The sequence below is a fragment of the Mytilus edulis genome, chromosome 8, assembly GCF_963676685.1.
Source record: "Mytilus edulis chromosome 8, xbMytEdul2.2, whole genome shotgun sequence".
NCBI lineage: Eukaryota > Metazoa > Mollusca > Bivalvia > Mytilida > Mytilidae > Mytilus > Mytilus edulis.
Genome location: NC_092351.1, coordinates 33,196,290 through 33,299,120, shown reverse-complemented (window position 1 = coordinate 33,299,120; position 102,831 = coordinate 33,196,290). Strand labels below are relative to the sequence as shown.

The window sequence follows — 102,831 nt, the reverse complement described above, 5'->3', positions numbered from 1 at the left end:
GATTAATCGTTGAATATTTATTCAGCCATTTTATATATATATATATATACTTATCCATCAATTGACGATGTTGATCTCGTCAAATACATTTTATATGTTACTGCATAACATTGTTAATATGAGTATTATATATCTTCATTTGACCTGACCTAAACTCCATTTTTAAATTAAATGTATTCTATCTTTATTGCATCAATATTTTAGTTTTATTTTTCTGCTAAATGATTAACTTCCCTGTCTTCTTTTGATTGTTATTTTATGACATTATCTTTAGACTAGACAATTTGTTTTAACGAAACATGGTGTTTTTGGCAAAACAAATATATATGAATTATGTTAATATAATCAACTCATTTAAGAATAAAGTATGACAAGGCAATCATTTATAAATGGTATATATAACGATACATTTTGAATTGATATATGAATTTAACAGAAATATATGACGAAGTAATGTTAATCTGTTTTCTAAATATATAGTATTAAGTGTAGGTTGGAAATCTAAACGAAAATTGCGATTATGTTAAGTGTATTAAACATTAAAGTACTTATATCAATATTAATATTTGAATGCATATATGTACATGTATTTAACTGTAAAGTATTCAAAAATCAATACATATACATAAGAATAGTCAAACACCGACGAATCAGAAGAAAAAGGTCAGTGTTGAAAACTAATCATTTTAATTCAGTTCGAAGTTAGAAATCTCTTTTTATCATCTGATATTATGCATAAATGGTCATGTTCGTGCTTAGAATAATTATTCAAAAATCCTTTTATGAAAATATGGCTTTGTATATCAACGTTCCGCACTGTTTTACGAAAACAATTATATTGTTATTTATTAAAAATAATTAATGGAATAGAAATCAAACTCACAACGCCTTGGAAAAACGCGAATTAACTTCTGTAATAATTAAGCATATAAAACAATGGTATTATCTCTTGTTAGTTGTAGGAATATTTCATTAATCGCTTCGCGTCGTTTTACTGATTGTGTGTTCTCTTCGAAGTTTAATTCCTTATTAAAGCTTTGAACAATAGACAACACAAACAATGAGTTCCAGGATATGGTACATGTATCCCTTGTTTTAAAGGATTCGTATTATCCAGGTATTTCTGGATTTTCAGCGATTGTTTTTTATACCGACCTACGAGAAATGCATGGGTAGTCATAGGTTGATAAACAACCCCTAGTGTGAGTACTTTTTAGTACAATATTCTGTGGGTTATGATTTTACTCCGCTGTCTATGTTTTTCTTTTCTTGTCTGTGTATATTTCTCGACTGTGTAATTATCTTACCTTTAATCTTATTCTGTAACTAATAAATGAATGACAGCAACGATTTAAAGACATAATTCTTTCTTTTTTAGCCCTTCCAAAGCGCTTTTCTGATATTTACTTTCATCAGAAGTGTGCAAACCGACAAGAAAATATAAATACTCTAGTACATTGTTGAAATATTTAGTCATTTTATTGAATCGGATGTAAACACAAAGAAAAAAAACAATCAATCAATTTGTTATTCAATTTTTCTTTATCAAGTAGTGTTGGTTGTCAGCCTGTTAACCTGGTTTAATACATCTTTCCGTCACTTGAAGGTTCCATGTTGGATATGAATCGAAAATTTAACTCATCCATTTATATGAAAATTTCAAAAAACCTCGATCTTTTGTTTGCTAAATATCTGTTTAAACATTTACTTTCGTATACAAATAAGTAAACACTCATTAAAATTTTATGGAAGTTGAATAAGCTCTGATTTTCTAATATATATTACATCTATTTCTTTGCGTAATTATTAAACCAATTCTTTCGTCGGAACTGTGAATTGTAACTGCTGTTAAAAAAATGTTTTTACGAGATAAAAGATATAAAATTTGAGCTCTGTATTTCCTTATTTAATTATCGGATCAAATCCTGTCGAAAACCAATATTAATGACATAACACTTTTGATTGTGCCAACGTTCAAAATTGTCTATATGTAAAGTATGAACTGTATATCTAGTACAAGTTATCTGTCCATAATTAGAGGCTAAACCCATTTTGTATACTTAGGGTTCATGCTGTGCTGTTTTTGCATTATGTGTCGTTGTTGTGTTTGTGCTTTTTTAAATGACCGTGTTACTTCTACCAATATTTCTATGGCATGATAAATTCATTACCGACTAAAGTTCAAATGCATTATGGGTAATATATCCAAGAACGTACATCAAATCTTTTTGGTCGGTTTAAAATTTTCAAAACAATCATAGAAATTCAACCAATGGCATAACGTTATTTAAATTTTGGTGTACGAATAATGAGGTTATAAATAGACTTAGATTCTGAAAAGGTGAATTAGATTTCAACATAAGCATGACGAAAGAGTCGAATTCTGACTATTTAAAGTTTTCGATTGGGTTTTTTTTTATGAGGTACTTTTTGCTCTGTATTTTGTTTCTTAATGTCTTACATTTTTTTGTTAGTTGCTCATCATGGTATTGTTTGTCTTTCTCTACGACTGCTGGTATAATTTTCTAAGATTGTATTGTCTGTATTTATACCACCGATGGCTTTTATCTTCTGGTTACGGTTATATCTTCTGGTTACGGTTTTTTTTGGTATTTTACAATTGATGGTTTTATCTTCTGGTCACGATACTGTCTGTATTCCAAAGACAGGAGGTTCAATCTTCTAGCAACGGTTTTCCTGTATGTATACGACCGATATTTTTAACCTATGGTCACGGTTTTGTCTGTATTAATACGACTGATTGTTTAATCTGCTGGTCACGGTTGTCTTCATTATACGACAGATGATTTTATCTTCTGTCACTGTATTGTCTGTATTTCTACGACTGATGGTATTATCTTCTTGTCAATGTATTGTCTGTAGAAAGTATTTCTACGACTGATGTTTTTATCTTCTGTCACTGTATTGTCGGTATTTCTACGACTGATGGTATTATCTTCTTGTCAATGTATTTGTCTGTATTTCTACGACTGATGTTTGTATCTTCTGGTTTATGTATTGTCTGTATTTCTACGACTGATGGTTTTATCTTCTGGTCAATGGATAGTCTGTATTAGTTTTGGTCTTTTTTCTTATGCTATATGCAATACATAGGTCAACTATATTTGGTGTATGGAAATATTTTATGATGTACATGTCAGTCTCGCAGGTTTTATATGACCATGACCTCATTTTCAGGGTTCATTGCTCAGTTTTCAGATTTTGTGTTTTGGACGGTTTTTCTTAACCTACTGGTATAAGCAATAGGTCAACTATATTTGTTGAAAGGAAGGAATGTAAGCTGAACATTTCTGACTGACATGGTTCATCTGACCTCATTTTCATGGTTCATTGGTCAATGTTTAGTTTTCGTGATTAGGTTTGTTTCTTAGAAACTATAAATAAAGGCAACAGTAGTATACCGCTGTTCAAACTCATAAATCCATGGACAAAAAACAAAATTGGGGTAACAAACTAAAACTGAGGGAAACGCATTAAATATAAGAGGAGAACAACGACACAACACTACAATGTAACACACACAGAAACGGACCAAGCATCAGAAAAAATCCCACGAGAATAGCAAATATAACATCAAAACCAAATAAGCTATTGGTCAACTTTATGTAGTGAACTAAATGATTGTAAGGTGTTTATCTATTTCCTGTTTGATTTTTACGCCCTTGACCATTTTATCATTTTAAGTTTATGAGATAGTTGTAGTAAAGCTTTATATTTAGGACTAACAACATAATAGCAAACGTTAATAAAAAAACAAAAAAAGGCGAGACATTTCAGCGTGTGCACTCTTGCTGATAGGCATTTGGTGTCGTTTTAACTAAATAACTTTTCCAAATGCCAATACGGCAGGTATTTTGTAAGTAACTAAAGGTTTTGGAAGCTCTGTAATCAGTGCTTAAAATATCAATAATTAATTGTTTTAGGTCAAGAGTATATGCTGCATTAGTTAAATGTTTGATTTATCCTCTCGATACATATTTATTCCGTTGACTTAATTTAGCTTCTGAATGTAAATAGTAATTTTGATACTTTTGTACTTCCAGCTTTTTGCATTTCATGAACGTCTGTTGTGATCGACTAACGAAAAAAGAAGTTTTGAAAACGTGGGAATTATCACATAAAATTCATTAAGATATTATAATCAAAAGTATGGCAAGGTAATCATTTGTAAATGATTTACACGTATAAACAATACATTATATGAATTGGACCGAGATTTAAGATACTGTAATGTTAATCCGTTATCTAAATATTTGGTTTTAGTTGTAGGTGGGAAGTACGATAAGAAATATCAATATTCATATATTGGGTTTAACACATGCACATATATTAAGACTGTAAGGTTAATCAAAAATTAAATATCCAATGCATTCATAAGAACTGTCCTACACATAAGAATCAGAACAAAAAAGGTCAGTGTTGAAAACATTTATTTGATTCTATTCGAGTTTATGAATCAACTACTATAGTGCATAAATTTTCACTTTTTTTGTGCTTTGGAATGTTATGCGAGATTCCTTGTAAATATGTTTTTTTTACTGTGTTTACTTTAACAAATTTAATTACAGTGAATAGATTTATCGTATGTACCATGATTAAAATTGTGTACGTCAGACGTGCGTCTCCTGTACAAATAAACTCATCATAGATACCAAGATTGCAATTTTGTATATGCGCCAGATGCGCGTTTTGTCTGCAAAAGACTCATCGTCGACGCTCGAATCAAAATAAATTAAAATGGTCAAATAAAGTACGACGTTGAAGAGCATTGAGGACCAAATATTCCTAAACATGTTGCCAAATATAGCTACGGTAACCTTTTCCTGAGGTAAAAATTTATTAGTTTTCCACAAATTCAAAGTTTTGTAAACAGTTAGTTTAAAATTATGACTATATCAATGATAGCTCATGTTAACACACAATTGAGGACTACTTGACTGGTGATACTCTCGGGCAATACAAACTCCACCAATACCCAGTGTATGTAAATAAACTCATCATAGATACAAGGATTGCAATTTTGTATTTGCTTCAGACGCGCGTAAGACACATCAGTGCAGCTCGAATAAAAAAAAAGACATCTGATTGTAGGACTATTTCACTAAGTTTTTTTAACTGATTGTGTGTTCCGTTCCGAAATTACCTTCCTATTTTTAGCTTTGAACACTGGGCAAAACAGTAAATTCACATATAATTTGATAATTTATTTTTGAATAATGAATTAATTGAATGTTGCTCAGAATACAACTCCTTATGTATATTATTCAAGTTATCAGGAATTTTAACTAATGCTGTAAATCTCCTTTGTAAAAAGGATTTAAAGGTATTTTTACATTATAGTTCGTTTCTGTGTGTGTTATATTTCGGTGTTGTGTCTCTGTTGTGTCGTAGTTCTCTTATATTTGATACGTTTCCCTCAGTTTTAGTTTGTAACCCGGATTTGTTTTTTCTCTATCGATTTATGAATTTTGAACAGCGGTATACTACTGTTATTTGTATTAAAAAAAGCTTTATTATGATAAGATCCAATATGAAGCTTTTCAGTTCTTGTGTCAGTCCCATATCACTTTATGGTAGTGAGATATGGTCACACCAAATATTGTGGAGAACCACAAATCCCGCGAATCTCAATATGTTTCAAAGTAATCGATAAAACTCCAAATCAAATTTCCAAAATCTACTTTATGTAATTTCAAAGGTAGGAAATACAGTTGTATTATCTGAATCGTGGATGTACCCTTACGTCTTCTGTAGGATTTTGTTTTAATATTTTAAACTGAAATGAAAAAGAGTTTTTGTATATAATGTTTATAAAGTTGACAAGTAATTAAACAAAGGGTTTGCTTCAAAAATTAAAATGTTACATTAATTATCTTAATTCAATTTCACTCATGTTTGTGAAAATCTATGTACCTTTTCTAAAAACGATTACTTTCACCTCTTATTTGAATCTCCATGAAACTCCATTACATTTAGGAAAATTGTCTTTTTAATGATAATAATTCGATTAATTAGAAAAAAAACTTGAACCTGAAAATGTGAAGTACTAGTAAATAATAAACTTGAAATGTACCTGTAAATGAATTAGTTAAAAGTGTTACAAAAATATACAAAAATAGGAAGAATTAATAGTTATATAGCTATTAAACGTTGTCGATACACTAAATCAGCCTTAGAAAATAGGATACGCTCCTTATGCCATAAAGATTTGGAGGATGTATTTCATTTTATCATGACATTTATAGGGTTGCAATTCTGTAAATATAGAAAAATGCAATTTTCCATATGAACTCCCTTTGTGACTTAACACTATGCCACTTTTACTATCAGTATGAAGTTTTATAAAATATTATATCCTAGAACGAAAAGTTAATATGCACTACTATTTTATTCAAAGGTCATGATATAGGGCAGTGCGGCATAATTTTAACATGTATATGTATCAACTTCTAGGAAAGTTCTGTAGTACCCTTTTACTTATCTTTAGATCTTCCTCAGAATTAAATTTCCGCCAATACACTGTGTTTCCATACTGGTAACAATCCCTAGTTATGTCTCTGTGAGATGAAATACAGATATCATAAATCATAAAAAGGAATATAAACCTGAGACTTATACAAAGTTGAATATCTCAAAACAATATATTAGACAGTTTTGTAAATTCAAAATTTCTAACCACAATTAGAACATCGAAAAAGGCAGATACGTCTTTGGATAAAAAAATATGAAAACATTGTTTTGATAACAAAATTGAAGATGAGTTTCATTTTATATGTGAATGCAACCTCTATAAATACGAAATGAAGAAGTTTAATGATGACATGATTAATATTATACCATGTTTTTTTTAATTTTGATAATTTTGATAAATTTAGATATTAAATGTTCACAAAAGATTTCTTTTATATGTAGACAAATGTATTTTGATTAGAAATTCATCAGGGGAATAATTGCATAATATTGATGTGGGTATTTTGTCTATTGTTTGTTATTAGTGAGTGAGTGAGTGAGTTAGTTAGTTAGTTAGTTAGTTAGTTAGTTAGTTAGTTAGTTAGTTAGTTAGTTAGTTAGTTAGTTAGTTAGTTAGTTAGTTAGTTAGTTAGTTAGTTAGTTACTATTTAGTAGTTAGTTAGTTAGTTAGTTAGTTAGTTAGTTAGTTAGTTAGTTAGTTAGTTACTATTTAGTAGTTAGTTAGTTAGTTAGTTAGTTACTATTTAGTAGTTAGTTAGTTAGTTAGTTAGTTAGTTAGTTACTATTTAGTAGTTAGTTAGTTAGTTAGTTAGTTAGTTAGTTAGTTAGTTAGTTAGTTAGTTAGCTAGTTAGTTAGTTAGTTAGTTATTTAGTTAATTAGTTAGTTAGTTAGTTAGTTAGTTAGTTAGTTAATTAGTTAGATAGTTAGTTAGTTAGTAATATGGGAACCAGTACGTAAAAAAACAAAATGTCCTTTTGTTTGTTATAAAATACATATAAATAACAAAACTATTGACAGATATTAATACAAACATGTAGCGTTAAAAAAGTTAATAATTATTACAATACTATTTGAAATATAGTACTTAAAAACCTTAGGATCAAAACGTTTTATGAAATTTCTCAAATTGTCCTCTGTCTAATTGAATCAGGAATGAAAACATATTTGATTTCATATTTTGTTCAGAAGTATGTGATATATTGAATGATACTGTTAACAGTATAAGTGAAATATATGTATATATATACATATGATAACTGAAATGATGACTGTATACAGCAAGTATGTTGTCAAATAGTATTGTAATAATTATTTACTTTTTTGTGTTACATAGATATACGAAGATGTGGTTTGTGTGCCAATGAGACAGATCTCCATACATGTTTGTCTTAATTACTGTCTATAGTTTTGTTATTTATATGTTGTTGTTGTTTTAATAATCCTATTGTTTGTATTTTTAACTGATAACACAATTATTCTTATTTGTACAAAACGGAATATGGTTCATATGTTTTCTATATATTTCAACGGTTCGTTATTATGCATAATTAAGGGGTTTTTGTAATTATACTGTTCTTTTTGTTTTGATTTAACTCGCCTGTGTATTTTTCGTTACTTGCCTTTGTATTGTCCATATTTTACTCGACTTTATATATATCTCTAACTTTTTTTGATATTCTTTAACTAAATAACTAATCAAAGCAACGGTTGACAGAACAAAACGTTCACCAGAAACGGGCAAACCAAGAAACTTTATCCGAAAGATGTACAGATTTTAACATCAGCATTGCATTATTTAGTCTTTGTATTTGTAAAGGTATTAAAACAAAGAAAATAAGCAAATCTCAAACTTTTCAATCATTAATATATTGTCAAGTAGTGATGTTTGAATGTCATTTAACCTGTTTAAATCGTTCCTTCACTTTAAAGTTGAATCGATAATTTAATCTTTCCATTCATATGAATTTGTCAAACAGTTCGATCATTTGTTTGCTGAATATCTATATAAATATTTACTTTCGTACGTAAATAGATAAATACTTTTGTTAAATTTTAGGGAAAATTGAATGCCAGATATTTTATAAAATCATCTATTACATCTATTTCTGTGCGGAATAATATAATCAAGTTCCGTCGTCGGAGCCGTGAATTATAATAATTGCTGTCATTTGGTTTTCGTTTTGGCTTTACGAGATGTTGATGTATATTAATCAGATAAAGAATGATCGAAGCCCATATTAATTACATAATTCATTTGATTGTGTATACGTTCACACTTTGTTATTTGTATTGTATGCACTGTGATAAGAGGCTAAACCCGTTTTGTATACTTTGGGTTCATGCTGCTGTTGCATTTTTTTTATGTTGTTTGTGTACTTTTCATTCCATAATTACCGTGTTGCTTCTACCAATATTTCTATGGCATGATACATTAATTGTAGATTATAATTAAATTTCAACATAAGCATAACTATAAGCTTCACTTGTGAACAATTTGAGATGTGCCTGGGTTTTAATGATTATTTTTCATATCTTTTGATCACTGTTTTGTCTGTATTTCTACGACCGATGGTTTTATTTTATGGTCACGGTGTTGTCTGTATTTCTATGACTGATAGTTTTTCCTTCTGGTCACGATAATGTCTGTATTTCTACAGCTGTTGTTTTTTTTTTCTATTCTGGTCACGGCATTGTCTGTATTTCTACGACTGGTAGTTTTATATCTAGTCATGACATTACCTGCATTTCTTCGACTGATGGTTTTGTCTTCTGATTACGGTATTGTCAATATTTCTTCGACTGATGTGTTTTTTTATTGCCATTTAGTTCTTTTGTCACTGAACAACTTCTCGTTAGTCAATACCACTTTTGATGTTTTGTAAGTCACCAAAAGTATTGGACGCTCTTTCATCAGTGCTTTTGCTCTAATAAGGTGTTTCTCTATAATCAATAACTGATTTTTTTAGTCTGGATTAGTTTAATTTTTACTTAACCTCTCGATACGTATTTATTCCTAAATTTGATTTGGCTTTCAAATGTTAACAGTAATTGGATTCATTGCTTTACAACTTTTGATACTTTCTACTTCAAACTTTTGCATTTCGTTAACGGCTGTCGTGATTGACTGACGAGAAAGAAGTTTTGACAAAACGTTGTTTATTATATAAAATCTTGTTAATTGGTATTATAATTTCCCCTGTCAACTGATAGAGTAAAATACATGAAAACACATTAAAACGGAAGATATGCCAGCTCAGATCAAATCAAATAATTATGGAACGAGATTTTATGAATAAGATTTGTTGAAAGTCAAGTGTTTAACCTGTGTAGTAATATAAGTTATGATTAGGAAAACACTTTAAAACTACAAACCAACAACGCTCAACATTATTTATACAATAGTTTATAGTATTCCTATCTTTACAAGTCATTATTACACATAACATAACTATCTCAAATACTTTCATACCAAAAGTACCGTTCACGACTGTCTGAACTAATTTGGCATATATTCTTTGCGGCATATAACATTACACCTACTTTCAACTGCATTTTCCTACATTGGTAAAATGTAAATTATTAAAAACATATATCAAAATAAATTGATTTCTTCCCTATTAGTATATAGAAGATTTTGTTTAGATAAAGTATTATACAGTATCCGAGAGATTCCTATTTAGTTGGAAAATGTTGAATATTCAGTAAAATATGTAGGGGTGCGTGGTGTCAGCAGATTTGGATAAGCTACATATCTCTTGTATTAAAGTTCTATGTCAAACATTTCATTCGATAAAGTTAAGTACCATGATATACAATAAATGTAAATAATGAATTTATATATAATATAGATAAAGATAATTAGTTCATTCTCCTTTCCAGATTTTGATTTCATCTCATCTCATCGCGTATACAGATTAGAAAATGGACCAGCCGCCATCATATGACTCCTTATTTGGTAAAATAGCTCAGGCAAAGGTAACTTCTGATGGGAATGTTGATTTCGCACGAAAATCAATAGGAATTGTGTGTAACTCAGGTCAGTATAATATTTATTGATTAACTATAATTCAGTCATACTAACTTCTAATTCAGGTTTAATCCCCAATTTTCTACATAAGAATAGCCTGTACAAAGTCAGGAATCCATTCGTTTGATACGTTTGAGCTTTTGATTTTACCATTTGAATAGGAACTTTCCGTTTTGAATTTTCCTCGGAGTTTGGTATTTGTGTTATTTTACTTTTCACAAATAATTTATCTGAAAAATACTACATTTATGATGCTATTGTATTAAAGAGTTTGATAACGCAATAAATGTACGTACTGGTAGTATCTTTTTTTTCTCCATTATATGCGCAGATGCGCAAAATATGGATTATCTGGTTGGATAATCCGTTGATGTGATTATTGTGAATAGATGGTTAAAAGGGTTGAATTGTCCAAGTCATTGTTTAGTTATACTTATTAAATAATAGAAACTTTATATTCATGTTACTCTTATGCATCTCTTTTAAAACAAACCCAAAGGCATTCTTACATTATATATATAGATTCAATGTTGGTTGCCAAGTAAACGCGACATATTCTTGACCATTGTATTTGTATTCTTAACGTTTTTTATTAATGCATTTTAAAATACAATAAACTTTTCATTGATCAATGTTTTATCCAACTTATTTATCCTATTTCCTTATTAAGAAACTGACAGCTTAGAAACAATGTTATGAATTTCATTAACACTAGTCGTAGACTGTTTGTCACTGACGATCAAGAATCCAGAAGGGTTCGTCAATAAACTAGTATATTCTAACATAATGATTATTCCCTTTGATTTATTTTTTAAACTACTGTTTCTTCTCCCTCAAGCAAAGTTTGTCATATGTCGAATAATATGCATCAGACGCAGTGAAGACGTTTAATTAATCTTTGGTTTAACATTGTTAGGAAGCAACCCTTTTGTTTCCAATAAGGATACTGCTTTAATGATATAAGAGGGTGGTAATGGGGGTTCCTTCGTGACGAATAACGGTAAAAGTTCTTGCCAAATAACGTTAACGGTAATTTTTGGTGCATGACGATAAAATGTACACTTTCTTTTAGACGATAAAAAACATCGATGGATTTTGACGAATCACGTTAAATTGTTACCCGTAATGACGGTACGATAATTATTTGAGACCTCTGACGAATCACGATAAAGATATTTTGACGACTCACGGTAAAATTTTAACCAACTTGATGCTAACGGTAGCTGAAAATGACCGTTTGACGCCTGGCGGTATTACCACCCTCATATAAATAAACTCGTCATAGATACCAGGACTAAATTTTGTGTATACGCGTTTCGTCTACAAAAGACTCATCAGTGACGCTCGAATCCAAAAAGGTTAAAAAGGCAAAATAAAGTACGAAGTTGAAGAGCTTGATGGACCAAAATTCCTAAAAGTTTTGCCAAATACAGCTAAGGTAATCTATGCCTGAGGTATAACCTCTTGTACAAAATTGCAAGGTAGATTGTGTAAGAATGATACCATATTTAGATTTTTACTGAAATAGTGTAAACATTTTCTTCTCTCCTTCGTCCTTTTTGCTTGTGTCTGATATGTATTTTATTTGTAAGATTTACTAATCCGTGGCTTTTTCTATAAATTAATTAAAATTCTCACTTCATTGGTTTATCTTTTGTTTCAGTGATTGCTACAGTATTATTAGTTGTGTCATTAGCAGTGCCAGTAGCAGCCATAGTAATAGGTAATTTGTCGTATGATGTCTGAAAAAAAGTGTCAATAATTGTAGTAAAAAAGAATTATAACTCTCATGCAAAGAGCAGAAACACTAGATTTTGAACATGCTTAATTTTGAATATATCTACTTTGGTTAAATTTTTTGTCTATTCTAAACTACCGGATATCGATATTGAGACTTTCAAAGTCTAATGTGTCTTTCAAGGTCAATAGTATCTTTCATGTATATATTCATTACATACCATTCACTTTTAATAGTTTATCTCGTGATGGACGACCAAAACATATCTTAATTGATGTTTAAGGCAATTTTAGCTTAGCAGGCATCATTATATTTAAGCGTAGCTGTTATCATCATAGGGTTGCAATGACATTCGAATCTTATTATCATCGATTTCAATTAAATTGTATACGTTCAGCAGATATCCATATGTTTTTTTTTTTTTAATTTATCAACGATTATTATAACTCACACAGTGTAAATCACAACAACAAAAAACAACACTAGAACACTTGAGTTATAAATCAATACAAAATATCCAGCCAACAGGCAATTCTCTATTTTCACATATTACATTCTTGGAGTTCTCGTTTTTACATAAGCTTTGGAAACAGAGTTTAATATTAACTAAAAAGATCCAAAATCTTGATTCCTTTTTTTCTATTTAGGAGGACTTTACCTAAATGACTGTCCGAAACAGAAATATATTCCTATATACCTCATCGTATTTGGAGCTTTTTCCATTGTGAAAGCTGTGTCGAGTTTGGTAGACAATTTCAGAGCCAGGAAAGATGAAGGAGAGCAGGAAGAAAGCAAACCTAAAAGTGCATGTGATGGTATCATTGGTTGTTTTCTGTTTGCATGGTTTATAGCAGGTATGTTTGAAGAATAATATATATCTATATACGTATACCATACAGTGTATAAAAACTTGAAATACAAATTATCATTTGACAATATTAATTAATATACTAAGAAGGGCCTTTTGAAACTAAATTTAAAAAAAAACTTATTTGTCAACTGTTAAACGGAAAAAGGAAAGATATATTTGGAACAATAGAATGGGACAAATGCATTTTTAATTACGGCAAAATGATCCCCAACTAATGATCATTCAAGTAATGGGATTACCCGTATTGATTACAACTTATAATAAGTTTTCGCCCTACTATATACATATATAATAACAAAGATAATGTTCTTTTACTTTTATCAATCAGAGCTTATGACCAAACTCAGTAACAATTCCGTCCGTCTAATCTCGTTTATTGATTAATTCAACAATATTTACCCTTACTTTGTTGAAACTCTTTTCGTTAGATGACCAAGACTTTTCTGAGTATATTGCCGAAATTTACCCAAAGGAACTTTCTTTAAATAAATCAAATATAAACGGTACTAACTGTCCTTTCAACCCTAACAGTCAAGTCACTGTAATATTGATTTTTTTTATCAGTCAACTAGAGCAAACTAAATATAATTGTTATACACATATGTTTTTATATATTTGCAATACAATATTGGAGATAATCTGCTTCTTCCGGTTAATAACTGTTATTGTTGGTGCCTTATATATGACAGTGTACATTACACCGAAAAGAAAATAATATGGTTTCTATACACTTTTGTTCAAAATAAAGTAGTTTTCAATATCAATTTGTGTATTCATTTGTGTTAGACTAAAATGTTTTGTGATTTCGGGAATGACACTCTATGCGGTAATGGTAAGCATCTTCTACATGAATATTGATTGATTATAATTGTTTTCAGGGCAAATCTGGGTGTATACAACATCCTTATTTCAATTTCGCATTAGAATATGAATAATGTTTAATTGGTTATTTACTTTGTTTTGCAAACAATGTATGGAATTTTACGTTAAATAGCAACTTCTGTTCAAATAATTATATATTTGGTTATTTATATTTTCTTTTGCAGGAAATGTATGGGTTTATTCGACGTATAAAAAGTTCTCTACAGATGAATCGAGTGAAGATTACTGTCAACCAACATTATTTTATTTCTCCTTTTGGTTAATTACTGGTACATACATAATTATGGGACTCTTTTTTCTCCTCTGTTGTGGATGTTGTATTTCAATGTTATGCTGTAGTGCTAAAATGTCATCATATGGATCACCTACTAGTAAATATGGTGTATAAGGAACGTTATGTGATAATATTTGGACATTCCTATAGTTTAGTGACACTACATTTATCATGGTTATGACTTTAGAATAACACGAGAGATATTTATCACAAAGAAGTAAAATCAGTATTTCTGCACCATTAAAAGAGGATTGAATTCCATCTTACAGTAGACATGTAGATAAGGAGAAGATGATACTACTAGATATAGAAAAGTTATATACTAGTATTCCAAACCAGTTCCTATTGTCAATTTCTGGACGTTATTTAATATGCAGCATACTCAACCGTTTCTATAGTATTTGTGATAGCATGATCAATGTGATAAAAGTGGAACTAGTAGGAAAGAGAAAATGCCTTTCTTACAGCTTCAGTATGGAGTTCCCCAACACGTTAAAAATATCTTTTCATTAACACAAAAAGATCAAATATCACGGTGACCATTCATATATTGTTTTAAACAATCGGAATATTTTTCTTACAAAAATGACTTTATCCTTAACTGAATCGTTTTTATGTACATGTTTGGAAAACAATGTAATAATTATTTTATCTATTTTTAACCTTTTCATTATGAGATTCGAAGTTATTATATATTACCTGTAGCAAATTAACCCGTGATTTTGACGATGTTCTATTTCAGTGTTCTTCTAAACTTTAGATTTCTTTTATTTGTCAGTTGAACGTAATATAGAATAAAATGAATACATAATATGTGAGACAACAATTGTTAAACCCTCAATTCAGTAAACAAAATAAAACATTAGCACTTACACGTCTGGCGTATTAAATTTTAAACCTGGTACCTTTTGTTAGCTATTTTTCGTGTTTTCTCTGTTTTATATGTTCTCCCATTTATTTGTATTGTAGTCCTATCATATAATGTTGTCATTTTAATGTTATATTTAACATTGCCATGCTGGAGGTTTGGCATGCCACAAAACCAGGTTCAACACACCATTTTTTTCTTCAAATGTCCTGTACCAAGTCAGGAAAATGGCCATTTATACTATGGTTCGTTTTTGTGTGTGTTACATTTTCAAGTTGTGTGATGTGTAGTTGTTCTCCTTTTATATTTGATACGTTTCCCTCAGTTTTAGTTTGTAACCCGGATTTGTTTTTTTCTCAATCGCTTTATGAGTTTCGAAAAGCGGTATACTACTGTTGCGTGTAGTTGTTAGTGCATCGGACTACTGACACAAAGGTTCCTTCCTGGTTAGATTCCCGTTTGGGAAGAAAATTTCAGGAACTCAATTTTCGGCTCTCCCTTGACACCATCTGCGAGTATGGTCTTGAGGATACGATGATAGTCCGTCGGAAGGGGACGATAAATGACTGACCCGTGTTAAGAGAGAGCCATATCTCTTGCACGTTAAAGACACCATTGTAGATTTCGAAAAAGAGTAGGCTAATGCCGCTACAAGGCAGCACTCGCACACGCAAAGTGAAAAGGGATAAACATAAGTTGCAAAACTTGTTTCCCAATCCACTATAAATAAATATGTTTAAACTAAACTACTGTTGCGTTTATGTACACTCATATCAATTTGCTGACACCATTAATATTATATGGATGGTTGATATGATCTCAATCCAAATTTTTCCGATTTGCATGGGTTCATTTATATATCTTCCAGAACTAGAAATTGAAGAAACAACAGACACGGTTTTATCTGCCTCGTTAGCTCACCTGGCCCGAAGGTCCAAGTGAGCTTTTCTCATCACTTTGCGTCCGTCGTCCGTCGTCGTCGTCGTCGTCTGTTATCTTGCAAAAATATTCTCCTCTGAAACTACTAGTCCAAATTTTACCAAACTTAGCCACAATTATCATTGGAGTATCTAGTTTAAAAAATGTGTCCGGTGACCGGCCAACCAACCAAGATGGTTGCCATGGCTAAAAATAGAACATAGGGGTAAAATGTAGATGTTGGCTTATAACTCTGAAACCAAAGCATTTAGAGCAAATCTGAAAGGGGTTATATTGTTTATCTAGTCAATATTTATCTGCTCTGAAATTTTCAGATGAATTGGACAATGGGTTGTTGGGTTGCTGTCCAACAATTGGTAATTTTTAAACAAATTTTGCTGTTTTTGGTTATTATCTTGAATATTAGTATAGATAGAGATAAACTGTCTATAACAATAATGTTCAGCAAAGTAAGATCTACAAATAAGTCAACATGACCTAAATGGTCAGTTGACCCCTCAAAGAGTTATTGCCCTTTATAGTCAATATTTAACTATTTTCATTAATTTTATAACTGTTTTTAAATTTTTACAAAATATTTTCCTCTGTGTAATTTAAAGGGCCAAGTTTATTACAGATAGAGAAAATTGTAAGTAACAAGAATGTTCAGTAAAGTAAGATCTTCAAACACATCACCATCATCAAAACACAAACAAACAAGACAATTTTAATTTTGAAATTATCAATTCCCCTTATCTGAGAAACAATATATCAACTTCATCTGAATATGGAATATACATTTCCCAATTCATATTCGGTATTCAAGATATTACAGATGCTACTCAGACTTTGGAAAACGTCACCAGTGTTTGAACAGAAAGTTGATGAACAATGTTATTTCAAAGAAAGTCTAGCACTTTTCTAAACAAAATAATCGGAAGACACCAAGACCTTGTTGATAAATATTCCGTATCATCAGCACAAATGTAGATTTTAAGTTTTGACGTCGTTTATCATCTGAATAACGTTTTATAGTATTCTTTTATTTTTCTTTGTGAATGGTTATTTTACTGTTAAAAAAGGTGGGAAAGATACCAGAGGCACATTCAAACTCATAAATCGAAAATAAACTGACAACGCCATGGCTAAAAAAGAAAAAAGACAAACAAACAAATAATAGTACACAAAACACAACATAGAAAACTAAAGACTAAGCAAAACGAACCCACAAAAAACCGGGGATGATCTCAGGTGCTCCGGAAGGGAAAGCAGATCCTACTCCAAATGTGGTTCCCGTCGTGTTACCCGTGTTAGCACTAACCCGGTAATAACTCTAATTTGGAGGTCACATTCGTGAAAAAGGAACGGGATTGTAATTACGACATGAGAAACATATCCGCTATCATCAGTGAAACGGAAATTCCATAACGATCAACCAAGTCGTAATGGCGTCCGTAAATTTTAAAAAGGTGTGATTTTAACTTCACCATTAAGAACGTTTGGGTTTAATAGCTTCCTAATCAGCTGCAACCTTCTATAACAAAATCATGATAGGAAATACAAGCACGAGAATATTGTATCAATAAGATGATATATAATCCGTTTGCAGACGCTGTTGAAAATTTGCTGCATAGAAATGGAAAGTCGTAAAAAAAAATTTCAACCGACTCTCATTGCCAATTTCTATATGTAAGTAAAGAAGATAAGAGTCAGACAACTGTATCTGTTAAGTCTATTTTTGGTTACATCCATTTGAAGTGCTGTGGTATTTATTCATCCGGACATTGTGTTATTGTGCTATTGCAAAATATTTTGTATTGTTGTCTTTCATTTTTGCTTATGTGCTTTGTCTATATATGCCTTATTGTGTTTCTGTGTTGACATATGTATTTGTAAAATTGAGAAAGGAAATGGTGAATATGTCAAAGCGACAACCACCCGACCATAGAGCAAACAACAGCCGAAGGCAACCAATGGGTCTTCAATGTAGCGAGAATTCCCGCACCCGTAGGTGTCCTTCAGCTGGCCCCTAAAATATGCATAATAGTACAGTGATAATGGACGTCATACTAAACTCCGAATTATACACAAGAAACTAAAATTTAAAATCATACAAGACTAACAAAGGCCAGAGGCTCCTGACTTGGGACAGGCGCAAAATTGCGGCGGGGTTAAACATGTTTATGAGATCTCAACCCTCCCCCTATACCTCTAGCCAATGTAGAAAAGTAAAACAATAACAATACGCACATTAAAATTCAGTTCAAGAGAAGTCCGAGTCTGATGTCAAAAGATGTAACAAAAGAAAATAAATAAAATGACAATAATACATAAATAACAACAGACTACTAGCAGTTAACTGACATGCCAGCTCCAGACCTCAATTAAACTGATTGAAAGATTATGTCTTCATCATATGAATATCAGGTACAATCCCTCCTGTTAGGGGTTTAGTATCATACTATCATAAAATATATGAGAAGAACATAACCCGTGTCATGCCAACAACTGTTTTTTTAAGAAATAAATGTGTTTAGTTCCGATGCAAAGACCCTATCAGTGAATCAATGTTAAAGCCAAAATATGCAATCTTTAATGACCTGACAACAGTATCGTAACTATATCCCCTTTTAATAAGTCTATTTAAAGGTTTTGTTAGTTTCTGAGGAGAATACTGACATTTTTGTGCTTTATAAAGAATATTTCCATAAAATTTTGGATGTGAAATACCTGAACGTATAAGATGTCTGCATGTTGAGTTATATTTACGAATTATTTACTTATACCGGTGATAAAATTTAGTAAATGTTTTGACCAGTTTGTGATATCGAAAACCCTGGTGTAATAATTTTTCAGTAATACATAAATTTCTCTCGCTAAAATCTAATACATTGTTACATACACGAGCGAATCGTACAAGTTGAGATATATAAACACCATAAGATGGTGACAAGGGAACGTCACCATCTAAAAATGGATAATTAACAATAGGAAATGAAAAATCATCTCTTTTATCATAAATTTTTGTATTAAGCTTCCCGTTTATGATATAGATATCAAGATCGAGGAAAGGGCAGTGGTCATTGTTATCATTAGCTTTATTTAAAGTAAGTTCTACAGGATAAATTTCTTTAGTATACATACTGAAGTCGTCATTATTTAGAGCCAATATATCATCCAAATATCTAAAAGTATTGTTAAATTTTTGTATCAAATGTTGTTTTGATGGGTCTTTGCTAATTTTAGTCATAAATTGTAACTCATAACAATACAAAAACAGGTCCGCAATAAGTGGTGCACAGTTAGTCCCCATTGGAATTCCAATAACTTGACGATATACGGAATCTCCAAAGCGAACAAAAATGTTATCAAGTAAAAATTCAAGTGCATAAATAGTATCAAAGCATGTCCAATTGACATAGTTCTTTTGTTTATTGCTACTAAAAAATGATCTAAAAGAGTTTGAACATATGTACTCGCATTCCGACTTTTTAAATGCCCAGTTAATTAGGGATGTGAATTTTTTCTTAATAAGAATATGAGGCAAAGTGGTATATAGGGTAGAAAAATCAAAACTTTGAACAGATTCAAAATCACCAATATATGCATGCAATTTATCAAGTACTTCCAACGAGTTGTGTCTATTTTACAGTGATTAATATCATAACACAATGTTGACTGCTGTACCCCTATTTTTGACATTTTGTACCTTTTATGTCTGTTTGTTTTGCTCACACATCGTTCTCAGTATAAGTGAGAGGTGTAATCCTACATTTTTTGCATAATAAAATGCCTGTTTCAGGTCAATAATATGACAGTTGGACAATGGGTTATCCATTTGTTCGATGTGTTTGAGTTTTGGATTTTGCCATTTGATAAGGAACTTTCCTGGGAGTATTTTTGCTATTTTACTTTTTACCGATGTTCAATCTCGTAATGCCATTTTGATTATTCATCATATTTTTTGTCTAATGTAGGAATTAAAAGTTCCCCGTGTCTTAGGTTTTTTTTTAAAGATTTTTAACAATGTTGCGTATTCAATAAATCAGGTCTGTTAAATTTTGTAAGCTGCCAGGAAACCTGCATAAATTAAGGCAACAGTAATTTATTTATGTTTATCTTTCAAAAATCGAGGAGGAAGGCAAAAATATTGGTTATATACAAAAACTAAGTGAATCGCTAAAAGGAGTCATGAATGGTGTGTCGACAGGTTAAATTAAGCATGTTAAGGTAACAGTTATTATATAATAGAATTTTATGCGACTGTCAAGCAAGCGGTGAAATGTTTAATCCTTGATTTTGTACATTAGAAAATGACTGTACCAAGTCAGAAATTATACAATTGTTACCCATTTGTTTGATGTGTTTGAGCTTTTGATTTTGCCATTTGGTAGGGGATTTTAGGTAAAATATCACAATCAAGAATAGGGTACAATCAGATTAGACGTCTTTTCTGGATTCTTAAAAACCTGTGGATTGATACTAAGACATATCGAGCCTGTTCGTGGATTTTTTTTTATTATGTGATTACTAAGTCTTGGTTGTTTTCATAGTGAGTATTTGATTACAAAACCAACTATTTTTCATGATTGTTTAATTATTTTATAATCTGGGACTATTTCTTATTATCTGATTATATTGTTTAAAAACATATCGATGATTGTGATTATATTGGCAAAAACATTTGTGATTATGTGCACGATTACTTGGACCATCCTATGAAGGGGCGCCATATCGTATTGGTCAACCACGTTATGATAGTGATTGTAAAGCAGGTGTAGTGTCGCTCTATTCGTTCTGTATTGATACAAAGTGTACATGACCTTTTACAAATTTTTAATTCCATTTTCAGGCAATGTTTGGATTTACCGGACCTATGGAAATTTCACAACACCAAACCCTACAGCAGCGGATAAAGTGCCACCATACGATATTCTATTTTTCATTCTGGTTTTATATCATAGTATGTGTTATGTGTTTGTGTGGTTGTTTTTGTTGTGCCTACATCTGTTGTATGATAAAAGGAGCTGACTGACCTATGTATATATTTGAAACCTCAATTATTATGACGTAAATATCATTGTTATTTCCATTGTTCCTTTTCTAACGTCATGAAAAAGACAAACAAGCACGATCACATCATGCAAATGGAAGACATTCTGTCGAAAAGCCAGAAAAAAAGAATGGAAATCCAATATACTAATTTGACATACCATTCAACATCCATTACAGGGACGTCATTTAACACCACAGTACTTACGGGGCGCCGAATGGAACTCTTGTGTTTTGTACAAAATTCAATTCTGTCATAACAAAATCATTTTTTTTCTTACAAAACTATGTGATACATGTACATTTTTGTTTTATGAGAGATTTAATTTTGTGATGACAAAATTCATTTTTGTAGACAAAATTTATTTTTGTAGACAAAATTTATTTTTGTAGACAAAATTCATTTTTGTCATGACAAAATTCATATTTGTAAACAAAATTCATATTTGCAGACAAAATTCATTTTTGTAGACAAAATTCATTTTTGTAGACAAAATTCATTTTTGTCATGAAATGAATTTTGTCAAAAAGGTATGCTAATATAAACTTATTTGCCTACAAAATTGACTATGGAAATTAAAACACAAAAGTCAATTTTGTGAGACCAGATTCAATTTTGTCAATTTTGTCTCACAAAAGTCAATTTTGTCTCACAAAAGTCGATGTTGTATGCAAATTAGTTCTCAGAATCCAAACTAAACTAATTTGCATACAAAATTGACTTTTGTCGCCCAATTTTCAAATTAGGTAACAAAAGTCAAGTCTGTGATACAAAAATGAACTTTGTCATGACAAAAGTAACTTTTATCCACTAAAAGATAATTTTGTATAACAAATTTTTAAATTTGTAGTATGCTACAAATTTTGTTAAACTAAACTCATATTTGTTGAACAAAACTCACTTTTGTCCGTACAAAATTGAATTTCGAGTACAAAACCACAAAAAAATCCCATTCGGCGCCCCGTAGTACTTCACTAACGACATGTTTCTGTTCTTGGTTTTGCAATTTTCAAGATTTAATCTATATTTATGGCGAATATAGAAATATCGCGACAGTTGTAGAAGAGGGGCGAAAGATACCAGAGGGACAGTCAAACTCGTACAGAGGTCGAAAATAAACTGAAAACGTCATGGCAAAGAAAGACAAAAAAGTTTCTAAACCAGCTGGAACCATTACCTAGGAAGTCGGAACTCTCTACCGAGGAAGTCGGAATGTCGGCAATTTTTATCCGTTTAAAGTAAATGAAATTAACTGCGGAGGAGTGACAATTCGTCCCACTCATTATAGAAATATTTCCCACTATTGATACTTCTTTTACTCAGGTCCCATTCTTTATAAGGGACAATATCTGAAAAAGTCTAATTTTCGGCAATAAGAAAATAAACCCAAAAAAAAACTTTAGATCCGGTATTTTAATAACACAAATCGAAGAACACACATTGAGGATCTAGGAACTGTTGTCTGTAATTTAAATAATTGTTAAATGTGGTAAAAATGACAATTTTAAAAATGGTATAAAAAGATCCAGTTCTTTCCTGTTACCAAAGTGAACCAATTTTAAAAAGTTTGTAATGGGAATAAGGAATAAGTTAAAGACACTATTTGTGGGTTACTGGTATATCCTGCAATAGTTTATCAAATGCCAATTATTGATTTTAGCATTTGCAATACAAAAGGTTTAGAAATATCCTAAAATATAGTCAGATATGCCGGTAAGTTAAACATGAAAGTATCTTGAGTAATAGGACAACGGTAACAGGACTGAGTTGGTAACAGAAAGGATTTTTTTCTAAAAAAAAAATGCTTTATTTTATAGTTTAAGAAAAATACATCATTTCAGATTGGTCACAATTGTAAAGAACAGCAAGCAATGTCATTTATTCTTTGAAACTGTATTTGTAAGATGAAAAATCTGCCTAGGTAATGAAAAATTCTAAAATAAATTCCTTTCTGTTACTATCTACTATACTAAAATTGCACAATGTTCTCTGCTGTTATCAAAAGCAAAATACCTATTTTTTCATTCAATACACTGTATATTATTTTGAAATTTATTTAATATGGTGATGATAACTTGTATTAAATGAAATAATTGGCATATAGGAGAATAACTTTTTGATTTATCAGTGAAATTGTCTTGAACATCCTTCCTGTTACTGATTATGGTAATGCTGTTACTTTCAATCAGGTAACATGACAGGACGTAACAGAAAGGAATTACGCAGTACCGTTTTTGTTCATTTACTCGAATTGTGTATAAGTTTACTTTCATCTACATATCAATTTGATAAGATACTATAAAAACACATGAACTGGTATAGTTCTGACAATGAAATATTCTCAGAAGGTACACAAAAAGGCTGTAACAGGAGAGAACAACAAAATTATTTTTCTCCAAATTCTGATCTTTGGGTAGTTCAGACTTTTTAAACTGGTTGCTATTCGCCTAAATATATGGAGTCATACATTCAGGAAATGATGCTCTTCACATTGCATTACAAGAAATAAATTTTTGGTCTTTCAAACATGTTCACAGGTGGAAAAAACCAAGCGGTAACAGGAGGAAAATTACCCCTGGGAACAACTTTTTAAACGCCCTTGAAAATGCAAAATTTTCTTACATGCTTTAGTTATAACAGAACCAGACCAGTAATGGAGGAGGTGTTTTTTTTATATAATCTATCAGATTTGTGAAAATCGGAAGGCTGTTTATTTAATTTAGATATTTTATGCATGATTTAATTTTCAGAAAATAACAGGGGACAACATGATATTATTTTTTTGGGGGGGGGGGGGGGGGGTGACCATTTAAATTATAATATTCTGTTAGAAGAAATATTGAAAAGAATGTTTAATTGGTTGCAGTTAGTGCATTATATACTCTAGTTAATACTGTAACTTAGAATTTTCAAAAAAGATGACTGAATAAAAAAAAAAAAAAAAAAAATGCTGGTAAAGTGTTGGACATGGAATAGACTTTTTGAGATATTGTCTCATTACCCCATCCATCCCATATCCTAATAGCGTTACTACGCAAGAATGCCATTTCTGTTTGTTTTTTGTATATATCGTTTATGTTTTGTTAAATAAGTTTAGGTTAGTAATAAAATTGCTTCTCATAGTTAACGTTTATATCAATCATAGAATATAGAAATCATACCAAACTCGTCAGGGTCTTTTCAAATATTTATCGTCAGAAGCTGTATTTGGTCATAATATGATAGATGTAGTCTTGGGATCAAAAACCGGAAAATATACAGTTATTATCCGATATGACTTGACATTTTTAAGGAAAAGATAACTCAGGCGATTTCAAGAAATGAAAATATGCAGACAAAAAAATTATTTCGCTTAACAGCTCTTAATAATTTATTGAAATGCTGCAGGTAGGTTTTGTTTGTGTTTATAGTGCATTAAACGTTACAGAAAACCATCTCAAAACAAATGACAACTCTGCGAAACCAAAAAAATAATAGTAGTTTATATCTAACAAATACAATTAACGTCCTTCAACTTCAACAGTTCAACTTCAGTTTAACGGTACGCAAAAGATATTTGTTCTATAAATAGCTGCCTATAAATAGCTGCCAAGTCACAAAACTTAAGATACCTACAAAAATCATTATAAGGATTTAATGAAATGATACAGGAATTAATAACTGACTATAATCATGATAATGGGTTTAATGATGACCTAAATTTGAGAAGTTTGAAACCCTGTAATGCCAGAATGCCATTATGATAGACTTTATTGCCCCTTGCCCTTTTCCTATTTGCTTGCTAAAGTAAAAGATGTGATCTTTAAAAACAAACTTTGTTTCATGAATAGCTAAATTTTCATTTTAAATGAATCATTATCAAGCATGTTAAGTGTGTCTTGTTTTTTATGTGAAAATTTTAAATTGTCACCACATGTTTTATTTGATTTTGTGTTAGTAATTAAATTAAATCAAGCTTTTGAATTTCAGATCCTATGGACAAGCCTCTTCTGGCAACAAACAAAAATGGAGTTATGCCCATGGCCCAAGTGATACACCTTTACTAGGATCTACCATAGGCCAAGCTTTACAGGACTGGACAGAACTGAAACCAGACAAAGAGGCTGCAATATTTTGTAAAGGCAATATTAGAAAAACTTTCCAACAAATCCTAGAAGAGGTATTTAAATACTTTTATTATTAAACATTTTTACTTTTTTGATAGAAAAACAAAGGATATTGAGTATCCAACCGTGACACAAAATTAGTAAATACACAGCATATAACACACAAAAAGCAAAGGCACAGTGTTTTATAGCTGTTCTTCTTCTATAAGTAAAAGTATGACCTTCAACAAGGAGCAAAAAAACAAAAAAAATACTAAAACTTTCAGCCCCTGCAAGTTTAAGATGGTCCTTAGAATGTAGAATGTTAGCACTGCTTTGGATGGCATTCTTTACAAAATGATTTGGATAGACTTAGTTGACAACTCTGGTTTTTGAGATGGTGCAGAATACTTCAGTTGAAGACATATCATGAAATGTGTTTTTATGACTTGCCGAAACTTTCTACACCATTTTCATGATTTTAATCATCTGTAAACTTTTTGACATGTTATTTGCTTTTTGGCATGTTTATTTTTTTTTAAAACTGCAAAATTAAATTTGGTTTGAAAGAGAGAAAAAAAAACACATTTAGTTTTATAAAGATAGTGCATTGTCATAGTATAGATAGATAGATAGATAATTTTATTAACCAATCATGGTGCCCAAAATTTGAGCTATACAATCAAATGAATTACAAAATAAAGCACAGAAAATGATTAGAATGATTAAAGTACATTTAAACAAAAAACCACATGAATACACATTTACACTAATTAACCTGATATAAACCAAGTTATTGACAAAACATAGTTGTTATGGGTGCCACTGTGACCTGGAGAATATATGTAACCATCTAAATCACTTACCCCAAGTTTAATAGCAACTTGTATTGTTCTAATATAAAAAAAAAATAAAGATTTAAACCCACAAAGTGAAAGAGTAAACTGACAGTCAAATAAGACACAGTAAGAGAGGTTTAGAAGATTGGTTTTGTTTTTGTTTTATTTTTAGTCAGACCAATTTGCAGCTGGACTATTAGAGCTTGGCATTAAACGAGGAGACCGAGTAGGAATATGGGGACCAAACTCTATAGAATGGATACTTACACAGTATGCCACAGCTAGAGCTGGAATTATACTGGTATTTTATGTTAAATATGTATACAAATTTTATTGGTCACCCAAATCAAAAACAAGAAAAATGACAATATACAATTATGTCCCATTGAAAAGGTGAACATCTAAAATTACTAACAACAGAGGGCACAGCTTGAAGTGAAATAGTTTTTTAGGGTTGACAATTTTGGATATTCATGCAGCACTTTTAAGTTACCACACTTAATTTATTATACTGAACTAACAGAGGAACAGCCTTTTTAAAAACTATTGAAAAATCACATACCTTACTGTATATAGTAACAAACACAAGTTAATGTTCGAAAATAAATTTGTCGTTGAAATTACTCATATTTACAACGAAGGTAAAACCTTTCTGTAAAATATTGATGGTCCTGAAAGGGACTTTTTATAAAAGATATCATCAGCACTAGATGTTTGTCCAAATCTTTGTTTTCTGTTCTCTTGGTGGGCTTCCTGTAATGTGTATCATGTTGTTTATTTACATCAGTGACATTTTCATGGGAGATAACTCATGTTCAAATCAAGAAACTCAAAAGGTTAAACGCTGGTGAATAGTAGGGTTATTCACCGCTTGTGTCAATTTTAGGGGTTATTTGTCCTTCCTTGCAATTGAATGAAAGTTAACTGAATTATTTCTTGTGTTATGATAACGCTTTATCAAACATCAAATTATTGATCTTGATGAACAACTGAAAGAATATCATCATTCTAAAAGTTTGAATTGGAATTGAAATATTTCTTTTTTCAGGTCAATATAAATCCAATGTACATAGCCAATGAAATGGAATATGTGTTACAACAGGTAGGAAATGTCTGAATATTGAATTAGTATTATAATTTAATGAGTCTGGTTTAGATTTTTTAATGCATTGTAGAGAAAATTGCTCCGGAAATTATGAATGCATAATTTTTCAATATTGCTAGACTGATTTTGTGGCATTTTTAATATTTATAAAGATATCTCAATACTTTCTGAATACCTTAAATAAAAACTATTTTTTCTAAGATATCTTTTAATAAATAAGATAATAACAATGTGATGTCTTATGCTATATCTATTTCATATAATCATTTTTGGGGTTAATTAAAGACAAATATTGTGATGACAGATATGCTCAAATTTTAAGATTCTATTCAGGTCAAGCACATTAAAATTCCATTTAAAAAATCAAATGGGCATTTAATTTTATACAAATATTTAAAGGCCAGTATCATAATTACCAATTTGCAAAGTTTCTTGATTATTTTATCTTGTTGCAATTTAATTGCTTTATACATGATAAACAGTTGCGTTTTTATCTATAAAAGAAATTTTGCTTTTAATTAGACTGGTTGTAAAGCAATAATAGCTGCAGAAGAGTTTAAAGGTCATGACTATTATGAAATCCTGTTCCATTTGATCCCAGAACTAGCCAGGTGTGAAGATGGCTTTGTCAAAAGTCACAGGTATATTTCTTTATATAAGGTTGTGTTTACATTTTGATATAGTAAAACAGACTTTATTGAACAGAAAAGATATTGGACTCTAAGTTACAATTTTCATTGATTTTAATCATACACATTATGATTGACAAAATAATAATTTTTATATTGGTGGAAGTCCAAAACCAGCTTAAAGTATGGTAAACTCTAATGTCTAGCCTGCAGAAAAGTGGTTACCTAATTTGTGTAAGCAACTGTTCCTATATTTATTAAACCTGATCCCTGAAACTTCACACGTCAGGAAGATTGCACAGATGTTTAAGTTGTGCACCTGTCATTAGGGAAATGTTTTTTTTAATAAGATTTGTTTCTTACTTTTCCAGACTTGGCAAATTTAATCTTTTTTCCTCAAAATTTATGAAGTTTATATTATCAACTTCTCCCTCATTCTCTAAATCTTCACAGAAGCATTGCACATATGTTGAAGTTGAGGACCTGCTATTACGGCATAAAGGGAATTTCTGGCACGGTTTCATGTTAGCAACCAAACTTGACCAAGAAAACAAGTTTATTGAAAATGATTTTAAAATATGCAAATGCAATATCTGTTCCCCCATCAATAATGAGCAAAGAAAGATAACTTCTATTCAAAACAATTTTGAGAATGTATGATGAAAAAAGTTGATAAAAACATAGTGTATCTGACTTTAGTGGTTAAACAAATGTTGCAAGAAATGAATTATAAATTGCTGAATTATAAATATGTACCCTGTATATAATATTTATAGGTCACACTTGTAAGTTATAAAGCACATTATATACTCTGAAATATATTATTATTATTGAAATTAAATAACTCGAGTTGATATCAATCGATATCTAATTCTCACTCGTTATGAAACCTATAATTATCTTTAAAAGATTTTTATTAGGCTTCATATCACAAAATATATGTAACAATAGATAAAAGAGATTGTAGACAGCTAAGTTCTATTATAGCCTTTGCTTCAATCTTCCCAACTTGAGGTCACAAGATTCCCAAGTTTGTCTCATCAGTCAGTGACTGATGATTTTATATTGTTTAATTTCTGACGCCCAAATGTTGTCCATTTTTCATATCAAACAAGAAGTTGTGAAAAATGCTAAGTCTAGATGTATTGCTGTTTTGAATTAAAAAACTGATTGTTATGCTCAGTTTGTCTACCCTCCTTTTTTGTCAGCTGTGTTTATATTATTCGATATTTTGGGCTGTCTATAAAAATACAAAATCATTTAGGTCATGTAAGATGGACATTATTTTGGTTACAATGGAGAGTGTAATGCAAACTATTTTTTTGTGTAGCAGAAATGTTTGGGAGGGAGTGACATATTTGAGTGTTTTAATCATATTATGTTTTTCATAGAACCTAGTATCTTGCATCTACTTTTAGTACCGGAAATACAAATGTATATATCAAATAATGTATTTAGTATTAATCTTACATTTGCACACCATACCATCAATCTCCTTATTATATTAAACAAACGTAAGATTTGTTTTTTCACATTCATATATAGTTAAACCTGAATACCAAGGTTATCCAGAGTGGTGTCCTTTGAATCAATGCATAAATAGTAGGAAACATAGAGGTTAAAAAACAGGTTTTCTCATAATAAAGGTGACATATACATGATATATATCAGATGTAATTGTACAAGCAGTGCTGTTAAAATACCAAATTACCTACATTGTCAAAATGTACTGAAAAATATGGGAACTAAAACGATGTAGTAGTTGACATGAAAAAAAAAACCATTTATATCAGGCCATTCAAAATGATTTTGAATGATCCAATCTACAACAGATCACATTTTGTTTTGCTTTATTCTTTAAAATCAGTTGTCAATTAATAATGTCAACCTGACAACTAGACAGTTTAAATAAGAAAAAACAACTTCCTAATATAGATGCCATCCTTGTCTCAGTTTCCTAGAAAATGTCTGAAAACGTCTTTAACAAATACAAAACCATAAGTTAATATATTTTCATAGGTAAGTTATGCAGCAGTACTGGTAATCATTTTTAATAACATTAAACTATGATTTGTCTTGTTGATCACCAATCACCTTCTAAAGAACAATGATCAATATTTTATATGGCAATGAAATCTGTTGTTGAATTAGTCAGACTTATAATTGTTATAGATGTTGATAGATGTAAGTTTGTATTTCAGGTTACCGGATTTAGAAACTGTTATAATGATAGGAGAGAAGAAACACCAGTAAGTAGTTTTCTTATTTTTTACCTAATCATATATTTGCCATTACAGAATCTAAAGGACTGTTGGTATTTACATTGTGCATACCTCTAAAAGGAAAATAATCTCAAGGTATTGGTTGAATTTCATTTAAATTTGTTATGGGAGTTTATTTACTAATCAGTTTGACAAAATATGCACTAGATTATAAAACAGTAATTGTTAGTTCTATAAAAAGAACATATACCACACTTAAATTATAATCGGAACTTAATGGATGTGCAAAATTATTTGTTTTTCATTGTGCAGTCACATAATTCATGAAATAAACAATCAAGGTAAAACAGTTTTCAAATCATATGGTACTTAATGCAGATCATCTGCTTTACAGTGAGCTTTTGGTTTCATATTCAAGAACTAAGTACTTCAAAAAAAGCATTATTGTAACATTTAATTATTGGATGTAGAAATATATTTTAAGTAAACACTCTATGTCTTTATATATGAATACTTTGGATTCATTTATATTTGTGAGATACCATTTTTTTGCGTATTTTTTTGTAAAGGTGAACCATCAATATATAATTCCAATGCAGTACACATTTTCACAAACTTAAGCAAAACCATCAAATATCCACAAAAATATAACTTTTTCTCAATTCATGAAAATAGGAATCCAATAAAATAAATAAATCTAAAGTATGTGCCAAACAATAAAAGAGTAAACCATTTCAATTTTTAATTATGTTTTATTTTTTAGCATTCAGAGCAAATCTAACATGGGGGTAATATTGTTTATCAGATCAAGATCTATCTGCCCTGAAATTTTCAGATGAATCGGACAACCCGTTGTTAGGTTGCTGCCCCTGAATTGGTAATTTTAAGGAATTTTTGCTGTTTTTGGTTATTCTCTTGAATATTATTATAGATAGAGATAAACTGTAAACAGCAATAATGTTCAGCAAAGTAAGATTTACAAATAAGTCAAGATGACCAAAATGGTCAGTTGACCCCTTAAGGAGTTATTGCCCTTTATAGTCAATTTTTAACCATTTTTCGTAAATCTTAGTAATCTTTTACAAAAATCTTCTCCTCGGAAACTACTGGGCCAATTTAAACCAAACTTGGCCACAATCATCATTAGGGTATCTAGTTTAAAAAATGTGTCCAGTGACCCGGCCAGCCAACCAAGATGGCCGCAATGGCTAAAAATAGAACATAGGGGTAAAATGCAGTTTTTGGCTTTTACCTCAAAAACCAAAGTATTAAGAGCATATCTGACATGGGGGTAATATTGTTTATCAGGTCAAGATCTATCTGCCCTGAAATTTTCAGATGAATCGGACAACCTGTTGTAAGGTTGCTGCCCCTGAATTGGTAATTTTAAGGAATTTTTGCTGTTTTTGGTTATTCTCTTGAATATTATTATAGATAGAGATAAACTGTAAACAGCAATAATGTTCAGCAAAGTAAGATTAACAAATAAGTCACATGACCAAAATGGTCAGTTGACCCCTTAAGGAGTTATTGCCCTTTATAGTAAATTTTGAACCATTTTTCGTAAATCTTAGTAATCTTTTACAAAAATCTTCTCCTCTGAAACTGCTGGGCCAAATTAAACCAAACTTAGCCATAATCATCATTAAGGTATCTAGTTAAAAAAATGTGTCCGGTGACCCGGCCAACCAACCAAGATGGCTGCCATGGCTAAAAATAGAACATAGGGATAAAATGCAGTTTTTGGCGTATATCTCAAAAACCAAAGCATTTAGAGCAAATCTGACATTGGAAAATTGTTTATCAGGGCAAGATCTGTCTGCCCTGAAATTTTTAGAAGAATTGGACAACCTGTTGGTAGGTTGGTGCCCCTAAATTGGTAATTTTAAGGAAATTTTGCTGTTTTTGGTTGAATATTATTATAGATAGAGATAAACAGTAAACAGCAAAAATGTACAGCAAAGTACCTAAAAATAAGTCAACATGACCAAAATGGTCAATTGAACTCCTAAGGAGTTATTGCCCTTTATAGTCAATTTTTAACAATTTTCATAAAATTTGTAAATTTTTACTAACATTTTCCAATGTAACTACTGGGCCAAGTTCATTATAGATAGAGATAATTGTAAGCAGCAAGAATGTTCAGTAAAGTAAGATCTACAAACACATCACCATCACCAAAGCACAATTTTGTCATGAATCCATCTGTGTCCTTTGTTTGATAATCATATAGACCAAGGTGAGCGACACAGGCTCTTTTATAGAGCCTCTAGTACTAATTAGATATATAAAGTGGCACAATCCAATGAACCAACTACTTCTGAATGCTTTTGTTAGAATAGTTTATTTTGAATTTTTATTTTCAGTATTTTGTACATTTAGAACTTTTTGTATTTTTTTTTCCCCAGGGGTACCTTGAAATTCTCATCTGTGTTGGAAGCTGGTACCAGTAAACGTAAAGCAGAAATAATGGACCTTCAGAAAAGATTACAGTTTGATGACCCAATCAATATACAATTTACATCTGTAAGTTATCTTCGGTTTGTCAGAAAAAGAAAACCTGCATGTAGCCCACCTTTAGGACTTTTTTGGGACTCCTGTAATGGACCTTTATTTTTGTGGGAATTCAGTATGAATTAGGCCATTGTTTTGTTTGTCATGCGTTTTACTGGCTCGAAGGGTTTTCCATCTTAATTTTATTGACCGTTATACCTTTTTATGATGAAAATCAATTTAAAAGTGTAGATTGTCTGATATAGGAATGTAGGTATTTTCAATGAAGTAATTCACATTTTGTTTAGGGGCTTGCTGATAAGACTGCCTCTGAGTGCCTGGCAGTAGCACCACAGAAGAAGCAGTTCTGTTAAAATATGAACCTTTTCATTATCTTTCATTTTAATGGTTTTGAACAAGGAATGTTTGAATTGATTGTAATGTCAGGGTAGTTATACATGTATAAATGGAGATCTGAAACTTAGAAATATTATGATGATTTCTTAGTTGTTACCTGATAAGTGTGTATGCCTGCAACCAGGTCTATTTATAGAAACATTAATGTTTTAGATTTTATTTTTACCCTAGGGAACCACAGGATCACCTAAAGGAGCAACTCTTTCTCATCATAATATTTTAAACAACAGTTATTTCATTGGTCGAAGATTAGGATATCATGAGAAGGTTGGTATCTTTAATTTAAGAATCATCTTTTGAGAGAATATTTATACACAATAAGAAATAGCTTCTATATTGCTTGTGTAGAATTAGAGGGAGTACTGTGTTTGTATTTACTTTATGGCACATGTTTGTGTTGTTTAATTTTTAGATGAGGATTATTTTTTGAATGATAATAAATCTACATGTACTAAAATTATTTTTTGTTTTTGAAGGTTAAAAGTTCACAATTTATAATAATTTAAACTGATTATGTACATTTTATACATTGAAAAAAAAATCACATGAGTATTTCAAACCAATGAAATGAGAATTTAATAATTTGACTATTTGACATAAATACATACTGTACATGATGATTTTTGTAGGAAACTCGAATCTGCATTCCAGTACCTTTATACCATTGTTTTGGTATGGTAATAGGAAGTCTTACAATGGCATCACATGGTGCTACCTGTGTATTCCCATCACCTGCATTTGATGCTAAAGATACATTGGAAGCCATCAGTAAAGAAAGGTAGATTAAACGTTTTACATATACAGAGTTTAAAAGATTCTAATGTTTAGATTTTTTGCTTTTCAGTTCTAATGTCAGATTAGCAGTGGAATGTTTTTTTTTACTGAATGTTTAATTCTTATCAAATATATATTAATGTTATATACTAAACTCTTTAGTTTATATCAGTTCCTCTAAGCAACATTGTTAGAAAATATTGAATTTTCACAAATTAAATGCTATTAACATTCTATGATAATTTTAAGTTGTTTACTAATTGTATAAGAACAATATGAATAATTACAAACCATGGAGTGAATTGTGTCAGGATTCAAAAGATATATTTTAGAACTATATGCAGTGGGGGCATCATCTGTATCCCATGGATAATTTCTCAATTTATTTTACTTGAGTTGAAAAGTATGCTAGGAAAGTATAGCCCTAAAATAATGATACCACAATCAAAGGAATCGCAGAATAAGCCTATAGTCAGTTATTTTCATGGGGCACATATTTTCGCCTCTTATCGCGAATAGAACAAAATTGTGAATATAAAAACCGCCAATTTAAAATGGCACATGCGAAGGTGTTGATTAAAGTTTTGAATCTGCCAAAATAATAACGGCCAAAATATTATGTAAACCTTATTCAATGAAAAAATAACCTCTTATAAGGTATATTAACTTGGTACAAAACAAGGTGTCCAGTGTAGTTTAAAATTCCCATTTTATTTAAGGAATATGAGATTATTATACATGTATGTATTAATTTTAGATGTACATCTGTGTATGGAGTACCCACCATGTTTATAGATATAGTGAACCATCCAGATTTAAACAAGTATAATTTATCATCATTGTATACTGGTATCATGGCAGGTGCCCCCTGTCCTATTGAGACCATGAAGGAGGTGATCGGAAATATGGAAATGCCAGGTGTTACTGTAAGTAAATGATTGCACTGTAGTTTACTGTATTTCTGTCATTTCAATACATAATATTTTCATGAGGTTAAAATTAAATACATACATAGAATGAAGCAATTCTTTGATTACCTTTTAAGTTTAAATCTTGGATATAGTCAGAGTCCACAGTTATCGTCCTTTGATTTTCGTTGTCCATGAATATAGTCCTACGTGTGGACAGTGTGTTACTTGCCAATTATTTTTTTTACTCCTTCCAAATTTATTTCTCCATGTTTAATGCCTCGTATAGCAAGTAGGGGGGTGAAATGACAATGTAAAAAAATTTGGGTCATAAATTTTAGAGTAAGTAGTCCAGCTGAAAAAGGTTAGAAATTAGCACTTCAGAAGCCGTCAAAAGATTTCAAGACCCCCTTAATATAAAATGGTCCATATTTTGAGTTGGAGAATTTTTCTATAATTTTGATATGATTTGTCCCAAAAGTAGTACAACACACTGTAAAAATATGATTGAGAAATGCACTTCCAAATAACTGTGTTCTCAGACCTAGGATGACCAAATCTAACATTAATGTCTAATGCAAGCAAAAAATTAGCAGTGGTAAACAGTGTTTAATTTGATATTGCATATTAAACAGGTTTGCTATGGAACAACTGAGAACAGCCCTGTCACATTCCAGAACTTTAGAGATGACAATATAGAGAAAAAAGTAGGAACCATAGGTAAACCACACCCACATGTGGAGGTAATAATATTTGACAATATTGATGCCATGAGTATACAAGTATGGAATAATAAGTAACAAAACAGCCTTTCAGTTGATCTTATCTTGAAATTTGAATGAAAATAAATGTAACAGAACAAAAATTTAAACAAGGAGTCACATGTTCTGATTACAAAGCAGTTAAAGAGGATTTTCAGTATTGAAATGCATATTATATTTTGCTTACCGGTAATCATTCTCATTTGTCAGGAATTTTCATGATGATATCAAATTTGGTAAACAAAATCTGATAGTCTGAAACTGACATCATATAATGTTAGCTATTTATTTATATAAATCATATGCCAATGTACATTATTTACCTTGGCTATCTAGATATTTGTACGGAAATGACAAAATTATAAATTGTCTCAATATTTAATATAATAATAGGGAGATTTGGTATAAATGTGAATGATACAAATATCCAACAGAGGATGTAAGCAACTATAGGTTCTATACTGTTTTCAAAAATGAGCAATAGAAATGACCCATCATGGCTGAATGTGAAACAGAGAAAAAACAAAGGCCTGTTTATTCTTTCAGCAATTAGTCAAAATCAAATATGTTGGAGAGCAAATTGATTGTTTTAGTTGTTTTTGTAGCTTCATAGTTATTCTGGTTATATTTTATGTTTTAGGCCAAAGTTATAGATGAGTATGGTAATGTTGTACCATGTGATACTCCTGGGGAGTTATGTACACGTGGATACACAACAATGTTAGGATACTGGAATAATCCGGCTAGAACAGCTGATGTTATCAAGCTGGACAGATGGTACCATACAGGGTATATATGAAATATTTATATAACATTTTTTGATGCTTAAAAGTTAGCAAGACATTTTTAGTTTTTATACTGATTCCAATGTTCCATTTCAGGAATTGATATCATGCTCATATTTGATCCTTTGTCTTTGAATAGTAATTTTTTATGTTTACCAAACCAAAAAATACTGGTATAAAAAGGAATAAATTCATTGCAAGGTCACTTTTCAAATCATCTATACACTTCAACTTTATTTCCTAATGATAACCTTGCTACCTTTCATACATTTTTGTGCAGCATTTTAAGACAGAGTTGTTTAATATTGCACCAGAAACAATATGGCTTTATTTCATGGATTTTTTAATCAAAGATGGAATGATCAAAAATTAAACTTTCATGGACATTTGATTACATATTTTGGCACATTCAAAAAACAAGTCTTTATTAAGATTGAATTCGTCGAAACACTGAAATCTTTCTGGTTACGCCTGCATTTACATAATACACAAAAATAAGTATCCAATGAAATATAATGAATCCACAGTATATCAATTATTTACCATCCTCAATATCTTAGGTCTCAATTATGGCACGATACTTGTCAGTATTATTTGAGTAGCAATGACCTACATTTCAAACTTTAAATTTAATTAGGCTATGAAATTAGGGTCAATTTGTAGACATCTTTGGTAATAATATTAAGTTTCATCCCTACTATTCAGAAATTTAGGAGAAATATATTTTTTTTAAAAAGGCTTATATTTTGTCCTCAGAGAATTTTTAGTATGCTGTTAACATTGAATTTCTAATGGTTCATTTACAAATGTGTTTTATATTACAGAGATATTGCAACCATGGATGAGGATGGCTACTGTTCTGTCGTAGGGAGGATAACAGATATGATCATTAGAGGTGGTGAAAATGTGTATGCCTTTGAAATAGAACAGGTTATATATCATCACCCTTGTGTTAAAGATGTCCAGGTAATTCATTAAACAACTCTGTTAATAATATAACTAGTTACATCCATCTTTTATAAATAGATCATTTGATTAGCTTAAATCCTAGGTCTAATTGTAAATGCAAATTGATTGCATATTCTAATCAGTGGCGGATCCAGAACTTTTCATAAGGGGGACCCACTGACTGACCTAAGGGAAAAGGGGGGGCCCAGCCCCCCCCCCCCCCCCTGGATCCGCCTTTGCTAATATCACTTTGCCTCTATGGCTCACCGGTTCAAATGACTAAAAAAGTTGTTGTTTTACATTTTGTATCCTTTTATTTTCTTACATAATTTCCCCTGCACCAAAGTAGGGGTATCCTGATTTACCTCTCTGTCTGTGCAACCCTTGCTGTCGCAAATTATATCAAATTTCTTTCAGGAACTAAAACTTCAGCTTTCCTTAGCTGCAGCTTCATGATGAGTTAGAAAAAAAACTTGATTTCAAGACTTATTCATGTTGCTTTTTGACAAAATGGAAGAAAAAAAACCAGAAAAATACAAAATTTTAGTTAACACTAATGAGATGGAATAACATCAATTAACAGTAAGATAAGCTTGACATTACCACATGACCTTCAACAATAACAATGAGGAGGACCCTGGTTGGCCATTTATACAGTTTATACCTGTATAACATTTGTTCTATGTTAATAAACAGCTGCTACATAACTCCTAACCTTTAAATCGATATAAATGTTTAATAATATGTTGTCTGTTTTAGGTTGTGGGTGTTCCTGTAGAGAGATTAGGAGAAGAAATATATGCTTTCATAGAGTTTAAAGAAGGATATACATGTACTGAGGAAAACATTAAAGATTATTGCAAAACCAGGGTAAATATATTCTACTTTCAGTAAATTATGTCTGTTTCAGAAAAGATTATGAAATTTATTGAATCTCCATTTACTTTTGGAGCTAGAACCCCAATGTTTATAGCTAGATTAGCAGGGGTTTCATTATCTTTCATGTTGACTGGTACTTTCCAGGTTTCTAGGTGGTACTTTTCAATTTATTCCATGAATTAATCTTATATAAAATTTCCTATATTTAAGTGGTACTTGTCTATAGCATAGGAGGGTAAAAGTACCGTGTACCGCCTCCTAATGAATGGCCTGATTAGATGTTCTGTAAACACATCTTTTAATTGATAAGAGTCATAAAAGACACAGGCCTGATGTATTCAACAGTCCATGTCATTACTATAAAAAGTGAAATGAAAACTTCAATTTTTGTGCGATAAAAAAGACATTCAGAAGCTTAAATTTGAAACATTGTTTATGTTGTAAACATTGAAACCAATTTTCTTGACATTTATATCTTAATGGCCAACCAAAGTCCTGTTCATTGTTGAATTTTTTCTTGCCAAATGATGATGATCTTTGAAATTACATTTACTACTAAGTGAATACAATTAAGAACATTAGACAGGAGGAACAAATTTACAATTGTTAACATTACAAATTGTGTAAAGTTGAATATGATAGTAATGTTTATTACATATATTTCAGATGGCTAGATTTAAAGTACCTAGGTATGTGAAATTTGTTGAAGAATTTCCTCTCACAGCTACAGGGAAAGTCCAGAAGTTTAAACTGAAAGAAGAAGCAATGAGAGATCTCAATTTAATTGACTAAGCAAAATATTATTATTCAGAGGTTATATATTGATTAGAGGTGATATTTAATTGACTACGCAATTAATGGTGATATTTGATCGATTAAGCAATTAATGGTGATATTTAATTTCTACTTATTATACATGTTGGTTCTAACTATTTTCACAACAATAATTGTATCTATATATTTATGTTAGCTATTGACTTTATGTCCAAAATCGAAATCCCTAACATTTTATGTTTTATATGATGCCAAAGTAGCGTTTTTTTATAAAGTTTTTTGGTCATTTTTTTGGGTCCTAAACACTATTTAAAGGGGCACTAGATGTCAAATCCATGGTCACCAATTTGACTCAAATTCTCATATTTGATTGATAACAATGTAAAACATTTATCTAAACTACCAAAAGTCTAAAATAAACAGTTTACAGAGCATAGGGTAGATAATATGTAGGTTCGTTTCGTGTGTATTTTAGTCCAGATGCCATCTAATTAGCAATTGATTTGACCTCAGATGACCATATAAGCGATGTAAACATAAAAAAGATATGAATAGATTAACCTAACACATGCAATTGGATTTTTATAGGTCTGTTTGATTTTATTTTATAGATTAAAAATATATGCTTCTCTTTGTTTTTAGGCCGTATAAGAATGATTTCATATGGATCGAATCAGTAATCAAATGATTTACCGTAGTTTCACTTTCATTGTTGACATTATTTTTCTTTAAATAACCAGTACACGTACAATGCATGCGTTGTCAATCTCTAGCTAGGGGTTAAATTGAAGTTCACATGAATACAGATTTAATGAGGTCGAGTTATTCACTTGCAAGTGAATAAGTAATTATCAATGTTTCTTCGCTTACTTTGACAAAATTGAACCATTTTGGCTGCTAAAAGCGAATTATTATTTCACTATTTCACTTTCATTATTGATTGAACAAAAAAAATCTTACTTTAGATTTTTATATATCTCGTAGCTAGTGCCCCTTTAAGGGGGCTCGTGGGTCTAAATTGAATTTTTTTCTTTATATAGGATTTTGCTATATTTTTCTATAAATGGACTTTATCTTATACTAAACAGAAATATAAAATTAAAAAATGGGATGACCATTCATTTACGCTCACAATCTGCCTTCGAAAGAAGCATACATTTTTGTAAAGGTACTTTTTTTTCTGTTGAACTAATAGGAGAAATGGAGGTAATGAAATAAGAAAAAGAACTAAATTACAGAAATTGCTCAAATTTTACAATAGTTTAGTTTAAGTACATCTTTTTGAAAATAATGATAAAAATATAGGTCACTGATGAGTAAAAAAAGATATTTCAATTTTTATGCCAAAAAATGGCATTTTTGCACCTAAGGGAGATAATTTGGAGCTTTTTCAATGATATATACATTTTAAAAGTCATCTGGGGCCAAAACGAATCAATTTGTTTGAGTGATTTTTGTACCATATGATAAAGTAACAGATAATAAAGTAATAATTTAAAATAAAATTTGTAATGAAAGAAAAAATGTTTAATTTTTTTTCAGAAACTTTTATACCCGCGAGCCTCCTTTAATTTAAAATTGAAATGAAAAATTAGATTCAACAAAGACAGTTCTTCCAGTGCTCTCTATAGAAAATTTACAATAACATTTTGACGTGTCAGAACAGAGATCATTATCTTTATTTGTGCAATATGAAATCAGATGTATCAATCTTACATCATTTGTTAATGTTTTACTATTAAGAATAGACCTTATAGCTATTTCGAAATCTGAAAAATTTTGAACTATTTACATCATTTTTGTTTGCATTAATTGTTTTGTCTTCCAAATTTTGATGGAAGCATCTGTGAATGTCAGTAATTATAGACAGATAGGGATAACGGTGTATTTTAAATTTAAATTGGCATGTTTAAATCCTTGGTAAGAAATTATTGAAATATTCATGTAAAACAGATAAATTATTTTTTCTAGTTCTTGAAAAGCATGTTTGTAAGAAAATCCTGTTAAATCAGTACTGCTGTTTTTATAACTTATACAAGATAACTATCATACACTTGTTAAATATAAAGTTGCAAATATGACATATTTTTTTACAAAGAGGCTTTGTGTTTAATATAAAAAGGCAATGTCAGACATAAATTGTGTATGCATAATTATGAAGTTTATTTATTTGTATGAAGATTATTTCACGAACTTAATTATTATAAGACTTGAGTTTAAAAAAAATAAATATTGTTTGTGATAAACCAATACCAAAAAATTAAAGTAAAAACCATTGCATGACTAAAAGTTTATATTTCATTTTAACCTCATTTAACATGGAATAAATATATTACTTTTAATGATATTTTAATGGCTTTTTGGTGCAAATGTATAATAATATATTTTTTTAGTTATGTTTTTGATTTGTTTTGTTGAATTATCTACTATGTTCCAAGAGAACTGAAACTAGTTTGTGCCATATGTAAAATGTAAGCTTTTTTGTATATTTTTAAACAACTAAAAAGTTGTAATTTTACTTGCATTTTAAAAATGTGTAATTATGCCATAATATTATATCAGATTTTTAAAGGATTGATAATCTTTTTATTTGTTTATTCATATATTTTTACTGTTATGTAAAGTTTCAAATTGAATAAAATTTAATGTTGTTTTTTTCCAGCAATAATCATAATTCAGATAAAATTTTATTTCTAAACTTTTGTAACTTTTATTTTGCATTTTAAACTTTTTAATAAATATTACATGTATTTTAAAAGTATTTTATATTAACCAACGATAGTAATCCTTTATTTTTGATGCACTGGGATATTTAACATAGTATTCTGTGTATTGCTAGATCAGTTCTATAACTTTCAAAACTTATTTAAATGGAGACAATTTGTATGGCCTTAATGGAGGAAACTATGATTGAACTCATACATGAGTTTACTTTCAAAATATTTATAGGGGATGCCAGGAATAAACTGTATCAAGTGAAACAAGATTGTATTTATATGTAAAAATGAGAATGGAAATGGGGAATTTGTCAAAGAGACAACAATCCAACCATAGAACAAACTACAGCAGAATGTCACCAATAGGTCTTCAATGTATCGAGAAATTCCCACACCCGGAGGAGTCCTTCAGCTGGCCCCTAAACAAATTTATATACTAGTTCAGTGATAATGAACGCCATACTATACTCCAAATTATACACAACAAACTAAAATTAAAAATAATACAAGACTAACAAAGGCCAGAGGCTCCTGACTTGAGACAGGCCCAAAAATGCGGCAGGGTTAAACATGTTGATGAGATGTGTTTTCATATAATACATTTCTTTTACACAGACTTGTGCTGATTTCAAATGTAAAAATATATTTATACAGTCTTGATTAGAAATAAATTATTTTTAATGGATCTCAATCTTATTTATATGTCATTTATTAACATTTTGCAGTCTTACACTAAGGTTCATTCACTTAAAATTTATTTGGGGGTGTAGAAAGGAACTTGGTGGGCTTCGGCTGTTGTCTGCTCTATGATCGGGTTGTTGTCTCTTTGACACATTCCCCATTTCCATTCTCAATTTTATTTCAAGATAACCCTACAACCAAGAACCATATTTTAGATAATTTAGCATAATGTGAATAGATTACATACTGAGAAAAAAAAACAATGACCCACATTAAATAGTTGAACTCCCTTTCATACCCTCCCACATACATTTTAATGGAATAGCCCTAATTGGCAATGTTTCAAACCCTGGATTTATGATTGACTGATTGTTGCCTACTTACTGGTCAAGTTTTTGAAGTAGCCTGTACATTGTGATAGGTGATAGTCACTGTCGATTTGCCTATTCATCGTATGTTTAGCTCACCTGATCCTAACAGTCAAGTGGGATACTCTCATGCTTGGTGTCTGTTGTCCATTGTCTTCTACAAAAATCGTATCCTCTGAATCAACTGGACAAATTGGAACCAAACTTGGCCACATTAACATCATTGGGTTATCTGGTTAAAAACATGTGTCAAATGATCTGAACATAGAGGTAAAGTGCAAATTTTGTCTATATTTTTGAAACCCACTAAAGATGGAAATAAATCTGACAGGCATAAAATATTCTCATTGATAAGATCTATCTTCTGACCTATTTACATTAAAACTATCTGACAATTTCTATATGAATAATTGTTCTTAAATGAGGTCTATAACTAAATTAAGATGACTGAAGTTGTCAGTTAAACCCTTACAGGAGTTATTGCCCCTTAAAATGCTTTTTACCATGGTTGGTGAAAATTTTTGGGAAAAAAATACAGCAATAATGGTCAACACATATCTCACATATTCAGTTGACTCCTTTTAGCTGATATGAGTTTTCCCCTGAAATGACAATTTTTACATTTTTTTCTGTTTCAGACTTTCTGTCCGTCTGTCTTGGAACCAAACTCCATTCATTCCTTGTGTATCTATTTTTAGAAATGTTTCAAATGACCTTGACCTGACCTGACAAGCAACATATGGTCCCCAAAGCTTGAAATGGAACATGGTGTGAAACTAAATATTCAAAGTACAGTATAATTGATAAATATGTGCTATTATTACCCTTTGTGGCAATTTTTACCAATCTTAGAAATTTTCAAACTTTATCTTCAAAAGTTTAATAGATATTGTAAAACTATAAATGGTAGGACTAAATCAAGAAATAAGTCATCATATCATTGATCCAAATTTTCAGTCGATTCTATGTAGGAGTTATTTCCCTTGAAAGATTAATTTACTAATTTTCATGTTTTTGTTGGAGTTATAGAAGATAGAGACAAATTTGAAACATATAAATTGATCAGTTGGACAAGATCTACAAATAAAAAACACAGTAAAAATTGTAAGTCCACTTCTGATAGGAGTTTTTGTCCTTGAAAAGATTTTTATATGTTTTGGAGTTAAGAATTTCGTCCGGCAATGTAGGTCATCTGCTTCTGTACTGTGAATGATTAATTTAAGTTATCATCGAGTTTATCTATATTTTTAAATATTAAGGAACCTGTACAAAAGGAAACAAATTGGTTGATTTAATTTGGTGGCATGACACCTTATTTTTTCGAATCCCGTATTTGGTAAATGTCCGTAACCGTAAATGACTTAGAATTTTTTTCTTGTACTTCCGGTAAAGTTATGGAAATGGAAAGAATATTGTCAAGCTGTTTTCACTCGTAAGAGATAATAACGAACTCTTTCATTCACATATTTGTTCTAAAAAAAACATAATTTTAATGTCATATTTAACATACTAAAGTTAGAAAATGAAGTCCACCACAGAAGTCAAACATTCTGTCAAAATGACAATATGCGAAGTTGTTTTTGGTTTTCGACTTCATCCGTTTGTGTGGGTTCGTGGTCTAGTTGTTAAGAACGATGGCTACATTGCTGAAGGTTTCGAGTTCGATTCTAACTCGGGGTGTTAAATATATCAGTTCATCACAAGAGTGATTTTCACCCTCCCACACACATCTCTGTAGTCTTCTTCCTCTTTAATGTCAACAAGGCTTTAATACTGAATGTGCATATTGTTATGCGTTTACTTTTATACATTGGCTAGAGGTATAGGGAGAGGGTTGAGATCTCATAAACATGTTTAACCCCGCCGCATTTTTGCGCCTGTCTCAAGTCAGGAGCCTCTGGCCTTTGTAGTCTTGTATTATTTTTAATTTTAGTTTCTTGTGTACTATTTGGAGTTTAGTATGGCGTTCATTATCACTGAACTAGCATATATATTAGTTTAGGAGCCTGTTGAAGGATGCCTCCAGGTGAGGGAATTTCTCGCTGCATTGAAGACCTGTTGGTGACCTTCTGCTGTTGTCTGTTCTATGGTCGGGATGTTGTCTCTTTGACACATTCCCCATTTCCATTTTCAATTTTGTTGCTCATGTGTGATTGACAAAATTTATACGAATTTATAAAAAATATTTTATAACACTAAGTATGAGATTACTCTGTCTTCCAACGGCTGTTTTGCCAGACAAGCTGGGGATGTCAGAGCTTGTCCCATATTAAAAAGTCTAAATATGAGAAAATAAAGGGTGGTAGGTAGGTGAAACTTACATAAATGAAGAGATAAATGAAAATTGAACAAATTGGTGTCTGATTTATATAATTCCAAAGCGGTCAGTTGGCTCCAGAAGCAACGAAACAGCACATCTATTTAAGATGGGCAAATATCCACTTTTTCATGTGGAACGAGCTCTGAGGTACTACGGCCCAAGCTTGTCTGGCGAAACAGTCGTTGGACATCAGAGTAATCTCATACTAATCTCTGGTACCCAGACTTGAGTTGAAGAAACTAGAATGGGTACTTTGGAGGCCTTGGTTGGTCAAAGTTGTCCCTGACCTGGAGATCAATCTGCAGATATATCTCTTTGGTTTTTCTGTTCCGCTGAACTGCCAGGTGGTTCTCTCAAAGTACATTGGCTTCCTTCACCATAATTTAAGGCATAATACATGTAACAGACTCTGCACAACAACAACAATACTTTATTTTAATAGGGTTACACAGTTAGCTATATAACTAATCTTCCCTTAGGCCCTCATCATGAAAAATCAAACAAAATGCAAACATATACATTCCATACATTAGTATAAAAAGTCAAGTATGATAATAATGTTCAATACAACTTGATAAAATGTGATGAAAAAATAAACGTGATGACATAATCAGTTTTTAATATTATTTTTACAGCTAGGTTGATTTCAATAAATGATCTGTTATTTTGTATTTGAAAGAATTAACATTTGTAATATATTTCTTAACGGTATTGGCAAATTATTCCACAAGAATGGTCCAGAATACATAAAAGATTTTTTGAACAATTCTGTTTTTGGTTTGGGGAGTATGAGGTTTCCTTGAACAGCATTTCTCGAGGGGTATGGATTTCTGTCTGAAACATAATGAAACTTGTTAGTAAGATATGATGGGGCATCATTTTTAATGCACTTAAATGTCATCACAAACTTGTGGTATTATATTCTCTGTTCAACTGTCATCCAGTTTAAGTGTTTGAATAAGGGCGCAGAAGGAGCGAAAGGGTCTATTTCTAGTATTAATCTAGCAGCTCTCTTTTTTAATTTTAATATCCTTTTTAAACCCTCACTGCTACAACTACTCCACACTATACAACAATAATCAATTAGTGGCAAGATATAACCATTATTATAGAATAATTTTCTGCAGTCTAGTTTTAGAAATTTTTTAATCTTTAATAGTAGATATAGTCTAGATGAAATTTTTGAGCAGATCACATCAATTTTGTTTGTCCATGTGAGGGAAGGGTCAATTTTAATGCCTAAAAGACTTTCGCAAGTGGAAGATTGTACATACATGTATCACTTGATTGTTAATAGTTAAACAACTCTCATTGTAATGTTGCATTGCTCTTTGCTTTGTTCCAATAATCATATATTTTGTTTTATTTTTATAAAAGTGTCATACATGTAGCACTCCCTCAAGTTGGCATACATGTATAAGACACAAATTGTGCAATAGAATTGAGTTACTTTGTTTTGTGACACATCTCCAATTATCATGATAGGGAGTGTACATGGATTCCACTGTACATTTACAGCTCTCGTTTATTTTTATTTTCACCTTTCATTTATAGAAGGATTAGAACGGTAAGTCCATTACTACTGCTGATAAAAGGAATTGTGAAATTTATCTCAGTGATCATAGTTGAATGAGATAAAAATAGAAGTCTCCTGTAAAAGAAACAATCTGGAAAATAATATAATTATATACTGGGTGATATATATATAAATAATATGAGGCAGGTATAACCTGTGAATGGGGACGAAGTCTGTATGAATTATTTTTTTAATTCAAACATGTTATTAAAAGAAACAGAAATATCGTAACGTTTTCGATTTAGGTTCTGTTGTTAAAGATTTAGTTGTGACATAATTAAAGTAATAAAATTGAGAAAGGAAATGGTGAATATGTCAAAGCGACAACCACCCGACCATAGAGCAAACAACAGCCGAAGGCAACCAATGGGTCTTCAATGTAGCGAGAATTCCCGCACCCGTAGGTGTCCTTCAGCTGGCCCCTAAAATATGCATAATAGTACAGTGATAATGGACGTCATACTAAACTCCGAATTATACACAAGAAACTAAAATTTTAAAATCATACAAGACTAACAATGCGCATATATGACGTCATATTCAATGTAAACAAAGAAATGCTAACGTTTTTTTCATATCAAACAATTATTAAAAATGAATTGGTATTGAGTGCCAATCCTATATTTTACTAGACTGATAAATATATATTTTATTCAAACTCTCATCCAAACAAGACTGGAAAAGGAAGTAAATTTCTGCGCAAATGCGGGGATTTAAAAAAATCTGGAAAAAAAGTTAACAATTTTGAGTTCATCATGTTTATTAGTATATTGAAAAATTCCTGATTTTTTTATTTTTATAAAATTATTTTTCTACCGTAAAAGGGGACTTCGTCCCCATATAATTCATTGCAGTGTGGTATTAGAAAGTGCTAACCAACCAATAAACATTTTTTAAATGATAGTTTGTTCCTTCAAATGAGTCATAAATGGGAGAGGGGGCAATTTTGTTTACCTGATACAGATACATGTAAGTCTGACCCATAAAAGCATACCTGTCAAGTGACCCAAAATTTGCACCCCTCTGAGGAAACACCTGGGATACCCTCCGGGTCGTTAAATAAGCTTGCATTTCCAAAAAGTACCTGTTTTTTACCCAGATTTTTAGACTTCAGACTGATTGTATACACTTTAAGTGATTTTCCTCTATAATACGGCAAATTCAGTGTATGACTTCACTTGAAAGCTTTGGTGTCAAACACACAATTAACACCTATTACCTAATTAGCTTTAAGTCATAAATAGTTTGTGGAATTCAGTTGTTTCACAAACAAATTGAGTTACTTCCCCTTTTTTGTCACCTTTCAATATATACATTTTGTATACTCCTTTATGTTTATTTTTGTAAAAAAGATTAAATCTAAACAAATTGAATACATTTGTACATACATGTATCACAATATTACTTTTCATTATTTTTCAACCTTAGTCATGTTAGTACAATTAGAAAATAAATACCGGGTAGTTGAAAATAAACTTTTTCATCTCTACATGTACCTCCTTTACATGTTTAACTTTTTATTATTGTACTCTAATATCAACAAATTTTTGTATAGGCAGTCGAGGTCGTTAATATACTCTGTATGATTGATATTGAAACTTTGCAACCGAAACAAACTGTGCAAGATCTGTATATGTATAGCCAATAAAGGTGGATTAAAACTTCCATCATCAATTTTGAAATGATGTATTGACCTTTTTTGTTTTATACATTTGTATTTCACCATATCTCCTTTTATTAATATTTGTTTTATTTTTTTTCATTTTAGTGAGCCATGGTGACAGTAAAATGACTACCACAAAAGAGTGTTTAGAAACACTTCCAGCCATAGTTGCCTGTAAAATTTTGTCCTACCTAGACTGGAGGGAGAAGTTGTCCTTCTGTAAAAATGTTGTTCCAGACTGGACACAGCATCTGTATTCATCTAATTCATGGACAAACTTTATATTTAGAGAAAATATCTTAGGTCTGGAAAACAATGGCGGAATGGGAGTTGAAAATTATTACGAGGAAATACCCACATACAGTGATGAAAAAAATCTAATTTTAGAATTTGGAAAATATTTTCAAAGTTGTCTCATTGATTTTGAAACTAGTGGAGGTCTTCAAATTTTCAATGAAATTGGTGAACATGCAGTGAATTTAAAATACATTCAAATTTTTCATTCTCCTGTCTTGTTTTATTGTCCACCAGCAATATTAGAATATTATTACAGTTGTCTTGGAAAGTTGGTATCAAACTGTAAAAAGCTCCATCATTTGAGTATGTGCCGTCTAGATGAATTATCAGCAGATGAAGTGGAGATGAAAGGTTACTTTTTTAGCCGTATCATTGACATAGGGATAATAGAACAGATAACAGGTTTGGATTTTAGTATGGATTCTTCATACGTTACTCCAATTAATATATTGACTCACTTTAAAAATTTACAAACCCTGAAGACAACATTCTGTACAGTAACAACAGACATAATGAGATGTTTAGGAAAACAAAATCTGAAAGAACTGTACCTAGTTAAAGACAATCGTAAAGTTGGCAGAGATTTCCAAGAAATAGCATGGGAATCCCTTGCTGTACAAGACAATATAAAACTTGATGTACATTTCATATTTCAAGACACAAGAATTTATGTAAAAGATTTTCCACCAAACCCATTTGTGAAATCAATAGTTTTCAACAGAATGGTTGGGAGTGTGTCCAGAGACATTCTGCGAGCTATTGCAGCCTACTATGGCCAGACATTAGAAACATATGCTCACTTTTCAATGAAGTATGTGACACTCCACCCTTATGAAGATATGGAGAGTTTGCCTTGTGATTATTATTACTTTGCCAGTCAGTGTGTTAAACTTCAAACATTCATTTCAAGTGTGCCTTTGCCGTCAGAAGCTGTGTGGTGTTTAGCTATGAAAGGAAACTGTCTTAAATCTCTTTGTGTAACGGGAAATAATTTGTTATTCAATTATAATGTTTGTCTACCATTCCCTGCTTCCATGAAGAGAGGGGGTATGACAAAGGAGTTTTTGTCCTCGGAAGTATCATCGTTTCTTGGCCTTAACTGGACATTCCTATCGGAAGATGAGATGCTTGAAAAGAAAGCTTCTTTGCTACATGCATGTTAAAATGTCTGTGATTCTTTTGTGTATTATTATACAAATAAAAATATATCTAGTATTGTTATATCAGAGAAAATATACAAAAAAGGAGCTGCAAATGTTTTACTTATCCAACAAAGTTCAAATGAATTAACATGATTAATGATGTACTGAAGCAATTATAGGCAACGGTAATGCCTTAAGGATGTACTTAGGTGAGGTTTTGGAATTTGTGTCAAATGTTCGGACTCCTTGGTGTTTTTTCCATACCATACAATGTTAAATATTTTGCCCCATAACACCCATTTATTTTTTCATATAAGACTTGATAGCTCATGAAAGGTCATTTACCAAAATTTTAGAAGATTCTTGATTTTCTTTCTTTTGTTTTAAGACCCGAATAATACCAGTGCAAAGATAAGGTAAAAGTCCGAGTCAGCCTTTTCCCGCCATATTTTAAATTTCAAATATCTCGAAAAGGAGGTCCATGACCTATCAATATTTTTAGCTTAGCTTTATCCTTAATTGATGCTCTACCAGCTTATAGTATCAATTTTAATTTCTTAATTTCTTAATTTTTATCTAACCTCACCTAAGTACATCCTTAAACAATGAGTAATATATGCAATGTACAATATATTACTGCTTTCTTGGACAATCTTTTTCAAGTGTTGGTCATAATTTCCCTTCCTTATTCCAGGTACATGTAAAACTGTTTGTAGATTCTACATCCGGAATTACTAGTAGATTAATTCTCTTACTGAATATGCATGAAATATTTTCCACTGAACATTAAACACACAATCATGCACATGATGCATGGAAGTTACATCTTGCATCTTGACATGTAAAAATCCATAGCACCTTCAATAGCAGAACTTTCATACACAACTGTTTCATACATGTTGTGTTGCAGAATATTCATTTTCATATTTTTTATGCAGCCAGGGTTATTTATTTTTAGCTCTTACAATGCACCCCTCCTAGAAAATCCAATGGTCATTTCCAAGAATCAAGCTGTATATGCTACTGAGATTAAATATGTGAACACTGCATAAAAATAAATCCAGAAAGGTACTTCTGACGCACCAAATTCATAAATTAAAATTTACATATAAAACAAAAAGATGTGGTATTATTGCCAATGAGACAACTTTCCACGAGAGACCAAAATGACACAGAAATTAACAACTATAGGTCACTGTATGGCCTCTGACAAGAAACAAAGCCCATACTGCATAGCTGTAAAAGTCCCCTAAATCACAATGTAAAACAATTCAAATGAGAAAACAAACGGTCTTATTTATGTAAAAAAATGATTATTAACCAGTGGGACATTTGTGATACCAATTTTGATCCTCATAGCAAGTGTATGAAATAATATATATGGTAATGTTTATAAGTATTATAAAGCGATGTCATAAACTAGGTAGAATACCAGATATACATTGTGTAACAATACGTAGATATAGGAAGATGTGGTATGAGTGCCAATAAGACAACTCTCAATCCAAGTCACAAATTTATAAAAGTATTGGTTTATAACGCAGTGAATGACTATAGAAAAAACAACTTAATTCTTGAGGCTAGGACAAAAGTATCTATGAAAATGCTAAATTTTGAAAATTTTAAAGTTGGTGTAGTTCATAATATCCGGGAGAGTAGTGGGTCAGAACTGTTATCTGTTAAAAGAGCCTGTGTCAAAGCCAAAATAATAAGCTGAACTTACATTCTTCAAGCTGATCGCGCTAAATTTAATGGAAACAGAACAAGTTCTTTATGCCCTCTGTGTTTTAAACAATCTGAAGACTTAATGCACTTTCTAATAAAATGTAAATCATTGGAAGGAGTGAGAAGGAAATTCATTATACTACTAAGAAATCTAATAGATGATAAGATTAATGCTAGATACTAGTGGAAGAATTATTTAACTTCGAAGATAATCTATTACAATTAATAGTGGACTGTACAAAATTCCAGTTTTTAAAACAATTATGGATAAATATTGAGCGCCTGTCAAGCAGTTTATGTTTTGGTCTACATCAGAAGAGAACTAGTTTATTACTGTAAACATGATATAAAGACTGTTAGTTTTCCATGTTAAAAGAGACATATAGTGCAATATTTCATTTTTTTAGTGTGGTTTATATAATAATGGCATTTTGAGATTTAAACTGATTGTTAATTTTTAATTTTTTGAACAAATCAATTAGGTGGTCTTATTTAATGCTTATATAATAGGTGATAATTTAACACCTTCTTTTTAGATTTTAAATGTTTACTTGTCGCTAATTCATAAGTACAGTTTACAGTGAAATTATTCATTGCCTTAAGTTTAAGAATTAATAATTCTGTAAGAAGGCTCTCTTGATAGGGGTACAATGTATACTACATGTAAGAGCATGGGTTAGGACTTTCAGTTTGCATTGTATGGGCATGTTTAAGTATAAGAGGTTATAACAGTTAAAAACACCTCGATTTTGGCAAAAACAGTTAACAAAAGATGCAAAAATGCTGATAACAGTTAACAAAGTGGGTTGAAAACAGTTAACAGCTTAAATTGATCTCAGATAACAGTAAGTAACACTTTGAAAAGGGCCATAACAGGTTAACACAAAAAGATATTGCCCCCTCCCCTTGTATAAGGAAGGAGAAATAGACATTTGCTGACCTGAGCAAGTTTTACAGTCAATGTGCATTGTGGATACATGTATATATATTCTATTGATGAGGAAAGAGACACAAGTGAGATAAAGGACAAAATGACAGTTGATGAATCTATCAAGCTTTTAGATTTTAAAGGGATGTCCTCAACTTTAAAATTACGAATCCTTTTTCAACTGTTTTCTTATCAAGATAACAGCATTGCTGTTTTATAGAAATAACCATAAGAAATGAAAAACTGCATTTATAATCCTGGTGTTAGTGCAGCTATAATGTTCCTGCATAAGTGAAAAGGGAAAGTCGACGATGGTAAAACAAAAGCATCTATGTCGTACACTTCGACCCCACTTTCAATTTCTAGATGTAAACCAAGATGCATTGTACTGAGATTTAACTGTATCTACTATATAGAGATCTTTACATTATCGATTTCTCTGATTGGTCCTTTGTGGGAATTGCCAGGGCTGTGAGACATCAGACACAAGACACATGAGCAATTTCGGCTTAATATGAAAAATATCTATTATAATGAGATGCAATTAAAAAGGCCTGTCAATTCTAGCTATTCAGTATACGTAGGATATTATCTTTTTAGATAAATGTGAAGTTAAAGAATTGTGTTTTGTAGCCTTTCCAATCGTTTGAATTTTTTTTAGCGTTAGCAATAACAGCCAATCTTTTATGAATAATATAGAAAAAGCTACGATGAAAGATGAACCGTAGATTCGGAAAAACCCAAAACTGATCTATCGTCACACACATGTTGTCAATAAAATGAATTGAGCATCATCATGATGCCAGTTTAACAAATCTTCATTTAATCAAGAAGTATTAAAAAAAGAAGATGTGCATGGTATAATTGCCCATGAGACAACTCTCCACAAGAGACCATAATGACACAGAAATTAACAACTAAAGGTCACTGTACGGCCTTCAATAATGAACAAAGCCCATACATAAAACTCCCCGAAATGACAACGTAAAACAATTCCAACGGAAAAACTAACGGATGAGAAAGACTGTTTTTTTACAAAATATAAATTTTGTATGAATGAACTATTAAGATATGTGTATTTTCATTGTACGTTCAAATTGTTTTCATGTCCCTGCATCTGAAATTTGGGGAGCAAATTGTTTTTTGCCCTTCCGTCCAGCTGTGAGTATATATAGTTATTCCAGATAACTCCTACAGTTTTAATGCTAGAAAGTTTCGCTTTGCTGGCTGTACATGATTGGACAAATATATATCGAAGGTGGTCATGTTGTCAGGGTTTTGCGTTTCAGGATAACTCATCCTACAGTGAACTATATATAGACCTATGTGCTTCCATGCTTAACATTGTTTTTTTTATAATATCACTTTGCATCTGCTGCGGCATTAATTGTGTCCAAAAGACATTATAATATCCCAAAATAAGTCCTACATTGACTTTTACTTTGTTATAATACAGTTACTTAAAAGAGGAGCTAGAGCTGGGGCATCTCTTTGTCTAAATTTCCGATTGAAACAAAGTTTGGCTAATTCTTTCGGTAGTACTTGTACATACAGAGAATAGAAATAAAATCATGGAACCATCTTTATCTTGTACGCTTGAATAAAAATTGAAAATGTTATATTTCTACAACAATTTTGTTCTTTGTTAAAAAAAAAGAGGTATCTGGCCGGGGTCACTAGCTCAATGGAAGCCAATGAATGGTTGAAACACAAAATGTTGCTAGTTTCCATTTTCTTATTCTCAATTGAATTGTTTGATATTTTTCACCTCGGGTTAATTATAATGGCTGACTATACAGTGAGGGGGGTTTCTAATTGTTGAAGGCGGTACAGTTGCCAATAATTGCATACATCCACTTTATTTGAACTTGAATGAGTCGGCATACCATGTATGATATAGTCTAATTTGCAGTCATATTCCACATCTCCTTGTAGATTGAGTTGATCGAGCTGATTTTTGGTTCCTTCGTGTTACTGTGTATAAGAGTTTGTTATAGATAGAGTTCTCATTTCGTACTTATTAATTTTCTGCATTACTAAAAGCTACACAACTAACTTTATTACAAATAAATCATGTATAATATACGAATATATAACATTATTACTAGTATAAAGCTTACAATGCCACATATATAGCTTTAACTTGACTCTTTGATTGACTCTTAAGTTTAAAATTCTTGTGATCCATGATTTTATGTCAAAAGTAAATTGAGTCAAAGAAAACAACTACCCGGTAGTTTCTTATAAAATGCAACACTTTGGGATAAATCCAAAACTGGTATGCGTAGAGTGAGTTTCGATAATGAAAATGAATTTGAGCTGCACTACAAGTTCTTTTGCTAATTCTAACTCAACACACATATATATGAAATCAGTAATACATCGTCGATATATATTATATAAGTTCACAGCGTCATTTTGTTGGTAAACTGCTTCTACATTGTAACTACAGATCTGAGACTGAAAATACAAAAAGTGACATATTATAATGCTTAACAATGTCTAATGGAATGAAATTCGAAAAAACCCAGAGAAAACACATTGTAACAACGCTTCACATGCATTTTCAGTGATTTTTTTTTGTCTTGCTCGACTTGCGTTTTGTGTTGTTATTTGTAGACCTAACTTTGTTCTCGCTTTATCGAATCATCATTTGAAGTATGACTTGTGTCGAAATAGTGACATATTTAAAGCACATAAATTGTTCCATGCTGCGTTTTGTATTTGCTACAAAATATTTTTATTTCATTTTCGGGAAATGTTTTCAATTTGGTCCAATTATAATAAAGGTAAGCACATGTTGAAACATGAGTTTCATATAGCTTATTCAGTTATTGATATGGTTATAGCTGTAATGAGACTATGCAAAACTGTTCCAAAGCCTTGAATTATCACATTTTTAAGAATTTATTGTGTTTTGAGGAATATTTTAGACGAAAAAGATTTTTTGACATTATGTAAATTTAGAATATGTAACCATAAACTTCCAGTCGAACTTGGAAGATGGTACAATATAGAAAGGGAAAAATGAAAGTGTAATTTATGTAAGCTAGATATTGGAGATGAACTTCATTACATTATTAATTGTTCACATTTTAGAGAGGAGAGAAATAAATTTATAAATCGAAATTTTAGTACAAGGCCAAATATTATAGTATTTACTGAAATTATGTCGTCTACAAGTAGGACAGATCTCATTAATTTATGTAAGTTTATATGAATTATAAAACAAGCGAGTGTGTCCTCCTGAATAAGTTCTTTTTGTCTTTGTTGTTGTTGTATATATTGTATATTTATGTTTATGTTTATGTAGTTAATATATTGTATTATACATGTATGTCTGCTCTGTACCTATGTATTTGGTGATGAGAATAAAGATTACAAATGTATATATATATATATAAGCTTAAACCCTTCTATTTCTGTCTTGTTATCGAGCAAATTGAAAATTTAAAGTTTTTTAATTGGTACAAAAACAAAATGCCTGTTTCATGGTGAAATAATATGTTCATTTTGTAATACATGGTAATCTTCATTGCCAATTTATGGCAAGCCGTTTTACTATTTATTATAGCTTCAAGATATCTAATAAACTTTATAAGATATCTCATATAGTTTATAAGATATCTTATATAGTTTATAAGATATCTTATATAGTTTATAAGATATCTTATATAGTTTATAAGATATCTTATATAGTTTATAAGATATCTCATATAGTTTATAAGATATCTTTATAAGATAGTTTATCTTTATAAGATAGTTTATCTTTATAAGATATCTTATAAACTATCTTATAAAGATATCATACCAATTGCTTTTCCTTAGATGTTCTAGAGCACTTTTGAATTTAGATTGATTGATTTATTTTATGTTTTTTTTGAAAACATAAATTGATGCTTTACGACTTTAGTTGTGTAAAATGTTGTATAAAAAATTATGCAGACAACACCTCCTTATTTTATAAACAAAGGGTAGAAGTATATTTCCTTTCAAAATCGGAGTTTTCATTATCTGATCGTAAAGTTTTACCTCTTTCCGTCTCTCTGGAGGTCAAAAGCTTCATTTATTCTATCAAGAGGCATAGTGTGGGTAATAAACTCATCAATTAAGATTTCCCCTCTCATGTATTTGTTTACAAGCTCAGGGACTTGCTTTGCACGTCTGTGATCTATTAAAACATACATATTATTTCAAACTTTATATTGCAAACGTTAGCATAAGAAAAAAAGAAAAATGTTCTCACAGTTAACAGATGCTCTCCGATAAATATATCACAAGGATTTGTTTGGTTTTATTATTAACTCTTTTAACCCACTGTTATACATATTGATAGTACACGTTTTATTGCAGTGGTATTTCAAAGATTCTATTATACTACAGGAACCACTTTGCCGAGTTTACTTGAAAGAAAACGTATGCTGCAAGCAAAAAGATATACTAGTAGTTAATGTTATACAGGTTGCTCTCGCGATAAATGTCCTTCACTACTGGCGCTAGCGGGTGTACCCTATATTTTACGCCAACGAATACAAATTCTTACAGTTTCTGTTATTAAAAAGTTGTCAAAATAAATCAAAAGTTACCTCCATACAGTGCGCCAGTAATAGTCCTTCCATATAACAGTTCAAAAGGTGGTACTTTAATGGTATCTCCATCGGGGGCTAATCCGACGACTAACAGTTTACCCCAACCTTTATGCAAGGACATAAATGCTTGCTCCTAAAACACAATGATTTGGTCATAATTTAAAAAAATACTTCTAGCTATTCTTTAAATATATGGAATAACAAATGAGTAAATGAATGTGATATGATTGATTATGATAATAACGATGGTCAGATGTTCTCTATCAGGACACCAGGACCCTTTGTCCGCCTAAATCCACCTCTGATGGTGATTATACAAGAATGGCAAGTTGAGTACATATGTTTGTATGATATAAACCTGCTTTGTACTAGAACCACATACTAAAGTACTAGTTCGCCAGGTAACAGTCCACAAGGAGACCTGAAATCCGAATCACATTATTATGAGTACGAGTCGACCACGCTATCTTTGAACTTACTACTATAAAATGTAGCGCGATTAGAAGAAAAGCAGCAAATACCAAGTTTCAAAACTTTGATTTCTACCTCCTGCAAATTTGGCCGAGGATGCTACCACTTAGATGGAATATTGAAATTTTCTTTGGCTTTAAAAATTTAAATTATCATTACACAAATGTTTTAGTGGTCCCAACACATTCGAAGGCAAAGTCTAATTCACAATAAGTAAAATTGTCACACAACTAACCATTGTTTTAGTGGTCCCAACACATTCGAAGGCAAAGTCTAACCCTCCGTTGGTCTTTTCTTTGAGTACCTCGTTGATTGGTATATCGTAGTCCAAAGGATTGAGTGATTCTGTCACTCCAAACTTTTTAGCTGCGAAATAAATCGTGGCATTATATTGATATCAACATTATAAAAAGTTTGTTAAGTGTTTTTTTATTTCCCCGAAGTATTCAATATTTTAATATTTACATTTACAATAATGAATCTTAGAAATAACACCTAGTATTTGATTTTTTTTTGTATACAGCATTATTTTTCTGATGTTATGACATATCTAATTTCCGATTAATTTTTGTTCTCATACTTTAAAAACAGCATACATAATTCAAACTTATCTGCATTGATATCTATTCCGATGACACGGGCGGCGCCTGCAGCCTTACATCCCATAACAGCCGCCAATCCAATACACCCTAGTCCCCACACAGCACAGACGGATCCTTGTTTTACCTATTGTAAATAGACAAGATATAATTATGTTTAAGTGGATGATACGTCAGAACATTGATCTTTTTGTAGGTCATTTGTTATATCTGTGGGAATGATACCAGCCCACAACATTTTTTTTGAGTTAATTGATACCACAATTTTGAATGAACATACAACAAAACTCTCTAACGATAAGACATATTATTATTGTCAAGTATAATGCAAAACAATTTGCAAACACGATGTTATGTAGGTTACTCATTTGAATGACTGCAAAATAGGACCTATTCTAGATTATTTGAAAAAAAAAATGAATAGGTCTTTGTATATATTGTTTTAGTTATCACAATATGATAACAAAATATTCATACCATGCAACGCATCTTGTTGTATTGTCTGCTGTTTCTGTGCTTGCACACGATGCATAAGCCGCATTGACGTCCAACAGTACACAACATATCAAAACTGCAATACTTAATCGACTATTTGACTAATCCCCAAGCTTAACAATTTTGATTACAGCCGATTTCATTGAGTGTGTAGCCAAATGTAATATCATTGGTTAGCTTGCTTGTTAGCTGAACCGTGAAGTCATCGTTAGGTTAGGTAAACTACCCAACTGAAAAAATAGACAAGTCCGACAGAAAACCAATATATCTGTCTGTTGGACTATGCTACTTTGAAAAGAGGGTAGTATGCCTGTCCTAAAAATGACTTCACAGTTCAACTTAGACCCCGTTCACACTAGGACATTTTTATCGATTTAAACTAGACCGGTTCACTTTAGATCGATTTAAGGGCCAATGTGAACGCTTTGAATCGATCTTCAATCGGTCTAAACTAAAACACCAAAAAGAGGTAGTTTAGTTTGAATCGATCCAAAGTAAACCGATCTTACTTTAAATGTGAACGCAGAGATCGGTTTAAACTAGTACGATTGAATCGAAAATAACGTATGCGCATGTACAGCGCCAAAACTATCTCAGAGGTTCGTTGTTTAACCCATATTTTCTGTTTACAGACATTTAAAACAAACTGAAAACATTTTGTCTTCGCCATCGCATAGATTTGCGAAGTCTGTGTCTTCTTTTCTTATGATGATTTTTTCTTTCTTTTCAGGAACCAAAATATTTCGTCGTGTTGTAACTTCGTTACTACAGATATTTTTTTCAAAATTAAAGAAAACGGCAATAGCACGTGTACCAAAATGTTAACTTCTGATTCAGGAGAAACAATAACTTTATCCATTTTTTTTTCAAGAGTGTGTGTCAGAGTATCAATAGATGAATTTAATAGATCAGTACTATTTATACACAATGTTTACAGTTTTACGGGTAAAAAGGTTAGATCGATTGCGTTTTTAATTGTTGTGTGAACGCAGTGGATCGGTTTAGACCGATAGAGATCGTTATGATTAAAGATAACGTGAACACTAACTGGTTTTATTTAGATCGATTCAAATTAGATCAATTAAAAAAAATGCTAGTGTGAACGGGATCTAACAAGCAAGCTAACCAAAGATATTACCTTTGGCTACACACTCAATGCAATCGGCTGTAACAGTGTACGTAGATCTGCGTAAGTGTGTCTTTAATGCATAAAGTATTATATCAGTAAACAAATAAACTAAAAAAACAAAAAAATAATTAAACCAACAACCTTTTCCTTCATTCCAAATTCTAATGTTTACCAATTGAGTAAATAAATTAATTGATTTTTATTATACTTTTGTATAAATTTAAATGCATTTAGTTAAACAATGATATATTACCGGGGCTGTGTTAACAGCAGTACCATATCCAGTAGGTATGCCACAACTGAGTAAACATATTTTCTCCAGTGGTGCTACCGGGTCGACCTACAATAAAAAAAAAAGATCATTTCTACAAATCTTCGTTAATGGTAAAACACTATAATGATTTGATTTTAAAGTATAATGTTCAGGTATGAATCGGCCTAAGCTATCTATTTGTAATTGGTTTGTATTTTGATTTAGTAGTGTACCCTATCACCACCTGTTGGCAGCGGGGAAGGGCATACAATGGTGTGAGATGTATAAATCCGGTAAAGATAAAAAAAATGAAATTTTGTGTCGAAGTATGACAGGCTTAGTTTCCTGACGTACAAGATCCCTTGCAACATCTATTGTTGAGAGTTGTCTGTTTGTCTGCATTTGGTGAATAAAAACATTGTCAAATCAGATTGCTTGATTTCGTTATCTTTAAAAACTAATAAATTGAAACTTGAAAAATTTGTAATAAAAAGTTGAACTTGGTCCAACCTAACCCATTCATTCAGATACTATAACAGTCTTACACCAAGTGTCACGTCCCAACAAATATCATTTAACTACTTCCACAAAAATAAACTGATACGCTTAAGACAATTGCTGCAATTGTTTCTTTTTTATCAACACTTTTCCCTTTTATACAAACATTTAGATGGCATACCTTTACGAGGGAGATAGCTGGTAACACGGTATACTGACTGAAGGTACTGGTATCAAAGAAGTGGTAAACTGTCTCCCCTCTAATGCTGAACCTAGATGTCCCATCCATCAATAGACCATTGGCATAGTTCTTACTACAAAAAAGCAAGATTTCTTTGTTGTATAGATTTACATCATTTAAAGAAGAAATTTTCCAAATTTACTTCTTAGTCCCTAAAAAGTGGGTCAAAATGTATGAGGCATTCCTATATGTAAAGAATTATACATGTATATAACGAAGACCTTGAAAAAACGATGAATTAAACAGCTAAACATCATTTCAGGAAAGATATTTAGAGATTACCATTAGGTCTTCAACAATAGACTAGTGGCTGCAATATTTGTATATATCATTTCATTAAAAAGCAAGTACATTCAATTATAAATCCGTGTATTCAATTTCTCCCTCCCATTGCCACAAGTGTTTTAAGCATAATTCTTAGTTTAGTATGACTTTTATTTTCACTGTATTAGTACTCATTTTTATTAAGTGGCCAGCTGAGGCCCGTTCACATCCGGGTGCGATATTTTCTCGCTTTGTTGAACACCCATTGGTGGCCTTCCGCTGTTATCTGCTCTTTGGTCGGGTTGTTGTCTCTTTGACATATCCAAATTTCCATTCTCAATTTTATTCTTGACTATAAAATGGAAGAATTCTATTTTTTAAATAAAGATAGTCCCTTTTGTGCGATGTCCGTACTTAAGTTCGTATCAAATTTAAAAAAAAATCTTTTCATCGATACCAGTCTTTTTATTTGCCTGTTAATTAGTGTTTGTGCATCAGAAAAGTTTTATGGTTTTACAGCTTAAACATGCTCTATTCATCGTCCTGACGGTGCGCGTTATATTTGCAACTCGATGTAAGGCAAACAAAAAACATTCATAAATACTAGTAGATTACTTTAGCCGTATTTGGCAAACCATTTGGAATTTTTGGTCCTCAATGCTCTTCAACTTTGTACTTGTTTGGCTTTATAACTTTTTTTTATCTAAGCGTCACTGATGAGTCTCATGTAGACGAAACGCTCGTCTGACGTATTAAATTATATTCCTGGTACCTTTGATAACTTTTTTCATAATGTATATGTAGTATTAAAAACTTTGTTTGTATTTTACAATATCTAGTTCCTGTAGCTCCATTCTATGGGTTTGATAAACGGTTTGTGGATGACTGTTACCTCTTAGACTTGGTATTGTGTGTTCCTACATTTGTAATTTTGGTATATCTTATTTTTATTTGTTTTAATTGACTATATATCGCACTTATTTTTTATCAACTGTTCATATGAAGGGTTCGACAGTTGTTTGTAGGTTCATTTTTGTTTTTAAGACTTTTTTTTATGTCAAATAATGAACAGTCGAGTGATATAATTTTGGAAGATTTTGATAGTTCATATGCGATATATTGTTGTCTCCCGTGTATGCCCTAAAAGTGTTGCAAACTGTAGGTCATCAATTAATATGGAATGGCGCGCTTGAGTAAAGGCTTTTGCCTGTCCTGGTTTTACTGTATGATTGAAGTATTTAGTTCACGACAACAGACCTTTTATCAAAGTGTGAAGGCAAAAGGCCTTTAGATTAGTATTGTAATTGTTATTAAATACATCATATATCATAATTACAAACAAAATCTTGAGCTATATCTATATTTTTTTTAATTTACATGTGACGTCTAGTCGTGTGGCAGACAATGCGTGTTTTATTGTGCTGTTTTTATGTGCGGATCTAGGTTGTTTTATGTGTTCGTTTTTATTCTGTAATAAGTCACCACTTCGGTATTGACATAAACTCCAATTGTATGGTCATTTTTATAAATTTAGTGTTTGCAAAAGTATATGAATTATTCTAAATACTAAGGATTTTCTATGCCAAGCATAGATAACCTTAGCCGTATTTGGCACCACTTTTTGGAATGTTTGGTCATGAATGCTCTTCATCGTTGTTTGACTCTCTTTACTATTTTGACATGAGCGTCACTGGTGAGTCTTATGTATACGAAACATGTGCCTGGCGTTTTAAATTATAAGCTTGGTACCTTCGATAACTATTAGCATGTCGAAATGTTCTATTGTATTGTTTATTTGTGTATTTCTCTGTCCTGAATGTTCTTGCATTTATTTGTACTGTAGTCCTGTCATATCATTTTAATGTTATTTTTAACATTGACATTAAAGTGCGAGGTATGGCTAGACACAAAATCAGTTTCAACCCACCATTTTATCTTAAAATGTCATGTCAGGAAAATGGCAGTTGCCATCTTATAGCTCGTTTCTGTGTGTGTGTTGCATTGTCGTTTTTTTTTGCACTTCAGTGTTGCTGTTATTTCGTTATTTTACTCAGTTTTAGTTTGTAACCCGGATTTGTTTTCTCTCAATCGATTTATGACTTTCGAACAGCGGTATACTTCTGTTGTCTTTATCTATAAAGATAAAGTAGCAAAAAATACCGAACACTGAGGAAAATTTAAAAACGTAAATTCTCTTATCTATATCTATTTGTCAAAGTTACGTTTCGTCTCAATAAGACTCATAAAAACGCTCACACCAAAACAGTTGCAATCCCAAAACTGAATTATAAGTTGTATATCATTTAATAAAACAAAAGGTTTGCCTACCAAGTCAGGAGTATGACAGTTGTTGTCCGTTCGTTTGATGTGTTTTGTCATTTCTTTTTGCGATGTGATTAGGGACTTTTCGATTGATTTTTTGTATTAGTATTTAGTATTTTTGTGACTTTACTTTTTGAATGTTTAAATGTGTTTTATAACTCGGAGTAGAACATAGAAGTGTTTGCTTGTTTCCGTATTTAATTTCCTACAATGGTCCAAAATTACCACTTTTTTATATCACTACTTAAAGTTTCATTTTCTACGTAAGCCGTACAGTGACATATACAAATGTACTTTATAATTTCTGTGCTATTTTGGACGCTGGTGGAGAGTTGTCTTATTGGCAATCATACCACATCTTCTTTTTTATATTTGTCCTGTTAAAATGAAAACAAGTTTGATTAAATCGACATCTATTACATATTGATATATATATTAAAGTTTTGTTTTAAGTTACACAAATGATTGTGATATCTTACTCCATGAATACTTCACAAGTACCAGTTTTCCCACTAGTACAGCATCTACACTGGTTACATTCTGGGAGAAACATAGTAATGACATGGTCACCTGAAAAAAGTAAAATGTCAACTTAAGCATTAGCCATCAACATTGACTGATATATGGTAGTAATACAATTTAAACCTTCACTAACAACAGCAGTAGACTTTCAACTAGTTTCCCGTAAAACATTTAAAATCAGAGGTTACAGTATATTTTCTTTTACATCAGCAACTTTTTATTCAGATAGTCTATATAGACGATGACTTATGTCATAGGTTTTTCAGATTTGTAGGATGTAAATACAAAGGCATTCATTTTATTCTTGCTTATGTATTCTGTGTTAGCTTAATAACCTTATATCCTGACTCACTCTTCCAGGGTTTTGAGATTTACATTTTCAAATATTTTTTTTCTTACAGTTATCAATTTAAATTGCTTTTATCTTTAAATGCTGCATGTTTTCATACGGTTTCATAAAAAACGTTACTGTTAACTATTCAAGTTTCTAGTTTAAAGAAAACTTATCATCTAAAATTAACTTAATTTAACAGAAATTCTAAACGACAGCAGATTGCATTAACCTATTAAAACATAAATATTATTTACACTGATTAATGAGGTTATATAACCTCCTTGCACTGATATAGTTGCGTCGAAATTAAAATACTTGTGTTAGAAGTTGTACTCTCAAGTGCACAGGTACTAGTAAAAAATCAAATATAGGTCGAAAGAAACTTAATTGATATGTTGATTGTGTACGTCAAATATGTAACCTTGATCTTTCTCACAAAGGAGATGGTATGATATGACCATTTTTTTATCCCTTGAATTCGAAAATTAAAAACATTATTACAAATTTGCACAATTTAATCACACAGATCTTCATTGGAGACTAAGTTTGTCACATAACTCAATAATATATATTAAAGTGCTCAGTTATTTGATGTTCCTCTACAAATTTTGCATTTCTTTTTCAAACTTTTTCTTTTTATTTAAAAAGTAAGAAGGAAATTATGTTGAACATACCTCACAATTTATATTAGATATGAACCAAGGCCTTACCAAAAAATATTATTGTACGAGTTTCATATACAAAGATGTATATGCAGGTACACTATCTTCATTTGTAAAGACACAGATGAGACCTTAAATTTTGTGTAAAATGGTCATTTTAGGCGTAGTATGTCAAATTCGATATGTTTATCACATCCTGATTACCTCACAAGTTGCACTCGTTTTCTTTAATATCACACATATTCCTTCACATTTCAAATGTTTGAAGTTTATCTTTGCAATTGAGAAACATGATAGTGCAACTTAGAGTATTTATTCCTAAATCTTTTTTTAAGGCATATGAAATTGTATTCGTAAGTGGGATTCGTTTTGCTCGTCCTTTACTTTTCTATGTTGTGTTTTGTATGCTGTTACATTGTTGTATTTGTATTTTGATGTTTTCTCTTATCTTTGTATGGCATTGTCAGTTTGCGTTAGACTTTTGAGTTTCAATATCCCTTTAATATTTTGTATAGTTCATGTAGGCTTAATTTTGATTGTTTTAAAGGCATTGTATTTTAAATTAGTTTTCATTATATTTTACCCATGCCAGATATATTTGCATGGCTCCGGTAATCGACTTTCTCTAGACTTGTTCTTTGCAAACAGTCTTCCTGAACATGATAATCGGATCAAAAGTCTGCTTTCATGTGAAAGATTTCCCCTCCAAATCAAGACATTTATACAGCCGAAAGGAACAGAAAATTGATAATAAGGGCTCAATACTGTTATTAAGACAAGGGATAAGTGATTCAAAATACTGATTTAAGTTCATGTTTTGTAGATACTCAATGATATTCATAAGAGTTGAATGATAGTAAACGACAAACTCAAACATTATGAACTGTAATGTATGGAATCGAAGAGGTAGGGTGCATCAATGTATTTTTTAATATTATAATGTTTCCTTCCTTGGATTTTTTTTCTTACTTTACCAACCTTCTTCAAAATTGGTCACACCTTCACCAACACTTTCCACAACGCCCGAGGCTTCGTGACCAAGGATGACGGGTAATTTAGCTTCGATACATCCGTTCAAAATGTGAGCATCGCTGTGACAGATACCAGTGAACGCAATCTTAAATAGAATTTAGGTTATACTACTGGTAAACAAATAATTTTCAATCTTTTATGATGCCCCTTGCTCCCGTGTTTTATTAACCCTATTTGATTTACCATTTATGATAGAGAATTTTTTCCAAACCAAGAATTTTTCTATCAATATTTAGTGAATTTTGGATACATTTGATCATCATTGATTATCACTGATTTTTAATACTTACTGTGTACATAATTGTAATACAATGTACAATCAATTTAGTCATGATTTTGCTCTAAATATTGGCCATATTTTTGAGATATTGTTTGCTTTCCTTTACCCTTGTAATGTATTTGTAATTTTAGATCCCTACACTATGTTAATGATAATGCTTCAACTGTTTTTCCAAAACTCATATGCATGCATAAACATCATTTTGTTTGAAGAACTGCATTGATGAATAAAAACATAATCACATTGAGATATGTTATATTTACTTAACCTACACTCAAGTCGGTAGGTATATTGAATGATCGTTCATGCATTAACTCCTTAATATAAGATTTTATTATGTCTTTAAAAAAGATCTTAATAAAATTTCCAATTAAAAAATACTTCATTTTAAATTTTAACAACACCTTACTGAGCTATGGCACCGCGTATTATACATTCAGGTAATTGATGAAAAACACCTCCTTTATCGAAAGGTTTGTTTGCATTATCTAATTTAAAAGATATGTATAACACCCTTTCGGTGAACTAATTTCTTGTACATATTTGCTTTTTATAATGAGTTTCTGTAATTATAATTATGATAACTATCACAAGGTTTTTTTTAAAGAAAAATGTTCGACCTAATTCTTTGGAAACCAAATTGAAAAACAGCTGACAAGGCTTATTTTGAGTTAGCTATTATCATCAATGGAAAAGTCATATATTTTTTTTTAAATTGTTTTTTTTATTAAATATTGAAACACTTTTGTCTCTAACTTTTCAGCTTTTTTCATTTCCTGACCGGTGTGAGAAAAATATTCCTCATCACTAGTGAATTATCTGTGCTCAGCAAAATGATTGGTCGAAATTTAATTATAACGTTTAGTTTTCTTAATTTCTACTGAATTTCCTATTGTGACGTCATGAAAATATGCAACCTTGTCTGATGACGTCACATATACAGAACATAACTTTCTGCAAATGTTTGAAAAGGAAGAAGAAAAATCAGAAGAAAAACAAATTCAACCACTATAACTCGTATATTATGATATTTCTCCACTCTCAACACTTAAAATATGATTGTTTAAAAAGCTCGCCAAACCTCGCGTTTTTAATATTAAAATCTAACCATCTCGAGTGGAGAAGTATCGTAACACACTTGTTGTAGTTATAGAATTTATATTTCTCCAACAAATGCTGAATAAGATGATTGTACTTTTTTGCAAGTTATTCGAAAATTAACATTTCTTAATCCCTTTAGTAAAACAAAACATATGAACGAAGAAGCAATTGGGTTTGAAATGATGACAAAGCAACACCCAAGGTATATTAACGTCTACAAATTATTTTCTACATTGATAAACAAGTTGTTTTAACAAAAAGCATAAGCCTAAATCTTCATATCGACTCTTTTTAAGCTGTTAAAAATTATATTTTGAACGAAATTCTAATAGGAACACATTCACTTAGATAAACTAAAAGACACCAACAAACTAAGTTCCTAACATTTACACATTTGCATAGGACAAGATGATGCTAGCTAGGTATACTATTGTCATGTAGGACATAGTAGAACGTGCAATAAAATCTTCAAAGAGGTCGCTTGTCATGTTTTTTGGGGATTTTGGTCAGATTTTCGGAATCCTCTGGTTTTATCCATTCGAATTCCTTTAAAACATTAGCCCATTGACTCCCATTTTTCTTTTTATAAATCATTAATGATAAGCCATTTGTAAAAGTCTTTTAAAATCCAAATATTTTTAAATAGTTTTTTTTTTACTTGTCAATAATAAACCTATGAAAAGTCAAGAGAGAATATTTTCCCGCCAAAATTTCAATGGCTATACTATCGAAAACAAGCACATTGACCTAGATATGTTTTTTGCTCTTTTGATTTCTTTGTTAATCCCTATCAATATAAAATAGTGTTTTGAATAGTTAACAATACATCAAATTTATGCCAACAATGAATATGTGAGACGACAGAACCTGAAAAACAAACACCTCGTCTTCAACTGTGTCGCACCGTGATATTTGAGGAATCAGTGTTAGTTTAATAATCGATTATTTATGGTGGTACCCAACACTTTCACCAAAATTATTTTGGCTCGTTTAATTTTCATAAAATTTTGTCAAATTTTATGCTTTAACAAAAATATAAAAAATTCAAAAGTTTTGAACCAACTGTTTTGTCAGAAAAATTACACTGGTTATATAGCAGTTTGACAAACACCAATTTTGATCATTGAGAAGCTTAATATTCCTTTTACAACACAACTTTATTAAAACTTTAGCTGACTTTACAGAGATATCTCCCTGTAGTGTTAGGTACCACCTTAACAGCGGTGTACAATGTTGCCTTTATTTTGGACAGTTTTGGCGCCTTCGTTCCAAAACGTATAAATATTAAAATGTCCAGTGTAATTAAGATCTATTTTCAGAGAGCAGAACATTTGTTGTTTTAACCACTGAATCTAGACATAACTAATTATAGCGCGATTTGTATGGTCTGTGGGTGTTTCCTGTTAACAATTTATACTCTGTTAATTGCCAAACTCCAGATGACGGAAAGTTGGTTGAGTTACACTATGTACTTTATACAGCATTCAATAACAAAAAGTTTTAGCCAAAAATCGAAAGTCAAAGTGATTGCTCTTTGTTTACTTACGATTTAAAACAGGTTGCCATACTTCGAGAATATTTGATATAGAAGAGTCATAAACAGTACTAAAACAGAATCATATCCATTTAAACGATTATGTGACCAACACGTTTTATATACTTTATTTATCTATTTTCTTAAAGTCAAAATTTACGAAATGAGGGTTTAAGTTTCTATCAATATTGTGCAACCTGCGTTATACATAAGTCATGTAGATTCTTTTAAAATCTTAATATCTAAACAAAATCTGTGATGATCATTCCGAATATACAAAACAGCCAGACACAACAATTGCACATGTACATGACTAGTATAGTTCTAACATTTTTCAAATAGCCACTGTTTTAACAAACATAAGTCATCTTGCATTCAAAGTTTGAAATATTTTTACTTCATTGAACGCTTTTGTAGTACAAAGATTATTAAATTGTACATTTTGTAAGTAACCTACCCTAACACGAACTTCCCCTCCTCTTGGTGGTTCTACTTTAACTGTTTCTATAGAGAGAGGCTGTCTCGGCTCCCAGCAAACAGCAGCCTTGCACTCAATAGCCTATGTGTAAAGAAATTATAATCTATAACTCTTATATTTGGTGCGTTTCCCTCAGTTTTAGTTTTTAACCCAGATTTGTTTTGTTTTTTTTTTCTCAATCGATTTAGGAATTTCGAATAGCGGTATACTACGGTTGCCTTTATAATTCATTTTTTTTTATTTGATTGTTTGATTGATTGCTTGTTAGCACAAAAGTCTTAAACGGAAAGAGATATAAATAAAGCGGCATTTTAAAACTATTTATTCTCTCAAACATAAGAATTACTTTTATATCCATTTTTTTGAGAATAAAAAGGTAGCCTGAGAAATGTTGATAAACTGCTTTCTGTGGGAAATTACTTTAAATAGTGAAATAACAAAAATAAGAACTCAATGATCAATTCCAAATCGGGAAGTCACTGACCGAATAGTAAAACTAAAAGCTTCAACACACAAAAAAGGAAGAAAACAACTGTAATATTCCTGACTTGGTCACTCACATTTAACTTCGAACTTTTGTTGCAAATGAAATCAAATTACAATAGAAAATATATAAACTGTGCTTCATATTAATTTTTGTTTTCATACATAACGCTTTTTGTATAGATATTGTACTAAAAGACCAAGTAAGATACACCAAATATTGATTGAAAATTTAAATCTAAGTAAGTGATGAGTTCTTTATAAAACTATACATCAAATTAATTTTTAAACCTATTTAAAAAAAAATTAAAAAAAATATTGATTCTAAAAATATATTTTTTAAGAATTTGTATTTTTCTTACCTTTCCTCTTGTTTTAGACATGTCTGTTTTTCTCAAGTGAGCGCAATCGGTGATCAGCTGGTTTTTAAAGACATAATGTAAGTGTCGTGTGCACAAAGATATCCCAGTAAACTAAAAATGTATGTCTATTAGTTAAATTATGTATACTACTTTATATTCTGTTTTGTTTGTTTGATATTTATGATTTGTTGATTTTATTTACAATGCATATTCTATTTATACTTTTAAGGAAAATTAAAACAATAATTTTCTAAATTCGTTTAATTGAAAACTGCAGTGCACATCCATTTATAATTGTAGGAACTGTACAACAAAGTTTTCGACAATAATTATGTGTTGACGTTATTTGAATGGATATAACTCTAAAAGATACCAGGATTGAAATTTTGTATTAACGCCAAACGCGCATGTGGTCTACAAAAGATTCATCAATGATGCTCGAATAAAAAAAAAATTAAAAAGCCAAATGCAAATTTCCTGTTTACAAAAGTTTGAATTTTTGGAAAAACTAAGGATTTTCTTATTCCAGGCATAGATTACTTTAGCCGTATTTGGCACAACTTTTTGGAATTTTGGATCATCAATGCTCTTCAACTTTGTACTTGTTTGGCTTAACAAATATTTTGATATGAGCGTCACTGATGAGTCTTATGTAGACGAAACGCGCGTCTGGCGTACTAAATTATAATCCTGGTACCTTTGATAACTATTTTCCTGAATTCAACACATAAATTAATGTGGTAAATATTACTCAAATTTTTTTTTGGCTTGGTTTGATCATGTTGGCTATTGTTTGTCTTTGGCGGCTCTTACAAGGTCACGTTTTATTTTTTAGTTATTTTTTTTTAATTTTATTCACCCAACGAAGGTGTGACAGAAAGACTGCACATATTCCGTGTTAAACATTCACATTTCACCGAATAACATTTGTTGTTGCCCTTGACACAAGAGTGCTTACAATAAGTTTTAAATACGTTCTCTGAAGAGACATGAAATTGCACTGTAAGCTTAATTTTGTTTATGATAGTTTTCCTTGTACAAGTTATGTATTATGCAATTTTAATCAAGAAAGATATATTTTGAACTACTTTTTTATGCCCTTTATGCGGTTGTTTGTTATCATTTAATGATCTAGAGGCAGTTGAGACTAAACAAAGTTGAAAATTTAGACAACATTTTACAGATGTTAAAATCCCTTACATCTATCAGTCTATCAAGAAGACATTTCAAGGTATCAAACAAAACCTGAGAGTATCTCATAAACTCAAAAATGAGCGAGATCGGGTATGTTGACATGGTGATCATCTTCTGCTATGTATGCATCACCTGCTGTGCAAATCAACACTCAGAAAAATGTTACAATCTGAAAAAGGTCACAATTGGTATAAAAAATTCTGACTACTATTCTGATCTTTAAAGATCTAAGTAAAGGCAATAGTATTATACCGCTGTTCAATAGTCATTTTTTCTGAAATGTTTTAACATTTCACAGCGATAGATACTTTTACTTATATTATTCACCCCTTTTTAGCTCACCTGGCCCAAAGGGCCAAGTGAGCTTTTCTCATCACTTTGCGTCCGGCGTCCGGCGTCCGTCGTCCGTCGTCCGTCGTCCGTCGTCGTCCGGCGTTAGCTTTTACAAAAATCTTCTCCTCTGAAACTACTGGGCCAAATCAAACCAAACTTGGCAACAATCATCATTGGGGTATCTAGTTTAAAAAATGTGTGGCGTGACCCGGTGTATCAACCGCCATGGCTAAAAATAGAACATAGGGGTAAAATGCAGTTTTTGGCTTATAACTCAAAAACCAAAGCATTTAGAGCAAATCTGACAAGGAGTAAAAATGTTTATCAGGTCAAGATCTATCTGCCCTGAAATTTTCAGATGAATCGGTCAATCGGTTGTTGGGTTGCTGCCCCTGAATTGGTAATTTTGAAGAAATTTTGCTGTTTTTGGTTATTATTATTATAGATAGAGATAAACTGTAAACAGCAATAATGTTCAGCAAAGTAAGATCTACAAATAAGTCAACATGACCAAAATGGTCAGTTGATCCGTTTAGGAGATATTGCTCTTTATAGTCAATTTTTAACCATTTTTCGTTAATTAAAGTAATCTTTTACAAAAATCTTCTCCTCTGAAACTACTGGGCCAAATTAATCCAAACTTGGCCACAATCATCTTTGGGGTATCTAGTTAAAAAAAATGTGTGGCGTGACCTGGTCAACCAACAAAGATGGCCGCCACGGCTAAAAATAGAACAAAGGGGTAAAATGCAGTTTTTGGCTTATAACTCAAAAACCAAAGCATTTTGAGGAAATCTGACAGGGATAAAAATGTTTATCAGGTCAAGATCTATCTGCCCTGAAATTTTCAGATGAATCGGTCAATCGGTTGTTGGGTTGCTGCCCCTGAATTGGTAATTTTGAGGAAATTTTGCTGTTTTTGGTTATTATCTTGAATATTATTATAGATAGAGATAAATTGTAAACAGCAATAATGTTCAGCAAAGTAAGATCTACAAATAAGTCAACATGACCAAAATGGTCAGTTGACCCCTTTAGGAGTTATTGCCCTTTATAGTCAATCTTTAACCATTTTTCATAAATCTAAGTAATCTTTTACAAAATCTCCACTGAAACTACTAGGCCACAATCATCTTTGGGGTATCTAGTTTGAAAAATGTGTCCGATGACCTGGCCATTCAACCAAGATGGCCGCCACGGCTAAAAATAGAACATAGGGGTAAAATGCAGTTTTTGGCTTATAACTTTGAAACCAAAGCATCTAGAGCAAATCTGACAAGAAGTTAAATTGTTAATCAAGTCAATATCTATCTGCCCTGAATTTTTCAGATGAATTGGACAACTGGTTGCTGCCCTCCAATTGGTAATTTTTAAAGAAATTTTGCCGTTTTTGGTTATCTTGAATACTATTATAGATAGAGATAAACTGTAAACAGCAATAATGTTCAGCAAAGTAAGATCTACAAATAAGTCAACATGACCTAAATGGTCAATTGACCCCTTAAGGAGTTATTGCCCTTTATAGTCAATTTTTAACAATTTTCATTAATTTGGTAAATTTATGTAAATTTTTACCAAATATAGTTCTCTGTTACTAATGGGCAAAGTTCATTATAGATATAATTGTAAGAAGCAAAATCGTTCAGTAAAGTAAGAACTTCAAACTCATCACCATCACCAAAATACAATTTTGTCATGAAACCATTTGTGTCCTTTGTTTAATATGCACATAGACCAAGGTGAGCGACACAGGCTCTTTAGAGCCTCTAGTTATTATTAATTTTGTATTTATATTGTATCATAGATCAAATTTATTCGTTCTGTATATGTTCATTTGTGTTACTCATTTGACTGAGTTAAGCCATTTCAATTGATATTTTATAGTGTGTATTTCTATGTTGTGATGTTACATTATTGTTTCAGATAAGGGTGAAGGTTTGGTACCATTAAAACATGTAAACCCGCTGCATTTGTTTGCACTTGTTCTAAATTAGGTATCGAATGTTCAGTAGTTGTCGTTTGTTGATATAGTATATAAGTGTTTCTTGTTTCTCTTTTTTTTATATAAGACAATAACAATCAAAACCAAGGAGTAAACAAAGACTCACAAAACCAAAGGACATTTACATCAACGGTTATAAATAACAAATAAGAAACAACACGAACTTAATTTAGAACTTTGGTTTTCTCATTTGATTGTAATAACAGTAGTAATTGTTATGGGCCCTATTGCTGTTCGGTGTGAGCCAAGGCTCCGTGTTGCCGTAATTTGACCTATAACGGTTTACGTTTATAAATTGTCACCTTGATTGAGAGTTGTCTCGTTGGCACTTATACATCATCTTCTTATGTCTATATAAATTAATTTCACTGAAATAAATCCGAGTCACAAACGAAAACCGATGAAAACACATCATTCACAAGAGAAATACAACGGAAGACTACGAAAGCATGTCACTAGTGTGTCGAGATACATTCAAAGGGTATATAAAGTGCGAATCTAGTTCATTTTCACTGTACGATGTGAGTATGTCTATTGTAGAATAAAGGATGACGGGAAAATTGTGTTTGTTTACTTTTTGAAAATACAAAAAAATATACATGAAAGTATGTTTTAACATAATTTCATTAGAATATAACTTTTTAATGTATAATGACAGGATTATAGTCACAAAAAGTGTTATTATAACAGCTGAATTCATGATATTGATTACTGAATGCGATTCATTGTAACTTTAAATGCGATAATGCGATCATTTCTGATGTGGAACTTTTGGAGTTGCGACAAATTTTCATTGTTGTTTTATATGATAATTCGTCTTTTGCCTTGTATTTTTCCCTGATGCAATCATGACATACATCGCACTATACCAAATAAATATTGTGTTAGCTAGAGGATTTTGATGTTTCCAAATTCTCAAAAGTACCAGCTGATTTATGGGCAATGACTATATTGTTTTATTTCTTCTACATCACCATTTCAAGAATATTTACGCAATTTTAGGAATTTAATAGTAAAATCACATATTAAAGAAATTACTTTTTTGGACATTTGCTGTATAAAATTGATTTAAATACAATGCACGTTTTTATTGTCTTTTCTCTTGTATGTATCGTTCAAAGGCTATAATCACAAAATATATTTCCGTTTAAGTCGTTCAATCTTCACCAATAGTGTAATACAAATGTAGAATATGCGGTGTGAATTAGTAATATAGAATGGTCTGTCATTATCTATTACAGAAGTTTAAACCTATATTACATAACCTGAATTGAATTCTAAATTGTGTCATTGACCTTGTATCTTGCTTTTAGTGCTGTCAAATCGTACAGTTTTGCCTAACTGGTTCCTCGGATAATCGTTCGCCCGATTAACCGGTTAACTGGTACTTAACGTTGATGTTGACAGCCTTATCTGACTATAGTAGCCTTCAAATGTACGTCTTTATAATACGATGAATGTAGTGAAATTTGTACTTTGGCATTATAAGGCTTGTCGATGAGGATTCCTGGCAAAGTTTGACTTTTAATAATCCAATACACCGTATCTACTATTTCGTTTGTAATAACTTCAGATCGAAAATATTATAAATGCTCAAGCCTGTTACTTTCAGGTAGATTTTTGCATTTCATAATTTTTGAGTTATCATTTAGTTTAAGGTAGCACAATACAAAGATTTTTTTTACTTCCAATCACTAACCTTAAAAATGCTGTAACTTTTTTAGGAATGTATAAAAAATAATAAAAGAGGTATATATATATATATAGATAGATAAAAGAATAATCTTTAACATGAATGCATTATTTTTATTATGCAATCATTATGTAATCAATTATTATGTAATTAATTGCAAATTCGCGGTCACTTGAATGAATTTAGCTCTATCATCTCTTTAACTATACAGAAAATTTTAGCGAAATCTTAATCAACACATCATGGGCTTCAAATGTGTGTCTCAAATTGTCCCTATGGTATTCCATTCTCTCATAAATCTCTAATTAGTGTGAACATCCTAACCACATAAAAGAAGATAATGTTTAATTAGGTGTAAAATTTGTTCTATACATTCTATCTGAAATCTGAGACACCCTTTTGTAGATAATAGCCATAGGAACAACATATAATAAAATCAATTCTCTAGGAATACCTATGCAGAAGCTAATTTCAATTGAAGGGGAAATTTGAGGGAAAGTATTTTAGACACAGTTAACATTATAATTGGTTACATAATTGTTGCATAATACTTACATTACATTAATTTGAAAGAGTAATCTGTTAACTATCTATAACTACCACTTTTATAAATTTTCAAGCATTATTAAGAAAGTTATAGCATTTTAAAATTTGGGAGTTGGAGTTATAAAATCTTTGTATTGCGCTACCTTAAGTATGACAAAGTCTTGCACGTTGAGAAATTTAGATATATGTGTACGCAATATTAGATCAAAAATGAAATAATAAAGTAAATCGTAAAATTTAATCGGATTACTGATTTAAAGTTACAGTTTAAAAAAAACAGGTATACTAATTATGTTTACTTTAAGATCTTGCATCTAGCTGATAGACAAGACGTTGAAGTTGTCTAAGGTCTAATTAATTTTATATTTTTTTGGATTAACAATAGCAATCAATATACTGGACAATTGATCTGTCAAGTTAATCATCAAGCTGATAATTCTTAAATTGAACAAAACTATTTAATTATTTCGATATACATTTATATCAAATCTATTAAAATTGAAAAAAGTCCGGTTAACCGGTAAACCGTTGACAAAACAACTTGATTTGAAAATGTATATTATTTAAACCGACGGTACGTCCGTCTGAGAATGATATAAACACTTAAATGCATACATATACCATTGAACATGCTCAAGTAATATTAATATCTTAACATTCTAACATTTTAAACTTTTGCAGTATGCAGGCAATAATCAATGAAGATGATAAACAGTTTTTGCTTTTTACTGCATGTCTATTGTGTACAACCTTGAACCAATAAGAAAAAAAAAACTACTCTTGTTATACAGATATCGTACTTTAGTCAACGACTTCTCAATTCTGTAAAATATTGTGGGTAATGGTTTATCAAATAAAATATGTGTTTAATGTATAGTAGTGTAGTCTGATTTCAAAATGTTACTGATTTTTGTTTTTAAATAGGTTACATTCTTATCTTAATCATTCGTTTAAAACTGTATGCAGAGTCAGATATGACAACTTTATCATGATACATTTCCACAATATTCAATTGTAGGTAGACAGAAACATTTTGTATTGATGTTGACTGAGGAGTTTCTATTTGACAAAATGCATATGTTTATTAGAATGTTTATTTGTTTATTTATTTTGTCTGTGGGGATTCCACAGGAGCTATTACAGGGAGAATGTAGATGTTTGTCACTAAGTTTGCTTTCACTTACTACATGTACGTATTACATCAAGAGTGTTTGCTCATTAACTAGAGCATCAAATTTTGATGTGTGTGTGTGTGGAAAAGGGGGGGGGGGGGGTAGGACCACTGCTATTCTTCAGCCAAAATTTTGTCATCAATTGGTTAGTGCCTTGTTTCGATCTACGATGGCTTTGTTTACTCGTTGATCTTAATTGTTCATCTTTGTCCATTTATTAATCAGATGATTGCTGATGTATGTCGACGCCCTTACGTAAGTTTTTAATGAGTTCGTGTTATTCTGACTGTTTCCACTTTCAAGTTTGTCTGCATTTGGACTAATCTAAATTTGAAGGCTATCGTATATTATATGATAATGAACTATAATCAAATAATATATAGTTTTATAGTAAGAATTTGCAGGTTATCAAGTCTGGTGTCATATGGTTTTTAGTAAACTAAGAGGTCTTTTTTAACCTAGTTTTGGTAACCCTCATGTTTAAATTTTAAGATTCTGTAAACATGCAACAATTGCATCTCCTCATTTTGATAATAATCTTATAGTTTCAATTACTTAAACTGCATTTAATATCAACTATGTAGCCACACGTTAAACAATATATCTATGCAAAATATCTAGTTGTAAATAACTATATCCCTTAGAGTTTCATGCTGTATAAGGTATACATTTAAAACTCTACATGCTGCTAATGAATTATTCTTTGATTAGATTAAGGTTGTACATAACACCTTTGCTGAAATTGATTTGGCTTTAATTTTGATAAAATTTTGACAAAATGTTTACTTAGGTCCTTTGACAAAAATATAAAAAATCAAAAAACTTGATATATAGCCATATGCATTTCACAGACACATTTTATTTTTATAGTTGAGAAGCTCAATATTTTTTTGAACAATAGAATGTAAATAACACGTTCAGCTGATATTTACAGAGTTATCTCCATGTAAGGTAATGTACCACCTAAAATTCGAAAATATGTTAATGTCATTGTTGGAGAAGAGTCATCCAGGAATAACAAATGTATCCACATTGTCAATTCCAATCAACATTGTTAATTCTAATCAACATTTCTATACACATATCACGATCCCGTTAGACATCAAATGTTTGCGTTCATTGGTTTTTTTTTTTTTTTTTTTTGTTGCTTTGTTACATCTGAATCTAAAATTATTTATTTAGTTTTTATTGGAATAGTTACATTCTGATATTGATTTGCTTTGACTTTCATAATACATCTTTGGAATGATATTAAACAGACCATTATATGCAATGTATATCTATATTGAAACAATTGTGCTTCAATGTGTTTTATAACATTGTGTCAGGAGCTTAATTTTTATCGTAATTCTTCACACAAAAAAAATACTTTCATAGCTTCGTTCACATTTATTTTTTATTATTATATTGTCATCTTTTGCTCAAGTTTATTCCTTAGTTACAAAGCTCTATTAACAGAATTTATCTAACTTTGTGTGTTAAAATGTCAAAAGTAAATACAAATATTTGTTTTAGAAAGAGGCATACAATACATTCTAAAATGTATTCTGAAACTGACTATACTTGATGTTTGACAACACAGATTTCATGATTATGAAATATGATTTTTATAATAGAAAAACAAAAGATTGTGGTATCCATCCTAACACAAAATTATTTCATGCACAGCAAATTACATACACAGAGCAAAGAAACAGCGCTTTTATTGCTGTTCTTCATCTCAAAGTCACAGTGAGGTCTTCATAACGGAGGAAAAAACAACCAAAAAACATTTATTTGAAAATAAATCATTTAATTAAAAAAGAATTGCTACATTATTTGGGACCAAAATCCTTACTACCGAACACCATTCATAATAAAAAATTATTTATGAGTTTTATGTCGGTATGCACTCAGCTAATTCAGAATGACATTGTTTATTTCACTCTGTACATATCTTAATCGTTAGAATGGTCTGTCATTATCTATAACATAAGTTAAACCATTATTACATAACTTAAATCGAATTCGATTCTAAATTGTGTCATGGCCTTGTACCTTGATATACAAATGTATGTCATTCTAACAAAACTTCTTTATGTTTAAATGTACTGCATGACAGGTTCATACCTGCTATACGTATTACCAGATCTTTCACTCGGCTCAAAATACATCACGAAGAGCAAAATATTACGTAGCAGTGTTCGCTTTTAGTTCAATTCAGTGAGTATACAGGCGCCCTATCACGTAGCAGAATTTTCCTTAGTTTCCATGTGTTCGCTATTTTATACCATCGAGCATGCGCAAGTAATAATTTTAATGCAAGTATTTCATGTTTTACTTTGTAATTTATTCATGAGAGCTGGTTCTTGTCTGCTTATGCCATTCTCAAATCATCTCCTCTCTGTTTGTTCATATTAAATTTCAATTCAATGCTTTATTTACTTTGAGCCTCACGGCTCATCAGTGTATTCAAAAACAGTGTGTACATATATATGGCATAATACAAACAATATAAACAATATGCATAAATAACAATAGGTGACGTCAGAAGTTTCATAACTGCACATATCTTTACAATAACTGTTTCTTAATTAAATACTTAGTAGATGAATTTTGATATTACGTAGCAGCGTTCGTTTTAAGTACAATTCATTGAAAATACATGCTCCTTATCACGTAGAAGCATTTTCTATAGTTTTTCATTATTTAACCGTCAGTTCGTCCGTCTGAGACTGTGGTAACGTATTACGAGTTATCGCAGCTTCATGAGCTACTGTTTGCATTTGAAAACTTTAGAGTATGCAGACAACAATCAATGAATATGATAATCATTCTTTCTCGTTTATTTGAAATATGGCTATTGTTTGTCAAACGCTCCAGTCAAGTGTAAGATTTTGATTTCCTGCTAAAATATAATTTGGCTATTTACTGCATTTCTGTGTACAACCTTGAATCAATACCACAAAAACTGCACTTGTTTTACAGATATCTTACTTTAGTCAACGAGTTCTCAATTATGTAAAGATTGTGGGTAATGGGTTATCAAATGAGATATGCGTTCAAAGTATAGTAGTGTCGTCGACTTATTTTAACATATTACAGATTTTTGTTTCTGAAGCGTTGTTACATTCATATCTTAATCATTCATATATAACTGTATGTACAGTCAAATATGACAAATGACAAACTAACAACATGAGTATTATATATATATATATATATATATATATATATATATATATATATATATATATATATATATATATAGGGCACCATTACCTACAGAAACTGCTTCTATAAACAAAGTTGTATAATCGTATAATTCCAAGAAATTAAATTGTATAAACAAAGTTGTATAATCGTATAATTCCAAGAAATTAAATTGTTAGTTGACGAAATCATTTTTTTTTCTGTTTGAGAAAATGCATATGTTTGTGGATTGTTTGTTTAATTGCTTGTTTGTTTAATTGTTTTGTCATTGCGGATTCAACAGATGCTGTCGCGGGGAGGGTGTAGTGGGATCAAGCAGTTCCGTAAGGGGAAAAGGTGGATAATGTGGAAATGATAGGTCAAACATATTTGTGACCAAACAGGACACAGATATTTACGGAAGCCGATAAGGCCCATAGATTGTCGTAATTTCGACATAACCTGTCGTTAATACGACATCGCTATGTCGTAATTTCGACATAACATGTCGTTAATACGACATCGATTGGTCGTAATTTCGACATAACATGTCCTAATAACGACATCACTATGCCGTTATAACGACAAAGCTGTGTCGTAATAACGACATCGCTATATATATAAAAGAGACTAAATGACACAGAAATTAACAACTATAGGTCATCATAATGCCCTCAAAAATTAGAAAAGCCCCCGCATACTCAGCTGTAAAAGAGGGACGAAAGATACCAGAGGGAGAGTCCCCTAAATGCTATGTGGCAGACAGTGTTATTTATTAATTATAAGCTCCCTTGGTAAAACTCCAAATTTCATATTTAATGTATTTCAATGTTGAATAATTTACATGAAGCTTAATAAGTATATATTTGTTAATTGCATAGCTTTTGATATTTGAATTCATTAGTTAAAGATTTATATTTATATTGTAAAGTTAAGTATTTGCATCATCGCAAAATCTTTGGTTACCTTCTGTGAGAAACTTATAACTGGATCTTCCATTACTGTATTGGATACTTAAACTACATAAGGATGCTTACAAACAACGGTATATTGCTGAGTATTACAAGTGCTCCACGAAACCTCTTTCTAAATTATTAACATCTATTTTATCAACAATCAAAGACGGTCTTCACAATTATTGTCAAACTGTCTATTCTAGAGGGGGCGTGAATCAGATGTGGATATTTAAAAATTCCAAAGATCTTTTAGAGTACATACAATCTAACTCTCTTTCATCTTGTAACAGTATTAAAACATTTGACTTTTCTACTCTTTACACAAGTATTCTACATTCCAAACTAAGAGACAAATTGAAAGAGTTGGTATTGTTTTTCTTCATACAAAAGAATGGCCAACGTAGATACAAGTATCTTGTCTTAGGGAGGGATAAATCCTACTTTGTAAAGGATCACTCTGATACAAACGAAAAATTCTCTGAAACTGATACCATCAAGATGTTTGATTTCTTGATTGACAGCATATTTGTTACGTTTGGAGGACATGTTTTTTTCAACAGCCTGTCGGCATTCCAATGGGAACAAACTGTGCCCCTTTTCTTGCCGACTTTTTTCTTTAATATTATGAGGCTGACTTCATGCAGGAACTTCTTAGGGAGAAAGATTAGCAATATCCTTTAACTCTACTTTCCGCTATATAGATGATGTTCTTTCACTAAATAGTTCAAAATTTGGGGACTATATGGAACGCATCTATCCCATCGAGCTAGAGATAAAGGATACTACAGATACAGTTAAGTCGGTCTCATATCTTGACTGACATCTAGAAACTGACAATGAGGGTCGGTTGAAAACAAAACTTTACGACAAAAGAGATGATATCAGCTTTTCAATTGTGAACTCCATTTCTGAATAAAAAATCATGTGGCCCTGACAGTATTTCAAATGAAATGATTAAAACAGTCAAAATTTTCTAATTAAAAGTTTAAATCATGTTTTTAATAAAAAAAACTTTTTGATAAAATAATTTTAAAAAAATGAGGGAGGCTTGGCATGCCACAAAACCAGGTTCAACCCACCATTTGTTCCTTTAAAAATGTCCTGTACTAAGTCAGGAATATTGCTATTGTTATATGATAGTTCGTTTCTGTGTGTGTTACATTTTAACGTTGTGTTTCCGTTGTGTCGTTTGTTTTCTTATTTTTGAACGTGAATTCTCACTACCATAAGACGTTTCACGGTACTTATCTATCCCAAATTCATGTATTTGGTTTTGATGTTATATTTGTTATTCTCATAGGATTTTGTCTAATGCTTAGTCCGTTTCTGTGTGTATGTGTTACATTTTAATGTTGTGTCGTTGTTCTCCTCTTATATTTAATGCGTTTCCCTCAGTTTTAATTTATTACCCTGATTTTGTTTTTTGTGGAAACAATCCTCAGATATGGGTTAATGGTTTTATAACTGCCCTATTTAAAAATGGTTCAAACGAAAGGATGATCCATCAAATTATCGTGGACTAACTGTGACTAGTTGTCTCAGTAAAGTATTTACAAAAATTCTTACTAAAAGATTAGAAAAAATTTGTATTGAAAGAAATATCATTTGTTCTGAGCAAATTGGTTTCTGCAAAGGCAAGCGTACTTCAGATCATATGTTTGTCATGAAATGTCTTATTGATAAATATACTCAAACAGGTTTAAAACATTTGTATACCTGCTTTATTGATTTCAAAAAAGCCTTTGATAAAGTTTGGCATGAAGGCTTATTTTTATAAATTAAGAAAACTTGGTGTTAGTGATCTGTTTTATAATGTTGTTAAAGATATATAAAACTTTATTGTCAGTGAAAATTGACCCTAATCATGTAACTGACACTTTTTCATCTTTTATAAGAGTGAGACATTGAGATGATACTCATGATATATTTGATGAGGATTGCTTTCCAGTTAAACTAAATAATACAAAACTTAATAGGCTGTGTATGCAGATGATCTAATTTTGCTTTCTGAAACTCCTAGGGGTATACAAGAATGCCACTCGTGATAAACTACAGATCTATTGCAATAATGGGGAACTGGAAGTAAATATTACTATATCCAAAGTCATGATTTTTAACAATTCTGGTAGACTTCTTTCTACTCAATTTCATTTAAATAATACCCCCAAACGAACACAAAAAATTATACCTACTTTGGTGTCAAATTTAGTATTAATGGCAAATTTACAGATGCCCAACATGAAATGTATAATAAAGGGCTAAAGGCTTTATTTGAACTAAAAAAATGTTTCTCAGGTCATAAACCAAAAATAAAAACTCTACTTCATGTTTTTGACCATACAGTTAAATCAGTCTTGATGTATGGCAGTGAAATATGGGGTGACATGATAAACTTTAACAAACTAAACACTCAAGAGGATAACTTTTTCAAAAAAAAAAACTATATGGAGACCTGGTAGTAGAGAAGGCTCATTTAAGCTTTTGTAAATTTATACTTGGAGAAAGTAAAAAGGCAACAAATATTGAAGTTATGGGTGAACTGGGCAGATATCCTCTATTTTTGGAGGTTTTATGAAATATGTTTAAATACTATATACGTTTTAAAAAATCCGATGATTTATTATCAAAAGAGGCTTCCAACCTCTCAAAATCTCTACCTGATTAGTAGAAAAAGAGCTGGCATACCAGTATTCAAACTTTATTTAAATACTATAGCATCAATGAAAATTATTCACTTAATTTAAAGACGAAGTTAAAAAAACTATTTAGGCAAACAGATGCAATCAAAATATGATTTTATATGGCAAACTGAGCTTAATAATGATTTCAGGGGCAATAAACTATATGGTAACAAGCTTAGAACTTATAGACTTTTTAAAAGCAGATTTTGCTTAGAAAATTACCTTTTGCAGACAATTTTTAGATATAGACATTGCTTAAGCCCCAGTCCCACTAGACCACGATCGCACCACGCTCACCGCAATCTAAAATAAATTTAGATCGTGGTGAGGTCGCGGTATGAGCGGCATGAAAATGTTAATTTTCGTTGCTTTCACGATGCTACTACGTCCGAATTACGCTTCTACAACGATCCCGCTGCGATTAAACCACGTTCTCACCGGGCTTATTCTGCGACCTCACTACGCTTATAAAGATTTTTCTACGCTCTTCACGTTCTCACTACGACCATACCAAGAGTTATCCGATTGCAACACGATCTTACTGCGATTATAGCACGTTCTTACCACGATTATACTACGTTCATACCGCGATCTTGCTACTTTCTCAGCAATATCGTGTTTCATGTCAATATAGTTCCATTCCTTCTATTTCTGATTAAAACGGAAATTTCTCGGAAACAATACATACTAACAGTGATGCCACCAAAATTTACTAGAATACGTTGGCGTGGTGGTAGGGGTTGGTGTAGAGGCAGAGGGAGCAAAGTATGAACGCCATACTAAACTCCAAATAGTACACAAGAAACTAAAATTAATATAGTACAAGACTAACAAAGGCCAGAGGCTCCTGACTTGAGACAGGCGCAAAAATAGTGGGGTTACACATGTTTGTGAGATCTCAACCCTCCCCTATACCTCTAGCCAATGAAGAAAAGTAAACGCATAACAATACGCACATTAAAATTCAGTTCAAGAGAAGTCCGAGTCTGATGTCAGAAGATGTGACTAAAGAAAATAATCAAAATGACAGTAATACATAAATAACAACAGACTACTAGCAGTTAACTGACATGCCAGCTCCAGACTTCAATTAAACTGATACTATACACATAAGTAGTGTAATACTTGTCATCAAGAGATGTCGGAACGACCAATCAAACCTAAATTACAACCTATTGCTGGTCCATAATGCTCAAATGACGATATTTTAGTGAACGATAGCAGAGATGACACAGTTATATGCCAAGGTACGGCCATCAATACGAAGCCGTGGCTCACACCGAACAGCACGCTATAAAGGGCACAAAAAATAATAATGTTAAACCATTTAAACGGGAAAAACCAACGGTCTAATCTATATAAAAACGAAAAGCATGGTTGAGCCGTCAGAGCAAATGGATAAAATAAATACATTCAGACAAACAAAATCTAGGGATTTTTTTTTTATATATTTAATTTGAAAATGACAATAAAAATGATGGTCGTAGTGTGAACGTAATCAGGTCGTGAGAAGAGCGTGATGAGGACGACAAGGGCGTGCTAGAATCATACTATGGTCGTGATCAACGTGGTAAAGTCGTAGTGGAAGCGTAGTTGGGTCGCGTTGAGAACGTGATGGTCGTAGTAAGGTCTTGATAACGTCGCTGTGAGATCATAGCGCAATCTCTCCGAATAGAATCACGCTTTCGCTACGCTCTCGCTACGATTGTACAGTGACGTTTGCGATCTTACTACGATCTTAGTGCGCTCTCACTACGCTTCTACTATGACCTAATTTCGCCACGACCGCACCACGATTGTTTTGAACATGTTCAAAGTTGGCCACGCTCTTCACGATCTTGAAGACCTCACCACGACCGTGGTACGACCTTACTGCGACCTACACGATCGTACCACGATCATCAAAATTTGCATTATTTTCACAGATCGTAGTGCGATCGTGGCCACTAGGCCACGATCGCACTACGATCTGTGAAAATAATGCAAATTAATACCCCAGTCCCACTAGGCCACGATCGCACTACGATCTGTGAAAATAATGCAAATTTTGATGATCGTGGTACGATCGTGTAGGTCACAGTAAGGTCGTACCACGGTCGTGGTGATGTCTTCAAGATCGTGAAGAGCGTGGCCAACTTTGAACATGTTCAAAACAATCGTGGTGCGGTCGTGGCGAAATTAGGTCATAGTAGAAGCGTAGTGAGAGCGCACTAAGATCGTAGTAAGATCGCAAACGTCACTGTACAATCGTAGCGAGAGCGTAGCGAAAGCGTAGCGAAAGCGTAGCGAAAGCGTAGCGAAAGCGTGATTCTATTCGGAGAGACTGCGCTACGATCTCACAGCGACGTTATCACGACCTTACTACGACCATCACGTTTTCAACGCGACCCAACTACGCTTCCACTACGACTTTACCACGCTGATCACGACCATAGTACGATTCTAGCACGCCCTTGTCGTCCTAATCACGCTTTTCTCACGACCTTACTACGTTCACACTACGACCATCATTTTTATTGTCATTTTCACATTAAATATAGAAAAAAACTCCCTAGATTGTATTTGTCTGAATGTATTTATATTATCCATTTGTTCTAACGGCTCAACCATGCTTTTCGTTTTTATATAGATTAGACCGTTGGTTTTTCCCGTTTAAATGGTTTAACATTATTATTTTTTGGGCCCTTTATAGCGTGCTGTTCGGTGTGAGCCAAGGCTTCGTATTGATGGCCGTACCTTGGCATATAATGGTTTACTTTTATAGATTTTTACGTTGATGGAGAGTTGTTTCATTGGCACTCATACCACATCTTCCTATATATATTGACACATCTGTGTCATCTCTGCTATCGTCATTTGAGCTTTATGGACCAGCAATAGGTTGTAATTTAGGTTTGATTGGTCGTTCCGACATCACTTGATGACAAGCATTACACTACTTATGTGTAAAGTATCAGTTTAATTGAAGTCTGGAGCTGGCATGTCAGTTAACTGCTAGTAGTCTGTTGTTATTTATGTATTACTGTCATTTTGTTTATTTTCTTTAGTCACATCTTCTGATATCAGACTCGGACTTTTCTTGAACTGAATTTTAATGTGCGTATTGTTATGCGTTTACTTTTCCTCGTATAGGGGGAGGGTTGAGATCTCACAAACATGTTTAACCCCACTATTTTTGCGCCTGTCCCAAGTCAGTAGCCTCTGGCCTTTGTTAGTCTTGTACTATTTTTAATTTTAGTTTCTTGTGTACTATTTGGAGTTTAGTATGGCGTTCATACTTTGCTCCCTCTGCCTCTACACCAACCCCTACCACCACACCCACGTGTTCTAGTAGATTTTGGTGGCATGACTGTATTGTTTCCGAGAAATTTCCGTTTTAATCAGAAATAGAAGTAATGGAATTATATTGATATGAAACACGATATTGCTGAGAAAGTAGTAAGATCGCGGTATGAACTTAGTATAATCGTGGTAAGAACGTGCTATAATCGCAGTAAGATCGTGTTGCAATCGGATCACTCGTGGTATGTTCGTAGTGAGAACGTGAAGAGCGTAGAAAGATCTTTATAAGCGTAGTGAGGTCGAAGAATAAGCGCGGTGAGAACGTTGTTTAATCGCAGCGGGATCGTTGTAGAAGCGTAATTAGGACGTAGTAGCATCGTGAAAGCAACGAAAATTAATATTTTCATGCCTCTCATACCGCGACCTCACCACGATCTAAATTTATTTTAGATTGCGGTGAGCGTGGTGCGATCGTTTTCTAGTGGGACTTGGGCTTAACGAAATTCCGTATCAGTGCTCACGATTTAGAGATTGAGAGGGGAAGATACAAAAATCTGACAGTATCAGAACGTATCTGTAAATTGTGTGGTACTGAGGTTGATGATAAAATTCATTTTCTTCTTCAGTGCCATTTTCAAATATTCATTTCAACTTTTTAAATGAAATAAAACAACGGTTTAAAAATTTTAGTGGTTTAGATATTAAATCACAATTTATTTGGCTAATGTTCTCTGAAGATATTTTCATACTCCAGAAACTCGGAGAATTATTGGAAAATTTATCCTCATATAGGAAAGTTTCCTTAAATGATATACAGATATAGTAATGTCCAGTGACCCCCTTTTTTTTTTTAACCTAGTTATATTATTAAACACTGTCTAGTATTCTTCTTCTTTTCTTAATATTTTTTGCATGAAATTCAATCGGAATCAAAGAAATATATACGAAATATATTCTGTATTTATGTTTCTGAAAAAAAACTAACAATGATTGAAATCAGAATATGGCAATATACTCTGCTTTGGTATTTTAAATATTCATTTGTAAAGGAAACATGAAAATTAAATCTAAATAAATTCTTGCATCCTACAAAAAAAATGTTTATAAAAAATAATTATTATATTTCTATGTTAATAATTTCATACCATTTTAGTATTTAACTTTTATGAGTAATTATTATTTTTTTTTTTTGTATTGTAATATATCCATAAAACAGAAAGTAAGGTAAATGTATTCAATATTTAATCTAAACGGTCGTGAATAAAAATACTTGTGTGTTTTCTAATCATAAAGCATGATTTTAAATCCTTGCAGCTCACAACAACCGTAAAATGATTAACAATAATCACAACAAAATTTAATTACAATTATATTAATGTTTCAATTATTTTATACTGTTTTAGTATGGATTTAGAAGTTTTTGCTTATAGTTTGTATAGTAATATCAGAGACATATAATACATATATATGTATATGTCTCTGGTAATATATTCACAAACTGGAATGTTAGAATTTAAAAATAGATTCATTCGATAAATAAAATGTCCATCCGTAAATACTTGACCTTCTTGTTTATTGATATTATATTTATTCAAAAGAATATCAAAAAAAATACTAACAGGAACGTTAGTTTATTATAAAATTTTAATTCAATTTTTGTTTGTTTGTTTTAATAGTTTAACCTTATAGCATCTACATATTTGTACTATGGTACTGTTTTGAAAATTGTATTCACTGTGTTGACCAACTATCCTTCACGTCTTGATTCATTCACATTATAATAGAATTTATAGATCACATTTCAAAAGCACACTATCGGTTTGCGTTCTAAAAAATTCCGGATAAAATGTCAATGAATCCCAAGTCAAAACCTTTAATGTAGGCCGTTTGACATTCAAATTCAACTATAAGTTTAAGATATGTGATGATGCAAATGCGTATTCTTTTCCTGAGTATCAGTTAGATGCTTTATATTTACTATTTCGTGCGCTATAATACTGCTTGCATGCAATCCTATTTTAAAACTCACTCCTGAAAGCTTATTTTCGTTTTTGTTATCTATAAATTCAGGACACGATAGAAAGAGCTTCACATGTGACTTTCAAGCACGGTCATCATTACTAACGGTATTCTAACCTCGAGTTGTATCTCTTTTGTTTCTTTTTTGAGTCACTGTTCTATCATAAACTTTGACCTTTTCGAAAAGCTAAGGATTGTCTACTCAAGGAACAGATTCCTTAACTTTGTAATGTATTAAGCCGCCCTTTAACTTTTTTCATTCGATCGTCACTGATGCTTTTTTTGTAGACTAAACTCGAGTCTGGCGTACATCATTTTAATTCTGGTATCTTTTTATATCTACATACCTTTTTATTTAAATTGGTTATTTTAAAAGTGTGTACAGGTATTCATAAACTTCTGAATTGATAAATTCTTCAAAACTAAGTTTCCCTGTAAAATCAGGAAACCTTAAAATTTGAGATGTTTTATGAGACCAAAATAAGTCTCTTCATTAGAGTTCCCAATCAATTGCATGCCACAGGTTTCAACGCATACAACATCTACCATGAGTAAAGACAGCTTCAAATACGAGTTGAGAACATATAGTTGGAAACAAAATATAAAGATATCATAGTTAAAATAAATACATCCAGAATTCCAGATTATAAAGCAAACTCAGTGCTGAATTTAAATTGCGATAGTTAAACTGTGCAATTTGCATAAGTCATCCGGTTAGTAGAAATCAGGATTTGCCAAAGGGTTATAATCGGAAAAATTATGTACATTCCGAAGTTATAAATGAAATAGTCGAGCTTTAAAATAACCATTCAAACAGAAGCTGTTAATATATACTTTCATCTGCCTTCTTCTATCCACAGTCAATTATTTCAATTCAAAAGCAAACACAAATTCAGCAACAATCTTTTGGTGACCCGGCAGTCAGCAGTCATAGGTTCATGTATTGCTTTTCTTTTTTGTCGAGCCTGCAACTTTTGTTGCAGAAAGCTCGACATAGGGATAGTGATCCGGCGGTGGCGGCTACGGCGGCGGCGTTAGCTAACTTCTTAAAAGCTTTATATTTTAGAAGGTGGAAGACCTGGATGCTTCATACTTTGTATATAGATGCCTCATGTTACGAAGTTTCCGTCAGTCAAATGTCCAATGTCCTTGACCTCATTTTCATTGTTCAGTGACCACTTGAAAAAAAAGTTTTTGTAATGTTGAATTCTCTCTTATTATAAGTAATAGGATAACTATATTTGATATGTGCGTACCTTGCAAGGTCCTCGTGTCTGTCAGACAGTTTTCACTTGACCTCGACCTCATTTCATGGATCAGTGAACAAGGTTAAGTTTTGGTGGTCAAGTCCATATCTCAGATACTATAAGCAATAGGGCTAGTATATTCGGTGTATGGAAGGACTGTAAGGTGTACATGTCCAACTGGCAGGTGTAATCTGACCTTGACCTCATTTTCATGGTTCAGTGGTTATAGTTGAATTTGTGTGTTTTGGTCTGTTGTTCTTATACTATATGCAATAGGTCTACTATATTTGTTGTATGGAATGATTGTAAGGTGTACATATCTAGCGGGCAGATGTCATGTGACCTTGACCTCATTTTCATGGTTAAGTGGTCAAAGTTAAGTTTTTGAGTTTTGGTCTTTTTATCTAATACTATATGCCATAGGTCAACTATATTTGGTGTATGGAAATATTTAATGATCTTTATGTCAGTCGCGCAGGTTTTATTTGACCGTGACCTCATTTCACGGTTCATTGCACAGTGTTAAGTTTTTGTGTTTTGGTCTATTTTTCTTAAACTATAAGTAATAGGTCAACTATATATGTTGTATAGAAGCATTGTTTGCTGTACATGTCTGCCTGGCATTGTTCATCTGACCTTGACCTCATTTTCAAGGTTCATTGGTCTTTGTTTAGTTATCTTGGTTAATGTTAAGTTTATGGTACAGTTGTTATAAAACTTAGCTTTTTACTTAGGACTATCAACATAATATCAATGATTAGTAGAGAAGGTGAGACATTTCAGCGTGTGCACTCTTGTTTAAAGAAAGCATCTTGTTTTATATAACATTGTGTCTTCATCATATTGAATCACTTGTAATCATTTGCATGTAATTAATGTGTTTTGTTCTGCTCCTTGTGGGCGCTTTGATTAGCTATACAATATATTTGAATTTGAACTTAAATTTATTCCTGACTTGGTAAAGGCATTTTCAAATGTAGAAAATGGTGGATTGAACCTGGTTTTATAGCGCTAAACATCTCACTTGCACGACAGTCTCATCAAATTCCGTTATATTTACAACGATGCGTGAACAAAATAGACATATAATAAATACAATAGTCAAAATAGAGGTACAGCAGTCATCACTGTGTTACAATCTTAAAACAAACAATTTAACAAAAACGCACAAAAGCATCTATCAAATCAAAAACACATTCATTGCTTCACGTGTCTGACGTCAGAAACTTAAATTAAATTTTCATTAACAGTGAACGTAGATCTGCGTAAGTGTGTCTTTAATGCATAAGTTGGTAAAAATGAACTTAAAAACGAAAAATAAACCAATATATACTTTTACTTCATTCCAAATTCTGATGTTTACCAAATGAGTAAATAAATTATTTGATTTTTATTATACTTTTGTATAGATTTGAATGCATTTACTAAAACAATTATAATATTACCGGGGCTGTGCTGTGTTAACAGCAGTACCGTATCCAGTAGGTATACCACAACTGAGTACACATATTTTCTCCAGTGGTGCTACCGGGTTGACCTACAATCAAAAAAAATAATGTTTCTATGTATTCTAAGAGCATACTAAGTCTTATTTCTATGAATCTTCGTTAATGGCAAAACACTATAATGATTTGATTTTAAAGTTGTATGCTCGGGTATGAATCGGCCTATCTATCTATTTGTAATTGGTTTGTATTTTGATGTAGTAGTGTTCCCTAACACCATCTGTTGGTAGTGAGGAAGGGCTTAAAATGGTGTGGCATGGATAAATCCGGTAAGATAAATAAAAAAAAATGGGGTCAAAACTCTAATTTGGCATCAAAATTAAAAAAGTTAATATCAAAGGTCACATGTGTACTATATATATCATAAGTTTAAAGTTGATTGGACTACAACTTCATCAACAACTAACTTGAACAAAAACTTTAACCTGAAGTGGGACAGATGGACGAACGAACGAACGAACAGACGAACGGACGCACAGACCAAGAAAACATAATGCCCCTCTTCTATCATAAAAATTAATTTATGTGTCGAAATATGACAGGCTCTGTTTTCTGACGTACAAGATCCCTTGCGACATCTATTGTTGAGAGTTGTCTGTTTGTTTGCATTTGGTGAATAAATACATAGTCAACTCGGATTGCTTGACTTCCATATCTTTAAAAACAAATTAATTGGAACTTGAAAAAAGTTGCAATAAAAAGTGACCTGAAACTTGGTCAAAACCGGTCAAACCCAACCCATTCATTCAAAAGTCAGGGACTATAACAGTCTTTCGCCAAGTGTCACGTCCCAACAACTATCATTTAATAACTTCTTAAAAAATAAGCTAATTACGCTAAGACATTAGAGTTTGCTACATTTGTAATTCCATATATGCACCATGTCATACGATTTTGTATATTTTTTTTCTTTTCAATCTAATTTAAAAATTAAGAACTCTGATTTCGTTATACTACAAATGAGCTCATATGTAGTATAAGGAAATCAGAGATCTATATTTTAATTAGATTTGTTTCGTTTTATCAATAATATTTCGTTTTATACCAACAATAAGATACCACACCTTTACGAGAAAGACAGCTGGAATCACAGTATACTGACTGAAGGCACTCGTATCTAAGAAATGATAAACTGTCTTCCCTCTGATGATAAATCTAGATGTACCATCCTTCAATAAACCATTGGCATAGTTTTTACTACACACACAAGATTTCTTTGTTGTATAGATTAACGTCATTAAAAGATTACACTCCCAAAAATACAACCTTTTTATGCGTTAAAAGATGAAATTTTATAAATTTACTTCTTAGTCCTTAAAAAGAATGTCAGAATGTATAAGGCATTCCTATATGTCAAGCTATATATATTTACTTCTTAGTCCTTAAAAAGTATGTCAGAATGTATAAGGCATTCCTATATGTCAAGCTATATATATAGAGTCTATAAGAATCTACCAACCAGTAAACTTAATAGGTATTGGATCATCAAAATTGACAATACTACACAAACAGGAAAAATTATATGAGTCTGAAAGATTGTGTAACAATACCGATAAATAGATGGAAAACAAAACACTAAAAAGTGTTGAATATCATTGCACAAAGATGGAAAAACTGAACAGATGATATATATATACAACTCGTCTAAACATCAACCCAACAATGTTAGATCTGAAAATTTGCTTTCGCAAGTTTTTGGTTCTTCCCTCGCCGGGATTCGAACCCATGCTATTGTGATATCGTGACACCAAATCGCCTGCACTGTAGCCGTCCCGCTATACCACACGACCACCTGGGCTCTCAAAAAAATAGCTTTCGCTGGCCGTGTGTTACCTTTCCTCGTCAGTTTTAATCTAGCGGCGTACTACAGTACATGATATATAAGACATGAAGATGTTATTGTTACAGATCAGCTAAATTATCTATAGTAAAGGATCCTACAAATTAATGTAATATACAGTCACAGAAAATAATTATATTTATAAGTACGTCTGAGTCAGTGACAACTCTACAACAGATGTATCCATCGGATAATTTGCAAAATCGATAAATTAAACAGCTAAACATTATTTTAGAAAAGGTATCTAGAAAGTACCGTAAGGTCTTCAACAATAGACTAGTTGCTGCAATATTTGTATATCAAAAGCAAGTACATTCAATTATAAAATTTATACATGTATTCAATTTCTTCCTTTCATTGTCACAATTTTTCAAGCATAATTCTTAGTTTAGTATGACGTTCATTTTCACTGAGTTAGTACGCATACCTACATGCGGTGCGATATTTTCTCGCTATGTTGAAGACCCATTGGTGGATTTGGCTGTTATCTGTTCTTTAGTCGGGTTTGTTTCTCTTAGATATATTCCCCATTTCCATTCTCAATCTTATTCTTGATTATAAAATGGAAAAATTCTATTTTTTATGTAACAATAGTCCCTTTTTGTGCGATGTCAATACTGTCAAGTTCGTATCAAATTATACAAATCCTGTTCATCGACACCAGTCTTTTTATCTGCCTGTAAATAAGTGTTTGTACATCAGATGGTTGTACAGCTTAACCATGCTCTATTCATCGTCCTGAAGATGCGTGCAACATTTGCTGCTCGATGTAAAGCAAACAAAAATCACTCATACTTTATCTGTAGTATTAAAAACTTTGTTTGTAGTTTACAACATCTTGTTTCTGTAGCTCCATTCTGTGGGTTTGATAAATGGTTTGTGGATGACTGTTGCCTCTAAAACTTGGTATTGCCTGTTCCTACATTTTTCATTTGTAATTTTGGTCTATCTTATTTTTTATTTGTTTTTATTGACTATTTCGCACTTACTTTTTTATCAACTCTTCATATGAGAAGGGTTCGATAGTTGGTTGTCCTGGTTTTACTGTATGATTGCAGTATTTAGTTCACGACAACATACCTTTCAGCAAAGTGTAAAGGCAAAAGGCCTATAGATTAGCATTGTTATTAAATAACCATATACCATAATTACAAACCAAATCTTGAGCTATATCTAATATTTTTTAATTACATGTACCTGGGACGTCAAGTCGTGTGGCAGACAATGCGTGGTTCTGTTTTGTGCTGTAATATGTGCTAATCTAGGTTGTTTTACGTGTTCTTTTTTACTCTGTGGTAAGTCACCACTTCGGTATTGACATAACTATCAATTGTATGGTCTTTTTTTTTTTTTATAAATTTAGTGTTTGCAAAAGTATGAATTATTATAAAGTATGCCAGGCATAGATAACCTTTGTCGTATTTGGCACAACTTTTTGGAATCTTTGGTCATCAAAGCTCTTCAACGTTGTTTGGGTTTCTTTACTATTTTAACATGAGCGTCACTGGTGAGTCTTATTTAGACGAAACATGCGTCTGGCGTTTTAAATTATAGGCCTAGTACCTTTGATAACTATTAGCATGTCGAAATGTTCTATTGTATTGTTCATTTGTGTATTTCTCTGTCCTGAATGTTCTTGCATTTATTTGTACTGTAGTCCTGTCATGTTATTTTGTGATTTTAATGTTATATTAAACATTGCGATGAAAATTGAGGTTTGGCTAGCCACAAACTCAGGTACAACCCACCATTTTTTTTTAAAATGACCTGTACCAACATAGAAAAATGGCAGTTGTTATCTTATAGTTCGTTTCTGTGTATGTGTGTGTGTGTGTTGCATGTTATATTGTTTTTGTTGAACTTCAGTGTTTCTGTTGTTTCGTTATTTTACTCCTATTGGTGATGTGTTTCCCTCAGTTTTAGTTTGTTACCCAGATTTTTTTACTCTCAATCGATGTATGACATTAGAACAGCGGTATACTTTTGTTACCTTAACCTATAAAGGTAAAGAAGCAAAAAAAAAAAAAAACGAACACTGAGGAAAATTTAAAAACGGAAACTCTCTTATCAATATCTATTCGTCAACTTTGCGTTTTGTCTCAATAAGACTTATAAAAACACTCAAGCCAAAGCAGTTGGAAGCCCAAAACTGCATTATAAGTTGTATATCATTGAAAACTAAACAAATAATTCATAAGATATACGTTTTGCATTATCTTAAATGCAGCATTTATGACTGGTAATTAGGATAAACAAATGGATTTAATCAAAGAAATATTTTTTCAAAATGTTCATGATGCACCATTTGTTTGGTACATGGTGCACCATTTTTGCAAACCAAGGGGGTTGTCACCCGCACCGGGTGACCACGTGCACCCTTGAATCCGCCTCTGATGCTTAAAGGTGTTTTATAGCTCGGAACATTTGTGTGTGTGTTTGCTTCCGTTTGAATCTAATTTCCTACAATGTTCCAAATTGCAACTTTTTTTATATCACTACTTAAAGTTTCATTTTCTAACTTTAGAACATTTTAAATAGGGTTTGTCCTGTTAATATGAAAACTGGTTTGATTGATTAAATCGATATCTGTTACATATTTATAGATTATCATTGGTCATCTCGAAGAGATTAATTTTCTCGCTTAAGCCGGTACGGCGAAAGCGAGAAATGCAATCGAGTTAAGATGACCAATGATAATCTGTTTATTACTATTTTATCTATGACGACATTGTTAATTTTATGTCGATTTCATTAGCAACGCCACGTGCCTTCTTAGTTTCTAGCGGTATTTATCTATCTCAAACCAGTAGCATGATATAAAAAAATCATCACTAAAAAAAAAGATCAAAGGAAAAATACACAAAATAATGATAATGATAGTAAAACACAGGTACTATTAATCGATGGTTATGATTTCTATCAAACCAATCAATTTCATGAGGACCCAAACAGGGAATCCAAATATACAAAATATGTACTGCATTACGGCAGTCATCTGTATTTATGATACGACTTATATAGTCTGCAATTTCATTCTTTGCCCTAGGTATCCATTCAACCTTTAAGAACAAGTGTGCCTCAAACAAGTCACAAAAATATCATATGAAATAAGGCTTAATACCGTTATATGAACAATGGAAACAACGTTTTGGTTATCCGTAAACCATTAATGTGTTTATCTCTCATAAAATCTGTCAAAGAAACAATATACATTTAACAGCCGTAAATTCTTTCCAAGTAGAACTATTGTGTACATCGTTTTCATGACACATACCATGATATCTTCAAATTTCACAAAGGTGTCTACTATAAATGTAAATTTACATGGCGTATATCTAAAATTAAAACTTTTCATTTCCATTGTTTAGAACAGAGGTAACAAGTTAATTTTAAAACAAACCAATTATTTATCATTGTCATTAGTACATTCAATAATCTTTAATAGCTTCTAAAACAAAATAGCAGTGTATAATAGCAGAACAATTGTTTTGTAAACAAACGAACAGCCGTGTAGTATAAAAATGTATTTTATAAGCGTGTAAAATGGTATCAGTAATGAAATCATGAAAACCAATATTATAACAAAAAACAATACGTCTCTTTAATTTATCTTTGACCATGTTGATGATAATTTTAGACTGACCTTGTTCGTATTCAAAATAGTCGTGTGTAAGAAAGTGTGCACTCGAATCACTTCCGATAAAAATATTTAAATACTCATCTATAAGGCAGCAACCATTTGATTTTCTGGGGGGGGGCTATGGTTTTTTTTTCTGTACAAACTTTTTTTTTCGCCTGCGGCGAAAAACAATCTATTTTTTTCGCAACAAGTCGAAAACAATTTTTTTCTTTCAATTTTAGCATTACATATAGTGGCAGTTGGGGGTGAAACAAACAATTTTTTTTTCTCAGAATCAAAAACAAATTATTTTTTTCTCCAAAAACTGGAAACAAACTTTTTTTTCCAAAAAAAACCATAGCCCCCCCCAGAAAATCAAATGGTTGCTGCCTAATACTAAAATTACGAGGTCCAATTTGTTAGCCGTCATCACGTAAAAACGACAAATCACAGAATTCAACTTTATATATAACTAATATAGTACAAAGGTGTAGATTAAAAATTACACCACTTCAGGCCCTTTTGTTTTCCACGTAATTAATATTGCCAATAATTAAGAAGTTCCAGGTCGAGTCCGCTACCGATACCAATAGTATATTCACCTGTTACCTATTACCTTATCTGTACGTTCCGCATCTGACAGGCGCACCACCAAACGTTGTATTCAGGACTAATATGCTATATACACGGGTCATAACCACAGGGTTAATTTGACACTACTAAATTGTAAAATTGTTACCTATTGTAGTATTTTAATCAGTAAGACTTTCTAAGATAACAATACGAATACTAAAAATCTGGACTAAAAATAAGGCGTATAGGTACAGGTTTCAATTTGTTAGTGGGCATGACGTAAAACAGCAAAGCAAAAAATTCAACTTTATTTATAACTTATATAGGACAATGCTGTTGATTAAAAAATACTCCATTCCAGGACCTTTTGTTTTCCAAATAATTAATATTACCAATAACTGATAAGTTCCAGTTCAACGGGTTCAAACAGAAAGACTTGAAAGCAGAGAAAAACTGTGTATCTTTTAATCGACATGACTTTATCAGATGACAATACTAATACTAAAATAAGGCTTCCGCATAGTTATATACTTTAATTCAGTCACGGACCCGTGATATCACGGGTGTGTTCTAGTTTATATAAATAATTCCGTATTTGGCCTATCGCCTGCTTTCGGGTAAAATATGCATCTATTCCTCAAGTATTTGTTAGATCCCCAGCCATAGCAGGCTCATTTCTGCAACTTAGACCGACTTCCGCTCGTGCCGAGTAGACATATTGGAATATAACGGAAAACCGGCATACCAACCGGGATGAGGTTCTCGAAAGGGCTGCTGTTGAAATTTTAATTGTTGTTTACTAGTGCTGAATTCGAAGTAATCTTTGTTTTGGCCGATGTTCTGTTTTATCAGGTTCACAACGCATACAATTTGATATGAGAACAAGTATGTTTTGTGAATAAGCATTTCGTTATTTTCTCCCAAAACAAATTACGAACATTCAACGAAAAATGCAAAAAAAAACATAGTATGTTTTTTAATATTATAATTTTATAAGTTTTGTTTTACATTTATTTCAAGGAAAAATGCCGAGAAGTAGTTTGTCCGAGTATACACTACTATAGCAAACAGAACAACAAATGTGATTGAAGGAAGTTTCAGACAAATCAGTGATGTGTTTTATCAAGTTTACTACAAGGTTACAGTTCAAGTCAACAACGTAATATCCGGTTTTTCAATCAACTGTGTGGTATACGGTTAATATACATTTGATATGGCTATAAGTTTATATGCTGATGATATTATAGGTGGCACCGATTGTTGTTATCTTTCGGAATTTCATTACCCGAATGAACACATCACGTATACATAATTGGTGAAAACGTTTTAGCGACATCTATTCATCCCCAAACGTTGTACATCGATGCTCTGTCTTCTTCAATTTAATATACGTTTCAAGACAACAGCCTCGTTTTTTAACCAATTTCACGGAAAACACTTGAGCTTACTCCGGACTTTGCCGAATATGATCATTATTATGACGATTATGACTATTACGGGTATGAAACGGCCACTGATAAATGTTTTGCAGACCATAAAACAATCAACATTGTTACAAACTACTTTTGTCCAAGAATCAAACTGCAATTCAACAAAGTCCAACTGTCCACAAATTATCTTAATGTCGAATAAGAAGATAGATTTTGAACTTAACTGTGTAATTCAAATAGAAAATGAATTCCTAGTTTGTTTAGACGACATAATTATATCAAACAACCGTGTAACAGAATAACGAGTCACAAACTCAAAAGAATGAGATTGAAAAAAAAAATTGTCTTTGATTTGTTCCATCACATCAATCACATCGCTGACACTGACCATGTTAGTCTATCTGTTGCATATAGAATAATAGGTAGTTTCGTTGTTTGATACTGACTATATCATGTGGTATATCTAGACGAGCCCGAAGGGCGAGTTTAGATATATTCCACATGATATAAAATGTAGTCAGTATCAAAAACGAAACTACTTATTAATCTGTTTATCGGTAATTATGACGTCACAATGTATTGCCTAATATTTTTCGAGATACAGCCAGTACGTAGATACTCGAAAATATCAGGCAGTAAGATCAAAGGGAAAATATACGAATGTCCGATAATTTAGGAGCTTCGAACTCTTCCAGGATTACATCAATTGATGTTGTCCTTCAACTTATCAATTGCGCACGCACTCTACCTTTTCGGAATGAATGCAACATACAAAACAACCCTATTTCTTGATGTTGGACTATTTACTCATTATTTTTTATTAGGATCCGTCAAGTGGATGCATATATGCACGCTTGATATTTTTATGGTTTTCTATTATCAATTAAACACTAGGAGTAATTAAAATCGCATGAAGCTTTTTAAACGTCATCTTCTGTATTATGTATCAGTTTGCTATCTTCTTTTGACAATTAACGTAGTTAACTTTCTTGTTAGCGACAACACCAAGTTAGGCTCATTTAGGGTACAGTGGTGATCGCTGTTACATTACAAAGGCAGCAATGATACTGTATACGTTTGCAATTCCTGTAGGTATTTTTGTACTCCTTAATATGATTCTGTTTTGTTTTGTAATTTTCCGAATAGAAACTGCTCCACAAGTAGGTTCGGAAACCAAAAACGACCGCCCCATGTTGATTATTTATACCGAAATTTCATGTATGACAGGAATAACTTCTTTGTATTTCTTTATCAATGGACGCTTATTGATGCTCTATCCTACGTCTTTATTATTTTAAATGATTCACAAGGATTGTTTAGTTTCCTTTCGTTTGGTTGTAAAGACTTTGTAAGGTCACGCGTACGAGTAAACTTATTTGGACAAGAGGCACAGAATTCCCATGAAACTGTTAAGAGTGTAGATAAAGAGATGTCTATAATTTCCTCAAAAGTAGAAGAATAGGACCAATCAATATGACCATAAGATATGTTTCCCCTGCCGGGGCACAATAGCGCATCCAAGTCTTTCATATTCAGTCTTAAGTTTTCTACGATTATTATGTAGACTAGACATTTTGTTATAACGTTGTCTGCTTCTCTTTAAATTATTAGCTTATGTTGGTATCATCTGTCATTTTTTATAATAACAAGAATAATTATTAAATCTATGTGAGCTGCTCCGAATTTTTATCAAACCTCCATTTTATTGTTCTTCTTGAACAATAAGTGGAATTTCGTAATCATAATAAAGAAATAAAAAAAAACTGTTTAAGTAACATAGTTTGCATGAATTCACATTTCAGCATAAAACTGGATTAATAGTATAACCTGATATACAGACAAAATAAAATGCCTAAAATGAGAGAGAACTAAGCATACGTGGTCCAGAATTTTTGGCTTCTACTACCGAATTATATTTACCGTGGGTTTTTACTTACATGAGCCATACGACGGGTGTCATATGTGGAGCTAGATTTTCTTACCCTTATGAAATCATCCCCGGTTTTTAGTGGGGTCATGTTTCTTAATCTTAAGTTTTCTTGAATATCCCTTTAGTTTCTTTAGCCCCTCTTTTATCAAAGTCTTTTTAAATCTTATCATTTTGAAACAGAGCAGCGAACATCCTTAACTTGCAACAAATGATTGATTTAAAAACAAAAATAAATGATCGTAACTAAAGGCAAGCTAAAACTAATCTTATGTTATTAAATCAGATCGTCATTCAATATCATTTCAATGACTAAACTTCAAAAACTTTTAATTTCAGACATTTGACAATGCTTTGTAATGATTTATAAGGCCATTGATCTCTATAGGTGATTAATAGTAGAAGCCAAAAATTCTGGACCACGTATGCTTAGTTCTTCGACTACCGGTGACTTAATTTCAGAACGTTTCCCAACTAGAAATCTATCATTGCTTTGCTTTAACGATAACAAAATGTTCTTACTCTTACAATTATCGAAATTAGTCTTTGAATAAATAAAATTGCTATCGTAAAAAATCCATTTTGTGTGTGTTTTAATCATGTTAATAGCGAAAATTAAATATACAATTTTCAATTTATTTCTACGTTAGCAAATATCCCAATCCGACCATCTAACTCAGATTTTGTATAATAGACGCAGTGCAATGTATGAAATGTAGTAATAAATAAATATATTTGTGTAATTTATCACTTTTCCTCATTGATTAACATTTGATGTTCAATTATATGTTTATCTCAAATATAAAAATAAAGTTTGCTTGAGTCATTTAGGTCACTGGCATGAGTTTTCAAAAGTGCTTCGTAATGGGATATTTTCGACAAAATTTTACCGACCTTATCTTAGGAGGGAAAAACTGAATACGTGACCGCATAATGTATATGAATTGTGCATATTAAGCAATATGTTTATCACTACATGACTTGGGTATTTAAAATATCAATATGATATATTGATTATCTCAATATATTATAAATTTTATTTTGGAAACATATTTAATGGTTAAACAGTAACTCATTGTTAAATAAAAGATAGACATATTAGGTAAGAAATGATATCACACGGCTGATAATCAATAATCATTCTATGAAGTCTTTTCTTTTTAATCTTTTTAATCGTCATATCACGCTTCTAAAAAGTGTTCCTTTAGAAAGTTAGCGCAGGTTTGTCTTGGAAAAAATATTGGTATCTAAATCCATTTGTCCTTCATAAGTTTTCTGTTTAAACTTGTAATATTAACAGAAAGCAGTGGTAGGAAGTGTTGTTACGAACAGTTGGTAAGTTTCGATGCACATACAACTTCTTAACCAGTACATAATGGTAAAATGCAAATAATTATTACACTCTTAAGCATAATTTAGAGGTAAGTACAGTAAACGTAATACAAACGGGAGTTTAAGCTAAATAATTGCTTTGGGGATCATATAAGATAACATTTTTCTGATGATTCTAATTCTTAAAAACTAAACAAGAACAGCAACAGATTTGCATATGATTTGAATTATCCAGGTAAATTTGTTGCGCATGAAAAAAATTGTAGATATAAAGCTGTTAATGATAAAAGATTCAAATATGTCAATCACAATTGAAATACGTGTATATTCTTCAATATTAAAAAATTTAATTGTTTCATAATAATGATCCTATTGCTATTGATAAAAAGAGTTGATTAGAAATGTATTTAGTAATACATATTGTAAGGTTTTTCTGGCCGTATAACACCCGAGGTGTGGTTTACCACAAGAAAAACCTTAAAATATGCGTTATCTGATCA

General features: G+C 31.5%; 4 protein-coding genes across 5 annotated transcripts; 3 read left to right on the top strand and 1 right to left on the bottom strand.

The window, feature by feature from the left end:
* The first annotated feature begins 10,343 nt into the window (after positions 1-10,343).
* LOC139485410 (transmembrane protein 272-like) lies at positions 10,344-15,151 on the top strand. Its single transcript, XM_071269878.1, has 4 exons — positions 10,344-10,529; positions 12,184-12,243; positions 12,906-13,112; positions 14,176-15,151. The coding sequence occupies exons 1-4, from the start codon at positions 10,415-10,417 to the stop codon at positions 14,397-14,399; spliced, it is 606 nt and encodes a 201-aa protein (XP_071125979.1). The 5' UTR covers positions 10,344-10,414; the 3' UTR covers positions 14,400-15,151.
* Positions 15,152-24,403: 9,252 nt separating this feature from the next.
* LOC139485408 (medium-chain acyl-CoA ligase ACSF2, mitochondrial-like) lies at positions 24,404-42,145 on the top strand. The gene is made up of 15 exons (XM_071269875.1): positions 24,404-24,511; positions 25,094-25,283; positions 26,221-26,349; positions 27,097-27,150; positions 27,676-27,794; positions 29,984-30,031; positions 32,413-32,530; positions 33,086-33,181; positions 33,544-33,692; positions 34,446-34,614; positions 35,232-35,339; positions 35,998-36,146; positions 36,967-37,108; positions 37,850-37,960; positions 38,636-42,145. Exons 1-15 carry the CDS (start codon positions 24,453-24,455, stop codon positions 38,759-38,761), a joined length of 1,767 nt encoding a protein of 588 aa, XP_071125976.1. The 5' UTR covers positions 24,404-24,452; the 3' UTR covers positions 38,762-42,145.
* Positions 42,146-43,867: 1,722 nt separating this feature from the next.
* LOC139485409 (uncharacterized) lies at positions 43,868-49,586 on the top strand. 2 transcript variants are annotated; one of them, XM_071269876.1, is made up of 2 exons: positions 43,868-43,941; positions 48,174-49,586. In XM_071269876.1, the coding sequence occupies exon 2, from the start codon at positions 48,194-48,196 to the stop codon at positions 49,526-49,528; it is 1,335 nt and encodes a 444-aa protein (XP_071125977.1). In that variant the 5' UTR covers positions 43,868-43,941; positions 48,174-48,193; the 3' UTR covers positions 49,529-49,586. The 2 variants fall into 2 exon arrangements, with proteins under 2 accessions (XP_071125977.1, XP_071125978.1); XM_071269877.1 differs by lacking the exon at positions 43,868-43,941 and adding an exon at positions 46,383-46,523.
* A 4,618-nt stretch (positions 49,587-54,204) lies between these two features.
* Positions 54,205-69,934, bottom strand: LOC139485407 (alcohol dehydrogenase class-3-like). The gene is made up of 11 exons (XM_071269874.1): positions 69,810-69,934; positions 68,944-69,045; positions 65,518-65,656; positions 63,501-63,591; positions 60,376-60,508; positions 59,697-59,783; positions 57,817-57,946; positions 57,456-57,586; positions 56,747-56,882; positions 56,193-56,331; positions 54,205-54,620 (listed from the first exon to the last, which is right to left on the bottom strand). The coding sequence occupies exons 1-11, from the start codon at positions 69,828-69,830 to the stop codon at positions 54,596-54,598; spliced, it is 1,134 nt and encodes a 377-aa protein (XP_071125975.1). The 5' UTR covers positions 69,831-69,934; the 3' UTR covers positions 54,205-54,595.
* Between the last annotated feature and the right edge of the window lie 32,897 nt (positions 69,935-102,831).

Coding starts and splice junctions, on each gene's coding strand:
- LOC139485407 (XM_071269874.1), bottom strand. CDS start 69,830: ATGTCTAAAACAAGAGGAAAG. Junction 65,657..68,943: donor GAGGGGAAGTTCGTGTTAGG/GTAGGTTACTTA, acceptor ATTCTATTTAAG/ATTGCGTTCACTGGTATCTG. Junction 59,784..60,375: donor CAGCTATCTCCCTCGTAAAG/GTATGCCATCTA, acceptor TTTTTATTGTAG/GTCGACCCGGTAGCACCACT.
- LOC139485408 (XM_071269875.1), top strand. CDS start 24,453: ATGCAGACAAAAAAATTATTTCGCTTAACAGCTCTTAATAATTTATTG. Junction 32,531..33,085: donor TCAATATACAATTTACATCT/GTAAGTTATCTT, acceptor TTTTTACCCTAG/GGAACCACAGGATCACCTAA. Junction 33,182..33,543: donor GATTAGGATATCATGAGAAG/GTTGGTATCTTT, acceptor TGATTTTTGTAG/GAAACTCGAATCTGCATTCC.
- LOC139485410 (XM_071269878.1), top strand. CDS start 10,415: ATGGACCAGCCGCCATCATATGACTCCTTATTTGGTAAAATAGCTCAG. Junction 10,530..12,183: donor AGGAATTGTGTGTAACTCAG/GTCAGTATAATA, acceptor CTTTTGTTTCAG/TGATTGCTACAGTATTATTA. Junction 13,113..14,175: donor GTTTGCATGGTTTATAGCAG/GTATGTTTGAAG, acceptor TTTCTTTTGCAG/GAAATGTATGGGTTTATTCG.
- LOC139485409 (XM_071269876.1), top strand. CDS start 48,194: ATGACTACCACAAAAGAGTGTTTAGAAACACTTCCAGCCATAGTTGCC.